Raw genomic sequence first — 144,179 nt, 5'->3', positions numbered from 1 at the left:
GCACACAGACAGACAACCATTCGTACTCAGAATCATACCGCCACCGAGCGGTAATCAATCCCACGCATGCCGACACCGAAGTCTGTCACTCAAGTGAACCGCACACCATTAGGTGCCCCCTTCCAATTGTTTTCATTAAACACTTTGAGTCCTATGGTCATCGTGAATGGTGATCAATCATGTAGCTTCTTTAAAGCTCCTTACAAATAAACTATTTTATACAGAGTTGCTGTCAACATTACACTAAAGTGATTATTTCAAACTCTCACCTAATCTTTATATAGCGTCAACAGAGAACAGTAAACAGTATATATATATGGTCGTTTTAATTTGATGGTAAAAATGTTTCATTCATGAATGTGTGTGCACTAGATGGCGCTCATGCTCTTTAGACGGGACAACTTAACACTTTATTTCTGTGTTTGTTCAGTCACAGTTTTATGATTTTGTTTTATTTTTATCACCATACCAATACGGTAATATATTAGATTATAGAGTTATAATAGCAGTTCATATAAAGGACATTGTCCAGCAATCTATCAACATACGAGTGCCCCGACATACAAGCAATTTGCGATACGAGTAAAATTTTGAGCAAATATTTATCTTGTGATACGAGACAAATTTTGATATACGAGCATACAGCGGACATGAGAGGCTGCTCATAAGAACATCATGGGCACTGTCTTTCCCGTCACAACTCCCTCGTGTAATGTCTCTACGAGCAATGGGCGGCGTGTTGCATTTTTTTCTGTGTGTTTTTTTTCTTCCCGTTAGTCATTGCAGAATGGCAGAGCTTCCTCAATAATACGAGAGGAGTATATACTACTTCTCGTTGACAAGTGGTCGTGCATTATCCTATTGTGAGGACATTTTTGTGCATCATTTTTTGAATATTTTGAAGGGAAGACAAAAGCAAACAACCCTCGATGGGTTCCTTTAAGCTGTAGCTGAAAGTCAGGGTGGAGGCGGGGAAAATAGAGCCAACCCGGGAAAAGAAAGGTATAAAAATGCAAAACAAAATTAGAATTAAGTTTAGTGTAAGGTTAGATTACAATTATTTTTGAGTGTGTCTGTATCGTAATCCAAGTGCATTTAAATTTGTTTATGTTATGTTACGAGCGCGTTGCCGTGCAAAAAGTCTCTCTCCCCCTCTCTCTGTCCCTCTCTCTCCCCTCCGCGAAATCCGTCTAATTTTAGTACTAAACATCATAACCCCTAGTTATTTGTTACTCAATTAATAGATTGCAAATTAGAACAAATAAAAAGGTTTTCCAATCTAATATCCTGTTTTTGGTGTTTTTTTCAGAGGGTTAGAATGAATTAATTTGTTTTAGTTCATTTATATGGGAAACGTTCATTTGAGATACGAGTAAATCGACATACGAGCTCAGTCCCGGAATGCATTAAGCTCGTATCTCGAGGTACCACTGTATGTTGGAAGCCCAGGCGTTCCTTCCTCCAGCCACTTTATGTAGCTCTTCTGGGAGGCTAGAGGGGAGATATAGTCTCTTCAGTTTGTCGTGTGTCAACGCAATCGCTTTCCCCCAGTGGGATTTGCCTGGAACACCTCACCATGAGGCATCCAGGAGGCATCCTAATCAGATGCCCAAGTCACCTCATCTGGTTCCGCTCAATGCAGACGAGCAGCAGCTCTACTCCAAGCCTGTAGATGAAATGAGATGAGACTTCAAGTATACTGTACTCACAGTGAAAATAGTTCCTCTCCGCCTTATTTAAAAAAAAGGTTATGGTGAGCTTTAGTCCAAGTCCTCTTCGTCAGATTCTGTATTGGATCATCGATGGAATCTTCAGTAGGCGCCATAGGGGCAGCGGGAGGAGCTTCTTTCTGCGAGAGATTTTCGGCGTACAAGGAACATGGCGACTGCCGTTTCTTTTCATGTACAAATATGCTTTTGTACAAGGACACTACACTGTCAGGACGATTGCCAATTGCCAATGGCTCCGACCATGTTGTCATCAATCTCCTGGAGAAGTTGTTGCAAACTGCATTCCATATTGATGATGTCCTTTAGATGTCTCATCATGCCAGCTTCATGGCCGTATCTACAGCATAAATCCCTCATAATGATGGTTCATTTTTTTCATTGTGGTTACCACTCACTTAGTGTCCTCGAAAATGTATATTGTGGCCGTCTTCCGAATGTTCGCTCCTTCTTTCTTGGTAAGACGCAGGGTCGATTCATTTATGCCACACTATTGTGCTGCGCCCTTCAGCATAGCAATGTCACTTTTGCACTGTCTCGTGTTTTCCTGCGCTCATTGGATGCCAGTATGCTTAGGAGGGATTTTCAACGGAGACTCAAAATCCAAACAAAGCTGGATTAGGCTTGGTGTAGTCTCTCTCCACAGGTGATGTGCACGGCGGGAAATTAGCTCGCAACAAAATAGGACAAGGCAAGAGGTCACTCTTCTCTGTCTTTTTTACATCATTCTTCTTCCACGGTGAAATATGGCTTCTTCTTCAGCACTGAGTGCCACCCAATTCCGCGCCGAAGAAGAAGCAGAGCCCTGACTTCCCCCAGTTTTTCATCCCGTCTTTTTGACATTTTATGAACTTTTTTGTTTTATACTTAATATAGTACTGATGCTGCAAATGTTGAAGCTGCAAAGTGGTGAAGTACAGTCAGTACATTATGACAGTACAGTACTATCTTAGCCTTAACAGATGTGAAATAGAATGACCAAACTCTAAGCTTTGTAAACATCATTATACAAGTTCAAAATAAAGCAAATAGTTGTCTTTCTATGATTGCTCAGCAGTCCAGTCCGCGATCATTGTCTATGCGGTGTGGGGGGTTTTGTTTTCCAGAAGTGCATTCTTCTGATAAGAGAGAGTCCTTGGCACCTCTAGCTTTGGGGTATCCTGTAAACAGGGGCCCATTGTGTTCCTTTATCTCCATCTTTTTTAGGCCTGCTGACAACAAACAGACTCAGCACTTTTTACTGTATATATTCCAATTTGGCGGCCTGTTGGCGCGAGTGGTTAGTGCGTCGGCCTCACGGCTCTGGGGGCCCAGGTCGGTCCACCTGTGTGGAGTTTGCATGTTCTCCCCGGGTCTACGTGGGTTTCCTCCCACATTCCAAAGACATGCATGGTAGGCTCATTGGACACTCTAAATTGCCCCTAGGTATGAGTGTGAGCATGAATGATTGTCTGTCTCCTCGTGCCCTGCGATCGGCTGGCCACCGACCGATTCAGGGTGTCCCCTGCTTCTGGTCCGTGTCAGCTGGGATAGGCTCCAACACTCCCCGCGAACCTAATGAGGATGAAGCGGTTCAGAAAATGATATGATCTCATCTCATACCCAGGGCTTCCTTCCTACCAGAGAGGTCTCATGCGACATCCCAAGAGCCTGCTTCTGCAGCCAGGCTCCTCCTTTCGCTGCCACCCAACTGTCTATGCACCCGACCTTCTAAGCCCCTTCCACAAGTCGAAATACCCAATGGGAAGGGCAACCCATATGCCTCTTTTAGCTGTGCCAGTCTGGGCTCCATGGGTGCAGGCCTGGCCACCATGGGCTTGCCATCCTGCTTTCCTCTTATAGTTACTACCTCCAGGCCTTGCTCAAGGAAGGGAAAACTAGATTTTATATGAATCATCATTAACCTTGGGTGGATTTTACCTGATAAAATAGCCTGAATAAACGTCATAATTTTCCTCGACTTACAGAACTGTAAGAGAAAATGCAAACTCCACACGAGAAGGTCCAAACCTGGGATTGAACCCTCAATCACAGAACTGTAAGGCCGACATGCTAACCACAACCGTGCCACCATTGCATCAGAACATTGTCATCATTTCAAAGAAAATAACATTAACAAGTGGCAACAAACCAATGTGATGTCACAAGGTATTAGGATGTATTTGATTGAAAGAAAAATTGCAATAAAAATGAGAGTTGAACGATGAAAAGGATGTTGAAACCAACCCAAAACATGAATAGTCAGCCACTGTATTAAATAAATGATTATTCTAAGATGCTTTGAAGGAAAGATTTACATTAAAGAGGTAAAATTGTAATTGCACACCCAATTTCCCCCTATATGGCTAACCTTCACACGTTTGATGACAGCACACAACACTCATTTACTTCAGCACCTTTCATTTATTCATTAATTAATTTTCAACACCGCTTATCCTGGTCAGGGTTGCAGAGTGCTGAAGCATATCCCAGCTGACTTCGGGCAAAAGGCAGGCGGACGACACCCGAAACTGGGTGCCATTCAGTTGTAGGGCTCACACAGAGACAGACAACAATTTGCGCACACCCTCACACCACGACTGAGTGGGAATTGATCCAACATGGCCTTCACCGAAGTCAAGCAAATGAACCAATGCACCATCAGCTGGCCCTATTTCAGCACCCTTTTATACAAAATGTAAAAATATGCTGAATTTTTATGTGCAGGATAAAACTGGATTTCACATTCCTGTCTGCCTGGTAACTATACTAAGCTGTGGGAAGACTTCTCCTGGAAAACTGAACTTGCTGGAAGAGGTCATACTGGTCCCTAACGCAGGACAACAAGTCAAACAGGTATACTTAACTTTCAAACCACTTCATCCATAGTTACTGTTTCATCTCTCCTTAACTTTCTAGTGTGAGAGGGCAATGATTAAGATTGATTAAAGTGGTTTGGATACAACTTTGCGCTTTTCCATCCTGAAAACAGAAAAAAATAAGTAATTTCTAAAATGTCTTAGATTAATATTTTTTAAAGGTGGTAGAAAAGGAATGATATACATACAAATAAGCTGCGGTACACACGATTGTTCTTGTTTTTGCTTCAGTCATGGGCTGTTAAAGAAATGTCTCATAACAGTGAATTATTTTAATTGTTTAGCATTTCTTTTTGGGGGGCCCGGTGGAGTGTTTAGCACGTCTGCCTCACATTTCTGAGATCATGGGATGAATCGCCGGTGGGTTCCGACCTTCCTCTGTGGAGTTTGCATGTTCTCATCGAGCTTGCGTGGGTTTTCTTCAGGCATTCCGGTTTCCTCCGACCTCCCCAAAAACATGCATGGTAGGCTGGTTAAACACACTAAATTGTCCCTAGCTATGAATGAGACTTGAATGGTTGTCCGTCTCCTTGTGGTCTGTGATTGGCTGGTGCCCAATTCAAGGTGTTCGCTGCCTCCTGCTTTTAGATGACTGGGATAGGATGAGTGGTATGGAAAATTAATGAATGAATAGCATTTATTTTTGTTCCGCTGCTTTCATGTGTGTAAAAATATAATGAAATTGTCAATAATAACATTGATACACTGAATAGGAAACAGTCAATAATTTAATAATTTAATAGTGATGTACTAACTATTAAGTTAGTTATTAACTTACGAGTATTACCAATACATCAACCATGACATAATCACTGGTGTTGGCTAATGTAACTTGTATTATTTCAGCAGTAAATTTCTTTTACGAATCGAATTTCATCTTACAGGCGCAGTGCAATGGCTTGAAAAAGAAGCAGCCCTTTTCTGCTCCACATACACATACACATATACATGTACAACACAGTTACATAATGTTTTAATATAAAATAAAAGACTATTAATAACTCAAAGATCGAGATAAGCTAGCCGCCTCGTGATGTAGAGGTTCACTCGCCTCACTTCGGTGCGGGCAGGCGTGGGCTCGATTCTCGCTGGCAAGCGCCAGAACCCTTATGAGGATGCACAGTACAGAAGATGAATGAATGAAAAAAAATTCAATATAAGAGCAAGAGAATGCTTACAAAAATATCTCATCTCATCTCATTTTCTGAACTGCATTATCATTAGGGTCGCGAGGAGTGCGGTAGCCTATCCCAGCTGACGGAGGCGGGATGGCCAGCCGATCGCAGGGCACAAGGAGACGAACATCCATGCACACTCACACCCATACCTAGGGGCAATTTAGAGTGTCCAATCAGCCTACCATGCAAGTTTTTGGAATGTTGTGGGGCCGACGTGCTAACCACTCACCCCACCGGGCCGCCCGCTTACAAAAATATTAGAGAGATAAATAAATAAATGCATGCGGCCTGGTGGCGCGAGTGGTTAGTGCTGGGTTCAAATCCAGGTCACATCCACTGTGTGGAGTTTGCATGTTCTCCCCGGGCCTGCGTGGGTTTCCTCTAGGTACTCTGGTTTCCTCCCACATTCCAAAAATATGCATGATAGGCTGATTGGAGATATGAGTGTGAGCGTGCACAGTTGTCCACCTCCTTCTGCCCTGTGATTGGCTGGCCACAGGGTGTCCCCCGCCTCTGGCCCGGAGTTAACTGGGATAGACTCCAGCACCCCCAGAAAATAAGATGAGAAATAAATAAATGTGGCTTGCTACTGTTTTTGCACTCATGTATAAAAATCTAGCCCATGAACTCACTGAATATACTAAATAGGCAAAGTCAAAATGAGAATGTACAGTATATTTGAAATTTGACATAATCAGTCATGCACATGACCAGCATTATGTGTGAAGTGTTTTTCAGAGTTTCGACAACCACTCAGGTATTCCTACACATGCCATGCTAAACTGTGACCTCCTTTAACAGATCATCACAATGACAACAAATTTACAGAAGGAAATGATGAGAATAATAACCATGTCATCAAAAGCTGGGGTGAGGGACATTTTCATTTATTGGTAGAAAGGACAAGAACAGAAGAATCTTGTAGCACATTTCAACTGTCAGAATAATTGTCTGGTGAGAGACTAGTTGCAAAAGGGTTTTCTAGTAAAAGTTTCCTCCAAAAAGAAAATATAATATGCATTGAGTTTTTGTGAACCCTAGAGTTTAGTTAAAAAATATTCAACCATTCACACTGACAAACAGAATTGTTTACACACATTGTGAGTCAACACATTCAATTATGCAAAATTACTTCGTAATCCCAATGGGTTTATGCCGCCATAGCCATGAGTAAGCACAACCTTTATTCATCACATTTGAATATACAGTTTGTAAAGGCTTTTGTGATGAATGCACAATAATAAGTTATGTTTATCTAACATAAGTACAGATGTAAATAATTTAGTTCTTCAAATGGACTTCGTGTTCCTCCAAGGTCACCCAAGCCATTCTAAGTGACAAAGGTGTGATACCTGTGAGCTTTGATCGCGCTGAACTAGCACTGGACCTGATCAATGACGCCTGTAATAACCTTGAACTTGAACTGGGAACGGAGATGCATCTGGCTTTGAACTGTGCTGGCCCTGACCTCATGGACTATGTAAGTATATAAGTGCTCTATATGGAGAAAGAGTGCTGAGAACTGCTGCTTTCCTACTTTTCTTTATTTCAGACCAAAGAAAAGTATGAGATTGCAACAGGATCTTTTAAGTCTCCAGACGAGCTTGTGACCTTGTATCAAACCCTTATTAACAAATATACCGGAGTAGTGGCCATAATTGATCCATTCAGAAGGGAGGTATGTACCTGTAGCTTTAAAATTACCTTATTTTCCGGAATATGAATTGCATTTTTATTTATTCATTATAGTTTGGCTGGGGGTGCGACTTATGTGTGAAATTATTCACACAATATGAATTCCTGTTCCGATCATGGCGATTTCTCTTTATTGCAAATGTACCACAACAGAGTGAAGGTACGAGGGAAGCAGCATAGGCAGATCGGTGAACGTGGCATGAGGGTTGAGAGCCGTGAAGTCCGTGAGAAAATCCAAGGCGAAGGTACAAGATCCGTGGAGCGAGAAACGTGGTCCTAGGGCAAAAGAATTCCGAGCTCAGACAACATGAACAAGGAAAAAAACGAGAAGGTACTAACAGTGAACTCATAAAGATGATCCAGCGACGTGGTCAAGCTCTAGGTGGCTTGAGTAGGTCGGTGATGAAGATGAGTCACACCTAGTGCTGCTCGTCCCGTCTGGTGCTGAACCTGGGTTTCGATGACAGGCGGATCACCCACCTGCCTAGCTATGGGCCTGAGAGTTAGGGTGCTAGTTGTTGACATATTCAATCCAGGGTAGCTGGTCATTCCAGGTGGTTGCTGGGCCTAGGTGGTGCAGCGGAGCGCTGATTCCAGCTGCTGATTTGTACGCTCACATTGTCTGTTTGTCTGCGGGTGATATCCGTAGGAGAGGCTCACCGTAATCTCCAGTGCTGAGCAGAATGCGGTCCAAACGTGGAAGGTGAATTGGGGACTGTGGTCCAAGCCAATGTCAGCAGAAATTCTATGTAGACATAGCACATGCTGCACCAGTAAGTGGGCAGTCTCCTGGGTTGAGGGGAGTTTACGGAAGGCGACAAAGTGGACAGCCTTGGAAAAATGGTCAACTCTTGTCAGTATGAACGTGTTGCCGCGAGATGTTGGGATACCGGTGACGAAGTCGACATCAATGTGGGACCAAGGATGGTTAAGGATCGGCAGTGGAAAGAGCAGACCAGAACTTGGCTTGGTGGAGGACTTACTGCAAGCACACATGTGGCAGGTGGATTCAAATGAGCAGGAATCCTCCCGCATTGTTGGCCACTAGAAGCGATGGCGCTGCCGGTGTGCAGGTGACTCCCGGGTGGCAGGTCAGGCGAGAGGTGTGGGCCCATTCCAGTACCCTGGAACGAACCGAGGTAGGGACATACTGTGCGCTCCAAATAATTTTGAAAATTGTATTTTTCTATAATATTTCTATATAGTTTCTATTCAGTGATTAACCGTTAGAGTATAAATTGAATGTTATTGAACAAACCTCCCAATGATTTTGGTGTTTTCAAAATTAAAAAAGTTAAAATGCACTGTTCTAAATTATTACGCACAATGGAGTTTGAAAACATTTTATATATTGACAGGAACTGAAAATGGTCATTTGTTGAATTTACAGCAGTAGGTCATATTTACTGAAATCTAAAGGTATTTTAATAAAAAAATATTGAGGTCAAGTTACATTTTAACATAAGCATAACAAAACCAGATCTTAACACTTTGTAGGAAGAATTTGTCAAAGGCCCAGTTTTTCTCTTACTTAAATTTTTACCATAGCACCAAACAAGGTTAGTATAACATTTATGGTTGGACAGGTTTGTTATGGATAGAACTTGAAAGCCCTGGCCTTAACCCCATCCAACACATTTAATGAACTAGAAAAGTGTTGTGGGCAAGCATGAGTAACCTCTGACCTCTCAAAATGTTCTTCTGGATGAATGGACAAAAACCCTTTGACACAGAACAGCTTTTAGAGACCCTTTTTATATAACTGAAGATGTTTTGCTTCTACCCTTCTACCCTGCTTCTACCATTCTCTTAGGATACTATTTATCGACCCTAATGAGGATAAAGTGGTTAAGAAAATGAGATGACTACTATGTGCAATGTTTAACTGTTCAAAAGATAGTTGTATCATTTTATAGGGCTTCCACTTTGTGGCATTTAGTTAGTAAAGACAAAACTCAAAGCCAATTTAAGCATGGTCTCCATACAAACTATTTAACAGTTCCATGAAACACTGTGATAAAAGAAGTTTTATAGATTGTCTCATCTCATCTCATTTTCTGAACCGCTTTATCCTCACCAGGGTCGCGGCTGGCTCTGAGCCAGAGGCGGGGGACACCTTGAATCGGTGGCCAGCCGATTGCAGGGCACAAGGAGACGGACAACCATGCATACTCACACCCATACCTAGGACGCATACCTAGGGGCAATTTAGAGTCTCCAATCAGCCTACCGTGCATGTTTTTGGAATGTGGGAAGAAACCGGAATACCCACGCAGTCCCGGGGGAGAACATGCAAACTCCACACAGGTGGACATGACCGGGATTTGAACCCAGAGCTGTGAGGCCGACGCACTAACCACTCACTCCAACGGGCCGCCAGGAATTGTTACAAACAATGAAATCAAATTGTTGTTTACAACATTTTATGAATTAATTATGATCATTGTTTAAAAACAATTGGTTGTGGTTGCTTCAGGTAGAAATCATATTTCAGGCATGTTGATTTTTACTATTCATTCATTCATCATCTTGCTGGAGCCATCCCACCAACCTGATGATAGGCAGATTAGTAAGAGGTAGAGTAACAAAACACAGTGACATGCCGTTGCGAGGCCCTTATTTGTGTGTTCTGGACTCAACTCTCTCACCAGCGAGTTCCACATTTTATTTTACAGGTTACCGGAGATACATATGCACCCATCAAAAGAGCCATATCTGGCTCGCGAGCCATAGCTTCACTGCCCTACACCATCGAGTTGCTTGATTTTTACTAAGTTGTTCTAACAGCCCCAAACTGTAATATCTTTTATTACATTCATGTAAAATAAGTGATTCAAATTTCTACGAATAATTATTTCTGAGCCGCCTTGTGGTGTAAAGGTTCACTTGCCTGACTTTTGTGCGGTCTTGCGCGTGCTCGATTCCCGCTGGTGGCGGTATGATTGTGAGCTCGGATGGTTGTTTGCCTCTCTGTGTTCCTTACGACTCAGCGGCGACCAGTCTAGGGTGTACTACTCGAGACTTTCGCCCAGAGTCAACTGGGATAGGCTCTGGTAAACTGCAAGCCTTCCAAGAATGTGCGGTATGGGAGATGAATGAATACTAATTATTTCTAGGGGTGCACAGTGTGAGGGTTAGCACATGCGCCTCACAGTTCTTAGATTGAGGGTTCAATCCCCGGTGGGTTCCGACCTACCAGTGTGAAATTTGCAAATTCTCCCCATGGATGCGTGGATTTTCCTTGGTTACTCTCCCAAAACATGCATTGTAGGCTGGTTGAACACTCTAAATTGCCCCTAAGTTTGAGTGAGCTTAAATTATTGTTCGCGGTATGGAAAATGTATGAATAATAAAATACCAGTACCTGTTATTCAAATTTCTACAGAGAGGGCTTACATTTTTTGTTCCCTGTGTTAAAACAATAATATTGTCCCTGACCCCGTTAAGTGCTCTGTCATAACACCAGACTTCAAATCAGGTAACCCTACAATAACCAGCAACTCCAGATCCATAGGCATCCTTCCAGGAGGCACAAAAGCCTTGGAAAAGATAGTAGCGGAGCAAATTGTGGATCACATTAACGGCAGTCCATGCAATTTGGCTTTAAAAAACATCACTCTACTGAGACGGACGGCAGTGAGCTTCATTAGATTAGATTAGAACTTTATTTCATCCCGTATTCAGGAAATTCCCTTGGTTGCAGTAGCAAGAGAGTATCAAGCACAGACACAGAAGACATTGTAGTCCTAGGTAAAAAAAACTGGAGCCACACACAGGAAGTCCACAAGGTGGGGACCTTCTGCAGACTCAAACTGAGGCTAAATATGCAGAATCATTCTTTCAAGCTGATCCGCACAGTCCCTCAGTAGTCTGGCGCTGATCATCTTCCTTGCATGGATCCTCCTAAGCTGTTCTATCACGCAATCAGCAGCAGCGGAGAGGCCGGTGGGGGGGGGTGAAGCGCACAAATCTCCCGTTGCAGCCCAGCAAGCACCGACAGCTCCTGCATCTGACCGGAGAGAGATCTCGCTCCAATAACAATGATGAAATGCTCGGTCTGGAGCGTCGCCTCTTCTCCCGGCTTTATTGTCCACTCCTCACAGCTGATCCCGCCGCGTGCATGAGATAGCAGAGGCACGGCTGAATGGCTCCAAAGTCGTCTAGGACTAGCACAACCAAGACATGCAAAAGGTGGAGTCAAGTCGCAAAAGTCGCAAAAACAACAAAGCAAAAAGCACACAGTACAAAGCAAAGTATATGGGAAAGCATTAAGAAATACTAAAATGCAATTAAAAAAGATAAAAAGCAGCAAAAACACAAAACAAGCAAGGTCGGACGGAGCTACCGCTACCGGCTGCCGCTTGAACGGCGCCATCTGAAAAGAAAAAAAAGGGGGGGTTAGGGGACATTTGGGAAAACATAAAATCAAAACCTGGTGGTGAGTTGGCTCCGATGGTGGGGGCGGATGCTCGTGCGGCCCGGAACACCCAAACGTTTCGTGAGGGTCTTCTGGGAACGTCTGGCGGAGTCCCTTGTCAGAAGGAGTTTCAATTCCCACCTCCAATAGAGCTTCTCACATGTCTGGGAAGAGGCAGGGGTCATTGAGTCCATGTTCCACACTTCTATTGTTTATTGCTTATTGCTGAGGTGGTCGGTGCCTGTTGTGGCGGCAATCCCAGAACTCGCTGGTGTAGACCGGCGGTAAGCAATGCCGTCAGGCTGTAAAATTACTCCAATCAGGCTTTTTTGGCCCACCGAAGGCAGCTGACAGGTACCGAGTGGCCAAGCGGCACACGGCTCTGGTCGTCTCCGAGACAAAAACCCGGGCATGGGAGGAGTTTGGTGAGGCCATGGAGAACGACTTCCAGGTGGCTTCGAGGAAATTTTGGTCCACCATCCAATGTCTCAAGAAGGGGAAGCAGTTCACCATCAACACAGTGTATAGTGGGGATGGGGGGCTGGTGAACGCGATTCTGGATGTGCTGAAAAGGTGGGCCGAATACTTTGAAGACATCCTCAACTTCACCGACACACATTCCCACAAGGAAGCAGAATCAGGGGTCTCTGGGGCGGACTCTCTTATCTCTAGCATTGAAGTCACCGAGGTGGTTAAAAATCTCCTCTGTGGCAAGGACCCGGGGGTGGATGAGATCTGCCCGGAGTTTCTAAAGGCTCTGGATGTTGTGGGGCTCTCTGGGTTGACACACCTCTGCAACATCACGTGGACATCGGGGACAGTGCCTCTGGATTGGAAGACCCAGGTGGGTGTTCCCTTTTTAAAAAGGGGGACCAAAGGGTGTGTTCCAATTATCGGGTAATCACACTCCTCAGCCTCGCCTATTCCGGGGCACTGGAGAGGAGGGTCGGCCAGGAGGTAAAATCTTGGATTCAGGAGGAGCAGTGTGGTTTTCGTCCTGGCCGTGCAACACTGGATCAGCTATACATTCTCAGCAGGGTCCTTGGGGGGTCATGGGAACGTGCGAACGCCCAACCAGTCTACATGTACTTTGTGAACTTGGAGAAGGTGTTCGACTGTGTCCCCCAGGGAGTCTTGTGGGGGGTACTCCGGAAGTATGGGGTTCTGGAACCCCGGATACGTGGGGTCCGGTCCCTATATGACCGGTGTCAGAGTCTGGTCCGCGTAGCCGGCAGTAAGTTGGATCCGTTTCCACTGGGGGTTGGACTCCGCCAGGGCCGTCCTATGTCACCGATTCTGTTTATAACTTTTATGGACAGAATATCTAGGTGCAGGTGATGTTGAGGGGCTCCGGTTTGGTGGCCTCGGTATTGCATCCCTTTTTTTGCAGATGATGTGGTTCTGTTGGCTTCATTAGGCCGTGATCTCCACTTCTCACTCTCAGCCGAGTGTGAAGTGGTCGGGATGAGAGTCAACACCTCCAAATCTGAGACCATGGTCTTCAGTCAGAAACAGTTGGCATGCCCTCTCTGCGTCAGGGATTAGGTCCTCCCACAGGTGGAGAAATTTACGTATTTTGGGGTCTTGTTCACGAGTGAGGGAAGAATGAAGCGGAAAATCCACAGGTGGGGCGTCTACAGTGATGCGGACTCTGCATCGGTCCATCGTTGTGAAGAAGGAGCTGAGCCAAAAGGCAAGGCTCTCTATTTACCGGTCGATCTATGTTCCCACCCACATTACATTAGATTAGATAACTTTATTCATCCCGTATTTGGGAAATGTCATTGTCACAGTAGCAAGAGGGTGAGAATACAGGGAAAGACATTTTAGACATAAATAAATAGGTGATAAATAAGTTAATAAATAAATAAGCGTGTTGCTGAAATATTAATTTATATTAATATATAATTTATATATGTATGCATATGTATGTAATATATATATATATGCATACATATATAAATATATCATCTATGGTTACGAGCTGTGGGTCGTGACTGAAAGAAGCGGCTGAAATGAGTTTCCTCCACTAGGAGGTCTTCCGGGCACAACCCATCGAGAGGAAGCCGTGGGGCAGACCTCGGACACGTTGGGCAGACTATGTCTCCTGGCTAGCCCAGGAACGTCGTGGGGTCCTCTTGGAAGAGCTGGATGAAGTGCCTGGGGAGAGGAAAGTAGGGGCTTCCCTGCTGAAGCTGCTGCCACCGTGACCCGACTTCGGATAAGCAGAAGAAGATGAGATCAGATGAGATAAAGCCAGATAAAGGCAGTGTCATTGGTGTGGTTCTCATTGATCTCAGAATTGCATTTGATATCATCAACCACCAGATACTGCTGACCATACTGTCTAGGTTTAATTTCTCACAAAGTACACTACATTACAAAACAAAACCAACACAACGGAATAACAGTGTTGGGGTACCACAGGGCTCAGTGCTAGGTCCATTGCTCTTTAGTCTTTTCACAAATGATTTGCCAAGCTGTTGTTCATCGATTGTCACCTGCCAAATGTACGCCGATGATGCTGTTCTATATGTAAATGTGAAATATAAAAGACACGCTGCACAAGAACTGATAGATGCTATGACAATAGTGTGTAACTGGCTTGAAAAATCCCAACTGTATTTAAACATATCCCGCACTGTCTGTCTGTACATTGCCGTGAAAAAGTACTAGCCCCCTTCTTCATTTCAATCAATAAATCAATCAAATCAATCAAAAGCCTTTATTGTCATTATACAACAGCTGCATATAACGAAATTAGTGGTGCTACTCCACAAAGTGCGTGTTTCCCAATAAAAACATAAATGAGTAATTTAAAACGTCACGTCCCGGGCAAGGTTATTCTAAAATATTGCACATTGTTATTGCACACCCCGAAGTTATTGCTATTGCACGGAAGGGATTGTGTGTCGTGCTAATGCAAGTTCAGAGCCCTGATGGCTCTGGGAAAAAAACTGTCCCTAAGTCTATTTGTCCGTGTTTTGTGAGACCTGTAGCGTCTGCTGGAGGGCAGCAACTGGAACAGGTTGTGACCAGGGTGGTAAGCGTCCATAACAATGTTTGCTGAGGTAGCGAGGGCTGGCAAGTTCATCCAGTGAGGGCAGACAGCAGCCGATGATCTTCTGGGCGGTGTTGATCACTCTCTGCATGGCTTTTCTGTCTGCTGCCGTGCTTCCGCCGTACCACACTGTAACACAGTATGCCAGGATGCTCTCCACAGTGCCTCTTTAGAAGGTTACCAGAAGCTTAGTGTCCAAGTTTTTCCTACTGAGTACTCTCAGGAAATGGGCTTTTGGGCCTTCTTCACCACTGCTGTGGTGTTGGAAGACCAGGAGAGCTTGTCCGTGATGTGGAGCCCCAGGAATTTGAAGGACTGGACCCTGTCTACGCATACTCCATTTATGAGTAGTAGGGCCAGATCTGTGCTGTGTTTGCGAAAGTCCAGGATTATTTCTTTAGTTTTCATGGTGTTTAGTGTGAGATTGTTCACCAAACACCACAAAGACAGTTTGTTGACCTCATCTCTGTAGGCAGACTCATCCCCCCTGAGATGAGTCCGACCACAGTGGTGTCATCGGCAAATTTGATGATGGAGTTAGAGTGGTGGGTCGGTGTACAGTGATATGTGTACAGGTAGTATAGAAGGGGACTGAGTACACAACCTTGGGGAGAGCCAGTGCTCAGTGTAATGGAGGAAGAGAGGTGGGGACCAAGTCTAACAGTTTGTGGACGGTTGATTAAGATTTTTAAGAATATTAAGAATTTCTGTCTTTTTTGCATAATTATCATGCACAGAGGTTTCAAATCATCAAACCAATTTTATAATGACAGAGAGACAACTCAATCAAATGGTAAATGCAGTTTCTAAATGATGATAATATTTACCAAAGCAGAGAAATTACAAACTTGTCTGAGCCTCTGTGAGAAAGTAGTTGCCCCCTGAACCTAATAACGGGTTGTGCCACCTTTGGCAGCAAGAACTGAAATCAAGCGTTTACGATTATGTGAGATGAGTCTTTCACAACACTTTTCAGGAATTTTGGCCCACTCTTCTGTGCAGAATTGTTTCAATTCTGAAATATTAGAGGGCTTTGCAGCATGAACAGCCCATTACAGATCACACCGCAGCATTTCAATAGGATTTAAATCCGGACTTTGACTTCACCAATCCAAAACCTTAACTTTGTGGTTTTGAGCCATCCAGAGGTGGACCTGAAGATGTGCTTGGGATGGTTGTCATGCTGCATGCTCCTAAGGTGCTGGAGTTTGAGCGCTCGAACTGAGGGCTGGACGTTCTCCTTCAAAATTTGCTGGTAGACACCAGAAGTGATTCTTCCATCAATTACAGTAAGTTGTCCTGGTACTGAGGCAGCAAAGCAGCCCCAGACCATCCCACTGCCACTATCATGCTTTACTCTTGATATGATGGAATGCTGTGCCATTTTTTCACCAAATGTAACAGGCTGCACACCATCCAATACATTTAACTTTTCACTCATCAGTCCACAGAATGTTCTTCCAAAAGTGTGGAGGATCATCACAATGATATTTGACAAACATAAGATGAGCCTTTATATTGTTTTTGGACAGCAATGGTTTTCTCCTTGCAATTCTGCCATGAATGCCAGCTTTTGCCAGTGTTTATCTTATGGTAAAGTCATGAACATTGACCTTAGTTGAGGCCAGCGAGGCCTGCAGTTCATTCCATGTTTTTCTAGGTTCTTTTGTGAACTCCTGGATGAGTCGTCGTCGCACTCTTGGAGTAATTTTATTCCCAGTTCTCTCCATTGCGGATAATGGCTCGGACAGTGGTTCCCTGGAGCCCCAAAGCCATAAAATTGCTTTGTAACTTTTTCCAGACTGACAGATGTCCATCACTTTTCCCCCCGCATTTCTTCTTGAATTTCTTTGGATCGTGGCTTGATGCTCTGATCTTGTAGCCTACTTCACTTTGTCTGACACATTCTATTTAAGTGTTTTCCTCATCTTACACATGTGGTGGTAATCAGGTGTGGGGGTGGCCTGTGAAATTGAACTCATTTGATTTAGCAAAGGAGGGGCAATTACTTTTTCACAGAGGGCCAGACAAGTTTATATTTTTTTCTGCCTTCGTAAGTAAAATCATCATTTAGAAACTGCATTTTCCATTTCCGTGAGTTGTCTTTGTGTCATACAAATTTTTTTGATGGTCTGAAACCTGTGTATGTGTGATAAATACGCAAAAACACAGAAATCAGGAAGGGGGCAATTACTTTTTCACGCCACTGTACTTTTGAAAATCGTTTTTGTAACGTAAAACAATCAATGTAGAACAAGAATTTAAATACCTAGGAACCTATCCCAGCTGACTTTGGGCTGACACACACTCATAAATCGCAATTTAGAATGTCCAATCAGCCTAGCATGCAGGTTTTTGGAATGTGGGAGGAAACCGTAGTACCCAAAGAAAACCCATGCAGGCCCATGGAGAACATGCAAACTCCACACAGGTGGAGCAACCTGGATCTGAATCCAGGACCCCAGAACTGTTTCCTGCCTCACACCTGGAACTTAATACCAAATACCATACGTGAACTCCCGTCTGTGAAACTCTTTACCAATCATCGTAAGGCCTGGCTGCTGGATGAACACCATTGTCCTCAAAACCCTGCCTAGACATATGTTATTTATATATGTCTCATGGTTTCTGTGCTGCTTCCTTGTCTTTTAAAAAATAAAATCAGACTTAGGCTTGTCATCATCATTGACTAGACAAAAGCCTAATTGTCATCATACCCAGCTGCGTATGACGAAATTGAAAGTGCTTCTCCACAAAGTGCGCTTTTCCCAGGCAAGAGCCCAACCAAGTGATAGTTTCAGACTTGCTGGCACTCTGACGTGATGGATACATCGCATCACCTCCCGAGCGCAACCAAATCCCGGCGACTGCGAAAGGTTTGCCTCACCGATGCCAACAAAGAATAAAATGGATCACTTACCTCCCACTGTCTGCTTACTTACCTTCCGTCAGCCAGCAGGAGGCAGATCACCGCCCAATGTCCTTCATGTTTCCTCACCCCGAAGTTGTTACACAGAGGGGATTGTGTGTCGTGCTACTGCAATTTAGAGTCCTGATGGCTGTGGGAAAGAAGCTGTCCTTAAGCCTCTTTGTCCGTGCTTTGTGAGACCGGTAAGGCCTGCCAGAGGGAAGCAGCTGGAACAGGTTGTGACCAGGGTGGTCCGGGTCCCCAACAATATTCCTGGCTCTGCTGAGGTAACGAGGGCTGGCAATATCTTCCAGTGAGGGCAGAGAGCAGCCGACGATCCTCTGGGCAGTGTTAATCACTCTCTGCATGGCCTTTTTGTCTGCTGCCGTGCTTCCAGGAAATTGAGTCGTTTCTGGGCCTTCTTCACTACTACCGTGGTGTTTGTGGACCAGGAGAGCTTGTCCGTGACGTGGACCCCCAGGAATTTAAAGGACTGGACCCTGTCTACACGATCTCCATTTATGAGGAGTGGGGCAAGATCTGTGCTCTGTTTGTGGAAGTCCAGGATTATTTCTTTAGTTTTTGTGTTGTTCAGTGTGAGGTTGTTCACCGAGCACCACGAAGACAGTTTGTTGACCTCGTCTCTATAAGCCGCCTCTTCCCCTTCTGAGATGAGTCCGACCACAGTGGTGTCATCAGCAAATTTGATGATGTAGTTAGACTGGTGGGTTGGTGTACAGTCATAAGTGTACAGGGAGTACAGAAGAGGACTCAGTACACAGCCTTGAGGGGAGCCAGTGCTCAGTGTAATGGAAGAAGAAAGGTGGGAACCAAGTCTAACAGTTTGTGGTCGGTTGGTTAGGAAATTCTTTATCCAACAGCAGATGGAGGAGGCTAGTCCAAGGTGGGAGAGTTTGTCAGTCAGAATGTCCGGTTTCATGGTGTTGAAGGCTGAGCTATAGTCAATGAAAAGCATCCTCACGTAATTCCCATGGTGTTCCAGGTGGCTCAATGCTGTATGTAGAGCAATGGTGATAGCATCCTCAGTGGACCTGTTAGCTCTATAAACAAACTGGTGAGGGTCAACTGAGGGAGGAATTTTATTCCTGATATGGCGGGCTACCAACCTTTCAAAGCACTTCATGATCACAGGCGTGAGTGCAACAGGCCTATAATCATTCATGCTGTCAATGGTTGGCTTTTTGGGGACAGGGATAATGGTGGCAGATTTCAGGCAGGATTGAATGATGGATTGTTGCAGGGAACAATTGAAGATTTTTGTGAAGACTCCAGCCAGCTGGTCAGCACAGGCTTTGAGCACCTTCCCAGGTACTCCATCAGAGCCAGCAGCCTTCCTGGTATTCACAGACCGCATTTCCAGTCTCACTTCCTGTTCCTGGAACTTCAGTGTATTGCTGCAGGGTAGTGGTGTGGGTTTTGAGACTGGGTCTGATTTGTCAGTCTCAAAGCGGGCAAAGAAACGGTTCAGTTCCTCCGCTAGTGAGGCATCTGCGTTAACAGACATATTATTGTTATTGTAGTTGGTAATATGTCGTATTCCCTGCCACATCTTCTTTGGGGTTTTTTCTGTGAAGTGCTCCTCAATTTTCTTAGTATATTCTGCCTTGGCCTTTTTAATGCCTCTTTTCAGCTCAGCTCTGGCAGCTCTATATTTCATCTTGTCCCCTGATCTGAAAGCGGTGTTACGGCATTTGATGAGTGCCTGTGTCTCCTTGGTCGTCCAGGGTTTTTGGTTAGGAAAAACCCGTATTTGTTTATTTGTAGTGACGTTGTCCATGCAGCTCTTGATATAGGAAAGCACAGCGTCCGTATAGTCTTGGAGGTTGTCGTGTTCGAAGAGTTCCCAGTTGGTGCGGGAAAAACAGTCCTGCAGCTGAGAAAGGGCGTCCTCGGGCCAAGTTTTTATTGTCTTTATTTGTGGCCTTGTTAGCCTCCGGAATGGAGTGTGTGCTGGGGTGAGGGCTAGACAGAGGTGATCTGATCCAGCTAGGTGAGGGAGGGAAGTGGCTTTGTAAGCATGTTTGATGTTAGAATAAACATCGTCAAGAGTTTTGTCTCCCCTCGTGTGACATTTTACGTATTGGATAAACTTAGGTAGAACAGTCTTTAAACATGCTCTGTTGAAGTCACCATCAACAATAAAGACTCCATCGGGGTGGTCAAGCTGTTGTTTGTTTACAGCCATTAGCAGGAGGTTTAATGCCGTGTTGACGTTAGCATCAGGAGGTATGTAGATCGCCGTTACTATGACGACCGTTAGCTCTCTCGGTAGATAGTATGGCCTACATCGTACTGCTAATAGCTCTAAGTCCGGGGAACAGTGAGTGTCAATGATCTTACTGTCACCACACCATTCATTATGTATAAACAAGCAAAGTCCTCCTCCTCTGCTTTTGCCTGTTAGTTCCTTTGAACGATCGTTCCGAAAAAGCGTTCGGCTAACTAGCGATACCGCAGCGTCAGGGATTTGCGGGTGTAGCCACGTTTCCCTGATGAGAATAATGTTACAGTTCTTAACAAAGCTGTTGGTAGCAATTCGAAGTTCCAACTCATCCATTTTGTGGGTGATGGATCTGGCGTTGGTCAAAAAGATACTCGGAAGCAGTGCTCAGTGTGGTTGTTGACTTAGCTTAGCAGCAAGGTCCGCCCGACATCCGAGCTTTTGCCTCCTTTCCCTCCGCCGCCTTCGCCTCCTTCGACGTGCTTTGAGTGGGCTGACTATCCACGGAGATCCCGGAGGTCTCGAGATGCCCTCGGGGATATCGTAGGTTCGTTGGTAGTTTGTTGTGGAATCGGATATATCGCATCTCCTTCCGATAGCAATTAAGTCATGGCGACTGTAGGAAAAGTTTGCCTCACAGATGTTGGTAAATAACGATAGGATTGAGAAAAGAAAACACCAAACTGGAGAGCACCCGTGTGCGCCGTCGTTTTTGGCCTAATGGTTAGTTCCTAATGGTTTTGCATAGATTTTGCTCTGGGCAGGGAGTGGGACAGTGGGAGAGTGAGGGAGAGGAAGGGAGAGAAAAAGTGTGGGAGATTGTGAGAGTGTGTGAGAGTGTAAGGGAGTGAGAGAGAGTGAGAAAGTGCGATAGCGCGGGAGAGAGTCCAAGAGAGTGAGTGAGAGTGAGAGAGTGAGACTGTAAGAGTGAGAGAGAGTGAGAGAGAGAGTGAGAGAGAGAGTGAGAGAGTGTAAGAGTGAGAGAGAGTGTGAGTGTAAGAGAGTGAGAGTGTGAAAGTGTAATAGTGAGAGGGACTTTACGGATGGCAACACACTCATAACATAATATAAACATAAATTAAACTTAAATGAAGGGTTCTGGTGTGTTGAGGGCTCCCCTTTTTCAGATGTTTGCTTTGCTTTTAAATCCATGTAAAATCGGCTGGCTTTTTCACATATTTTCGACTTGGCTTGGTAGCTGTTTATATTTTATCCCTATTAAAAGAAGGCGCTCTATCTCGTGATGAATGTCACTGCGCAGCTTCGAAATTTTGGTTAGTCCTTTGGAAGGGTTGATACCCTTTATAGCATCTTTCTGCTTAAGGATGGTACATTTTACTCCTCTTGTATTGGCAAGCAGGCTCAGTCACGCGGACACCACTCTCATCATGTTTTTTTATTATTTCGTGCTTAATATCGATTGTCATCATTGGCCTTTTCTTCTCACTACCCCGGCTTGGTTTGTATCTATTGTTCTTTCCTTAATTCTGCACTGATTAACGTAAAAAACATGTAAGTGCAACCTGAACGTACTCGGCCAACTGTTTTTTTTTTTTTATTAATAATTATAATTAGTTTTTCAGCCAATGGTGGAGTTGTTAATTTACCTGACTTAAGTCCGGGCAGCGTGGGATCAATTCCTATTCAGTGGCGGTGTGATTGTGAGTGCGAGTGATTGTCTGTCATTATGTGTGCCTTACGAGTGACCAGTCAAGGGTGTGCACCGCCTTTCTGTATACATTTGTCTATATATTCAAATATGTTCAGTGTACATTAAATAAAATATCCCTTTGTCAGCGTTTGTTTTTGTGGACTTTGAAAGGATCGAGAACAGTGGGAGAAACTTAGCACTCTGATTGGAGAATCGTGCGTGCTTCTGTCTGATGCGACAAACAAGCCACGGGCTTTGCCCCTTCCTGGAGTCACTGGTTACATCCTAAAGCATGTCAACGAGATAACCGTCAGCGACTTGATCTGCATTACGTCCGAGCAACAAGGTAGCACTTCTACCAACTGCTGACCACACCCTGGAGGTCCGGTTTTAAGAAATACGTGTCATTAATTTTAACAGTAAATTCCAGACATCTTTTATGTTTGAATTTTGTTTTGTAAAACGAAGTTGCTGAAATCAACCTTATAACTAAAAAGTGTCATTGATGGAATTATGTCAATGCCCTTTTTGTATTCATGCTATCTCATACAGGTTCCATTCTTATGGGGACAGCAAGTAATGAGCCCTGTGATGATGCCTCCTTGTCAGACATTGTGAGTGTTACCTTGTTTGTTTCCAGCTTGAAAAAAAGTTTGTTGCTATAATAGTCTCAAAGATGCTCATTTTGTCCCTGTTATTGATGAATCGACCTGTTTTACTTCAAGCTCAGTTAGTACGAAAAGTAAAATGTTGATTGCGAATCTTTGTTAAACAAAAATCATTATCTTACACTAAGAAACTTTCCAAACACATTTTAAACTCCTTGAAAGGTTGTTATGACAAAAAGTTTCACGGTGTGAAGTATTTTTCTACAATTATTTTTTGTTGTTGAGTTTCCTCATGGCGGTGACCGAGTGGTTAGCTTGTCAGCCTCACAGTTCTGGGGTTGAGGGTTCATTCCCAGGTGGGTCCTGACTGTGTGGAGTTTGCATGCTTTCACTGGGTACTACTCAGGTTTCCTCCCACATCCCAAAAACATGCTTAGTAGGCTGGTTGAACACTCTAAATTGGCCATTGGTATGAATGTGAGCATGAATGGTTGTCCGTCTCCTTGTGCCCTGCGATTGACTGGCCGCCAATCCAGGGTGTCCCCCGGCTCATGCCCGTAGTTAGCTTGGATGAGTTTCCCCACTTAGATGTTCAAGATATATATTTACTATTTTTCTCTTTTTAGAAAAATAAATCAACATTTTTTAAACCAAAAGAGGTAATTTCGTTTTATTCAGTTAGGCTTTTTTTAAGTCCAGTTTTTGTTAAATTTAATCAAATGAAGCAAAATAAAATAGACTATAATCTATAATCTGCTGTCTGTCATTTGCATCAACTATATAGAAAGATAGAAACATAATTTTCATAATAATTTGGAAAACTGATTAATTGTCTTTCTCTTTCTGACATTGTTTATTCTTTCAGGCTGTGGGTTTGGGCATGGACTATTTCAAACTGGGAGGTCTGAGCAGTGCAGAAAAGATGACTAAATACAACAGGCTGGTTTCTATAGAGGAAGAGCTGGCCCAACAAGGGATCCTGGGTATGTTTCTCTCTAGTTACTCTCTTTCTCAGGAAGAGGAGCTCAGACAAAGCCCAAAACAGGAAGTCTCTCACTCTCTAGCTCCCCATCCATCCCTTCTCTCGGGTGTGAAAGAAACCAGTGAGCGTTTAAAGATGAAAAGTCTTAACTTGGAGCTGTTAATGGGCAAACACATTCCTTATTTTTCAAAATAGAAATTAGAAGGTTCGTGAGATTATACCCCATAACAGATTTTTCCATTGATCCGAAAAGTCAAGGTCTCAGATCATTTTAGCTGTAGGGGAGAACCTTGGTTATAAATTTCGATAAATATAAACAGCAATTACACCACCCGAACACCACAATGAATGGGAGCGCTGATGCGATGTAAACGCTAGTTCCAGACCAACGTTCAGGTAAGGAACAAACAGCTATTTTTAGTATGGTGAGCTATTGAGCACTTAGCACAAGTATGAATGCAAAATAGCACAGCCAAAATGAGCTATTATGAAATGCAGGACAACACCAAGCCGACCTATTAAAAGATCCAAGTGAAGTCTTCTTCCTGTCGTTTTCCTTCTTTTTTTCTTCTTTTTTTAAATGCTTCTTAAATACCTGTGCAAATAGAGCAGCCTTATTGCAAATTTCTTTAACTCATTTTTACCCACTTTCCTCATTTGAGTACAATCGACTTCATGTTTCATTCATTCATTGGGAGGGAAGGGGTGGGGGTTACTGAAAGCCAGTGGCGGGCGGTGCATTTTCTGGTAGCGCCTTCAACGTATCAATCCAACCCTGAAAAATTATTTTATGGCTATAAAACCTCTACTGCAGCTACAGCTGCGACACATAAAAAAATACTCAATAAATTAATGCACAAAATGGGGTAAAATCCACTTCCTAGCAGCATTTCATGATTAAATACAAATACTGGAGCTTTTCAGACATTAAAACCAGGCCAGGGGATGATTTTCCCGGGAAAAGACAGCGATGAACGTCAATGGCGTACGGGCAAACATTGCCCAAAAATGGGGTAAAATCCAGCCAAAAACAGCATTTATTGATTAAATACAAATACTGGAGCTTTTTAGACATCAGAACCGGGCCCGGAGTATCATTTCCCCGGTAAAAAAGACAGCGATGAACGTCGATACGTCCATACGTGAAATGACAAAAAATGCACTAAAATTAGGTAAAATCCACTTCTTAGCATCATTTATTGATTGAATACAAATACTGGAGCTTTTGAGACATTACAACCAGGCCAGGGGGGTGATTTTTCCCGGGAAAAGACAGCGATGGACGTCAATGGTGAAACGCCAAAAATTAAACTGGGGTAAAATCCACTTCCTAGCAGCATTTTGTGATTAAATACAAACACTGGAGCTTAAATACAAACACTGGAGCTTAAATACAAACACTGGAGCTTTTCAGATATCAGAACTTGGCCCACAATTGAAATAATATTTAGGAATATAGCCATATTTGTAATTTTACTCACCAAAAATCCTTTTTACACAATATCCATCCTCCTTTCTTTCTTCCTTCTTTCCTATCGCCATCGAAGCTAATGATGAAAGTCGAGCCTGTCCTGTCATATTTCTGGCATAGTCCGTTATGAAAATGGCTTTAAATCAAAACAACAATATACTATTTGCTTGTGGAGCTAAGTTAGCGCGCTGAAAGTGCCCCACACACCATTTTCCCGGCTGTAACAGGCTTGCTAGCTTCGGAGTTATGTCCATTTTTTTCCTGAAAAAGTCTATAGCTTTGTGAGCAAACAGAATCTATTTGTTTTTGCTTCTGTCGGCCATAGTGGGTGGAGTTTGCGATCTCGGCTGCCTCGGTACTGCTTTGGCCCGCCTACTAGCCAATCATAGTTTGTGAAAGCACTGACATGTCCCAGCCAGCAAAATGCAAATGCCTATGAAAAATCATTGTGGGGTTGCCAACTCAAAATCTGATTGGTTAAAAGCAATAGTCTAGTTTAATGCAGCAGAGCCCGCAAGAACTGATTGTGCAGGCTTTGAGGCAGATCTGATCTGCCAACAAATAATGGCTGAAATGTGATTGGTTAAATGCTTCAATATGAAAACACACATCTGGAAGCAATGCAACCAGGGGGAAAAGCAATGAAAGGAAGCTAACAGACCATTTGGAATAATAAGTACGTATTGATGGACAAAATATAATATGATTCAGATATTTCTTAGGCCAGCAGAGAAGGCCTTGAAGGCCCTGACGGCCCGCCACTGCTGAAAGCCTATCCCTGGTGACTTCGGGCCAGAGGCGGGGGACACCCTGTATCTGTGGCCAGCCGATCGCAGGGCACTAGCAGACGGACAACCATCCACTCTCACATTCATACCTTGGGGTAATTTAGAGTATCCAATCAGCCTACCATGCATGTGTTTGGAATGTGGGAGAAAACCGGAGTGCCCGGGGAAAACCCATGCAGAGAACACTCAAACTCCACACAGGTGGACCGACCTGGATTTGAACCCAGCACCCCAGAGCTGTGAGGCAGACAAGCTAAGCACTTGTTCCACCGGGCCGCCGTTTTATAGATTGTGCCGGTTTTTTTTCAATCTATTATATATATATATATATATATATATATATATATATATATATATATATATATATATATATATATATATATATATATATATATATATATATATATATATATATATATATATATATATATATATATAATATTCGCTATTTTTTCTCTTTTTAGAAAAATAAATCAACATTTTTTAAACCAAAAGAGGTAGTCCAGTTTTTGTTAAATTTAATAAAATGAAGCAAAATAAAACAGACTATAATCTGTTTACCAATTGTATTTTTTAACAATAATAATAAATAATATATATTACTTAAAATTTATTTCCTTTTCTAAACAAAAACATAAAAAAGTGAAATATTTAATGTATTCCCCGTCTAAGAAAAAAAGTTGCAAATAAACATTTTATAAATCTAACAAAAGTGAATATTTTGCTTTCTATCCCCACTATTTCTATTTCAAAATATTTCTTAAAAGTCTAAAATACGAAAAAATTAAATATATGAACCTGAGAACTGGGGACCATTCTGATAATTTCAATATAGCGGTACCTTGAGATTCAAGCTTAATGCATTCAGGCACTGAGCTCGTATGGCGATTTACTCGTATGTCAAATCAATGTTTCCCATAGAAATGAACTAAATACAAATTAATTCGTTCCGACCCTCTGAAAATAAACACCCAAAAAAGGATATTACAATGGAAAACCATATTTGTATTGGTTGTGATTCACCATCTACTGACAGAGTAACAAATAACTAGTGCTTATGGTGTTTCATAATAAAATGAGACATTATTTAATACAACGGGGAGTTCGATGATGGGGGAGAGAGTGACAGAGAGAGAGACAGTCATTTGATGGATGCTCTCGTAACGCAACATAAACTTTAAATTTAACTTAAATGAACTTAGATTCCTATACACACACTTAAAAAAGTTTTAATCTCACGTTACATTAAATGTAAACCTTCTTGTGTAATAACCAAGGCAAAGAGATTAATGCATTCCACCGCGGCTTTCGGATCGAACTTCCTGCTTCTCCATACGTATTGACGAGCCAGCTCTGTCATGCGTATACTGGTCATTTTTGTATTATTGCGTGCTTAATATCGATTGTCATGATAAGCTTTTTCTTCGCATTACCCTTGATTGCACCGGCTTGCTTTGGATCCATTGTGCTTCCCTTAATTCTGCACTGTTTAATGCAAAAAAAATACCCGGAAAAAATGCAATGCTCCGCCCAGTGCTCGTAGAGGTCTTTGCATGAGGGAGATGCGGGGAGAGAGACAGAGCGGTGAAATCATAAAGCAGCCTCTCGCAGCCTGGTCAACAGGCTGTCTCAAATGCTCGTATCTCAAAATGTGTCTCGTATCTCAAGGCAAATATTTGCTCTGAATTTTACTCATATCTCAAATTCCTTGTATGTCGGGGCAATTGAATGTCGAGGTATTACTGTACAGTGGTACCTCTACATACGAGCTTAATTCGTTCCGGGACTGAGCTCGTATGTCAATCTTCTCGTAACTCAAACGAACGTTTCCCATTGAAATGAACTAAAAACAAATTAATTTGTTCCAACCCTCTGAAAAAACACAAAAAACAGGATATTGGATTGGAAAAAATGTTTTATTTCTTCTAATTCGCCATCTATTAACAAAGTAACACATAACTAGTGGTTTAATAGTAATAAAATGTGTTTAATAGATCTAAAATTAGACGGATTTCGCGTAGGGGGGTTCGGGTGGACTTTCCACGACAACGCACTCGTAACCGAACAAACATATTTAAATTAACTTGGATTAATATATACAGACACACTCAAACATACGTTTAATGTAACTTTACACAAAACTGAATTCTAATTTTGTTTTTTTTGTTTTTTACCTTCGTTCTCCGGGTTAGCTGTTTGCCACACCTCCACCCTCACGTTTGCTATCGATGGGCTGTTGGCTGTTGTATTCTCTTAAAAATATTCCGAAAATGATGTACACAAATGTCCTCACAATAGGATAACGCACAACCACTTGCCAACGAGAAGTAGTCTTGAATGAGCGATCGCGGGAGCTAACAGGCTAAGGAAGGAAAAACAGGAAATGCAACAGCTCAGCCTACCCACGTATTGATTGTGGGAAATGAAGTTTTATTCTGAGAAAGGGTGCCATTGGCTATCGATGTTGTATGCACGAGTATACTTCATTACCTAGAAAGGCCTCTTTTTGCCCGTGCATGCGCGTTGTGCGTTTTCTGGTCCATGTGTAGGAGAAACTCGTGTGAAGAAAACGGCCAGTGTTCTTAGATATCTGTTATACACGAAAGAGATCCGGGAAAAAAGAAAGTGTGCTACAATGATAAACAGCCTCTCATGTCATGGCCACCTGGCCTTCTCACATCTGGAAAATTTTCTCGTATCTAGAGCTAATTATTTGCTCGAAATTTTCCTCGTATCTCGAGCATCTCGTAGGTAGAGCTGCTCGTATGTAGAGCTGCTCGTATGTAGAGGTACCACTGTACTGATATTGCGCAACACCAACTTCTGTTGGTCAAGTTGCAGCAAGTGTGACAGGCAACCGATGGATAGAACGAACCCCTTTCACCCATACTGTGTGTGTTTAGAGAAAAAATAATCTGTTCAATTGATATTACAACGTTTTCTCCTCTGCAGTGTCTAAAGAAAAACACTCCCTGCCCCTTTTCCATGAAACAGAAGAGGAGGAAGAAAACGAGAACGAAGAGGAAACAACTTGATGAACTTGTGGTTTGATCATCCTAGTTAAAGTCTCAGATCATTTTAGTTATAGTGCAAGTGTGTAGTGAAAAACAAATCCATCCACTTAATTTCATGACATTGTTTCAAACACAGCTGCTAAAGAACAACACTCCCTGCCACTGTTCCCCAAAACAGAAGAAGGGGGAAGTTTAATGATTGTATGTAAGATTTCTATATTTCAACAGTAGCATAGTCTCAAAATATGTCACTCCCTTGTTTCCATCAATGTAATATAGAAGCCATTGGGCGTAATTTCTGTCAAATATTATTCTGTGATTAATTGCGTGGTGTCGGTATGATTGTGAGTGTGGATGGTTGTTTGTCTCTCTGTGTTCTCTATGGCTGACTGGTGACCAGGCTAGGGTGTAGTCTGCCATTCCCCCGAAGTCAGCTGGGTTAGACTCCAGCAACAACCCCCACAACCCTATCAAGGATGCACGGTACGGAAGATGAATGAATCAATGAATGAATAATAGCTCGAGTCATGTACCTTGTCATTGCTTTTTGTGGCACTAGAAAAAAAACAACTTGCCTGACTCAACATATTAATAATTTTTCAAACCACTGAATACTGTGAGCCCGACCTGCAAAGGTGGGTAGAAGCCAAAAGATTTTTCTTAAGTAAGAATAGCGTTACTTAAAAGAAAAAAAACATTAATTATTTGAGCAGGTTATACTCAAATGTTGTAGGGGCAGCAGGCTGGGTACACCCTGAATTAGTTGCCAGTCAATTGCTGGGCACAAGAAGGCAACCAACCAGTCATGTGCACACTCATACCTAGGGACAAATTGGAGTGGTCAATCAGTTCAGAATGCATGCTTTTCTGATGTAGGAGGAAACCAGAGTACCCATGCTGGCATATGGAGAACATGCAAACTCTAAACAGGAAGGCCAGAACCCAACAGAGATTGAACCCTTGATATCGGAACTGTGAGGTGGACGTGCTAACCACTCCTTCATCGTGCCAACCAAAAAGAAGGCTCAAGTAAAAGTTGAAGTAGTCAATGCAGCCTCATGTTAGTGTGAATAGAGTGGTTAATATTAGCTAACATAGCATTGCTAGTTTCTCTCGTGTGCCGGTCGCAAGGCCAAATAAATGCAGAGCGTTGCGTCAGGAAGAGCATCTGGTGTAAACTCTTGCCAAACATATGCCAAGATATCCATCCAGATATCCAAAAGTAGTTGTGCTGGGATTTATTACCGCATGGGGAACTTCCGTGCCCACTTAGGAAGCAGAAGGCTGTGGTTAATGAATCTCTTAATGACGGTTGAGGCCCGGGTTACCAAAGAATGCCATTAGCGTTGTTAGCTGCTGTTGAAAATAGGGTTAGTGTGGGGCGAAACAAAGGTGAAGGGAAAATGGATCGATCAGCAGCGAGAGAAGAGTAAATGGAAGCGTTTAGAATTGCACGACGGCCTCACAGTTCTGGGGTCGATGGTTTGACCCCAGGTAGGTCCTCCCTGTGTGGAGTCTGCATGTTTTCCATGGGCTTGTGTGGGCTTTCTGTTTTATTCCACATCCCAAAAACATGCATGGTAGGCAGGTTGGACACTCTAAATTGCCCCAAGGTATGAGTGTGAGTGTGAATGGTTGTTCATCTCCTTGTTCCCTGCTATTGACTGGCCACATTCAGGGTGTCCCTTACCTGTTGCCCATAGTTAGCTGGGATAGGCTCCAGCACAAATTAACAATATAAAGTCGTTTTCATCAAATTTAATCAACAGGAATCAAATAAATCTCCCAAATGATTCAAAAATCAAAATTTTCAAACCAATTTTATGTCACCAAAGTTGATGTCTGCGGACCCTGAACAACTTCTGGTAAAAGTGACGTTAAAAATAAGCAATGTACCGTTTTAAATCTAATAATTGTATGACTTTTAGTCTCAATATTACTGAAATCTCCTAAAATTACATGAAAAGCAATGTTGTGGTCACACGCACATGCACACGCACACACACACACACAGACACACGTCACCAAAAGTTGTTGCCCCCGAAACCAAAAAAACTTCTGGTTCACCTAACGTAAAAACAAGAACATGACTTAAATCTCGTAACATTACAAATTATTTACTCTCAATATTACTTAAATTTACTAACATTACACAAAGAACAGTTTTGTGCTCAAACAGACTTAATGTTGACAAAAGTTGAAGCCCATGAAGCCAAACAACTTCCAGTTCACGTTACAGAACAACAAAATGACTTTAATCTCATTGTATTACGAGCTGTATCTTGTAATAGTACAATCTATCATTTAATGTTCATAATGTTTGATTTTAATCCCGTAATAGTTGAATTTTATTCTCGTAATATTAAGATGTTTCTCTTAGAATATTACAATGTATGACTTCGAATTTCCCGCGGCACACCTGACCATCTTTAACAGCACACTAGTGTGCCGCGGCACAGTGGTTGGGAAACACTGCTCTAACTACTAATTATACCCCTTTTAATATAAATTAACTAGCATATGAAAGATAATACACACTAATGTTCTTTCACACAATTTCAAAATTTAGCATTAGAAATAGATTCTGTATTCCATGATAGGGATTGTAGTAAACATACATAGTAAACATGTTGTTTCAGAAGAGCCTTCAAAGGATTTGGGTTAAAAATCATTTTTAGGTGAGTATTGCAACGGAAGTGTTCCTTTCCTATTCAATAAGTTAACGAGCTTTCAGATGTGTTAGAAGATATTGTTACCAACAACTAGAAAATGCAATTTGGGCGAAATTGCATGAACATGCTGTGCTCTGCGTTAAGAATAAATTTGATAGACATTTTGCTTGTCCCACATCCTCATTCTAGTTCAATATACTATTTGGTTTGTAAAATCTCTACAGGTTAGTTCCTAATTCAATAAGCCCTGTTGTTAGGAGCAAATTTGTGTTAAATCAAATCTGAGTGAGACTTCCTCTTCAGCATTTTCTTCATTGAGCTGCATTAAACGGATTCTTTAAACTCTTTGAGAGTGAATCTGCTTATTAGAGGAAGGGACTTAAAAAAACAATGGCTTTTCCTCCACACTGTGTTATGGTGGAAATTGCACCTGACTGTCAAATGAAGCTGAAAACCCCAACAGCAAATAGTGCACAATGACTGAGGAACAGTGAAAAAGTTCACACATCTCATGTTTCAGGAGCTCAGGCAACTAGTTGTTGGAAATCTGGACAGGTGGTGAGGGGAAAACAATACAAGCATGAGGATAACAACATTCACAGCCACATTTAGGCTTGAATTCACCCAAACACAATGAAACAACTATAATTGGTTGGATTACTGTATTTTGAATTCAACTACTACTCAGTCACTCAGACTCTGGGGAAGGAAGGGGTGTAAACTGGTCAAGGTGTACATCATATTTTTCATCCAAACTCAGCTTTAATCATATCCAGTTAAGCTGTGAGCCTATTGAAAACAGTCACAAGATAGAATGGATGGATGGACAAATAGTAAAGATAATGGCAAAATGAAAGTCCCCATATTTGTGCCAGTGAGGAAGTTTGACATGGAGGTTTCAAATTTTGAAGAATTCACTGACCCGGATGGACATAAAAGTGTTGTTTGGCAATTTATTACGACATTCATTGCCAAGGATCTATGTCAAGTTGAGGGTAGTAGCTTCATTTGGTTAGGTCGAAGCCGTTCTTTACTTAAAAATAAAATAAAAAACAGTGTTTTGACACCATCTTGTGCCATCTAGGCAATTCTAAGCCATTTTCCTTCCTGCTATAACCGAATGGCATAGGACCACAAAAACAGTTGGTTACTCTGATCTGAACCGCTTATCCTCACAAGTGTCACAGGGGGTTCTGGAACCTATCCAAGCTAACTACAGGCACCAGGAGGGGGACACCCTGAATCGGAGTCCAGCCAGGGTACAAAGAGACAAAGGACAACCATTCACGCTCACATTCATTCTGAGGGGCACTTTAGAGTGTTCAACCAGCCTACTCTACATGTGTTTGGGATGTGGGAGGAAACCGGGGAACCCGGGGAAAACGCTCACAAGCCCGGGGAGAACATGCAAACTCCTCACAGGGAGGACCAACCTGGGATCAAACCCACAACCCCAGATTTATGAGGCCGACAAGCTAACCACAAATAGGCCACAATGATCTGGCACATATGATTTATTTACTGTGCATCTCTTAGTCTTTTTATGATTTGCTAATCCGCTGTTTGCCCAAAATTGGCTGGGATAGGCACCGATACTCTGCGGCCCTGAAGAGGACGAGCGATGTTGTTAATGAATTATAATTAATGAATTAAGGAAGATTGTTCACCCATTGTGTGGGATTTGTTGTATTTGGTTTATTGCAAAGATGGCGCCCCCCTTTGTGTTATTAATGTTATCAGATGTTTAATTGCTTGAACACAGACGCGATATTCATACACGATTTTTGACCACTTATGACCATTTACCCACTTGGAACATTTAAGACACTTGGACCAAATAAAGTATTGAATAGCAGTAAAAAAACATTCATAATCTAAATTCATCATCATCATTTGGAATTGTAAATCTGCTTGGGAATTGTTTGTATTTCAATAAAACAGCAATTGGAACATGGATTAATAATTCCTGTATTACTGGAAAATCTGTCTACTTTGGTCATTGTTAAAACATTGCAACTATGTGTCAGTAAAAAAAAGGAAAAAACTAAGAGGTTTTGGCTTCTTCCATCACGCTGTTTTAGCAGGATTTTTTTCAGTTCGTCATCTTGGGATGCTATTGAAGGTGCCATTTTATCTAGGGAAGCAGTTCTGCCATAATTGCCCTGAACAGTTCAGACAAAAATGCAGAGCTCAGTGGAGTAGCCAAAAATGTTACTTAAGACTAGTGTTTCTTCAAAATAATAACACTCAAGTAAAAGAAAATGCCACCACCTCAAAAACATTACTCACATACAAGAAAACATATTTGGTGAAAATACTAATCAAGTAATGAGTAACATTGGAGGAAAATTCGTACAATTTCTGCTGTGTGCTTAAACAATGGTATATTTTTTTCTCAGCACGTCATCTATTTGAACTAATATTATTATACGGCAGTGGCGGGCCGTCAGGGCCTTCAAGGCCTTCTCTGCTGGCCTAAGCAATATCTGAATCATATTATATTTTGTCCATCAATACTTATTATTCCAAATGGTCTGTTAGCTTCCTTTCATTGCTTTTCCCCCTGGTTGCACTGCTTCCAGATGTGTGTTTTCATATTGAAGCATTTAACCAATCACATTTCAGCCATTATTTGTTGCTAGATCAGATCTGCCTCAAAGCCTTCACAATCAGTTCTGCGGGCTCTGCTGCATTAAACTAGACTGTTGCTTTTAACCAATCAGATTTCGAGTTGGCAACCCCACAATGCTTTTTCATACGCATTAGCATTTTGCTGGCTGGGACATGTCATTGCTTTCAGCAACTATGATTGGCTAGTAGGCGGGCCGCAGCCAGAGATCGCAAACTCCACCCACAATGGCCGACAGTGGCAAAAACAAATGGATTCTGTTGCAGATTTCTCTCACAAAGCTATTTTTCAGACGGACTTTTCCGGAAAAAAATGGACATCATTAAGAAAGGGCGGTCAACTCCGAAGCTAGCAAGCCTGTTACAGCCGGGAAAATGGTGTGTGGGGCACTTTCAGCGCGCTAACTTAGCTCCACAAGCAAATAGTATATTGTTGTGTTGATTTAAAGCTATTTTCAAAACGGACTATGCCGGAAATATGACAGAACAGGCTCGACTTTCATCATTAGCTTCGATGGCGATAGGAAAGAAGGAAGAAAGAAAGGAGGATGGATATTGTGTAAAAAGGATTTTTGGTGAGTAAAATATGGCTATATTCCTAAATAATATTTCAATTGAGGGCCAAGTTCTGATATCTGAAAAGCTCCAGTGTTTGTATTTAATCACAAAATGCTGCTAGGAAGTGGATTTTACCCCAGTTTAATTTTTGGCGTTTCACCATTGAGGTCCATCGCTGTCTTTTCCCGGGAAAAATCACCCCCCTGGCCTGGTTGTAATGTCTCAAAAGCTCCAGTATTTGTATTCAATCAATAAATGATGCTAAGAAGTGGATTTTACCTAATTTTAGTGCATTTTTTGTCATTTCACGTATGGATGTATCGACGTTCATTGCTGTCTTTTTACCGAGGAAATGATACTCCGAGCCCGGTCCTGATGTCTAAAAAGCTCCAGTATTTGTATTTAATCAATAAATGCTGTTTTCGGCTGGATTTTACCCCATTTTCGGGCAATGTTTGCCCGTACGCCATTGACGTTCATCACTGTCTTTTCCCGGGAAAATCCCCCCCTGGCCTGTTTTTAATGTCTGAAAAGCTCCAGTATTTGTATTTAATCATGAAATGCTGCTAGGAAGTGGATTTTACCCAATTTTTGTGCATTAATTTATTGATGATTTTTTATGTGTCGCAGCTGTAGCTGCAGTAGAGGTTTTATAGCCATAAAATAGTTTTTGAGGGTTGGATTGATACGTTGAAGGCGCTACCAGAAAATGCACCGCCCGCCACTGTTATACGGTACTATTAAGTATTACATGTCCATATGAGGAGCCACTTAATGTTGTAGTGCAGGCGTCAGGCACCTTTTTGACCAAGAGAGTCATAAACAATTGCTATTATTTTTAAATGTAATACCTTGAGAGCCATACACAGAATTTAAAAGTAAAAATAAATGCATGCATTTTTTTGTGATTTCAACACTTTTTAGGTCCAATGCGTATCTAAATTATTCCTAATCAATGAGTTTATGCCGCACACGCAAAGGAGTCTATTGAAAAGAAAAATATGACTAAAACTGCGCAAGAGTTTCTGTCGGTATCATTTACATTGTAATGTGCCAACGCTAAGCTTCCATTGGTCAATGGAGCACATTCGAGGTAATGTCGTGAACACAGAGATGTGCTAAAGCCCATTGGTCAATGTAGCGGCACTAGTGTTACTTTTGGCACCACTTTGACCACGAGGCGGCCACGGTAATGGTAGTATCTGCCTGAAATCACTCTCTCTAAAAAAACAATATTGTCAGGTCAGAATATTTACTTGCTTACTTCTATAGGCTTTGGGATGCTTAGTAGTTTGTACTTCCTTTGTTGTTCCTTTGTTTTTTTATGACAGCACTTGGTCCTGCATACTCAGCACAATGTTTCTTGTTGTTGGACAGATTTTAGGTTTGTGGTTAACAACATTTTTTAGCATTCATTACTCTTTTTAAATATTTTTCCACCAAACTGTGATGCGTTGCTTTTGAGTTTTGATGTTTCCATCCTCAGGTAGTACGGCTGCCTTTTGTTTTTTGCTTGACACATTTACGTGCTCTCTAATTTAATATAATTTAGTATTTTGTTGTATTCATGAGTTTTAGTTTCGTGATCTACTTCACAGCTTGGCCTAATCGACAAAAATTGGGTTTTTGGTGATGATTTAACTATTACGCCGCGTGTTCATTTGCTGCATACAGCCCATAAAATGTGCTACTGCCTTAGTGCCGTAAGGAAGCTTGTTTTTATGCTGTAATGTCTTCTTACCTGTAAACCTCAGATCCTTGACCTCTGCCTGGGGCCCCTTGAGCCCTTGTCACTAAAATCCCTCTTCTCCTCCTCCACAAGTTCAAGTTTACACCTCAAGGCTGTCAGCTCCTTTAGTGTCTCAGAACGACTCAATTTGTCCTCCAGTCGCTTTATCTGATCGCTTGCGCATACACGCATGCACAAACACAAAGCACACTTTGTAGGTGCTACTCCCTATTATATTGGTTTTTAACAGCACAAAGAATTCAAGAGGAGGAATATAATGTTTAGCGTACTGGTTGCTTAGTAATTTAAAACAAAAGTGATTTATTCATTTTTGACAACACTTACCCTTGTCATAGTCTTGGGGTGCTGGAGCCTATCCCAACTGACTACGGAAGCCACTCTAAACTGGTTGCAAGTGAGGTGTAGGGAAAACATAGAGATAGGCCAACATTTTATCTCTCAATCACACTGCTATTGAGTGGGAGACAAACCCACGCAACCTGCATTGAAGTCAGGCGAAAGAAGCACTGAACCATCAGGTGGGAATAAGTCAATTAGTGTAATTTAATTGTAAGAGAAAGGCAGGCAAAAATGAAACGTTTCAATGATATTTCATTTGGCTGCAGCTCCTGCAGTTTTAATTGGTGGGAAGTAGTATTGGTTAGCTGCCAGCTGACATTCAGTTGACGCACTCCTAGACCTTTTCATGTAACACTTTCCAAGTTCCAATTGTGCACCAAATGAGGTGTTTGTTCACCTACTGTATGGCACCAGCAGAGATCAGTGATCCCACTCCGCCTTAATTGTTTTATGTTTGAGCCAAGGGAGGTGGGTGGTGGTTTGAGGCCAAGCTCTGGCAATTTATTATCGGGCATGCTTTTTCTCTGGTTGTTTTCACTCATGCATGCTTTTGTTTTAATGTTGTTATTCCATCTGACAATTGAAATACATAACTCATTTTCACTTAAGTACACCTTTTTATAGGGCTGCTAAAATAACAAATAAATATATAAATTAATAATAAAGTTGGTTGATGGTGTAGTGCAGGGGTGGGCAAACCGGTCGTCGAGGGCCGCTCTGGGTGCAGGTTTTCGTTCCAATCGATCCAGCACAGACACTTTGACCAATGAGATTTCTGCAGAAAACAAGATGCACCTGACTGCAATCCATGTATTGCACTTGTGTTTGCATTGTGTGCGCGCTTCGTGTCCCTTTGTGTTTTCTCTCAGTAAGCAAGTTTTATTGTGTTCCCATTTTTTGTATTAAAGGCTTAATTTTGTGAAGCACATTGTCATAAAATGTTATGTTATTGCACTCGCTGTACCTAACAGTTGATTACCTGTCTCTAACTCCTCTTCATTCACCCTGAGACACATAAGAATTAGTTACATTTACTGAATATTTTCCCTTCATATTGAGGGCTATATTATAATCAATTATTTCTGCAAAGAAGACACATGGAAATAATAAAGATGCTGGTGCTGATAAAAGGAAAGTTGTCCATAAAACTGTAGAAAAAAAACATTTTTTTACACTTAGAAAGCATAATTTCTTCTTTTATTAGTTGTAATGGGAACAATTGATTCAGATTTCGAACAAATCACTTCTCCAAAAACCTTCTGGAACAGATTGTGTTATAAAGAGACCACCAGACCTTTTCAGGCTTTAGAGCTGAACCAGTGTGAAGATTGTCTTCCCTACATTTTCTTTTCTAGATACCTAGTGCAGCGCTGCCAACCTCCATCGACCCCATTTCAGGAATACCTTTGTCCCATTTCCGGAGTTTTATGTTTTCATCAGGAGTGAATGCGATTCGCGCAAAATTTATAAAAAATGTAAAAATAATAATAATAACAGGACAATTTAATTCAAACTGTTATTATCATGTTTTTACATTAATTGAAATATTGTGTTTTTGCAAACTTGAAAAAGTAAAGCATTATGAAAATCAGTACAAAAAGTGAACGGAGTATAATTTGTTGATCATTTATTGGCAAATTCAAATTTCCACAACATTAAAATAAGTTTTCAGCTGGTCCCAAACTCGCACTTGCATTTTGTGTAATGTGCAAATGTCGGTCCTTTTGGCGACGGCTTCAACATGGGATATTTCGTCGAATACGAACCAATAAACTTCTGCGAGTGTCTGGGTTTATTTTTAGAAGTTTCATCCAAATTCCCATCCATTTTGCGCTTATCCCGAGCTGGCATATTGATAGGACTTACCAGTGCTGTGTACTCTTACTTCCTTTATAACAATCCTGGAAATTATAGTATTTGTTTCAAGATAAAAGACTGCTGGTTTAGTCAGCCTTAATAATACTTACTTCCCTTATGAAAAAAACAAAAATGTTAAAGTCATAGAGGCTACCTATGCAATTGATTCCAAATCGATTGCCACACTGAAGTCGCACAAGGCATATCATTCATCAGAACTTGAAACTCGGATGATTCACAATGCACTGGTGTTACCGAATTCATCCGGTTTACTTTTCAGTTGAATCAAGATGGAGGAAGCTGCAGCGATGGTTTGAATTTTGACTTTTTTTTGGATTTCCGGAGTTTAGGGAGGTTGTCAGAAGTCTCAGAGTTTGCGTTACTTGTCAGGAGTAAACTCCGGAATTTCCGGAGAAATTGGCAGCTCTGCAAGCGTATGTACAGCGTCAGTTCTAACTGGCTCTGGTGCTTCAGCCATAAGGTTTCCAAATCCTTGGTCAGTAATGTAACCTGGCTGAGCGCCTTCTCTAGTGTGTGGCTTGATGTGGAATTCTGCATCAGGATATGGCTCTGTCCCTTGAGCATCTGTGGCTCAACAACCAACTAAAACCAGAAGAAAATGACCAAGGTGCACATACATGGAGAAATGTTTGACAATGATAACATAAATTTTAAAATCCCTCTCACAGATCCCACTTCTTGCTAGACTTGGTATTCCTCAACAGCAAATTGAGACACTAGACAGAAATTCCCATGATGCTAAATTGTCTCTTCTACAATCCTTATAAAGCGTGATTTATGGGTGTGTGTGTGTGTGTGTTAAGATTCTCTTGCTACGTTTTTCCAAACCGTGCATCGTAGAGAGTTGACATTTTTATGTGCTCCCCGGAACACTTTTTTTTTCTGTTGTGACGGGAGTTATAAAACATCCACCCATTCATAAATCACGCTTTATCCATTCTCTAATCCTTACAAAGCGTGATGTACGGATGGATGTGTGTGTGTGTTTGTGTGTGCACGTGGAAAGGCGTCTTGGGTCAGCGGATCCAGCACCATTGTGTCTCGCCGAGTCTTTCCGTCATGACAGGACAAAAAAATGACATTTTAAAATGCGGTGGAAAGGCGTCTTGGGTCAGCGCGTCTCTAAGTGTGTTAACTAAAGCTTTGAGCATTTGCAAGTATTATCAATGAGTATGCCTGACCTGAAATATGTCAGCGTGCTGCTCTCTTAAGGTATTGAAGATATTAGGTGCTAATAGAACAGAAGGTAATTACCTATATTTTCTGTAAATTTCGTGTCAATCTGTCAAATGGCTTGGGAGCTAGTGAACAAAACAGGTGCTACTAACAATAATAAATTAATCTATAATCCTTATAAAATGTGATTTATGGGTGTGTGATTGTGTGTGTTTGTGTGTGTTTGTTTGTCTGTGTGTGTATGTTAAGATTCCTTCGCTACGTTTGTCCAAACCGTGCAACCGAATTGAATTTTTTTATGGTGGCCAGAAACGGGTGTCGGATCCTAATAGACGAGTGATTGAATTTCTTCACTTTCTCTAAGTGTGTAAACTCAATCTTTTATTTGTTAGACAACCATTTTTCAAAAGAGATTTTTTTAATAGCGCAACAATTGTCTTTTGGTTCTAAACAAGTAAAGCCGGGCCCCCTGCTTGCAATCATTAAATATATACTGTATATTAACAAAAATCAACAAATCACACTATTTTCTGGATCATACTCGCGATCACAATACCAGTTTTGTAAAGGTATTCGATGTAAAATGCATACCCTCCTATTCTAACCTCTGTTATATTTTTTTCAGGAGCTTCTTTTACCCTTCTGTCTCTGCCGTTATAACAATGTTTTCATGTTTTCCTTTCAGCAGCTGTGAATAAAAAAAAACTAGATAAGATTTGGGGTGGGCTGCATTCGTGAGTTGGGGGCAGTGGATTAAAACATTAAGTAGCTGTGAACTACTAATTGTTTCTAATCAAATGCAAGAAATGGAAAATTAAAGAATTTCAAGGTGAAAAATACCATTAATTTCAAGAAAACATAGACTGTTCGATTGCTGCCCTCCCCTCTGAGTCCAAATCGATTGGATGTCTATTGCTGTCAAGGGCAGTCAAAGAGTTCATTGAGAGAATTCAATTAAAGCTGTTAGAACCATCTTGTAGGAACGCTGTTGATCTATTTCCATCTTTTCAGTGTTTTAAGTGGTAATATGCTGAATTTACTGTGTGGCTAGTTAACACACAGTTTAAGTTTAAGAGTAATTCTGAATCATCTATCACGGACAATGGCAAATAATTTGTTAATATGACACAACGGGTAAAAAATACATATTTTATTTTGAGGCAACTTGGTGCCCTTTCTTTGACACTTGAGCAATAGTTTCTTATTCCATCAAGTCAAGGGCTATTAGGCCCCTCTGTATTTCACCAGATTTAAAGGGGATCAGAAGTTATAACTTGTGATTGGTGCCAGTTGAAAACAGCTGTTATCATGCCCACCTTCTTTAAAATGTGCAATATTTATTTGTACATTGGTGCCAGTTGAAAACAGGTGTGATCATGCCCACCTTCTTTAAAATGTGCAATATGTATTTGTACCCTAGACCATGTCTCTATCCTTGCCTGGACAAATGCTTTCAAATGTTACATTTTAGTTCATTTATACAGTACACATTTGTTGCACAACATGCAGGATTTGAAGGGGAGCATGTACTTTCAGAAGACATGCTTTTGTTAGACAATTTCATGTGCAGTTACAAATGAGCATGTGAAGTCATTGTTGAATGAGCTACATCTCACTGCAATGTACTGCCTAGTAACGGATTTTGATGTAGTACTATATATTTATAATGCACGGGGACAAGTGTAGTTTTATTCTGAAAAGTTCCCACTTTAATTTTCTGAGTGATATCTCATGATTTCAAGATGGAACGGGAAAAAAATTGATATCATGTTTACATCATGCTTTGATTTATGATGATCAGAACAACCGATAATGGCATTGGCACCTTGGAGGAACATGTTTTTAAACATAAAAACTAGACCTTGGCGATAAAACAATAACGGTAATTATCGTCAAATATTTTTTGTGAACAATAACGATAAAACATTATGATAAAATTCTATAAATTTAAACTGCAATTACACAACACAAACACCACAAAGAATGGGGGCGCTGATGTGCCGTGAATGCTAGTTCCAGACCAATGTCAGTTGGCGAAGAAGATGGTAAGGAAGGTTAAGGCAGCGCATGAAACCAAAAGGACTATAACACAGCCAAAATGAGCGATAATAAGATTCAGGACAACATCGATTGTTTTTAATACCTCTTAATACCTGTGCACAAACAGCAGCGTTATTGAAAATGTCCTTTACCCATTTTAACCCATTGTCCTAATTTGAGGACAGCCTAAAAAAATGTCTTACTTGAGAGCAAGGAGTTTGCACTTTTTATGCAATTTTTATGAAAATATTGCAAAAATCTAATTTTTTTTAACTTAAGTTGAAATGGGTTATGTTCATCCAACTTTTTAAAAAATAAATACATGGCTACTTGAGATAAATTTACATGGTTTCTTTTTGTGAGGCTGAAAATAGTCTGCATCCCAATGGGGATGTCTTCAGTTGATTATTTTATTTATTTTATATTGCACAGAAACTTTAGGTTTGAAGGAAAATGTATAAAAATAAAAACGCGTGTCAAACTTTTGCAGGTTTTATTATTCCTTTCTTTCCATAGTGTTAGGAGGGCGTTGCCTTAAATAGATTGTGCAACAGAATATTCTCTTTTCTTAGAAAGTAAGGTAAGGTAGTTACTTTCATAATTAGATAGAGAGGAAAATATTTACTTTATTCACCATCGTGATGGATAGACTGACAGATAAGGTGAGTCAACAAGTTTTTTGGAATATAATGTTTGCAGATGATATTGTGATCTGGGGTGAGACCAGGGACCAGGTAGAGGAAAACCTAGAGAAGTGCAGATCTACTCTAAAAAAAGAGAGGAATGGTTTGGAAAATGGACTGGGTAGCGGGGCTTGGGAAAAAATGATTTTTGTGACGACAATTTATTTATCTCGCCAAGTAAATCAATTTTAATTTTGGCTGCAAAAAATTAATGAATATTAATTGGAGCCGTAAAAGCAATTTGAAAATTATTGCAATATATTTCAACTGCCGCTATTAAATATTTTGCACGTTTACAAAAGAAAATCAGTGATTGACTTAAAAAAAGGCCTTTTGCAATGAACTGCGTGTTTAGTACTTCTGCGTTTACAACATCAGATTCTATAGTCTGCCCACTAACCATTGAATGATTCCCATACCGCCTCTAAGCGGTCAGGGTTGTCCCAAAGTTCCCATCCCAAATCAAGAAGAAAATTGATTTTTGGGGGATTTGCTATTGTGGATTTACAAGATGAAATACATTTGCTCATAAAAGAAAAAAACATCAGGGACCTTCCAAAGGAGCATTTGATGAAACGACATGGGGGACAAGCTCACGATCACAACTCACGATAATTAGCCGCTTTGTGATCACGTGGATTACGCGGGCAGGCGTGTGCATGCACTACACACACACAGCATTTGACCTTGAACGCATGGAGAAATGCTCGCAATGTTCATGCAAACGTGCAGGTGCGTGTCTTGCATGTTTTTCTGTGCGCATGCATTTGCAAATTTCTCGCATGCGATGGAGAATGGCTGAAGAAAATTGCAGCAAATAATTTCTGTTTGGCGACCAATAATTGATACTTTTTCAGCATAAAAATAAATATATTTAGATTGCAAAAGCTCAACTGAAAATATATTTATGGATATGCATTGCAATAATTTTCTACCAAATGTTTATTGCCGACCCTGTCTCAACTGTTGGTGGCCCAGGTTTAGAGACAGTAGTTGTGAGGAAAAGACAAGAGGCTGAGCTAGAAGTAATAGATGAAGATGCTAATGTCCTCCTTAGGTGTGTCCAGGTTGGATAGGATTTTGAATGAGACAATAAGAGGGACAGTGAAGGTTATATGATTTGGAGACAAGGTCAGTCTTCGATGGTTTGGGCATGTACAGCGTAGAGATGGAGACTATATTGAAAGGAAGGATGTTAATGGTGGTACTGCCAAGAAAGAGGGCTAGTGGTCGACCTTCATTCATTTTCAGTACTGCTTATCTTTACAGGGTTGCAGAGGTTTCTGGAGTCTATCCCAGCCATCTACGGGCACTAGGCGGTGGACACCCTAAATCTGTGGCCAGCCAATAGCACACAAAGAAAAACAGCCATTAACGCTCACACTCATCTAGGGACAATTCAGAGTGTTCAACCAGCCAACATGTATGTTTTGGGGATGTGGGAGGAAACCGGAGTACCTGGAGAAAACCCACGTAAGCCCGGGAAGGACATGCAAACTTCATACAGGAGGATGGACCTTGAGGACGGACCTGGGCTGACATTGGTTTGCACATGTGCAGTAGCAATCGGTCATGTGATTAGTCGGTTACATTCGGGTAGCCGAACAAACACCTCAGATATAGTGCCCAAATTTTAAAAAATGAAAGAAAGAGAAATAGCTACATAAATACATGAAAATGTCATTGACTTACTACTCTGTGCGGAGTTTGCATTGTGTTTAGGGTGTTTCTGAGTCTTTCCTTGTGGATTTTGGAGCTTTTCCTCAGCACTTTCATCTGATATCAGGTGATTTTTTTCTCAGTGGAAAATAATGGGGCTTTTGCAAATGAGAATTTTCGTGGAATTTTGGAAGAGCCGTAGGTTTTTGGCAAAAACTATACAACTGTTATATTCATAAAATTGTTTATGTATTAACTGTGTGAAGCTGATATAAAATGGAAAAGATTAGGTAAAAGCAGTACACGTGTGTAGCTTTGCTTTGCAAAGCATCCCCCTAGAGGGGTGTGATTGGAAGGAACGGACTCTCTGATTGGAACCTGAGTGGTGTTCTATTGTTGGATTTCTGCGCTTGCCGTGGATTGACAATAATGAACACCATGCTAAAGCTTAAGGGTGTCCATTTGTGCACTTTGTGGTTGTGCCGTTGTTGTAGATTCACCCAAAGCGCCTGATGGTAATCCTCAGAAGCACTAGACTTGCTATGGGGAGGCCGGCAAGTTTACCGAAGGAGAGACCCAGCCGCCGACAGCACTGGGCAGACTGAGAGAAGAAACCAAAAAAAGAGCCAAAACTGAAAAAATAAGTTTTACCAATTTTTGTCACAAATTATGGGTGCAGGTTATAAACGGGTGCACGTTATACTCAAATAAATACGGTAACAATCCTCAGCCTCCATGGTAAGGTCTATTCCAGTGTACTGGAGAGGAGGGTCTGCTGGGAGGAGGAGCAGTGTGGTTTTCGTCCTGGCCGTGGAACAGTGGATCAGCTCTACACCCTCAGCAGGGTCCTCAAAGGGAGGGGACATGAGAGTTCACCCAACCAGAATACATGTGCTTTGTGGACTTGGGCGTTCAACCATGTCCCTTGGGGAGTCTTGTGGGTGGGTACTCCGGGAATATGGGGTTCCGGAACCCCTGATACATGGGACCCGCTCCCTTTATGACCGGTGTCAGAGTCTGGTCCGCGTAGTAAATCGGATCCAATTCGAGTCGGGGTCGGACTCTGCCACGGCTGCCCTATGTCAATGACTCTGTTTATAACTTTTATGGACAGAATATCTAGGCGCATCCGTGGCATTGAGGGGGTTCGGTTTTGGTGGCCTCATGATTGCATGCCTGGTTTATGCAGATGATGTGGTTCAGTTGGCTTCATCAGGCCGTGATCCCCAACCCGGAATGATTCGCAACTGAGTGTGAAGCGGTCAGGATGAGAGTCAGCATTTTCAAATTTGAGCCCATGGTCCTCAGTCTGAAATAGGTGGCAGGGCACCAAATCCTTCCCCAGGGTGGAGGAGTTTAGGTATCTTGGGGTCTTGTTTACAAGTGATGGAAGAATGGAGCGGGAGATTGACAGGTGGATCGGTGCAGCATCCGCAGTGATGTGGAATCTGCATCGGTCCATCGTGGTGAAGAAGAAGCTGAGCCAAAAGGAGAGGCTCTCTGTTTACCGGTCAATCTACGTTCCCACCCTCATCTATGATCACGAGCTGTGGGTCATGACCGAAAGAATGAGATCTCGGACACAAGCGGCTGAAAGGAGTTTCCTCGCAGGATGTCTGGACTCTTACTTATAGAAAAGGTGAGAAGCCCGGTCATCCGAGACGGAGGGGAGTAGAGCCGCTGTTCCTCCGGATCGAGAGGAGGCAGATGAGTTGGCTCGGGCATAACTCATCAATCATTTGGTAAAAATATTAATGAGATATTATCAGGTGGTTATCAAAAGGTTTTTTTAATAAAGGGAAACTCTGCTTTCAAACTGCCAGCAAAAATGTGAGTGATTATTCAAATGTTCAAAAGACCTTGATGAAGTAGTAGTTTATTTTTAAGAGATAAGTGGTAATATTTTAGTGTAAAATAGACGATTATGTTAGGTATTGGTTCTGCCATGATTTATTGTTTTGAGTTTTCTCTTGTGGGACCAGTCCTTGTGATTACCCCCTGTCGTTTCCCCGACCTTGGTATCTAGCCAGAAGACTCTCTCATGGCACCCAGGTGTTTCTTATTGTCTCGTCAACCAACGTCTGTGTATTTAAACTCTGTGTATTTGTCACTGCTTGTTGGATTGTCTGCTGTTCAAGCCTATTTGCCTATGTGTTTAGTCAGTTCCTGTTCTACGTTCACATCTAGTGCTCCTCATTCCCCCCGTGTTTTCCATGTAAAGTTTGGTTCATTTGTCTTCATTCTTAGTTTGTCACTTTTCTCGTTTTTTTTTGTATTTACGGCTTTGTTGTTTTTGTGTACAAGTCTCAGTTATTAAAGTTATGTTAGTGTACCCTCAGTCCCTGCGTCCATCTGCTTCCCTGCATTTGGGTTCTATCTCACACTGCACACCCCCTTGTAAAAGATTATCGTTTTCAAGCACTGTGTCTCACAAGATAAGACAAAATGAATAATAAATTGTCTTAACTACTCGCAAATGATTAAAAAATGAATGGATAGTGAATACATGTGTGAAATTAAATTGAATTTTTTTTCTAGAATGCTTTGTCATACCTTCCAAAAAGATCCAATTCAATCCACTGAGTGGAATTACCCCCAAGAAAAAAAAACACATACAATTTGTAAAACACTAAAAAAAGGCATTTTTTAACAGGAGTTACATTTTCTTCTTTTGTGGAAGGAAGCACACAGAATGGTAAATGTGAGTGACTTTAAAGGCGGAAACATTTTAAAAGACGTAAATGGGAGTTTGGTCTAGTCCCATTTGAGATGCTTTTTTTGTATTGTTAATTCAGAGAATGCAGCTGGACAAAAAAGTTTTCTGGGACAAAGAAAATGAGAGGGTAAAGTTGTCCAAAACCATGATGGAATTCATATGCTACATAATGGAAGTAGTTCTGCTATATAGGCATGACTACTCTTATAAAAGGGGAAGGTATACCAAAGCGTAAGAAGTGGGAAGATAGGTCAGATAAGGCTGTGATATGTTAAGGAGCATCCGGAAGCAATATTAGTAATGTGTAGTGGGGAAACCAGTTTTCAGAAAAAAACACCCATGATAAATTAGTCAACATCCTAATCTTAGCCTACTTGTGTATGTGTCTAGTGGCACCTAGTCATGCAACGAGTTTTGATCATGCGTAGAATGAAACTGCTGCACAGGAGCAATCAGGCAGACATGGCGCTGTCATCGTCATCCCTGGGGGGCCAGGTAACCACCCCGGCGTTCCCCGCAATATTCACATTTTCAAATATGTAAAGTGGCAACTAGTTTGTATCACAATGAGGAATAAATGAACAACAAAATAAGGAAGCAACACATCTGACATGGCAAATGAGATGGTTATTTTCTTTTGCCCTGCAATCAGTCATAATAGCAGGACACAAGCAGAAGCAGTGATCAGGGGTTGAAAAACAAATCATTCGAGGACTACGCAGATGTTGAAAGAAGCAGCATCTTCCATTATTAAACATGTTTTCAGATTGATCCATTCAATTCGAGTCAGGCATATTATACTGCCATATTCAATCAAATGACAATCTGTAGATGACAAACAAAAGGGGCAATCCCTAAGAAAACAAATGTATACTAAGTGAACACAATTTCTGATAACACTGGTGTATTGTGAGCACTACTCAGGTGTGCCGTGGGAAATTAAAAGTCATACAATGTAATATTCTGAGAGAAAAATCTTAATATTACGAGATTAAAAAATATATATATATGAGATTAAAATCTAACTGTTATGCGATCAAAATCAAACTATCACAATATTAAAATGAAAATATGATGAACATAAAATCAAAGATTGTATAAGTGTGTATAAGCCGAATTTTACAATTTCTTGAGTATAAACCGCACCCTGATTCACAATTTTCACCTCCATATTCAGGGCTTTAATAGAGGGTAGAAATGTGTTACTTAGAAGGGAAAATCTTAAGAAAAAACATTGCACATGGTATTTCTGAGATACTGCATGAATCAAAAGCACATTATTAGTGTCGATATCATAAGGAAGTTAGTAATTTAATGGTTGTTTTCTTACTGCAAAAGAGAAAATAACCAACAAATAGTAAATGTTAATTTGCCGACATCTACAGGTAAAAAATAAATAAAAAGAGTATAGCAACGCTGTAAGTCTTGTGTGCATATAAGCCGTAACCTTGATTCAGTCCTCATTTTTTTTTAGTTAAAAATACGGCTTATTTGCGAGAAAATACAGTAGTCTTTTGTCCTCGATTGCCTTATTGATTATATCTTCAACCTACACAAGGGACTAAAGATGGAAATTATCCTTCGGCTGTAATCTTACATATTTACTTATACGGCATATTTCTTGCTCAAAAAATGATGACTGAATTGAGGGTACGGCTTATAAGTGCACACATTAGACTTGACTTGCACGAAACTGCAAGGTGACAAAGACAAAACGACATAATGCAAGACAATGCGGTCATTTATTTCAAAATAGATGAAAGATAAACAGATAAAACGTTAAACAAAATTTATTTTGACGTCTATGAATGCAATTCAAGAAAAAATAAACCAAATCTTGCAAATAACGTTAAAAAACTCATTTACTTTTGCGTGCCATTGCTCGCTCAGGGCGCTGCCATTGTACCATAGTTAAACGTGCTCTCAATGGCTAGACGTGAGTAGCCTTGATACATGTGTTTGTAGTGTTTACCATGTCAGCACATCCCAATAGTTGTTATGGCTGATCGAAGGTCTTGTGGTCGATCGTTAAAATATCAGCCTTAATACTTGGGTAATGTGTATCTCATGCTATTATTGTGAGTGGTTAGCGCGTCGGCCTCACAGCTCTGGGGTCCTGGGTTCAAATCCAGGTCATGTCCATCTGTGTGGAGTTTGCATGTTCTCCCCGGGCCTGCGTGGGTTTCCTCCAGGTGCTCCGATTTCCTCCCACATTCCAAAAACATGCATGGTAGGCTGATTGAACACTCGATTGCCCCTAGTTATGTGTGAGAGTGAATGGTTGTTCGTCTCCTTGTGCCCTGCGATTGGCTGGACACCAGTTCAGGGTGTCTCCTGTCTCTGGCCAGAAGTCAGATGGGATAGGCTCCAGCACCCCCCGCGACCCTGATGAGGATAAAGCAGTTCAGAAAATGAGATGAGATGAGATGCTATTAGTGCACCCAGAGACTTGGTGAAAAGTAGACCGCTACGGACATATTTCCTGGTTGTACTGCTCATGTGACTTTCTTATTTAATTTGTCTACGTGCAGGCAGCACCCTTCCAGAATGTGCAATCCGGGCAGACGATCCTTTCGATTCATACAGTATCTCAGAAATACCACGTGTTGATTTTCCCTTTATAGTAACACATTTGTACTCTCTATTAAAACCATGAACATGGAGGTTAAAATTGTGAATCAGCGGGCGTCTTATACGAGAGAAATTGTAAAATTCAACGATTTTAAGGCAATTTTAAGGGTACAGCTGATACGCAAAGGCGGCTAATATGCGAAAAAATACGGTAAATGTTCATTAACGGCGGCTTGGTGGATGAGTGCTTAGTGCGTCAGCCTCACAGTTCTGAGTCCTGGGTTCAAATCCAGATCGGTCCACCTGTTTGGAGTTTGCATGCTCTCCCTGGGCCTGCGTGGGTGTTCTCTGGGTACTCTGGTTTCCTCTCACATTCCAAAAACATGGTAGGCTGGTCAGACAATCTAAATTGCCCCTAGGTATGAGTGTGAGCGTGAATGGTTGTTTGTCTCCTCATGCCGTGCGACTGGCTGGCCACCAATTCAGGGTGTCCCCCGCCTTGTGCCCGAAGTCATTACTCTCAAACAGAATTGTCCTCTGAATCAAGAGAACAGAGTGCTAGGATTCAAAATGCTTTTTCTTTTGTCAAAATCAGTGAAATATTCGGATTGGATTATTATCCTGAATTTGGTGCAGTTATATTTACGAAACAAATGTTCATACTAAGAGATCCGCCCCTTGATCCCATTTTGCTATTGGTCGCATTTGCTGGTCATTCTCTAGACCTTTGAATATAATGGAAAAAAAGTTATTGTTTGGAATGAAATGGTCTTCATATATGTACCTTGGAGGACAGGGCTCTCTCATTACATTCGCTCACTTCCAGTATCTCCCGTATGGCATTGACCTTTTCAATGACTATTTCAGAATCTAAGGGCGAGAAATACAAGCTGGACACTGAATGAAATTCTTCCATGCTGTGTTATGTCTTCATGTGAATTGGTTAAAATAAGGACAGTCATACATTTGGGAAAAAAATGATTAGAGAAGGTCATTTCAAAATGTGACTTCTCAATATGAATGCTTTTTAAATCTAGTAGAAGAAAGGAAAATGAGGAGCACAGCAACTTTTTTCAAATGTTTTGACTCTCCCTCATTTTTTCCCCGAAAAGGAAATGGTCCTTCACAAAGGCCCAATGTTTTGCAGAAATCAATTTACAAGAGAGAATATTTGAACTAGAGGATGAGATGTTCTTAATATATAAATAAAATGGGGAAAATAGTTTATGTTTGTGATGACAGTTACAGACGTTGTGGTTTTCATCTGAATATATCCAACCCATGCCCATGCAATTCACCAGCCAAAACACATATTATGTTTGACTTTCACATTAATAGAGGCTGCCTCACTGTGCCAAGCAGCTGCATATTAGGAGCTATTACGTGATTTCATAGCTCTTAGAAAATTGCTCCTATTCACAACAAAATGGCTGGAGGTGGGGTGGCAGGCATGGTGAGGGGTAGTTAGAGGACAGTACAAAAAAACCCAAACACACAATCATGCCTTTTCAATTGATGATGGCAAGGTTGATGACAACATGACTATTGTGTTATAATGATAACACCACAAAGGCATCTGCCCCTCTCATCAAAGCCTCACCGTGGCTGCAGATACAATTTAATTCACTGCTCTGTTGGCGGCGCTGATACCATTATGCAGCACGTCGGCATAGGGGTAATCACTGTCTTTCCTGAGAAGAGGATGAATAAAGACAGACACAAAAAGAGAGAAGAAAACTGATGGAGTGATGATGTTGATAATGGAGATGCCGAAACACAATTAGACAGCCATATGTGATGTATCAGAGTCCCCGCTGATTTCCATCACTTCTACACTGCTGTTTGTTTACCATGGCTACCAGTAATCATAATTAACATGTCATTAAGTTAAAGGTGTCTTTTGGTAGATGCATGTGAGCAGCCGGAGCATTACAAAGACAGACAGCCACGAAAGTGAGACAGAATGAAAACTGGAAGCTAAGTACTTGGGTGCAGGAAGTTCATCAAGGCAGGGCGGCCTGGGATCCGAGTGGTTAGCACGTCGGCCTCATAGTTCTGGGGTCAAAGGTTTGATCCCAGGGCGGTCCTCACTGTGTGGCATTGGCATGTTCTCCCTGGGCTTGCATGGGTTTTCTCTGGGTACTCCGGTTTCATTCCACATCCCAAAATCATGCAGGCTAGGCTGGTTCAACACTCTAAATTGCCCATAGGTATACGTATTTATTTGAGTATAACGCGCAAAATGTTGTACCAAAAAATGAAGCAAAGTTCGGGTGCGCGTTATACAGGAATCCCAGTGAAACATTGCTCTCTGTTGGTGAAAAAGCCCCCTCCGCAGCCGTTATGTATAATGGAGACGTATAACCTGTCTTTGTCCGCGAGATGGCGACAATCTACCTTCTTTTACAAAAGCCAGCACTCTCCAAATAACCTTGGCACGTTTATAGGATAACATAGGGTTGTAAAAATTTAAAAAAAGTTGCTCTAGGGAAACAAGTCTGCCCAGGGAGCGCTATCCTTGCTCAAGAAGAATGGAATCAATTCTTTGGGGAATCTGATGATGATCAATCAAACTTTGAAAAATTTTAAATATTGTGAAGATTAATTCGACTTTAAGGATTTAAAATTGTAAATTCCATTTGAGAATTGTGTTCATATTGGTAGTAGTTTATTTTACCAGGTTTCCATACCATGTGTTGTGAACAAATGTTTTGTCATGGTGACATGTGTTCAGCATTTGCCAGTTACCAGTACTGGTGCAATCCTTGGTGTGAGTTGAGAGAAACTAAAAAAAATTAAAAAAATAATACTATTTTTTAGTCACAAATTATGAGTGCGCGTTATATTCAAATAAATACAGTAAGTGTGAGTGTAAATGGTTGCCTGTCTTGTGGTCACCTGTGATTGGCTGGGAGTTCCCCCTCTGGTGCCTGTTGTTAACTGGGCTAGGGATAGGCTCCAGCCACCAGGTGCTCACCATTGTGCCCCACCTCATGGCCAGGCTCCAGCGTGGGGCCCGGTGACCTGTGACCCAGCCAAGGGAAAATGGAACTCATAGTTAGGACTTCACATGAGGTGTTCTGAGTCAATCTTTCTCTGGTGCCTCACCTAGGACTTGTTTGGCAAGGGTGACGCAGACCCTGGACAACATCGCTCAACCCCCCTACTCCACCATCACAATATGTCATGTCTTGTTAGGGTTTTGGGTGGAGGTATGTGTGTGTGTGTGTGTTTGCTTTTCGCCTCTTGTGTCCCTTCGGGCTTCCCTTTCACTTGTGACCAGCTGGTTGTGATTGATAATCAGCCCTTGTCTGTCTAGTTAGACCCTGTGTTTGTTTGTCTTTGTCGGATCATCTGCTTTGTTTGTACCATGCCACGTTTCCATGTCAAGTACCTCGTTACCCCATGTCTTTCACGTCAGCTTTGATTTTGTTATTTGATTTCTAAGACCTTGTTATTTTCTTGAGACCACTGCCATATTTTATTAAAAGTTTTGTTAGAGCTCTCCACATCCTTGTCCGCTAGGTTGCTTCCCTGCATTTGGGTCAGACTACGTTCCATGATCGAGCTAGTCATAACAGAACGATCCGACCAACTATGGACTCAGCGGGAAGCTCCCGGCTCACCTTTAGGGAATTTGAAACGAGTATGCTGTGGTGTTGGTACATCTTGGACAATTTTCCCCCAGAACATTCCTGGGACACTATTTCCACAGACCCATACCTTAGTTTCCATCTGGCCATTTACAATGGACCACCGTGTGGTGGCCGGCGGAGGAGCTCACAACCAAGATATCACATTTTTTTGGGTGCAGGCGCAGCAGCAAGACTGTTCCCATGTCATGGAGGACGAGGGTTGGGCTACGCCGTCTCCCCGGAGGCGGCGAGCGCCGCGGCGAGGAGGGAGAAAGTAGGAATGGCTCAACGCTCGAGCCCCCGAGTCGGCCCCCCATTTGACAGCTCCATTCCCTGCCTCTCGGTCAACTGTTCAAGGTCCTGGTCCGCTGGGACCAACTCCTGCCCCCTGTAATCATGCACCCGTGCCGACACCACGTGCCTGAGCGCCCGTGCTGACAACGCGTGCCCGAGCGGCCATTCCACACAATGCCGACGTGCTCCAGGCCGGGGGCCCTGACGCCTGCAACCCACCATGTTTCCAGGGCGAGGCCTCCGGCGTCCTTTAATGCTCACAGGACAGGGCGGCCGGCGACCAGGAGGGAGTTGAATTCCTTATGTATTGCCGAGCATTGCATTAACTCCTGCTCCGTTGAGAGTTCATTTTGGTGCCACTCGACCAACTCATCAATGTCCTCCTTACTGACCACTAGCCCATCGCCTGCCCCAGCAGCACATTTTCATCTGCGGTTCAGGTTGAGGCTCGACTGCGAGTCAGTGGAAGGTACTCAGCCACAGCTTCCTCCAAGCATAAGTTTAAGCACACAATGACGAACGGCGGTCAAAAGTACATAAGAGAATATTGAAACATGGGGAGTTGTTGTCGACTGAGAGTCCGTCGAAGCCACTCCGTGACCGGACATTTCGTCGAAAGATGTTTGGTCGACGGACGTTTGGTCGACGGATTTGCCGCCGGACATTCGTCGCCGGGTTCGCTCGCTCTCAAAATTATAATCATGAGGGAAAGAGTGAGTTTGTAATTGCATTGACAATGGAAGAGCATTAATATCCGAATATCTTATATCAAAATTATCAATAAATTGCGTATTATTGGTGTGTGTGCATGTTTCTTGTTGCCAGATTCGCTCGCTCGCCCTGCCCCCGGATTCGTGTGTGTACATGTTTTTCAACCTCGGCCTGCGGGCCATATACGGCCCGTTAGGCTTTTTAATCCGGCCCGCCGGCGCTGTCCAAATTATAGTAAAAATTAATGACCTCATTCATTTCCCTTTGCCCCGTGTTGGGGTAATCATTATTATAAATGTGTTTGCAATGAATATAGAGCCTTATAATATACATGCTTACTATATTAATCAATATATTTGCTCATCCTAAATGTGTAACTATATTAAACAATATATATATGTGTTTGATCGCCTTTATGTTAGAGTTGAATTAATATGTGAAGCAAACGCTTGCGCCAAGGTCGCTCTCCAGGACAGCGAGAGATACAAGTTCGAAAGGACATAAAACAATCCACTGAGTTCTTGCTCCGAGGACTGATTACTGGAAGATACGCGTCGACCCCTTCCCCAGATGCGAGTTTCACAATGAAGATCGGTGAAGGACGCTTAAATTGTTGTTGGGTCAGCGGATGACTATCAAGCATATTGTTTTAATTTGTGACGCTAGGTTGACGCTTGGGTTGCTTGATTATGGAATTGTTTTGTTTCTTGCTTACGCAAATGGAATTGTTTTGTTTCTTGCTTACGCAAATGGAATCGATAACCTTGTAATTGTTTTGATTTGAAGCCTTAAATAGGCAGGACATAATGCCGCTCTTTAGAATAATCTTGGGTGGGGCGAGCTGCCGGATGTATTCTCTCTTGCAAGAATTAAATGTGATGTGACTACAGATGCCTTTTTTATTGAAAGCTGAATTGGAAAAACCTAAGGAACCTACAATTGGATGAACCTAACATTTGGTCCTTCGAGCCTGTGGTCAAGATACCGGAGCAGAATCCAGGTCGCTTCCGTTCGATATCTGGAAAGACCGTGCACGGCGCTTAAATACCCTTTTCCGGGCTGGATTACTCGACGAGGCGACTTGGGTTCTCGACGGTTGACGACTAACACTCTGAAAGAGACATCTGGTGTCATATCTGGTAAGTCCATTTTTTTTAAATGAGACTCGCGTCCAGGGGACTGCGACACGCGTCCAGGGGACTGCGACACGCGTCCAGGGGACTGCGTTACAAACCCTGGGTATACTAGTCGCTGCCAGGTAACGAGACAGAGCATGAGTCTATAAAACTTGGGGCAGTTCGGGGTGTCCTGTACTGTGGTCCGGAAAGGTACAAATATAACTCTGACAGTATATCAAGCTAGGGTATACATTTGTGTTGCGTGTGTTACGTGTTGCGTGTGTTACGTGTTGCGTGTGTTACGTATGTCCTTCCGCGGAAAAAGAAATTTACTAACTGATAACTGAGTGCACGCGAGCTCCATCCAAAGATGGGCAGCTCGAATAAAAAAGCGGCTAGAGACGACGATCCAAAACAGCGTCTGCCGCGTAGAGATTGAAATTTGTTGAAAAATCAAAGCGCTACAAGGGTTAAACACCTAAATTTATGGATAAACAAATATGGGTTTGCTGGCCAGCTTAAATATGCATGAAATATTAAAACCTGCGGGATAAAATACGCACTAAGCATAGAAGTAATCTATATATAATATGTGAAGGGAGACACAAGCGATACGGCTTGTTCCACAGATACTAATTATTGTTTTTGATGACGAGGCGGGGAAAGGCAAAACGTGCTGTTTTGTAAATGATAGCGGTCCTCGGCTGGTTGATAGGAGCAAGGCGATGGGCTGTTTTTATTCTAAAAACAAGACGGGCCGGCTCAAAATGATTTGAATGAGGATGTTGAGCTAAATTTTAAACCAGAGATCACATTCTTTGTGAATGAATTCAATTGGAATTTTTTTGTATGATGCTGAAAGTTGTAAAACGGCAATTAAAATGGTTATTTCCAAGTCCTAGGCATACTTTGTTAATAGTACCTAAATGTACTGTCAATTTAATGGAATGAAATGGCTTATTGCGGACTATCTTGGTTTTATCCTGTCAGCGGGAATATTTTGGTTAACAGAAATACAAAACAGCAAATTAAATGTTTAGCGGGGTTGCCAAAACTGCGTTTTTTGTCATACTCTAAACTTGCCAAATAATGTGTTGATTGGGGGGAAGCGCTCTGTTTTGGTGCGGCTGATTTGCGCGGACCGCACAAGCGACTAAAAATTTTGGGGGACCCCTTCCGTGGAGAATATTACAATTATTGGCCTTGAGGGCGCTGAAGCAAACTTGAGGGCAGAAATGGGTTTTGCTATGATATAGTTGTGCTTGCAGCATATTGTGCGTTGTAATTGTACACAGGAGGTGAAACATTGTGCGCAGAAAAAGAGGTCGCTTAGGAATGTCAACATTGATAAGCTGCTTCTGCAGCGAGCGTGAAGGTCACAGTCAGCGGCTAAGGGCGCGCTTCCGTTTAAACATTTCAGAATAAGAACAATCATGGTCTGCAAGGGATGCATGGTTCCGCAATTATCTTCGCATTTATTTTTGGGATTTAATAAGAAATAGTTTTCGAGGTGATAGAAAATCTGTTTGGCAAAGATTGATTTGGTAAAAGCTTTGGAATTGGGAATAAATACTATTATTATTATTTTATTTTTTTGTCTTGTGAAGTTCAAAGGGCTCTTGATTGAAGAGAGCTAGTTTTGGAGGATAAAACGATATTATTACAGTTTTTGAATGGTTGGTTTGTTCAAAATACTTCAATATAGGTGATTGGCTGGTTTAAAGAAAAATGAATGGAATTTTTTTTTTTTTTTTTTTTACAATATTATGGCATATTGGTTACAATTTGTGGGTCCTTTATTAAACATTGAAAAAAAAAATTGTAATTAGGAAATGCCTAGTAAAAGGTTGATTTCTCTAATTTAATTATTGTAGATTTTCCTTGTGGTAACGGAGAGCTATAATAAATGGCTCTTATCTTTAGTAAACATAGTATGGGGTGATTTACAAATTATTTTTTAGGTACTAAGAGTTATTTGGTTGTTAAAGAGAACAGACATGAATTTAACAATGCAGAAATGGCATGAGAAATTTCGTGGCATTCGTCCAAATTATTAGGTAAATTGAACCTGGCTGGGGTAGATAAGATAATTGGTTAAGGATAGGCATAGTTTCCCTAGAAGAAACATGGAGCGTCTTTAGGTGCACAAAAGACTTTCCTTGTTTGACCTGAAGGGGGCGTATGCTTTGGTATAGGGCATATTGATGACTATTGGGACGTTATTACTGTCTATTGCTTTAGAGGCATACACATTAAGAATTTAGCCAAAACTTACTGCATTGCAATTATGGGGTTAATACACCTGAATGTTACGGTGATAACGATTGGCAATAACAAGCTTAGATATAGGGGAATATCTACAAAAAAAAATAAAAAATAAAATAAAATAAAATCTAAATTCAGGTGGGGCCTTTCATGGTGTGAAACAAGTGATGAAATAATGTCTATGTTTTAAAAATAACATCTCCAAATTATAAAATATCAACCTTGGAGAAATGCTTTAAGTAGATGGGTTGACTAGAATGGGCAAAATTCGATAACATTGAAAGGGGGGTAACTTAATGCAGAACAATGAGATATGTGGCATGTGGATCTAATACATTAATTATCTAGTTTCTTCAGGCATCAATTTTGCGGTTCGAGGATCTACTAATGCGGAGTGGATCCAGACCTTCCGGAGTGTGGAGTATTCCTGGTGTCCTCAAGAATTCGTAGGTTTTCTCTGGGTACTCCAGTTGTACTCCAACAAACCAAAATTGTGGATGATTGGGGGAGCACTCAAAGCAAATTCCTTGATTATGAGTGCGAGCGTGGATGAGTGTCTGTCTTTTGTGTTTCAATTGGCTAGCCACCAAGATATATCAATATTCTAATATCAAGGTGGAATATTTCTGAAATCGCTGATAAGCCTTTCAAGGACGGCGGTGGCAGAGTAGGACAGAAACAAAAAGAAAAGAATTTCGCCAAATGAAATTTTTTGATTTCTGCAATGGGAAATTTTGGGAACCTGGGGGACTAAACAAAAACAAAAGACTTATCTGGGAGGGCTGCCATTTTTAGTCATGGTAAATTTCATGCCTCAAAAAAGGGGGAGGTTATATATATTCAATCTATATGCAGATATATGGCCAAAACACGGGCGATTCCCCCTTATGTCAAGCTACAAAAGCTACATATCCATTTCAAAGGATACACATGGATTTTATAGAATATGTGTGGTACATAACAGTCCTAAAACAGATTGGGGAAACCTTGTTGCAGAAACTGGTCTAGATTGGCAAGCTTGGATGACACACCCGTGCGAAAAAACCATCAGGCCTTCGATAAAATTAAACCATACGGTGGGGGACAAATTAACTTGTGGATCCTTGTCTGACGTTTTTCCTAAGTCCATGGGCAGGTGGAGAAAATCGTCAGAGATGGAAACACCCGGATTCGCCCTAGTAAAATTAAAATCTGAAATGACCAGAGAATTCATTTCTGCAACGGGGAGTTCCCAAAACGGGAGGCGGTAAGAAAAATTGGTTATTGTTGATGGAAAATGCAGCTATTACTATAAATCAAACCTGCATAACATGTATGGGGCCCCGCCCTCTCTTACGAGTAGTACCCGCGCAAATTACTCCTGATTGTGTAACGGAGATAATGACAAATGAAAATGTAAGCTTTTAAATCATTTTACCTGCTTAAAACCTTACAGGGCATGGTCTGAAGCTGGAGGCGATAAATGAGACGTGGTGTGCCCACGTCCTAAAACCGACTACACCCTGGTACCACGTTCTGACCTATGGTGGTGGTGGGGTCAAAACAAATTATACGACTCCTGCCAAAATGACAGCAGGACTTTGTGCCTTGGTCTCACTGCTATTACCAGTCTCTGTTTTTCCATCTACAGTGGAGATACAATTGGAAATCCGGTATGATGGCGGGCCCCTCGAGTATAAGTTGGCTAATCAGATCGCAGCAGGTTGGGAGTATATTTTTCTTTTAATTACTCCAAACAAAATGTTGATTGGATAAATTACCTGCATTACAAGGTCAAAAAACTTGGAAACTATACTGAACAGGGATTTGTGGCGATAAAGGAACAATTGGCAGCCACCAGTCTTATGGCGTTCCAGGATCGCATAGCAGTGGATATGCTGCTTGCGGAGCAAGGGGGCGTGTGTGCAATGTTTGGAGATCAATGTTGCACCTTCATACCGAACAACACGTCACCCGGTGGGTCCCTCACCCAGGCCATTAGTGGCCTGCAGACCCTCAACCGCAATATGAAGGAGCATTCTGGAGTCAGAGAATCCGCCCTTGAAAGCTGGTGGCATGTCCTTTGGATTTTGGCCCAAATTTGTTGCATTTTCCGTAGCCCTTTTTGCTACGATTTTGACATTATGTGGGTGTTGTATTATTCCCTGCTTAAGATCTTTGATGAGCCGACTTATAACCACTGCGATTGCCCCTACAAATTCTAAATTGCATGAATTATATCCTCTGTTGATGAGACATACTGAGGGAAGCAGTGAATTTCAAGAGCATGGTAATTTCGAGGATGAAAAATATGGCGAAAATGATTTTGTTTTCTGCTTTCAGACCTGCCGAACGAGTAGGGCCTAAGCGGGTAAAATTAAAACAGCCAACGGAGATATCCCTCTCTTCTTGGATTTGCCATAAAATAAAAAACGAACATATAATAAAAAAGGGGGGAATGTTGGGTTAATTCTGGGATGTTACTATATGTTCATTTAGAATTAATGGAATAAAGCTGAAAGGAAGTTTTATTAAGGGGATCATGTGCAAATTTATAATATAGGGGGGAATGTTGGGGTAATCATTATTATAAATGTGTTTGCAATGAATATAGAGCCTTATAATATACATGCTTACTATATTAATCAATATATTTGCTCATCCTAAATGTGTAACTATATTAAACAATATATATATGTGTTTGATCGCCTTTATGTTAGAGTTGAATTAATATGTGAAGCAAACGCTTGCGCCAAGGTCGCTCTCCAGGACAGCGAGAGATACAAGTTCGAAAGGACATAAAACAATCCACTGAGTTCTTGCTCCGAGGACTGATTACTGGAAGATACGCGTCGACCCCTTCCCCAGATGCGAGTTTCACAATGAAGATCGGTGAAGGACGCTTAAATTGTTGTTGGGTCAGCGGATGACTATCAAGCATATTGTTTTAATTTGTGACGCTAGGTTGACGCTTGGGTTGCTTGATTATGGAATTGTTTTGTTTCTTGCTTACGCAAATGGAATTGTTTTGTTTCTTGCTTACGCAAATGGAATCGATAACCTTGTAATTGTTTTGATTTGAAGCCTTAAATAGGCAGGACATAATGCCGCTCTTTAGAATAATCTTGGGTGGGGCGAGCTGCCGGATGTATTCTCTCTTGCAAGAATTAAATGTGATGTGACTACAGATGCCTTTTTTATTGAAAGCTGAATTGGAAAAACCTAAGGAACCTACAATTGGATGAACCTAACACCCCGCAATTATTATTCGTTGAATAATAATATTGTTAGGTTTATCCAATGTTAGGTTTATCCTTAGGTATTTCCAAATTCAGCTTTCAATAAAAAAGGCATCTGTAGTCACATCTCCATTTAATTCTTGCAAGAAGAGAATACATCCACCCGCTCGTCCGGTCAAGATTATTCTGTCGAGCGGCATTATGTCCTGCCCATTTAAGGCCTCAAATCAAAACAATTACAAGGTTATCGATTCGATCCAATTGCGTAAGCAAGAAACAAAACAATTCCATATCAAGCAAACCTAGCGTCAAACCTAGCGTCACAAATTAAAACAATATGCGAGTAATCCCGGAGGTTGATTGATAGCCATCCGCTGAATCAACAACAATTTAAGCGTCCTTCACAGATCTTCATTGCGAACTTGTATCTGGGGAAAGGGTTGAGGCGTATCTTCCAGTAATCAGTCCTCGGAGCAAGGACTCAGTGAATTGTTAAGTCTCTAGCTGGAGCCAGCTGTCCTGGAGAGCGACCTTGGAGTAAGCGTTTGTCTTCGTTGAAAGCACATATTAATTCTAACTCTAACATAAAAGCATTACTATTCCTAATAAGCAAATATATTGATTAATATAGTAAGCATGTATATTATAAGGCTTTATATTCCTAAATAAGCATTGCAAGCACATTTATAATAATGATTACTCCAACAAATATGTTCTTAATGTTGAAAATAAATTTGAAAATAATTTTTCACCTTCAATTGTGTCTTTTTTCTTATATTTCAATCCCCAGGTTTGATAAATTCCATTGCATGTCCAAATGCTTTCCTCGGGTTAGCCAACTACTGTCGAGGATGGATCCTTCACTTCGCAAAAATCACCCAGCCACTATCTGACCTCAACCTGTCAGATCCTGTAGAATGGACTCCAGCTGCTGAATAAGCTTTCAACACTGTTAAACAGGCCATACTAGACTCATCCGTCATGGGCTTGCCAGACTACACCAAGCCTTTTGTTCAAACAGTTGACTGAAAATCAGGATTCATGACGTCTGCCCTTCTCCAACAACATGGTGCTAAACTATGCCCCGTCACCTTCTATTCAAAACGACTGGACGCGGTAGCACAAGCCATATGGCGTACAAGCCATATGTGCTGGAGCCATGGCCGTCCAAAGTTCCGCTGAACTCATATTCTTCCATCCACTGACCCTATGGGTCAGTCATGCAGTTGGCATGTTACTAACCAAGACCAAAATGGCGTTTCTATCTCCAGCCTGACACCTGTCCCTCACCGGGACATTCCTCTCACAACCACACCTCAGTTCAAAGATGTAATACCCTGAACCCAGCCACACTGTTGCCCACCGAGGAAGATGGAGATCCACACACTTGTCAACTAAGAACTGAAAAGAATTACAAACCAAGGCCTGACCTAATGGACAGCCCACTGCCCACCGGACACATTGTCTATGTGGATGGTCATCATCAAAAGCCCCAGACAGAACAAAACACACCGGATATGCCGTGTTGACTCAAAAAGACACCCTTAAGATAGGACGACTCCCTGGCAACTGGTCTGCACAAGCCGCAGAAATAGTGGCCCTGACAGAGGCCTGTAACCTATTCCAAGGACAAGACGGTGTGGACAGACAGCCAATATGCATTCTCTACAGTCCATTTATTCGCTGGACAGTGGGCAAAACGAGAAATGAAAACGTCCAATGGATCCCCCCAGTCAAACACGCATAGCTTCTCACAGAACTCCTCAAAGCGGTACAGCTACCAATGAAGCTGGCTATCTGCAAATGTAAAGCACACACGACGGGACAAGACCCCATCTCATCGGGGAACAATTGAGCAGACGAAGCAGCCAAAGAAGCCGCACACTCTGCAAACATCGAGACGGCAATCTCCACGGTGGAAAGACACAGCCCAATCCCTACCGAAATCCTAAGAGACATGCAAAATCACGCCCCAGAAAAAGAGAAACTACAATGGGAAACAGAAGGAGCCACTCAACACAAGAACTGCCTCTATGCAGTAGAAAACAAGCCATGCATCCCACGATCATTGTTTGAAGTAATTGGTAAATTGAGCCATGGGAGGAACCATGTCTCAACAGGAGGGATGATCAGTATAGTACAACAATGCACGTTCCCAGAGGTCTCCAAATTTACTTTAAAACTTTTTTGCAGAAACTGTCTCACCTGCTGTAGACACAACTCTCAAGGCAATGAACGACCCAAGCGCGGAACAAGGCAAACAGGGACATATCCCTTTGAGGTTCTGAACATGGATTTCATCGAACTGAACCAAAGTGGCACATACAAGTACTGTCTTGTGATCATTGACACACTTACCAAGTGGGTTGAGATATGCCCATCCAAGGAAGCTGACACCATGGCAGTCGCAAAAGCCATATGCAAAAGGATCATTCCAAGCCATGGAATACCAGGAGTCATTTGGAGTGATAAAGGTGCTCACTTCGTGAACCACGGGATCCAAACTATGGGACATCTTGGAATTAACCTAAAATATCATTGCGCCTACCACCCCCAAAGTGCAGGACTCGTTGAAAGAACCAATGGAACAGTAAAACTCACACTGAACCCAGTGCTATGTATTTTATAATGCCAAACTATTCAAATTATTTTGTCTTTTACAGAGATTTGCATTGCCTGACTGTATTCATTTATTTGTCTCTCTCTGCATTAAGATCATACAACGTGGACAAATCTTTTTCTTGAAAGATTAAAAGGAATAAAATGTGAATTATGTCGCATAAAACATAACAATTTACCATTTTCGCGTTAACTGTTGGCCTCACGTTGGAATGTGGTTTGCACATCCCCTTCACAGTTGTGAGATTTAGGGTTAAATCCCGTTTGTGTGGTGTTTGCGTGTTCTCCCGAGCCTGCACGGGTATACTTCAGGTACTATTGTTTTTTTCCAACTTCCGCAAAAATGCATGGCAAGCTGGGTGAACACTAATTTGTTCCTAGGTATGAGTATGACCGTGAATGATTGTTCGTCTCATTGTGCCCTGCGATTGGCTGGCAAAAAAAAAAGTGTCTTGGCTTCTGCTCACAGTTGGCTGGGATAGGGTCAAGTACCCACGTGATCCTTGAGGATAATGAGGATAAACGGTATGGGAAACAAATGAATGAAGCTTTACCTCTTGTATAGCTTATTAGATGGCAGTGACGAATTGAGATAGTAAACTTGGATCACACTATTAACCAGTTTACCAGATTAAAAAAGGAAGGTTTAAAAAAAAGTTCTCATAATTTAATTTATTTATTTTCACAAACTCAAAACAATAATGATTGCACAACGAATAATTAGTTTTTGCTGATTAATAGGAATATTCAATATAGTCGTACTCATAACACTAATCAATCAACAATGCACATTTAATGTAAACAGCCATGAAATATTTTGTACGAGGGATTCAGAGAGTTAATTACAGCATGACTTCCACCTTTTAGCCTGGGGATCTTAGAGTCCATTTGATTGAAAAATCAGCACTGACAACAAGAATACCGAAACAATTTGCTCTGATGTTGGAGAGTACATATTTTTGGAAAATAATCGAGGATCCAGCAGTAGCACACACCACGAGGTTTTGAGTAAAAGTTTACAGATATGATCACATTTTGTTTCAATAAAAAGCAATACAACCACAGATACACCACATATTTTGGACAGCAATACAACAGTACACCTAATTGTAAGATGACTACTGTGCTCGCATTGTGCGAGAAGAGTATTTTAGGTAAATATATATCTAGAGAGGTGACTTTAAGGAAAGAAAGTAAGCTTTGCGTTAGGGATGCGAAACAACATTCATCTCCATGCCATAAAGTAGAGAGCTAACACTGCTGGCATGATCAATGGTAGAGGATGTTTTTAAGAGTGTTTTCAAAGTTTTTTAAGACTACATGACAAAGAAAACTGCAATTAATGTGGCTCAGTGGCGAGCAGCCGACTCCCTAGGATAAAACTCTGCCAAAGTGCTCTGCGGAATCCTCTTGAGCATCTCCTTGGGGAAGATTCGAAGCAGTTGCCAGCCAATGTCCAGAGTTTCGTACACCGTCCTGTTGTCATATGGGCCTGAGAGGGAGGGGAAAAAAGCTCAAATAGGTTATGATTTGAGCAGGGGAGCCCATTATATAGATCGCGATCCACCAGTAGTTCGCCAAGGAACTATCGGAAGATCGCCAAGGTGCTAAGTATTGGTAGATTGCACAAAAATAACATTTTGATCATTGCCCTCTGCCGGTTTCCGGTATATTTGGTCAATCTTACACAAGTCAAATTAATTTGTACCAACCAAATTTGTGATGTATGAACACAAAAATCCGTATCAGGTCAATATATTTAGGTTCCATGAAAATAGTGTCTCTGATAACTATATTCCAAATGCTGATACGATTTATGAAAATGTAAATGTGACTATTCATTAAACATTACGGCTGCCACCATTTGCTCGGACAACATCCCATTTTTATTACCGATAAAGGCTCCTTGATGTCATTACAGAACAACAGTTTAGGTAGGACTAGCCATAGCTTTCTGTACTCCCTGTACACATATGACTGTACACCAACCCACCAGTCTAACTCAATCATCAAATTTGCCGATGACACCACTGTGGTCGGACTCGGGAGGGGATGAGTCGGCCTACAGAGACGAGGTCAACAAACTGTCTTCGTGGTGCTCGGTGAACAATCTCACACCAAACACCACAAAAACTGAAGAAATAATCCTGGACTTTCGCAAACAGCATAGATCTGGCCCCACTCCTCATAAATGGAGTATGTGTAGACAGGGTCCAGTCCTTTAAATTCCTGGGGGTCCACGTCACAGATAAGCTCTCCTGGTCTACAAACACCACGGCAGTAGTGAAGAAGGCCCAGAAACGACTCCATTTCCTCAGGGTACTCAGGAGGACCAACTTGGACACTAAGCTTCTGGTAACCTTCTATAGAGCATCCTGGCATACTGCATTACAGTGTGGTACGCTGGAAGCACGGCAGCAGACAGAAAGGCCATGCAGAGAGTGATTAACACTGCCCAGAAGATCGTCAGCTGCTCTCTGCCCTCACTGGAAGACATTGCCAGCCCTCGTTACCTCAGCAGAGCCAGGAACATTGTCGGGGACCCATACCACCCTGGTCACAACCTGTTCCAGCTGCTGCCCTCTGGCAGACGCTACAGGTCTCACAAAGTACGGACAAATAGGCTTAAGGACAGTTTTTTTTTCCCACATCCATCATGACTCTAAACTTGCAGTAGCACGACACACAATCCCTTCTGTGTAATAACTTCGGGGTGAGGGAACATGAAAAGACGTTGGGCGGTGATCTGCCTCCCACTGGCTGACTGAAGGTAAGTGAAGGAGACAGTGAGACGTAAGTGATCCGCTCGGGGGATGATGCGATGTATCCATCACGGCAGAATGCCAACGAGTCTAAAATTATCACTTATTTGGGCCTTTTGCCGGGAAAGCGCACCTTATGGAGAGGCACTACCAATTTTGTCATACGCAGAGATGGGTATGATGACAATTAGGCTTTTGTCGAGTCAATGATGATGACAAAGCCTATGTCCGATTATTAGGTGGGTGGACTTATTCAAAGACTCAAACATCTACGGCATATATATTTTTCATATATTTTGTTGAACTTTGGCAGTGCAGTTTATAGTGTGGCAATTGTGCTCTATAGTGCGTAAAATACCATATATGACATGGTAGATTATTTTTTTAACTCCAAATCACTAACAGATTTTGTGGAGAACATTTGTGTAGGGAAACACTCACCCTGGGCAATGAAGTTCTTTTCAAATTTCTGCAAAAACTCAAGGTAGAGAAGATCATCAGATGTGAGGGCTTCTTCTCCCACAACAGCTTTCATGGCCTGCACGTCCTTCCCAATAGCATAGCAGGCATACTAGATAGTGCAGAGAATATTGCAAGGAAATGAACAATGGGTGGAGAAAAAGTACAAAAGGTTGTTTGTTGTAAAACACAATCAATCTATCACCATCCTGTCAGATCCTTTTTGTCTTTTCATTCAAAGCAAGAAAGAGTAGTATAATTATACAGTAGCAAGGAAAAGTAAATACCATAGCTACTAATAATAATAACGAAAATTAACAATATCAACTAATAACTAAAATTGAAACAACGTGTTACCAGCTGGTTTGAGACATCAGCGTGGTCCTTCCTAGTCATACCCTCTCCAATAGCGGACTTCATCAGACGGGATAGAGAGGGCAACACATTGATGGGTGGGTAAATCTGGAAGAATAAAAATGGAAATCTTGATTAAATAAAACTTTAACCACAGTTTTAAAATATATTTTTTAACTCAACTGGCCACATTACCTGACGGTTGTGAAGCTGTCTGTCAACATACACCTGTCCCTCAGTGATGTACCCTGTCAAATCCGGAATTGGATGGGTGATGTCTGAGAAGAGAAAAAAAGTGTAATGAAAGGAGGGAAATATGTTTTATTTACAGTGGGGCAAATAAGTATTTAGTCAACCACCAATTGTGCAAGCTTTCCGACTCTTGAAAATATTAGAGAGGCCTGTAATTGTCAATATGGGTAAACCTCAACCATGAGAGACAGAATGTGGGGGAAAAAAACAGAAAATCATTGTTTGATTTTTAAAGAATTTATTTGCAAATCATGGTGGAAAATAAGTATTTGGTCAATACCAAAAGTCCATCTCAATACTTTGTTATGTACCCATTGTAACTCGGGTCCTTGAAGTTAATAAACAACAGAACGAAGCGGGAACTAGACCTCACCGGTTCGATTTCTCCTTGCAAGAAAAAAATCCAAAAGATTGTATTTTCTCTTTATTTGTGCATGCATTCGGTAATGCCCATTGGTGAACCTATCAGTTGGCAATAACAGAGGCCAAACGTTTTCTGTAACTCTTCACAAGCTTTTCACACACTGTTGCTGGTATTTTGGCCCATTCCTCCATGCAGATCTCCTCTAGAGCAGTGATGTTTTTGGGCTGTCGTTGGGCAACACGGACTTTCAACTCCCTCCACAGATTGTTTATGGGGTTGAGATCTGGAAACTGGCTAGGTAACTCCAGTTCTTTGAAATGCTTCTTACGAAGCTCCTCCTTTGTTGCCTTGGCTGTGTTTAGGATCATTGTCATGCTGAAAGACCCAGCCACATCTCATCTTCAATGTCCTTGCTGATGGAAGGAGATTTTCACTCAAAATCTCTCGATACATGGCCCCATTCTTTCCTTTACACAGATCAGTCGTCCTGGTCCCTTTGCAGAAAAATATCCCCAAAGCATGATGTTTCCACGCCCATGCTTCACAGTGGGTATGGTGTTCTTTGGATGCAATTCAGTATTCTTTCTCAAACACGAGAACCTGTGTTTCTACCAAAAAGTTATATTTTGGTTTCATCTGACCATAACACATTCTCCCAGTCCTCTTCTGGATCATCCAAATGCTCTCTAGCGAACCGCAGACAGGCCTGGATGTGTACTGGCTTCAGCAGGGGGACACATCTGGCAGTGCAGGATTTGAGTCCCTGGCGGCACATTGTGTTACTGATAGTAGCCTTTGTTTTTGTGGTCCCAGCTCTCTGTAGGTCATTCACTAGGTCCCCCCGTGTGGTTCTGGGATTTTTGCTCACCGTTCTTGTTATCATATTTACGCCACGGCCTGAGATCTTGCATGGGGCCCAGATCGAGGGAGATTATCAGTGGTCTTGCATGTCTTCCATTTTCTAATAATTGCTCCCACAGTTGATTTCTTTACACCAATGGTTTTACCTATTGCAGTTTCAGTCTTCCCTGCCTGGTGCAGGTCTACAATTTTGTCTCTGGTGTCCTTCAACAGCTCTTTGGCCTTGGCCATAGTGGAGTTTGGAGTGTGAGAGACTGAGGTTGTGGACAGGTGTCTTTTATACCGATAATGAGTTAAAACAGATTCTATTAATAAAGGTAACGAGTGGAGACCTCGTTAGAATAAGTTAGGCCTCGTTCTCTCCAGAAATCTTGCTTGTTTGTAGGTGACCAAATACTTATTTACCACTCTAATTTTGAAATAAATTCTTTAAAAATCAAACAATGTGATTTTCAGTTTTTTTTTCACATTCGGTCTCTCATGGTTGAGGTTTACCCACTTTGAGAATTACAGGCCTCTCTAGTCTTTTCAAGTAGGAGAACGTGGACAATTAGTGGTTGACTAAATACTTATTTGTCCCACTGTAATGTTTGAATTATGTCATAAGTAAACAATGTTATATTGAAGACTTAAAAATCTGTTTTAAAGTTACTTAAAATCAAGCAGTTGAACAACACCAAATGTAGAAAATTTAGTTTTCTTGTGGCCATTTTACCACCCTCTAAAAATCAAGTGATTGAAGTACTAAAACAGCAGAAGTCCTCAATAAAGGTCAACATATGCACTGCATACTGTAGTTACTATGCTAACTTCCGACAACATACTGCAAGACCATCTCCTATGGTTACACTGTTTTACTGTAGTTACTATGGTAACTTCAGGCAACATATTGCAAGACCATCTCCTATGGTTACACTGTTTTACATGGACCAATAATTCAATTCCAAAATACACAATCCATATGACACAAAAAATTCCCTGCGATTGACTGGAAACCGATTTAAGGTGTAATCGACCTACTGCCCATAGTTAGCTGGGATAAGTTCCAGCATCTCCACGTCCTTTGTCAGCATAAACAACTTGGAAGAAAAATGAATGAATAATTGTAACCATCATGACATGGAAGAATTGGAATGGCATTGACTTCAATAACAATTTGCACCTCTGGTGGAGGTGTGTTGTTTAGCTTGTAATTATTTCAATGTATTTCCTAAACAATAAAGTCTGTTAAAAATTCAATGATTAACCTAGATATCTCCACACATTGTTAGTCAAGAAGATGTAATAGACAGGACTGTTTCTAGTGATTGTGTCACTAAAGAGCAATTTGAACCTATAGTGTTAAAAAGAATGCTGTTCTTACCATCATTAGGCATTGTAAGAATGGGGATCTGGGTGATAGAGCCATTCCTGCCCTCTACTCGGCCAGCACGTTCATAAATGGTGGCTAAGTCAGTGTACATGTAACCAGGAAAGCCACGACGTCCAGGTACCTCCTCTCTGGCAGCAGAAACCTTAAAAATGAACGTAAGCAAGGGTGCTGAGTGCGAGGGTCACAAAGATACATCAAGGTTCAGTTTGAATTTAAGCATAGCAACCCCAAACGCATCTAAAAACATTCAAAATAATTTGTCAATCTAGTAATTCCAAAAGATGGTAATTATAGAAACAGAAAAGCAATTACAAATCTGGGGATAATCTCATGATGATTTGAAGTATACATTGCTCCGGCACAAGTTAGTCAACATGCAAGATATAACTACATATGTATATACAGTAATCCCTCGAATACCGCTGGTAATGTAGACCAGACATGGCCTCGATAAACAAAAAAACGCAAAGTAGGATCACCCCCATTTTACCTACTACAATACATGTTTTCGCGCTCATACAGAAATACAAGTACACAAGTACAATTATCAAAAACGGTATATTTATTTAACATTACAGCTGTACGCGTGTCAAAAGACTAATGTTTTAATATCTAAATATAATATATTAAAATGTAACTATTTTAAATACTGTACTCAACGTGAAAATACTTCCTCTCCGCTTAATATAAATCCCCCCAAAAACAGGTAAATGGGAGTTTTAGTCCAAGTCCTTTGTTTTCTTGTGGCCATGGGTCCATTGTCCGCGATATTGGGGGGATTACTGTACGCGCCTGACTAAAAAAACATGTCAGGTAACAAAACGACTTAAAGAACACACCATTGTCTATTATAAAGGAATGTCAAAACATAGGCTTTGTTCTAGTTGTTTAAACTGAGGACGGTCAAACTTGTTGATTAAAGCTGGCTTTACCATGAGGCCAGACAGCAGCATTCCCACATATGATGATGATCTTTACATTCAGTTAATCTTTGAATAAAAATGTCCGGAAAGGCATCCACTTCCAAAAATACTATAATATTGCTGCCTGTTCCGGCTGGGCCCGGGTCGCGGGCAGACCTCACTCGCTGCTGGCATGCAATGCCGGACCGCAGGCCGACGCGGCCGGCATGCGCCACCGGACCGCCGCCCGAAAAATTTAACTTCCACTTCGGTCTTCTGCGCCGTCCAATCGGCAATTAGCCGTCCAAAAAGCTCTATTTTCGGATAAGTGAAACAACGTCAGCCCATTACATTTGCCGTAATGTCGCCTGGGGCTCTCATTTCTCCCCCAAAAATTCCCCCTTCGCTGGTGCTCTCTGCCGTCCAAAATGCCGAGTAAATTTTATTTTCAGATAAGTGCCAACGACGTCAGCCCACTGCTCGGACTTAAATGGAATCTCAACTTCCACGTAGCTCTGCCTCGACATCCCGCCATGCTCGACGGCCAAAGTGCTTTGTTTTCGGACAAGGCTTTACAAATGCATTTTCAAATGACTTAATGGTGAAATGTATTTATATATTCAATCGTCGACAGAATGTTTTGTTTGCCAATGTATTTATTTTTGTCATTGATTATGCCGACTAGTCGGGACAGCTCTATAAGTGATGCTGGTCCATACATTTCTACAGCTGGGAACAAACTGAACATTGCACACATGCATAGCTTAAGCATGTAAGGCAAATTTCAAATTGTCAATGACATTACAAAAGTCATCTGCAATCAATGACTAATTGTAGTAATAAGCAGAGCAACCGGATTCATTTAAATCTCAATGTCTACACTACTCTGAGCCTACTATTGCAGAGTCAAGTGATGACAGATTCCAACAGGTTGCAAATGTTTGCTTTTGATTTCAAGATCTTGAAAAAAAATTACCTAAATTAACTTTTTTTCCCTCCTTTATAAAGTCAAGTGCTTTCAGAGCAAAGGGGAAAGTAAATACAAAGGCATTTATCCTTGGAGTCATGGGTTGATGGTTAATAGGAGGGCTAAATCAGTTCAATTGAAAACTCACCCTCTATTTGCCTGAATAGAAATATGTTATTGTTCTCAGGGCTCTTTGTACATTCCCAGCTTCACATTGAGCAATTCAAATTTTAGCTGAGGACAGAGCACATGGGTCAAAGTGATCACACTATTAAAATCTAGAATTGTGCTGCCAGCGTATTGAGAAGCAAACTATACAACATAAAATGTTTAATACAGGGATAAAAGCAGGGTGAAGAGTATGGACCAGACTTCCAAGAACATGAAAAAGAAAGAAAAGGATAGGGTTAACAGGGAAAGAAGTAAAGGGGAAAGCAAAAATGTGGGGTTAAAGCTTTTTCTTGTAATGCTCAGCAGCTGAGGCTAGGTGTTTGCAACATATAAGGTAACACTTATTTCTCCCTGGTTAATAAATTCATAGCTGTACCATTATTTCGCACAATACTTACATTGTACTTGGCATTTAACGTCACCTGCATACGCACCTTAGCGCCGCTAAGATAATAGCAAGTTTATTTTTTAAAAATCATTCAGCCAGGTGACAAACCTTCAAAATGAAGGAAAATACTAAATACAAATGCTTTCCAGCAATTTAGCAAAAAACATATGATAGATGTGATAATCTAAGAGCTAATTACTTTGATTCCTACACAAAAGTGTGGTACCCAAGTCTTCTACAAGAGTAAGCTACCTTTTAACACCAAACCCAATGTGACAAGGAATCAATGAAAAGGGAAGATAAGTGCACGAAACTGAGTTGCATCTGTTCAGGAATGAACGGAAAGACTGTCGTGGATTATAACATTGGGGAATAAAATCCTGCACATCCTTTTGTGTGAATAGGGATTGTTACTGTTTTTTTAGGAAGCATCTACATTGATTAAACATTTTTTCTCTATTATTTTCATGATTTTCATAGATACATCACATTACATTGTAAATAAATCATTTTTAAAAATACATGAAAATGAAATATTCAATGCTTTCAATACTGAACTCATACACTGCTAGCTTTCCAAGTGAATTGGCGGTAAGTGTAAGTGTATGCGCACGTGTGTGGTTGTTTCTATGTGCCCTGCGTTTGGCTGGCAACCAATTCCGGTCTACTTCCCTTTGTTTGCTGGGATAGGCTCCAGCACCCCTCGACCCTTGTAAGAATAAGCGGCTGGGATAATTAAAGAATGAACGATACTTTGAAAGTCGCTAAATGGATAGCATTTAAAATTGTGTGGTCCACAATTACCAAGAAGTGTTTCTGACTCCTCTGCAGATCGAATCAAGCACCTTCTTAAGCAGTTGTCAGAATATCAGAATATGAGGTAGTTAAGCCCTCGTTTAGCCCACTAAATAATAGTTTCACTGAAAATTCTGGTTAGAAACTAGCTTGAGTGGCTGTGTTACCTCTCTGAGAGCTTCAGCATAGGAACTCATATCGGTGAGAATGACCAGGACGTGCTTCTCACATTGGTAGGCCAGATATTCTGCTGCAGTCAATGCCAAGCGAGGGGTAATGATACGTTCAATTCTAAATTTTAACAGAAAGGGGAGGAAAAGAGAGAAATAAATATAGAAGCTAAAAACACAAACAGACATTGCATTCAGTGCACATAATCTATAATCCTTATAAAGCGTGATTTATAGGTGTGTGAGTGTGTGTATGTTAAGATTCTCTCGCTATCTTTGTCCCAACCGTGCAACGTAGAGAGTTGAATTTTTTTATGGTGGGCAGAAACGGCTGTCAGATCCTAATGATTGAATTTCTTCACCTTCTCTAAGCGTGTAAACTCAACTTTTTTTGTTAATGCTGAAAGCAGAGTTTATGTATAAATTGTTGTTTTTACATGATATGCCCTAAACGCACCACGTGGCTGAATGGTCTACCAGCCTTTTTTCTTATGCCAGCTAGCATTCAACAGATGCGACTTAACAGACGAATGGAAATGATTTTATTGGCAAACTTATAATCAGCGGGAGAAGTCCTTATTTTTTTCTCTCCTCTTTCCCTTTTTTGTTGTTCATCGGAACCCTTTTTTCTGTCATGATGGGAGTTATAAAAAATCCACCCATTCATAAATTACGCTTTATCTATTCTCTAATCCTTATAAAGAGTGATGTACGGATGGGTGTGTGCGCACAAGGAAACTCGCTGGCGGAAATTATTCCCGAAATGACGTTTGTAAATGAGGTGGAAAGGCATCTTTGGTTAGCGCATCCAGCACCAACGTGTCTCGCCGAGTATTTCCGTCATGACAGGAAAAAATAAGTGTTTCGGGGAGCAGGAATAGATAAAGTGTGATTTATGGATGGGTGGATGTTTTATGTCATTATTCTCACACTACTTTTGACCAAACTCTGCATCGTAGGGAGTTGACATTATGGTGGCCAGAAACTGCTGTCGGAACCAAACCGTGCATCGTACAGAGTTGAAATTTTTATGGTGGCCAGAAACGGCTGTTGAATCCTAATAGACGAGTGATTGAATCTCTTTACCTTCTCCAAGTGTGTAAACTCAAGCTTTGAGCATTTGCAAGTATTATCGATGGGTATGCCTGACCTGAAATATGTTAGCTTGCGCTCTTGTGGTGGTTTAAGTTAGTTGCATGAGCTACGCAACAGCACCGCTATTGTGTATTTATTTTCGTCATATTTTCACTTTGGTTTACAATGTTTTACCAAAAATAAAACCCAAACATTGCTTAAATAGGTAAAATTTGTCAGCCTTTCTTTTTAAATTGACCGTCACTTTTCCATACTTATTCCTAAAAGGCATACCCCTGTTTCTGTATATATTATACGTTCCTTTTTTGCATACTCAAGGATCCTCAAGGCTCTGGAAAAATGATTGAATTTGAGTGATTTATTCAGGTAATTATTAGAATTTCTTACAGTACGTAACTCTGAACGCGGCATTACAAATAACCGTTACATTTTTGATTGCATGCAACTTGTGGAACCATAATACGGCGAGTGTTTAGTGTACTGTTTGTACGTAAACTGGGGCAAACAGTGTGAATGGGGTTTCAACCTTTTTTGATTCAAGAGACTTGGCTAACATGCACGGTCAACAGATCAGGGATTTGGTTAATTGTCAGAGAAGTCGAGCGCGTCCACGCAACTCAGAAGACCCATCAGTGAATCTGTGTCGTTATGAGAGATTGGTGTTTGTATGCGTGCCAGAGAAGTGGGAATTCCCCCAAGCTTCCATTAAAAACATGTTGCAGTACAGTCTCACTGAATTGAGCTGCTTTTTTGGACGAACATGAGATCTGCTGATGCAGTGATAAAAAAAATTGCGGCCCACTCACATGCCTCTCCACACTTCTAAAAGAGGATACTGATTGTGGCAAAAGCCACGTCCCCCCTGGTTTGATTCAGGCAATTGGTTCAGCTCAGCTGCATAATTTAAATCTGGCGTTCCTGTGTCACTGTGTCCTGTGGGGCCGGCCGGCAAAGCCGGGCCCCTCAGCTTGTAAAATGTAAAAACGTAGTACAATTTAAATCAAACTGTTGTTACCATTTTTACATGAATTGAAATAGTGGTTTTGCGAACTATTGAAAAAGTACTGCATAATGAAAATAAGCATATCTGAGTTTGGGTCCTTCTACGTGCGTCACTAATTTAACCATGTGACACGCTGAAATCGCACTTTTGGAAATGGCTTCAACATCAATAAACTTTGAATGTCTGGGTTTCTTCTTAGAATTTTCATCCAAATTGCCATCCATTTTGCGCTTATCCTGAGCAGGCATATCGATAAGACGTACCAGTGCTGTGTATGCTTGCTTCCTTTAGAACAACCCTGGAAATTATTGGATTTGTTTCAAAACAAACTGATCAGACTGGTGATTTAGTCAGCCTTAATAATACTTACTTCCCTTGTGAAAAAAACTAAAATGTTAAAGTGAAAGAGGCTACTTATGCAATCGATTCCCAATCGATTACTACACTGAAGTCACACAATACGAATCATTCGTCAGAACTTGGGCTAGCATAACATGCTAGCGCCTTTTCTGAAGAAGCACCCAATGTATTGACAAAAAACAGAAAATAAACCCGCAAATGAGACTGTGCCTTATCAAATGGTGCGTTTTATGGGTGCGAAAATAAGGTACGTTTTTTCATGAATATCATTCATAGACGTAAAAAAAAATGTTGTTTAGCGTTTTATCTGTATATCTTTTCTCTATTTTGAAATAAATGAAAGTATCGGCCGAATTCGCTTGCGTCGTGACGTCACGCGCCGACGCAGCGGCACCATTTTGTCGTGACGTCACCGTGTTACGGCGCCGTCAATCTGCAATTTTTTGCATGTCGTGTTTTATGCGCATACAAGCCGTACCCTCGATTCAGTCATAATTATTTTAATCTTTTTTTCATCTGTCTGACTTTTGTGGGGTAGCATGGGATCGATCGTTCAGCGGTGGTGTGGTTGGGCGTGCAAATGGTTATTCGCCTTTGTGTGTGTCATACGATAGACTGGTGACCAGTTTATGGTATACATAGTCAGCAGGGATGGCACCCCGTGACCCTGACCAGCATTAGTCGTGTTGAAAATGAATACATAAATGAAAATGCTGTCAGAAACTTGTTCCTTTTATCTCTCAAAGATTTGCTGGTTTCCTAAAGTCATCAAGGCCATATAAAATATAATACTCACTTTTGCCCCAACCAATTTTTCGAACTCTCAATTTTCTAGTCTTTATTCTGTCAACAACCTCAGTTTCATTATACCAGTCAATCAAGGATTGTATAAAACTCAGTTATGCTGAAATTGTAAAAACTGGTCTTAATTAAGATGATTAAAATTACATTTTCCAAAGTCAGTGTACTCAATTATGACATGCTCCATTGATGCTAGAAATACAAAGTCAGTAAATGCTGACAGTCTTACGTAGGATCATTGGCCAGGTTTAAGAAAAGGCACACATTATCCATTGAGCCATTTTCTTCAAAATCAGACTTGAAGAAACGAGCAGTTTCCATGTTGACCTAAGAGACAGATGGATAAACATGTCAACAAAGCACAACCAAGGCCACAGGTGTTCAGTAAAGCAAGTGAAATGTATTTTTCATGTTGGCAGAATATATTTCCCAATGAATAAAATTGTCTTTATTTGTTACCAGTAGTCTTCCCACCAATTCAGTTCTTAATAAATTGAACAAAAAAATTAAACTTAATAATACATTGTCACTAGCGATAGTACATAGTGATAGAAAAAATAGTGATATATATCAGTAATTTCAAGACTACGATTGATTCTTAGAACAATGTTGTGATATCAATTTTTCAGACTGCTACAATATGATTCAATGACCTTTGATGGATTTAAGATAATATGATTAAAGTCTAATCATTGCTGAAAAAATTCAAGTGTTAAAAATAGGAAAATTGCAACAAAGATTTGTTTTAGAAAAAGTAAGAGTCAACTTGCTCAGTTGATGTAATCTGTCACCTAATGACTGCTATTATCATGTTTTTACATTAGTTGAAATATTTCGTTTTTGCAAACTATTGAAAAAGTATAGCGGAAGTAAAATAAGTTAATCTTTGTGTTTGGGGCCTTCTACCTGCGTTTTACCATCAGTAATTCCACCATGTGTCACACTGAAGTCGCACTTTTGGAGACGGCTTCAACATGGGATATTTTGTCGACTATGAACCAAGAAACTTCTGCGAGTGTCTGTTTCTTATTGAAATTTCATCCAAATTGCCATCCATTTTGCGCTTATCCCGAGCAGGCATATTGATAAGGCTTACCAGTGCTGTGTAGTACTCCTACTTCCTTTAGAACAACCCCAGAAATGATAAGATTGGTTTCAAAACAAAAGACTGGTGGTTTAGTCAGCCTTAATAACACCTACTTCCCTTCTGGGAGAAAAAAAAACGAAAACAAAAATGTTAAAGCGATAGAGGCTACCTATGCAATTGATAGCCACACTGAAGTTGCACAAGACTAATCATTTGTCATAATTTGTTTACAGTGCGGTTGAATAAAATGCGGAAGTTAGATGTGGAAGCCGCAGCGATCGTGTGAATTTTGAGGCTTTTACATAGAAAATTTGGTACTTTTCCAAAATGGTTGCTTAAAAAAAATGTAAATGGCAATTTTTGGGGATTTCCGGAGTTTAGGGAGGTTGTCAGGAGCCCCGGAGAAGTTGGCAGCTCAGCATCTTTTATAAATGAAAGTAAATAATTCTCCATTCATGCACATAGCATTATTTTGGATTTCTTTCCCCAAAGCAACCAGTAAAATAGCTTTTGACATTATTTGCAAAGCGCTGGTGGAACCATCCCAGTTAGATGTAACTTAGGGGAGTGGGGGTTGAAAATATTCAGCAAGTGAAGCAAATTAGGAGTTTGGAAAAGGTCAACCTGTCACAAAAGGCAGGCAGGAAGGGCAGCTGAAAGAAAGAGAATTTGATAGTGCTTGGATGGCAGCTTTAAGGGTCTTTTGAATTAGTAACCTCTACATGGCAAGAGGATATGCTCAGAGGTGTAGAAGTAAAAAGACTGACTTGAAGGTTAAATCACCTAATGAATAAAATACTAAAACCAGGGTGGGAAAAAGACTGTCACACCGGGGTTAAAAGTGGATTATCAACACATATGATAGAAAACATTATTGGATGATACTTCAATTTTCATGCTCACCCCCATGGCAGCAAACACAATGGCAAAGTTCTCTGAGCTGTAGTCCATCACATCCTTGGACTTCTGCACAAGACCGGCTTGCCGACAGATCTGGGCTGCAATCTTAAAACAGACAGTAAATGCATTTATAGTCACACTCGTTAAAAAATGTTTCTGAATAATACATTTCCAAATAATTTACAAAACTGAGTCACGATAAACTAAAAGGTGTATACATTTGTTGTATCAGGGTGACTATTACAATTCAATTGCAATTCATTACACTATTTGTATAGGTGCAATGTTAACATGTTCATTGCAACAAATTTAAAGAATTGTAAAACAAACTGTTTGAAATGAATTTTTCAAAAAACAATTTTACATTTATACATATAATGACCCCTGTGTAACTTTCTTGTAAGTCAGATATTGCTCTTTGAGACCACTGGGCTTGAAAGTCAATAATAAGCCAACACTCCTTGTAAAAGGAGTGCTGTAGGAGTGGAGAGGAATTTCATGCTTTTCACTTAATGTGAGTTGATCCTTCCCGACACCTCTTTGCACCCTGCAAGCAAGCACCTGGTCGATAGAGCAACCTCTCCCCACATGAATGACCCAAGTGACATGCACTTAATTAAATAGCCAACGAAGTTTTCGAACCATCCAGATGGCACGACAAGTGGATCATCATTAGGAGGGCTTTTTGTTTGACCAACTCTACAGTAAGACCCACTTTTGATCAGGCAATTATGAGGTGTGAATGAGAATAGGGGTGATGGCTGCATCTGGGCTCATAATACAATAATAGTTAAAGAAACTGATGGTAGTGTGACATTGTTATAGCTGTTTCCATATTATATTACAGTATGTTTAATGAGTGTTCTTAACTACAACATATACACAACATATTGGAGCCTATCTATTAGAATTTTTCTGACATTTTCAAAAATGTCCATCAGGTGCTTGAAAGATTAGTTCATTTTTTATTTCAAGAGTAAAATTTTGTTGAAAAGTGTGTAACAAGAGCGCAAGGTTACATTTTTTAGGCCATAAAAGCTATGTTAGGAAAGGTTTGCTATTTATTATTTTTCTTCTCTCCGAAATTAATTCATTTTTAGGTTATATAAAAAAAATCCCAAGTACGTTTTGGTCTTGTTTGAAACTTGATAAAAACCTTAGAATTTGTTGTAGACTGTAAATGTTCTTGGTTCCCTTCTGTTAAAAATACGCAAAATAGTCATCATTTAAAATGAAATGTCAAAACTAGGAAAGTATTTTTCAGTCAAATGTGCTATCCATTATCAGACGCCAGTCGTTGGCCTTGTTACAATAAAAACACCATGAATGTACAAGGCCGGAATATTTTGATGCAGCCTCATTAAACCCTGACTTAAATCTTATTGAACTGACATGGAAGAAGATAAAATATGGCTTCTACTAAAGTTCCCTATAAACATCGGTCATTGAGCAGGCCGAAACACCTGTTGAGAAGTCCAGAAGGCATGTGTCAGAGTTAGAGAAATAAATGCAATGTAACATATTCTAATTTGAACTAAACAGAGTCCTCCCTCAGTATTCACAGGGGTAGGAACCGTTCAGGGACGCAAATATGTCGAAATCGTCATACGCCCAACCTCCTTAAATCTGCTCACATCAGCTAATTTGGAAGTTTATACCGGAATCGTGAATATGTTCAACCTCCTTTAAACTGCTAACAACAATTTATTTTGATGCCTTAAACACGTTCTATACCTGGCTATGAACCCTAAAATCTTAGAGAGATACTTTAGTAGATAGTTTTGAAAAATATTGTTCTGTTGCCTAATACGCAATGAATCTATTTATTGCACAGTAAATAAAAAGGGGGACTGCAATTTTCACGGATGAGATTCATCGCTGCGTGCATGGGCTCCCAGCAAACATGCCTGTTTAAACTCCGCTTATTGATGGCATATGACACTACAGTTCCTTTCATATCAAGTTTATTGATCATAAACACAAACTGAACTAAAAGGAACACAAGATTATTATTTTTTAAATGCACAATACACAGTGTATTTATTATTAAATATATTTTTTCTATATTGTCAAGAATTAATTTCTAATGCAGAGCTGCCAACCTCCGTCGACCCCATTTCATGAGTACCCTTGTCCGATTTCCCGAGTATTTCAGGAGTGAGTGCAAAAATTTATATAAAATGTAAAAAAATAAGCGTAGGAAAATTCAAATAAAACTTATTATCATGTTTTTACATTAATTGCAATATTGTGATTTTGGAAACTGTTGAAAAAGTACAGCATAATGAAAATAACTATCTTTGTGTTTGGCTCCTATGTGCGTTTTACAGTGAGTAATTCCAACATGTGTCACGCTAAAGTCGCACTTGCATGTTGTGCAATGTGCAAATGTCGGTCCTTTTGGAGAAGGCTTCAACATGGGATATTTCGTTGAATACGATCCAATAAACTTCTGCGCGTTTCTGGGTTTCTTATTAGAAGTTTGATCCAAATTGCTATCCATTTTACACTTGACCCGAGCAGGCATATTGATAAGGCTTACCAGTGCTGTGTACGCCTACTTCCTTTAGAACAGTGGTTCTTAACCTGGGTTCAATCGAACTTTGGGGGTTCGGTGAGTCGGTCTCAGGGGTTCGGTGGAGTCTGCCGCGGAGGTCAAGACACATCGACTCATCATGTCTATTCATGATAACATGTCCCAATTGACCATCACTGGCTGCAGATAATCACGTGACATTGCTTGGCCAATCAGTGTTGCGAGAAATGTATATACCGTATTTTCACACCAAAAGGGCGCAGTTAAGTCTAAAATTTTCTCTAAACTGGTCGATGCGCCCAAACGGTCGGAGTGTTTTGTCTGTGCACTAAACTCAATTTTTGTATGGCCCTGACCGCTTGAGTGACTAGTTTTATTTCTTGCCAGCACGCTACTTATTGCGATCAACCCAGCGGACGTTCACCCTAAAAATAGCCTCCCCGCGCATTGCAAGCATTTTTGCTAGTGCTGTCTTTAAAAAAAACACGCTAGTGCCAGGCCTAACATATGCTAGCAGCTAGCATAACATATGCTAGCGGATAGCATAACATATGCTAGCAGCTAGCATAACATACGCTAGCGGATAGCATAACATACGCTAGCCTAGTATCATGCTGGCGCCCTATCGGACGAGGCGTCCAATGTATTGGCAAAAAACTGAAAATAGCTACCTATGCAATCAATTCTGAATCGATTGGCACCCTGAAGTCCCACAAGACGAATCAGGGGGTAGTAATAAAAATCTTGAAACAAACTATGCAAATTCAGTGTAAAATATGATTGTACTTGTAAAAATCCAAGTTAGGAAACCACTTCTGGAAGAAATTAATTTTGGAAGTGGAGGTACCACAGTATTTTGTATTTTACGAGGGAAATATAGAACGTGTTTGTGTTTTTTGTGTGCAATATAAAAAAAAACTGTACAATACACTTAAAACACTGGTAACACTAGCGGGGGAGTGCCTTTTCTGCAAACTCCGCCACAGAGCAATCTTATCGTTATTTACTAACATCTGTGAGGCAAACTTTTTCTACAGTCGCCAGGATTGAATTACTCTCGGGAGGAGATGCGACATATCCATCACAACAGATTACCAACGAACCTACAATATCCCCGATGACATCTCGAGACCACGGGATCTCCGTGGATAGTCAGCCCACTCAGAGTACGACGGAGGCGGCGAAGGGAAAGAAAGCAAAAGCGCGGATGCCGGGTGGGCCGAGCTGCTAAGCTACGGAAACAACCACACAGAGCACCGCTTCCGAGTATCTTCTTGACCAACGCCAGATTCATCACCCACAAAATGGACAATTTGAAACTTCAGCTTGCTACCAACAGCTTTGTCAGGAACAGCAAAATTATTTTCATCACGGAAACGTGGCTACACCCGCAAATCCCAGACGCCAGGGTATCGCTAGCTAGCTGTACGCTATACCAACATAATCGTTCGAAAGAATCAGGGAAACGCAATGGGGGGGGGGGGGGGGGAGACTTTACATGTACATACACAACGACTGGTGCTGCAACAGTAGGATCATTAACACTCACTGCTCCCCTGATTTAGAGATTTTGGCAGTACGGTGCAGGCCCTTCTATCTACCTAGAGAGCTAACGATTGTCATTGTAATGGCTGTTTACGTCCCACCGGATGCTAACCTTAGCACGGCACTTAGCCTCCTGCTAAAGTAGGAGATGAAACTCAAGACCATGTTTATTCCAACATCAAACATGCTTATAAAGCCACACCCATCCCTCACCTTGCTGGATCCGACCATCTCTGCCTGTCCCTCACCCCCTCATACACCCCACTCCGGAGGCTAACAAGGCCACAAATAAAGATAATAAAACATGGCCCGAGGACGCCCTTTCTCAGCTGCAGGACTGTTTTTCCCACACCATTTTGGGAACTTTTTGAACACCACAACCTCCAGGACTACACGGACACTGTACTTTCCTACATCAAAAACTGCACGGACAACGTCACTGTTAATAAACGGATATGGGTTTTTCCTAACCAAAAACCCTGGATGACCAGTGAAACACAGGCACTCATCAAATGCCGTAACACCGCCTTCAGGTCAGAGGACAAGGTACAATACAGCGCTGCCAGATCAGAGACATTAAAAAGGCCAAGGCAGCATATACAAGGAAAATTGAGGAACACTTCACAGGAAATAACCCAAAGATGTGGCAGGGAATACGACACACTACCAATTACAATGACAATGTGTCTGTTAACGCAGATGGCTCACTAGCAGAGGAACTGACCTGTTTCTTGCCCGCTTTGAGACTGACAAATTAGACCCAGACAAATTCAAAAAGGAAGTCACGTGAGCAGTACAACCAGGAATTGTGTCCGTAGCGGTCTAGTTTGTCATCCCTAGGTAAGATGGCGGCACCCTGAGCGAGCAATGGCAGGCACAAGTAAGTGAGTGTTTTTAATTACCGTATCGCCCTTGTGTTATGGCGTTTCATCTTTGTCACCTTGCAGTTTCGTGCATGTCAAGTCTAATTTGTGCACAATTAAGCCGTACCCTTGATTCAGTCATATTTTCTGGAACACCCTGGGAACTACGTGAGGATGCTCTTCATTGACTATAGCTCAGCCTTCAATACCATAAAACCGGACATTCTGACTGACAAACTCTCCCACCTTGGACTATCCTCTTCAATCTGCTGCTGGATAAAGGACTTCTTGACCAACCGACCACAGACTGTTAGACTTGGTCCCCACCTCTCTTCCTCCATTACACTAAGCACTGGCTCCCCTCAAGGCTGTGTACTGAGTCCTCTTCTGTACTCCCTGTACACCTACGACTGTACACCCACCCACCAGTCTAACGCCATCATCAAATTCGCTGACGACACCACTGTGGTCGGACTCATCTCAGGAGGGGATGAGTCGGCTTACAGAGATGAGGTCAACAATTTGTCTTCGTGGTGCTCGGTGAACAATCTCACACTGAACACCACGAAAACTAAAGAAATAATCCTGGACTTTCGCAAACACGGCACAGATCTGGCCCCACTCCTCATAAATGGAGTATGTGTAGACAGGGTCCAGTCCTTTAAATTCCTGGGGGTCCACGTCACGGACAAGCTCTCATGGTCTACAAACATCACGGCAGTGGTGAAGAAGGCTCAGAAACGACTCAGTTTCCTCAGTGTACTTAGGAAGAACAACTTGGGCACCAATCTTCTGATAACCTTCTAAAGAACCACTGTAGAGAGCATCCTGGCGTACGGCATCACAGTGTGGTACGCTGGAAGCACGGCGGCAGACAAAAAGGCCATGCAGAAAGTGATTAACACTGCCCAGAGGATTGTCGGCTGCTCTCTGCCCTCACTTGAAGACATTGCCAGCCCTCGTTACCTCAGCAGAGCCAAGAACATCATAGGGGACCCTTACCACCCTGGTCACAATCTGTTCCAGCTGCTGCCCTCTGGCAGACGCTATAGGTCCCACAAAGCACGGACAAATAGGCTTAAGGACAGTTTTTTCCCCACATCCATCAGAAATCTAAACTCGCGCTAACATAACACACATTCCCTTCGGCGGTATATGAACAGATGTTTGGTTGGTGATCTGCCTCCTACTATCTGACTGAAGTAAGGTAAGTGGAAGACAGTGAGAGGTAAGCGAAGAGGTAAGCGACCTGTATCCACAACAGCGGAATGACAAATTACAAGTCCGTAACTTACACTTATTTAGGTCTTTTGCCGATTAAACGTAGCTTATGCAGAAGCACCATCAATTTCGTCACACGCAGTTCTGCGTGTGATGACAAGTAGGCTTTTGTGTTGTGATAATGACGACAGGGCCTATGTCCGATTATTATTATTATTATTATTAATAGCATCCCTGGTAGCAACTCTATCGTAGGCGCCGTTCAAAGCGGATGTGACCACAGATGCTACAAGCTAAAAGGGAGCCGCTAGCCAGCGCCCCCGAAGCTCCCATGAGCAGCGGAGCGATCGCTGATGAAAGACTTCTGCTCGTTGGCAAGTGGTCGTGCGTTATCCGATTGTGAGGACATTTGTGTGCATCATTTTCGGAATATTTTGAAGGGAATAGTACAACAGCAAACAGCCCATCGATAGCGAACGTGAGGGTGGAGTGTTTGTTCCGTTTACGAGTGCTTTGTGTGGAAAAAAAACGAAGCCCGCCCGCCCGCTCTGTGCGTCTCTCTCTACCTAAGGGTCTCTAAGGGAGACAACAGTTGGAACCTTCACGAGGTGTCTCCCGAGAGGCCGCCCCGCTGCGGCCTGCGAATCCAACACAACCACCCAGAGCTGCCACCCAGGAACATGGCGCCCTATGTTTTTCATCCAGCCGGAGATGTCCGCCCTGCCCCACACCTCCGGTTACTCCTCCTAAGGGCAGGCGACGTCGAGGAGAACCCGGGACCTACCTGCCCGGGATGCTCTAAGACGATCCGTCGTGACTTCACCCCACTGGTCTGCAACGCTTGCCGACGAAATTTCCACAGGACCTGTAGCGGCCTGACCCGAACCCAGATAAAGAGTCATCAAGGCTTTCTCTGCGGATCCTGTTCCGGAAATGCCGTCGTGCCGTCACTTCCGCGCACAGCCTACATGGGACCGAAAGAAAAATGCTGTGTCTGCAAAATCTCCTTCTCCCCTACCATCTCCCCCATCCCCTGCTCGAACTGCCCCAACAAATCCCACCGCTCTTGCTCTGGACTACCTCGCTCCCAAACTAATGCAAACTGGCTATGCCCGACCTGCTCACCACCCCCGACACAACAATCCTCCACACACCAAACAGCCATAACAACACACCAACCTATAAACGCAAACTGCCCCACCTGTAATAACAAATTAATCGTTTCACGCTCTCCCCTGACATGTAGATCCTGCAAACGTGGATTCCACCTCAAATGTGCCCCTGAAACCAGACACGCTTTAACCATACTTCGCAGGAACAATAACTGGTGCTGCCAGAGCTGTCTGAACCTGAAACCCTCCCACCCTCAACAACCCACAGATAGGATTGCCGATCTACCGGAGGCACGGAAAGCCGGTCTCACCATCCTTCAATGGAACTGTGACTACCTGGCGACCAAGACTACCGAACTGAAAGAGGTGACGGCACGTCTAAAAATTGACATCCTCCTCCTCCAGGAAACAAAACTGGGACTCGAAGACCCGACGCCTCAGCTCGACGGTTATAACGTGATTCGCCAAGACCATGAGGGCTCAGGCACAAAACAGCGACGAGGCGGGGGTCTCCTTGTCTACCTGAGATGCGGCATCCCCTACTCCATCCTTCCAGCGCCCCCATCAGGCCCCCTCGAACTCCAGCATATCCACATTCCCATCGCCCGCAGGCGGCACCTCTCACTGGTCAACGCCTACATCCCCCCGGCGACATCGGATTATTGTCCTGCCCCCCAAGATTTCTCCTGGTTAAACTCGCTCCCCACGGAGCATGGCCTGATCTGCGGGGATTTCAACGCGCACCACCCGACCTGGGATATACTTGCCAAGACAGATCCCAGGGGTAACGCAATCCATCAATGGGTCGATGACCATGACCTAACTCTCCTTAATGACGGCGTGTGGACACGGGCTGCCAGATACCAACAAGGAGCAGGCATGAGTGCCCCCGACCTAACGATCACTGACCCCACCACGGCCGAACATCTGCAATGGGAACCCATCGACGAGATGACCTCCGACCACAGACCGATTCCGATTAGGTGGAACCGTGCTCTCCGTGTCGAATGCCAACAAAGAAGAGTACGACCCAACTTCTCGAAAGCTGACTGGAAGAGGTACCGTACCATCCTCATGGATCGCCTACCCGTAATCTCCGCAGCAGCCACAGCCCCGGAAAAACTCTCCCTCTTAGTGCAACACATGAAAGAGGCAGCAGCACTTACAATACCGGTCAAAGTTATCCGCCAGAAGGAGCTCCCATGGCTGACACAGGACCTGAAGGACCTCATCCGTGAAAGGAATCGACTACGTCGAGACCTCCAACAAAATAGGAAAGAATGGATAGCACTCTGTCAACAGATCAAACAAAAAACCACTGAAGCGAAAAGGAACGCATGGCGCTTACACCTCACCAAGATCGCCGAGACAAGATCTACGGGACAAGCCTGGTCCTTAGTAAAATCCCTCTCAGGCACCAAAACACAACAATCTGGCGAGTCCCTGGTCTACAAGAACAAGGAGTACGTGAGTGACCGAGCCAAAGCAACAGCATTTATCAGGGAATATGCCTCGGTCAGCGGACGCAAGAGTGACAAGCGGAGCAGACGAGCAGTGCGTTCTATACGTACAGCTACCCGCAGACTGCTCGGCTCACCGCGACAAGTCCTCGAGCTCCCGTTCACCGAGGCTGAACTGCAGACAGCGCTGTCCCAACTTAAAGCGGGTAAGGCAGCTGGACCCGACGACATAGCCCCGGACCTTCTAAAAAATCTTCCGGCAAACATCCTTCCCGAACTACTCCATATCATCAACACCAGCTGGCTAGAGGGCTGGTGTCCACAAGCTTGGCGAGTGGCCACCATCATCCCTTTCCTCAAAAAAGGGAAGTCACCAAAGGACGTTGGGAACTACAGACCCATCGCCCTCACCTCTACGCTTAGCAAAACAATGGAAAGGCTCATCGTGAACCGTCTCGCCTGGTGGTTGGAAGACAAACAGCTTCTCAGCCACTGGCAAGCCGGTTTTCGAAAGGGAAGAAGCACGACGGACCAGGCCTTGCGGCTGTCGCAGTTCATCTCTGATGGCTTCCAGTCGACTCAACGGCAACGCACGCTTGCAACATTCTTTGACTTCAGCAAGGCATTCGACCAGGTATGGAGAACAGGTCTCTTACAAAAAATGGCAGACCTGGGGGTCCCCTACCGCTTCATCAGATGGATCGCCAGCTGGCTCACAAATCGCACAGCCAGGGTCAGGATCAACAATACCATCGGCAGGAGCAGAACCTTCAAAGAAGGGCTCCCCCAAGGCTCGGTCCTGTCACCCCTCTTATTCATCATCTACATTAATGACCTCCTCGACAAGTTCAACGACTCCACCCTGGTCAGCGCCTATGCAGACGATCTGGCTCTTGCTTGTCGGGGTAGGAACAAAGAGGAGGTGGAAAGCAGACTTCAAGCGGAGGTGGAAAAAGTCTGGAGGTGGAGTTCCGAGGCACACCTAAACCTTAACACCACCAAGTGTGAGGCGTCATTTTTTAGCCTGGACTCAGCTGAGGCCAAATGGCAACCAAAGATCTTAATAAATGGCGCCACCCTCAAGCATAACCCCACCCCCACTTTTCTTGGCGTATCTTTTGACCGACAACTCACGTTTGCAGAGCAAGCGAAAAAGGTCCGCCAAACCATGTCCAAACGAACGAACCTCCTCCGCAAACTCAGTGGCACATCCTGGGGTTGGCAACCAAACGACCTTAGAACGGTGTATATTGCCACCCAGAGAAGTCTTGCGGAGTACGCAGCACCGGCATGGGCCCCCTGGCTGGCCCAAACTCACCTCAAATCCCTTGAAACCGCCCAACTGGAAGCAGCCCGCGCCATAACCCACCACCTCAGGTCTACCCCCACCGAAGCAGTCCTACATGAGGCACATCTCACACCCCTCTCATCCCGCCTCAAGTTACAAGCACTTCTTAAGGCGGATGCCTGGAACCAGCTGCCTCCTTCTGATCCCCGACACCGCCTCCTCCATGAAAACGTTAAAATGCGTTTGCAAAAGAAGCCAGACTGGCGATCATCGACCCTTCCCCGTCTTACCGCTCTCGAACTCCATACCCCTTGCACATACTCTTCCCATCCCTGCCCACCCTGGCTATTACCCCCCCCCATCCAAACCGCCTTTACCGCAGTCTCTAAACACATGCCGACCATCACCCAAAGAGATAAGGCAGAAGAGCTCATCAGAAGCATGGGCAAACCGGACCTACAGATCTTCACAGATGGATCCACCAAAGAAGGCACTGCGGACGGTGGTGCAGGTTTTGTCGTCATTAAGGAGAGTGCAATCATCCACCAATGGCATGGTGCCACTGGCAGCCGCAGCAGCTCCTACCACTCTGAAAAAGTGGCACTGACCGAGGCACTCTCCTGGCTGAGGGAAACAGCAGACTGGCAGACATCAATTATCCTCAGTGACTGCAAATCGCTGGTCCAAGCCATGGGAAACCCCCATACGCAAGACCCCGCCATTCGGAGACTTCAGGGTGACATCGCCCTTTTCCCTCCGCCTAAGCGACTGCAGCTACTGTGGATCCCGGGCCACTGCAACATATGTGGAAACGACCTGGCTGATGCCCTAGCTAAACTTGGCTCGTTAGATGACCAAACCAATACCCCCCCGGACGCAGCCACAAGACGTGCCATCATCCAACGTGAAGATCGCTCCCCCCCCCTCTCCCACCCCCGCCTTCTGCAGACCTACACTACAAAAGTCACAGAGGAAGAACTTGCCCTATCGAAAGGAGACCGCACAGACCTGATCCGTTTCCGCAGTGGACACCACCCCCTGCTCCGCCGTTGGCTCCACCTTGTGGGGAAATCCGACTCGGATCGCTGCCGCCTGTGCGACGAGGAAACGGAGTCGTCTGAACACTTATGGCTCCGCTGTCCGGCCTTAATGACCGAACGCTACCATCGCGGCTTGGGCAACTCCCTGGATGAACTTATCCGTGTTCCAGTGGCAGCCCTAGCGCTGCTGAGGGTAATCCTCAGGCGCCTGAGGTGAAAAAGAAGAAGAAGAAGAAGACAACAGCAAACAGCCCATCGATAGCGAACGTGAGGGTGGAGTGTTTGTTCCGTTTACGAGTGCTTTGTGTGGAAAAAAAACGAAGCCCGCCCGCCCGCTCTGTGCGTCTCTCTCTACCGTCGGCGAAATCCGCCCAATTTTGGTTAAATTAAACACATTTTATTTCTATTAAACCACTAGTTATGTGTTACTTTGTTAATAGATGGGGAATTAGAAGAAAAAAACATTTTTTTCCAATCCAATATCCTGTTTTTGGTGTTTTTTCAGAGAGCTGGAACAAATTAATTTGTTTTCCATTCATTTCAATGGGAAACGTCCGCTCGAGTTACGAGAACCTCGTCATACGATGTCAGTCTCGGAACGGATTATGATCGTATGTCGAGGTACCACTGTATTTACTTTTTTAATACACACATTATATTTAGATTTTAATACATTAGACTTTTCATAAGCATATAACTGTAATATTTAATAAATACAATTCTTAATAATTGCACTTGTGTACTTATATTTTTGTATAGGTGTGAAAATGTAGTATGATATGTAGTAATAATAGGGGTGATCCTACTTCGCCGTTTTTCGATTGTCACGGCCATGACTGGTCTAAATTATCCGCAAAAAACGATGGATTAGTGTATTTATCTGCCTATTGTGCTTATCAGTTTCAAGGTATTTCAATAACATCTTGTGGTGCTTTCTTAAAGAAAACGTTAGTTAGCTTAGTTTGTGCATGTGGTCTTACTTCATTATGAGGCAACCCAGCAGCAGAGAAAATAGGGATCTTTTGTCCTCTCGCAATACTGTTCATGCCATCGATAGCAGAGATGCCAGTCTGGATCATTTCCTCGGGGTAGATACGGCACTGGGGATTGATGGGCTGACCTGGAGAGCAAACCAAGCTTTGCTTTAACTACAACAAAGAAGCAATATTAGCTACATAAAACATATGGTGTAATATTGGAATATCAGATTAGTTATCTTAGGATTGTTAAGATTACCCTTACCTAGAAAATCACCCATAGATATGTATTATTTTCACAACCTGAAGTGTGGATATGACATGACCAAAATGTAAACAAATCTATCTATTTGTTCCTTGAAGATTAGATTCCGTGGGTTAAAAACTATGACAAACATCAACAACAACAAATAAATGGGGCAATGCTAAAAACATACAGAACCTTCTCTATGCTATTTAGTTTGTTACTAATGCAAGTGTCAGCAAACCAAAATATCCAGCCCATATCTCACTTTTGTTGAGGGTATTGAAGTGTCATTTGAGTTGAGAATTTATCCTTGCAAAGAAATGTTAATGTTAAACAACATCAGTCGTTTTTCTCAGACAATTCCTAATTTTAATTGATGACCCACTGTAACAAAAATAAAATAAAAAATAAAAAAATAAGAAAACCAGCAGGTACCCATAATATCCAAATAGTCCTCAGCCAGAACACTGGGTCCCCGGTCGATAGGTTTGCCTGAGCCATTGAAGACCCGCCCTGAAACAGAAGAGTTTCTCATTTAAATGAATGAATAAATGGCTAACTAAATCAGATGTGAAACAACACAGTATTGAACATGTATTTTAAAAAACCCAGTGCTTTTTAAAAAATGATTAAGGGCCCATGTCTTCCTAAAGGTAAAGAATGTGTTTTTGGAAGATAATGCCTCTGCCTCTTATCAGGTCAATGATCAGAGACACTAACTTGATGCAAATGATTGATAGTTGGGGGGAAAAAGTATACATATTTTTGTTGTTGTTGCTGCCATTCATATGTTGATCAAATGCATTGAGATTCGAGAACAATTAGTCGAATAAAGGGCTTAAATGTTTGACAGTGTTATTTGGTATATTTCACACGCAGATGAAAATAAGCTAAATAACTAACATTTTCTTATTCTCAACAATTCATGTATTGACTTGCTCAAAGTATAACAGACTAACTGAATCAAAAATCTGTTTCTCAATCTGTTCTGCCTACCAAGCATATCCTCTGAAACTGGTGTGCGCAGGATATCGCCAGTAAACTCGCAGGCTGTCTTCTTGGCATCAATGCCTGATGTTCCCTCAAATACCTGAAAAGATTAAATAAAACATGATAAAATACCTTGATCAACATTGAATACAACACCACACATAGGTTAGTGAGAATGAGGCACGCTCAGTATTAGCAGCATGGGTGTTTAAAACAAAAATCTTTATTAAAAAAACAAAGAAAGGTGTGACATCTTGATTTAAGAGCCTACCCTGTAGCTGCTGAGAAGAAAAGGATTACATTTCATGACACAGGTTTGATGTGCAAATGAGAAAATCAGAGACCGAAAAAAAAAGAATGGATCATCAGTGTTTTCACTCTAAATCATGGAACTAAGGAAGGAAAATCATAAAATTCAGGTCAGGGTCAGGATGTATTTACATGACATGGCGTGATGCACTTGCAAAAAACTGCATATTTTGCCAATTTAAAAAATGTAACTTAAATTTAGATATTTCAGGTGGATGTGTTCTCACAGTTCAGGGGTCGTGGGTTCAATCCCAAGTCACTCCTCACTGTGTGAAGTTTGCATGTTCTCTCCGGGCTTGCGTTAGTTTTCTCTGGGTATAGTAATCCCTCGCCATTTTGCGGTTCAACTTTCGCGGCTTCACTACATCGCAGATGTTTTTCTGGTGAATTTTTAAAAAATACATTTGTTTTGTTTTAAATTCATAAAAATGTGAAAATCCATGCTGAAACTCACAAGCGGAAGCAACTCTACTGTCTTCCGCTTGCTACTAGGACTAAAACCTTTTTTTATTTTTTAAAGTTCATAAAAATGTGAAAATACACTGAACCTTGTAACCAGAAGCCACTCTTGCTACTAGGACTCAGCACTAAAGAACTGAAGTTAAAAAAAAGGGAAAAATTATTTTTAAATATGGGTGACCCTATTTCACGGATTTTAGATTATCCATGTCTGGTCCACATTAACTGCAATATTCAAGGGATAACTGTACTCCGGTTTACTCCTACTTTCCAAAAATGTGTGGTAGGCTGGTTGAACACTAAGTTGGCCCCAGGTATAAGTGTGAGCGTGGAATGGTTGTCAGGCTCCCTGTGCCATGTAATTGCCTGGCCATCGATTCAGGGTGTCCACCGCCTGGTGCCCGGAGTTAGCTGGGAAAGGGGCCTCGCGACCCTTGTGAGGATAAGCGGTTCAGAAAATGACTGTTTGAATTTGTTCATATTTTTTTGTTTCTTTTCTACCTTCTACACTAAAATAAGTGTACAGTAATCCCTCAAATATTGCGGATAATGTAGACCAGACATGGCCGCGATAATCAAAAAAACGCAAAGTAGGATCACCCCTATTATTACTACATACCATTACTACCTTTTCACGCCTATACAAAAATAATACTACACAAGTAAAATTATCAAGTGTATTTATTAAATATTACAGTTATAGGCATATGGAGACTAATGTATTACCGTATTTACTTGCATGTAAGCTGCACCCTTAAAATTGTTGAATTTTACAATTTCTCGCGTATAAGCGATTCACAATTTTCACCTCAATTTTTATGGTTTTAATAGGGAGTTCAAATGTGTTACTTTGAAGGGAAAAGCTTAAGAAAAATCATAGCATGTGGTGTTTCTGAGATACTGTATAAATCAAAAGTAAATTATTCGGGTCAATATCATAAGGAAGTTAATAGGCCTGTCTTTGTAAATGCAAAATATCAAATTATTCAATTTAAAAAAAGAAATAAGTCTATCTTGATGAGAACCTGATGATTTTTAATGACATAAATTACAGTTTTCCTACCAGAAGAATAAGAAGTTGTGGCGACCAAATTGCTTCTCAGGTCGAAATACCTCGATTTTTTTTCAATGGTTCATATTACTGCAATAGTTGTTACTTTCGAACAAGAAATAAAAAGAAAAAAAATTCAAAGCCGAATTTTGTTTTATTTCATAATCACAAATGTACAATAATTTCCTTTCTGTGTTCCGAAAGGGAGGGTGTTGTTTTCAAAAAGGAAGTAACATAAGCACAACCAGGAAACATTCCCATAGCGGTATACATAGTGTTCACCAAGTTTCTGGGTGCAATAATAGCAGTCACAAGTAAGTGTCTGGCCTGTCTGAGCACGTTTAACTACGGTAAGATGGCCGTGCATACATCTCCAGAGGGGAGTGGTGTTCACTTGTCGTGTATCTCCCTCTTAACCGCACGGCGGAATACATTAACATGGTTGCTACCAAATTAATTATGGACAAAAGAATACCACAGTTTAGATTCATTTATGCTGCAAAGGTGTGCTACTGTAGTTATAATGGGGATGATCCTACTCCGGTTTTTCGTTTATCACGGCCTTGTCTGGTCTACATTTACCGCAATATTCGAGGCATTACTGTAGTTGTATCTTACCTGAACAACTGCCTTGCTACCAATCACCTCCAAGACTTGACCACTCCTTTTTGTTCCATCAGGCAAAGTCAGATGAACAATTTCAGCATATCTGGGGAACTAGTAAAATTATAAACACATTTAGTATTATATACGGTATACCAGTAGTATACACACACACGCACGCACACGCACGCACGCACAAGCACGCACGCACACGCACACATAAAATAACTCATCAAAAGGAGTACCTTGACATTATCAAGAATCACCAGGGGTCCATTTACTCCTGACACTGTAGAATAAGCTGCAAGACACAAGAGTCAGTGAATTACTTTTCATGGTTTCAGAGGGCAGCCAAATTGGGGCGCAATATAATTAACACTGTATTCCAATTTTCTATAGTGGCTGAAAAGCACCAATCAACTTGGGAACAATAATTGCAGTGAATAATCACTAGTTGACCTTTCACTATAAGAAGAATCAAACAGCTTTTTGCATTTCAAGCGCCAGGTCCAAATAAATGTCAAACACAGGCAAATGTCGCAAAAATGTAGAAAATTCAATGGACAATTACTTTGACACAAAGTAAGGACCCACTATTCTCACAAAAGATGTCGAAATAAGGGGCCATTAACAAAGAAGGTTGCAGAAAATCATGGGTAAATTGTACAACCAAAAGATAATCTAACTATAACCTAAAACTCACAACAGAGTAAAATATAAAAATATTTTTAAAAAATGTACCGTTCCGAGGGATGTCACCCAATGCATGAGTGTGTCCATATAAAAAGCCTCTACATTAGAAAATACCATATTTATTCGAGTATAACTCGCAAGATTTTTTACCCAAAAAACTGAAGCAAAGTTCTGGTGCGCGTTATACATGGTCTTTGCTTTTTTGACCAAATCGCAAGGTTTTTGGAAGTTTCGATGTCCGCCATTTAGAATTGTCCTTTCTCGACCCAACTCTCATCACGCCCGAGATTTCAGGCGAGAAGAGAAGGCAAGATGGCGGACTACACACGCATAACAGCAGTGTTCTGTCAAAGTGTTCCAAAAATGTATTAAAACTGCGGCTATCCCCAGGAAAAGGCTCCAATGACCGGGCATGGCACGGAGGTCGGGCCCGAAAAATACGCGGCCCCGGGAAAAGGCTCCGATGATCGAGCAGGGCACGGAGGATAAATTACCACGGCAGGGAAGAGTGCACACATGGAAAAAATGCTGAAGCTTTTCAGATTTTATTGTAAAGTGACTAGCGTGCTTCTGAATGCCGCTCAGGGCACTCAGGGTGGACATGCTCGGCCCAATCTGTCCACTTTCTCCGTTGTCTTCGGTTGCTGTACCACCACAATCTCCCAATCTCCTGTGTCTGTACAAGTAGGGGTTTAATTGGTAACGAGGTGGGTGCTCAGAGCCTGTGCAGCAGAAGTTCGATGTCTTGTCCTAGCATTAGCAGTGCTAGCAGAACTTGAGTTGTGGAGTGTTGATTCGCTCTGTAGTGTATCAGTGTCTAATTGAGCGCAACTTAAAAATTACAACCTTGTGCCAGGTGTGCACGGATACAATTCTTCAGCGTTGCATTGAAGCGCTCCACCCTTCCATTGACCTGAGGGTGGAAAAAGGCGGTTTCCAAAGTGCTTAGTGCCTCTGCTGGTGATAAAATCTGCAAACTCCGCTGATGGAGTTCCATTGTCAATCGTCACTGCCTTCGGCAACTCCAAGCGTGCAAACAAATCAAGAGGAGCAGTGTATTGACGTCCTCTCATCATGCCAGCTTCACAGCTTCACGGGTGTATCTACGGCGTAAATTCCTTATAATGCTGGTTCATTTATTAAAATTTATTCCTCGTGGTTACCACTCACTTGCTGTCCTTGAAAAAGGATAGTTACCGAGTTCTGAATGTACAGTATCTCAGAAATACCACGTGCGATGATTTTTTTTTCAAGATTTACCCTTTTAAGTAACACATTTCTACTGCTATTAAAACCAAGAATACCAGAGAAATTGTAAAATTCAACGATTTTAAGGAAATTGTAAGGGAACAGCTTATACGCGGAGGCAGTCAATATGAAAGAAAATACGGTAAGTATCTAAATAAAAAAGGTTCATAAAGATATCAAATCTCACACTAAACTCCCAAGCGGAAGACAGGAGGTGAAAAATTACGGAAGTCAGGGTAGTTGGGTGGCACTCAGCGCCAGAGAAGAAACATTTCACCATAAAAGAAAATGATGCGCCTGATCATTTAAAAGCCTGAAAAGGACGTCTCGCCCTTTCCTGATTTGTTCGGATTGGATTTCACTTCGCGCATATCACCGTGTGGAGGAAGACGACGTCTAGCCTTTACCTCTTTTCATCGGATTGGACTTTGCATCGCGTAAATCACATCGTGGAGCACGAGTACGCCGAGCCTATTCCAGCTTTGTTTGGATTTCGGAAAACACAAAATGAAAAAAGTGGACCATGTCCACGCTTCTATTGCTGAGGAGGCAGACCGGAGCTGCGGCCGTATGGTGGTCGGCACCTGTCGTGCGCTGGTGGATGCCTGTGGTGAGGGATGACATCAGGCTGAAAAAGTAGTCCTATTGGAACCTTTTGGCCCATGGGACTCCGGAGGCAACTAAAGGGGACCGGGTTGCCAAGCGGCACGCGGCTCTGGGGCATAAACCCGGGCATGGGAGGAGTTCAGTGAGGCCTTGGAGAACGACTTCTGGGTGGCTTCATGGAAATCTTGGTCCACCATCCAACATCTCAGAAGGGGGGAGCAGTGAGCCATCAACACAGTATAGTGGGGATGGGGCGCTGCTGACCTCGACTCGCGATGTTGTGAATCGTTGGGCCGAATACTTTGAAGAACTCTTCAATTCCACCGACATGCCGTCCCATGAGAGGCGTGGGACTTTGGGGCGGACTCGCTTATCTCTGGGGTTGAAGTCACCGAGGAAGTTAAAAAGCTCCTCGGGGGCAAGGCTCCGGGGGACGGATGGGATCCGCCCGGAGTTTCTAAAGGCTCTGGATGTTGTGTGGGTGTCTTGGTTGACATGCCTCTGCAACATCGCGTGGACATCGGGGACAGTGCCTCTGGATTGGCAGACCAGGGTGGTGGTTCCCTTTTTTAAAAAGGGTGACCGAAGGGTATGTTCCAATTATGGGGGAATCACACTCCTCAGACTCCCTGGGAAGGTCTATTTTGGGGTACTGGAGAGGAGGGTCCGCCGGGAGGTCAAATCTTGGATTCAGGAGGAGCAGTGTGGTTTTCGTCCTGGCCGTGGAACAGTGGATGAACTCTACACCCTCAGCAGGGTCCTCGGGGGGCATGGGAGTTCACCCAACCAGTCTTCATGTGCTTCGTGGACTTGGAAAAGGCGTTCGACCGTGTCCCCCGGGCAGTCTTGTCGAGGGTACTCCAGGAGTTCCCCCGGGCAGTCTTGTCGGGAGTACTCCAGGAGTATGAGGTTCCAGAACCCCTCATACACGTGGTCCGGTCCCTTTATGTGCAGTGTCAGACTCTGGTCCGCGTAGCCGACAGTCAGTCGGATGCGTTTCCAGTGGGGGCTGGACTCCACCAGGGCTGCCTTATGTCACCCATTCTGTTCATCACTTTTATGGACAGAATATCTAGGCGCAGCCGTGGTGTTGGGGGGGTCCAGTTTGGAGGCCTCAAAAGCAGCCTTTTTGCAGATGTGGTTCTGTTGGCTTCATCAAGTCGTGATCTCCAACTCTCGCTGGAACGATTCGCAACAGAGTGTGAAGCGGTCGGGATGAGAATCAGCACCTCCAAATCTGAGACCATGGACCTCAGTCGGAAAAAGGTGGTATGGCCTCTCCGGGTCAGGGATCAGATCCTTCTCTAAGTGGAGCAGTTTAAGTATCTTGGGGTCTTGTTCACGAGTGAGGGAAGAATGGAGCAGGAGATCAACAGGCGGGTCGATGCCGCATCTGCAGTGATGTGGACTCTGCACCGGTCCATTGTGGTGAAGCAGCTGAGCCAAAAGGCGAGGCTCTCTATTTACCGGTCGATCTACGTTCATACCCTCATCTATGGTCACGAGCTGTGGGTCGTGACCGAAAGAACGAGATCCCGGATACAAGCGACAGAAATGAGTTTCCTCCGCAGGATATCCGGACTCTCCCTTAGAGATAAGGTGAGAAGTTTGGTCATCCGGGAGGGGCTCGGAGTAGAGCCGCTGCTTTTGAGTCAAAAGGGCTTGTATGTTTCAAAACCAAGTGACTTTGGCAAAAAATGTTGCATTCAAAATGATGAATACCTACCTGTAGGTAGACCGGTGGAATAAAACGATGACAAATATCGTCAAATAATTTTTGTCAACAATAATAAAATCTTTCAATAAATTTAAACACTTCTCATTTGAGGACAGCCTGCAATTCTTTTCTTAGTTGATATCAAGGATTTTTCCCTTTTTATGAAAATGTTGCAACAATTTAAAACAACAGTTGGGTTAAAATGGGTTAAGTTCATCCAACTTTTTATTTATTTTTGAAATGGCCACGTGAGGTAAATTTACATCGTTTGTTTTTGTGAAGTTGACAGTAGTCTGCATGCCAATGGTGATGATGTCTTCAGTTGATTATTTAATTTATTTCATTTTTCACTGCAACTTTTGTTTTGAAGGCAAATTTATAAAAATAAAGACACCTGTCAAAATGTCAGTAGGTTTTATTATTCATTACTTTTCATAGTGTAAGGATGGAGTTGTCTTCAGTTTATTATTTGATTTATTTCATTTTGCACTGAAACTTTTGTTTTGAAGGCAAATTTATAAAAATAAAGACACCTGTCAAAATGTCAGTAGGTTTTATTATTCATTACTTTTCATAGTGTAAGGACGGAGTTGTCTTATCTTTAGTTCACAACAAAAATACTTTTATATAAAGCATCATGCTACCTCGTGGTGTAGTGGTTCACTAGCCTGACTTTGGTGCCGGGAGGCGCGGGCTCAATATTTGCTGGTTGCGGTATGATTGGGGTTGCGGATGGTCTTTTGTCTCTATGTGTGCCCTATGACTGACTGGTGGACAGTCTAGGGCAGTGGTCCCCAAACTATTCCAAAAAGGGCTGCAGTGGGTGCAGGTTTTCGTTCCAACCGGTAAGAGGAAACCTTTCCACCAATCTGGTATCCTAGAAGTGCAATCAGTGGATTGCAGTCAGGTGCTTCTTTTTTCAGCAGAAACCTCATTGGTTAAACTGTTTGTGTTGGATCGGTTGGAACAAAAACCTGCACCCACAGCGGCCCTCCAGGACCGGTTTGGAGACCTCTGGTCTAGGGTGTAGTCTGCCTTTCGCCCAAAGATAGCTGGGTTAGGCTCCAGCAACCCCCGCAACCCTTTCGAGTATGGGCGGTATGGAAGATGAATGATGAAAATGAATAAAACATCATATTTTATATTCTTTATTCTTATGAAGATAACTAATTACTTTCATAATTGAATAACGAGTAAAGTAATTTATTTACTTATTCAACGAAGTTTGAAGCTTCAAATATGAAAGAAAAAAGATGTCATGTTATCGTGGTTATTATTGATATCGACTGATGCATTTCTTTAATCGTGATAATTTTTGTCATACCCATTACATCTCAAACCTCAACTTCATTGGTTCTTTTAAATGTCACTCACCTGTTACCCATTCTTCCGATATAGAGGGATTGATTTTGGAATTTTAATTGTACCGTATGTTTTGAGTTTGATTTATTTAATAAGGGACAGCACATTAATAAACATACAGTAATCCCTCGAATATTGCGGTTAAGACATGGCCGCAATAAACGAAAAACCATGAAGTAGGGTCACCCCTATTAAAAAAAAAAATCCTTCAGTGCTGAGTCCTAGTAGCAAGAGTGGCTTCTGGTTACAAGTTTCACCGTGGATGTTCACATTTTTATGAACGAGCAAGGGATTACTATATCTATATTCATGTTAATTAACATATATATGTAAATATGTAAGATTAGCTAATTTCCATCTTTAGTCCCTTGTGTAGGTTGAAGATAAACGATGATACACACACACACAAGTAGCACAGTTTTAGACAACATTGTGATCGCAATTTTGTTTGTCTAACAGCCAGGCTTTAAGTTGATTGGTGAAGAGGTTCAGAGACAGGAGTTTACATATGGAAATACGTATTGAGTTCCAGGTATGTGAGGCACGGACAGAGAAGGTGCTTTGGCTGAATGCACTCTTTTTGAAGGGAACTACACAGTCACATCTAGAGCCTATAGCCAATCTATCATTGATATAAATTAGGTGTTGCCTTATTGGACACTTTCAAATCACGTTAGATCTAGGGGTTTAAAGTACGTCATTACAGCAGTCGGTTTCATTCATGTCAGGCCACATCATTGATGAGTTATAATTGATGTACGCCAGATTCCGGTAACAAAGCAGACACTTCACCTATAAATTAGAATTGAGATTCATGTTTATGCTTTATCGTTTGTTACTACGTGAATAAGTTAAGTTTGTCATCAACAAAATTTTTGATAAACTCGGAATGTTCTTTGTATATTGTTTATATTTATTAGTTATACAATTGATGTTTAACCTTACAAGTGGGTAATGCTCAATTGGAGTAACTTATATAAACATTATAATGGATAAATCAAGGAATCGATTCTTCCTAAAACAAATACACATTATGTTCCAAAATACCCAAAATTATATTTTTCTTCTTTATCCACACTGGGCTTTTGCAGCAAAGGAAGGCCTCATTTTGTGGTAAGTCTTTTTAAAATTTCAAACATTATGCTATTTAATAGCTGACCCTTTCTTCTTACAAGTACTACGCACAGCATGTTGGCCATGATGAAAAAATAATAATAATGACTACACTTAGCCTACAAATTGCCAGGAAATTTCAGAAGAGATACATACAGCTACAGTATTTACCGACAGGTGATAATAATAATGCTGGGAAAATTGGCCCACATAATTATATAGAAACCTCCCAGCAGCCTGCACGTCAAGGGTATCTTAATGGTAAATCCAGTAACATGCTAAAGGAGTGAATTAAATGCTAAGACAATTTATTTAAAGAGACTGTAAACTAATTTTGATGATTTGTTTCTAAATACACAGAGTATGGTTGAAGATAAGTGCTGAAAACAACGGCACAAGCTAAGAACAACTGTGTTAAATCTGTAGGCAGAAAGTTTGTCTGGATTTTTGCCAGGATGTTTTTATGCAGGTTTAAAATTTCAAATGTGTTAACACGAGCTGGTTGTAATGTGGGGCCTTCTTTCTGACCCACTCCTACCAGTATTAACGCATTCCTGGTTTGTCAGGAGATTCCAGCAAGGACCAATACCACCATGCCTTCCCAAATCCTAAGATCCCACTATGCATGCACTAAAGAACATGGTATCATTATTAAACTACCAAAAAATGAGACAAAAAAATAGATTTCATTAAGAGCCACACAAACGAAGACCTATTTTACAGAAAGCAAACACGCGCACAGATTTATTAAAACAGTTTATATCACAGGTGTCAAAATCTGGCCCCCCGCCTCATTGTAAATTCTGTAATACATTCCACCGTCCTCAAAAAACTACCTACTATAGCCTTTGAAAATGATCAAAGTGTCTCACTTTTGCATGAAACGTGAGAAACACAAAAATGAAAGAAAACAATAAGAAAAGTATTTATTAATGTATTAATATGAATAACAAGCATGTAAAAATGTGTTCTATTTGTGTACAGTACAGTAAGGAAGAAGCTAACGTTAACACTCAAACATGCACGTAAACACAGGAGTAATGATATAACAGGGCCCACTTATTCATTTCATTCGCACCAATAATTTTGAAAAAAATGAACTCCGTGACGACAAACGGCAGTCAAAAGCGAATTGTTCTGGGAGGATCCAACCAGAAGTTAGGAAGGCCGCAATAATGTTTGAATTTGGGTTTAATTTATTTAATAAGGGACAGCACATATTAATGTGAATAGTTGTCTTGCAGGCCGATGACCAACTTGTCAGGCAGTAAGTCATGTGTGATATGATCAAAATATAGTATTGCTGACACAGGAGTTAGATTGTTTCTAATGAACCCAAAATTGGACAAATTGAATTTAATTCTATTTAGAGTGTTTTTTGTCTGTCGTTAAAAGACAAAATGAGAGTCGAGAGAGATTCCTTGGAATTTAAATTCTTGGACTACATTGATTGTTTTATCTTGGACAAAAACATTGAGGGTCACTGTTAGTTGTCGCTCTTCTTGAGAAGTACATATAGGCAGTCTTAGATATGTTTAAATGTAGCTGGGATTTTTCAGGCCAGTTATTCACGCTCATCATTGCATCTGTGAGTTCCTGTGCAGTGTTTTTGTCTTTCGCGTGGACATATAGAACGGCATCATCGGCATACCGTATTTTCATACCTATAGGGCGCACTTAAAAGTCTAAAATTTTCCCCAAAGTGGACGGGGCGCCCAATCAGTCGATGCGCCTTTTGTATGCACTAAATTCAAGATTCTGTAGATGTCGCTGTATGACGCTGACTGCTAGATTGTCTGGGTGCATTTCTTGCTGACGTGCAAAATTTATACAGTGGTACCTCGTCATAAGACCGCTCGTCATACAATATTCTCGTCTTACGACGAAAATTTCGATCGAATAATTCGCCCGAGATACAATCAAAATTTCGTGATGCGACCAAGCCAGGTGGCCATCAATGTTCCCTCTAAGCTGCGCGCGTGCGCAATTGCGCACTACTCTCGTCTTCTCTGCCCAGCAGCAATCATATGGCGCGCAGTAAAAAAAAATCTGAAGTTTTTTTTATTTTTTTTTATTTTTTTTAATTTATTTTATTTATTTTTTTTACCCCTTTCCCCGTGATGGCCCCGTTTAAGCGGCAGCCAGTGGCAGTAGCTCTGTCCACTCTTACGTTTTTCGTGTTTTACATGAAAAATTAGAGGGAACATTGACATGCACCTGCTTGTGGCAGGTGTGATACTGGTGTGCCAATAGCGAGCAATGATGATGTCGTGACCAGATGATTCGCCTAAAGACGTTTTGCCGACGGACGTTTGACAGACGGACAGGTCGCCGAATGAACGTTCGTTCAAACAGCGTTTAATGATTAAATACAAATACTAGTATTTGTATTTAATCATTAAACGCTGTTTTCGGCTGGATTTGACCGAATTTGAGAGCATTTTGAGCCGTTTGCCAAATGGACGTATATAGACGTTTTTTTTGCCTCCATCGCGATATCATCGCGACATTTTACCGAGGAATTCACTTCCCTGGGCTCGGTTCTAATGTCCAAAGAGCTCCAGTATTTGTATTTAATCATTAAATGCTGTTTTAGGATGGATTTGACCCAATTGCTGTCATTTTACGGCTCGGTTCTGCTACATCTGCCCGCCCAAGAGTGCTTATTCCCGGACTGCCATGCCCGCCCAAGAGTGCTTATTCCCGGGCTGGCATTGATGGTAGACTAACATTGATTTTTACTATAATTTGGACAACACCGGCGGTGGGCCGGATTAAAAATCCTAACGGGCCGTATATGGCCCGCGGGCCGAGGTTGAAAAACTTGTACACACACGATCCGGGGGTGGGGCGAGCGCGCAAATCCCGTTTCGGCGAAATCTCCGTTCGGCCGAATGAACGTTCGGCTGAATGAACGTTCGGCCGAATGAACGTTCGGCGGAACGTCCATTCGGCGACCTGCCCGTCTGTCAAACGTCCGTCGGCGAAACGTCTCTAGGCGAATCTTCCGAGTACCGATGATGTCGCTCACACTGGTACTCGGTGCGCTCAGGGAGGTTGTCTTTCTGCTCAGACCAACGAAAAATTAGAGGGAACATTGGTGGCCATGGCACTGTCTTTTTTGCATCTCTTTCGTGTATAACAATATCTACGAGCACCGCATGAGTTCTTCAGACGAGTTGCGACCAGGAAACGCACAACGCGCATGCGCGGGAAAAGGAGGGCTTTCTGGGTAATGAAGTATACTCGTGCACAACGCCGATAGGCAATGGCACTCTTTCTCAGAATAAAACTTCATTACCCACATTCAATACGTGGGTAAGCTCAGCTGTTGCATTTCCTGTTATTCTTATCTATACGAGGAGTATTATATTACTTCTCGTTCGCTGCTCATAACATCCAGCGGCACCGGCCCGCAATTCCCTCCTCGCAATATTTCCGGTCGCAACTCTCTCTCATTGGCGCCGTTCAAAGCGGTTGCGACCAGAGCCATTACAACGAGGGAGTTGCGAGTCGGTGCCCCCAATGTCCCCACGAGCAGCGGAGCGATCGCTAATATGTACTACAAGACTATTTCTCGTTGGCAAGTGGTCGTGGGTTATCCTATTGTGAGGACATTTGTGTGCATCATTTTTGGAATATTTTGAAGGCAATACAACAGCAAACAGTCCATCGATAGCGAACATGAGGGTGGAGGCGTGGCAAACCGCTAACCCGGAAAACGAAGGTAACAAAAGATTAAGACAAAACTAGAAATCAGTTTTGTGTAATGTTACATTAAACGTATGTTTTAGTGTGTCTGTATATATTAATCCGAGTTAATTTAAATTTGTTTGTTCCGTTTACGAGTGCGTTGTCGTGGAAAAAAAAACGAAGCCCCCCCGCGCCCCTTCTCTGCGTCTCTCTCTCCCCTCGGCAATATCCGCCCAATTTTAGTTAGATTAAACACATTTTATTACTATTAAACCACTAGTAATGTGTCATTTTGTTAATAGATGGGGAATTTGAAGAAATAAAAAAAAATTCCAATCCAATATCCTGTTTTTGGTGTTTTTTCAGAGGGTTGGAACAAATTAATTTGTTTTCCATTCATTTCAATGGGAAACGTCCGCTCGAGTTAGGAGAAGCTTGGCATACGATCTCAGTCTCGGAACGGATTACGATCGCATGTCGAGGTACCACTGTATAGTGAAAATGTGGACGTCCGGCAAGTCTGGCATATGAACTGCCAGCTTGCCGTCATTCCGGGAGGCTTGACGAAGGAACTACAACCATTGGACATTGCCATAAACAGAGCATTCAAAACCAAGGTGCGAACGGTTAGGGAGCAATGGATGTCCGATGGAGTACATAGACCGGCAGGTTAGGTTAGAACTTTATTTCATCCCATATTCGGGAAATTTCTTGGTTGCAGTAGCAAGACAGACACAAGACACACAAGACATTGTAGACCTAGGAAAAAAACAGGAGCCAGACACAGGAAATCCACAAGGTGGGGACCTTCTGCAGACTGAGACTGAGGTTACCCCACAGTCCCTCAGTAGTCTGGAGGTTTTAAAGATCATCTTCCTTGCCTAGATCCTCCTATGCTGTCCTATCACCTAATCAGCAGCAGCGGAGAGGCCGGTGGGGGGCTTCAAAGCACACAAGCAGCCCAGCAAGCACCGGCAGCTCCTCCATCTGACCGGGGAGAGATCTCACGCTCCCATAACAATGGTGGAATGCTCGGTCTGGAGCGTTGCCTCTTCTCCCGGCACTATCGTCCACTACTTACAGCTGATTCTGCGTGCATGACAGTGGAGGCAGGCAGTGTCGCTCGAGTTATGGGACAATATGTCAATGGATTGTGGATGACTGGGCTCATGTGTCGGCCAGCACTGTTGTTCAAGCTTTCGCCAAAGCTGGCATCATGTTCCCGGAATACCCTGGCAACAACTCTGACTGACAGTGAGATGGAGCATAGCATGAACTCGCCCACTTGGTCGAACTCTTTATATCAGATACAGAAGATGAGGAGTTTGATGGTTTTGTAGATGCTTAACTGCTTTAATTTCTATTAACGTGTGTACCTTTTATCTCAATAAAGCACTATCAAACTTAGTTTCGGTCAGGCTGTCTTTAAACATAGCAGACGCTAGCCTAGTGTCATGCAAGCACCCATTCGGCCGAAGCGCCTTATCTAAAAAAACACACGCAACTGAGATGGCGCCCTTTCAGGCGGTGAGTCCTATAGGTGTGATAATACGGTGCATATGGCAGGTGACAATTGAAGGACAACACCTTGGCAGATCATTTAGGTAAAGACTCAAGAGTTTTGGACCTAGCATGACTCCTGCGGTAGGTACCCCAAGACTGTTATTCGGTGAAGTAGATTTAGTATTTTGTATCCTGATGCACTGTAATCTTACAGTTAAGTATGATTCAATCCAATTTAGTGTGCTTGGTTGTAAGCCCAGGGCGCATAGGCTTAGCTAACAGACGTATAGATGATGCTTACTCAGTTAATGGTGTAGGCCCAGGTAACGATGTAGACTCGGCTAACTTTCTGAGTTTAGCTTGCTCCCCCTTCCTATACCGACGCTGTCTTCACCAGCCGGACCTGATAATAATCCACGATGGTCCTGCCGATCTTGCTATCTCTTTCGGTTTATTGTGTGTAAGATGGAAGTGGCTAGAAACCGTAGTGACGTGCCGGAGACCGATGTTCAATACATGCATGCGGCTGTAGTTGATGAACGAAAAACACGAAGAGTACAAAAGTAGGGAGAGCTTGAGGCAACATGCATTGGCACCGCCATCTTGAAATCAATTCAATCAAATCAATTACAAGAACAATTTCCAAATATAGCGGCCCGGTGGCGCAAATGGTTAGCGCGTCGGCCTCACAGCTCTGGGGTACTGGGTTCAAATGCAGGTGACGTCCACCTGTGTGGAGTTTGCATGTTGTCCCCGGGCCTGTATGGGTTTCCGCCGGGTACTCCGGTTTCCTCCCACATTCCAAAAACATGCATGGTAGGCTGATTGGACACTAGGTATGGGTGTGAGTGTGCATGGTTGTCCGTCTCCTTATGCCCTGCGATCGGCCGGCCACCGATTCAGGGTGTCCCCTGCCTCTGGCCCGGAGTCAGCTGGGATAGGCTCAGGCACCCCCCACAACCCTAGTGAGGATAAAGTGGTTCGGAAAATGAGATTAGATGAGAATTTCCAAATAAAATAACGCATGCAGGAAATGCATTTAAATTTAGGGGGATTTCGTAACTTGGATCTTGTTTTCGTATGTTGGGGTGGTCATTTTCATATCAAAGGGTTTCTCATCTCATTTTCTGAAACGCTTTTATCCTCATTAGGGTCGCGGGGGTGCTGGAGCCTATCCCAGCTGACTCCGGGCCAGAGGCGGGGAACACCCTGAATCAATGGCTAGCCGATTACAGGGCACAAGGAGACGGACAACCATGTACTCTCACACCCATACCTAGGGGCAATTTAGAGTGTCCAATCAGCCAACCATGGATGTTTTTTGGGAATGCGGGAGGAAACCGGAGTACCCGGAGAAAACCCACGCAGGCCCGGGGAGAACATGCAAACTCCACACCGATGGACGTGACCTGGATTTGAACCCAGGACCCCAGCCAGAGCTGGGAGGCCGACGCGCTAACCACTTGTGCCGCCGGGCCGCCCAGTCAAAGGGTTTCATAACCTGAAAATTTTGTACCTTGAGGCATTCGTTAGTAGAGGTACGACTGAACTTGCACTGAAACAATTTGGACTTCATTGTATATTGTCTTTTTTTCTGTTTTATATTTCTTAATCCAGTGTTTTACTTGATTGTGGATAATTTTAGTTTAATAAATGTTTAGAATTCTATTTGTGTGCTTTATTACAATTTTCTTACCAGAAGTTTGAGATGTTGTAGTGCCCATATTGCTTCTAATGTCAAAAGTTCTCGATTCTTTAGATGGTTCATATTACCGCAATAGTTGTCACTTTTGAACAAAAAAGAAAAAGAAAAAAAATCAAAGCGGATTTTTGCTTTATTTCATAATCAAAAATGTACAATCATTTCCTTTCTGTGTTCCGAAGGGGTCTTGCCTGGACATAGACAAATTCAAAAAAGAATTCACAGGAGCAGTACATCCAGTAAGTGCGTTCGTATCGGTCTACTTTTCACCAAGTCTGTGGGTTCAATAATAGCATGAGATACATTATGCAGGTATCAAAGCTGATATTTTAACTATCGACCGCAAGACATTCGATCGGCCTTAACAACTACAGGGATGTGCTGACATGGTAAACACTAAGAACACATCTATCAAGGCTACTCGGGTCTGGCCAGTGAGAGCCGTTTAACTACGGTAAAATGGCGACGCCCTTAGCGAGCAGAGGCAGGCGCAGGTTTTTTCACGTTTTATGCAAGATACTTTTTTTTCTTGAAATTCATTCATAGTCGTCAAAATACATTTTGATTAGCGTTTTATCTGTTTATCTTTTCTCTATTTTGAAGTAAATGACCGTACCGGCCGCATTGTCTGTCGTTATGGTGTTTCGTCTTTAACACCTTGCAGTTTCGTGCATGTCAAGTAATAATAATAATAATAATAATAATAATAAATCGGACATAGGCCCTGTCGTCATTATCAACAACACAAGTCTAATAGATGTGCATATAAACCGTGCCCTGAATTCTGTTATCATTTTTTGGGCAACAAATACGGCTTATATGTGAGAAAATATGGCAATGCATATTGATAATTTTTAAAAAGATAAAATACTTTACCATTCAACTGCATACTGAGAGAAATACGCTGAGAATCACGCTATCTTCAGAATTGTATTTTGGCTTGGTATTTCAAACATGAAAGAGGAAACATGGTAAACGAAATAGTATCAATGTTAGCAAGTGCCTGTAGTATGACTGACAGTCAACACAGATACACCTACAGCTTCTAGGTGTTGACTGGACTCTTTTTTTCTCTATTTTCTCTATTTTTAAACCCTTACTAGATGTGCTCATTATTTCAATTTACTAAAATTTATAAGATTTGTTGACAAGTCTTTAATTTCACCCAATCCAACAATTTATTCATTCTTACTTTGAATTTGCAGCCTCTTTATATATGCATTATTAATTTGAAATAGACCAATATTTTACTGACTAATCGGTCTGTGGGGGAGAATTGTCTAAACCAGTGGTCACCAAACTACGGCCCGTCAGCACATTTGGCCCGGCCCTCTGAACCATACCAGAGACGCTATTTGGCCTCCACTAAAAAAATCCTAGGCCCGGCGCTGTCAAAGAGAGAACGGAATAATGGCGAAAAAGTTAGGCAAGAGAAAAATTGATTCAGAATGCAGGGTATTTAACCTGCAGTGGACAAACGATTATTTTTTTGTTCAATGCAAAGAAAAGGCTGTTTGTCTCATCTGTCAAGAGACGGTGGCGGTGTTCAAAGAATACAATTTTCGCCGACACTATGAATCCCGTCACAAAGAAAAGTACGATAGCTTGCAAGGCCAAATACGAGCAGACAAACTCTCAAAGCTAAAAAGTGGACTACTATCTCAGCAGAATACATTTGTACGCCAAGCTCAGCTGAATCAGGCATCCGTTTGGGCCAGCTTTCGGGTTGCTAAACTGATAGCAAGCAGCGGTAAGCCTTTCACTGACGGAGAGTTTGTTAAGAAATGTATGGATGCTGTCGTGGAGGAGGTGTGTGCCGAGAAGAAAGATGCATTTAATGCCGTAAGTGTGTCGGCGAGTACAATCACCAGACGCGTTGAAGAAATCGGGAGTAATGTATATGCCCAGCTGCAGCAGAAGGCGAAAGAATTTGACTTTTTTTCATTAGCACTGGATGAAAGCACGGACGTGCAAGACAGCGCAACTGCTCATTTTTATTTGTGGCGTTAGCGCAAACTTTGAGAGAGTTATTTAGGTATTATTTATTTCATAAAGTGTTATTTATTTCCAGTTTTTTCTGTGAAGAACTCAGAGAGGGTTATTTAGTTATTATTTATTTCATTAATAGTGTTATTATTTGTTTCCTGACTTTTTTTCTGTAAAGAACCTGGAAAGGGTTTTTTGGTTATGTGTGGCTTTCTGGAAAACAATAATTTTTTTAAGCTCCCCTACGATCGTCACACTTTTTCTGTTACAAACTGACACTGGCCCCCCATCAGAGAAGGGAAAAGTTATGTGGCCCTCACAGGAAAAAGTTTGGGGACCCCTGGTCTAAACTATTATTATTAAAGGAAATGTATTCAACATTTATTCCACCAGGTAAAATCAGTTGACTAGTTTCTCATTTACAATAACCTGAGAAGTAAAGGATTAATTCAGCCTACTACTAGTTGTGTCCAGACCACCAAACAAAACATTTCTTTTCATGGTTATACACAGTCAGAACAGAATGCTACACTAAGGCTACGGGTTACAGTTAGAGTATGCCTGACTTGAAGTGATTTTGAGCATTGCTCCTTCCTTCCATCAGTCAGTCGACAACTAGCTCAACTAAAGATCAACTAGCTCTAATTGAGACCCCTAGCCCACCCTAATAATAATGTTGTACCAATCTTTTTGAAATAATTAAAACCATTTTTGGAATTTTAGTTAGGTCAAAACACTAAAAACAACTACTTTATCATAGTATGCCAGAAAGGCTTTTTATCTTTGTGATAACAAAATCTGAGATTGTCTAGGCGTTATAAAAATTTATGTTTTATTCTGCAAGTCTGTGTGCATAACTTTTGGTTAAATATTTGCACTTTTCTCATTATGATAAAAACAAAAACAAAGCACTTCAGTGTAGGCTGTTATTTGTCACTGTGGTAAAAAGTGAAGGTAGCTTGCACTCACTTCATAACAATCACTATTACTCGATTGACTATGTTCATGAGTTGTGAAGTAGCGATATTTCCCATTAGGTTTGGAAAACTTTCTCCACCCCTATTTTCTACTTCAGCTCAAGTGCAGCCGTCTCCTGGCTTGGCATGCAACCACAGAGTGGGTTACCCTGCAGCATATTCAACTGCGGAGCCCTTTGTGAACAAAGATGTTAATTGGTCCTAATCTGCCACTGGAGGCTGTTTTGGTAGCCTGACCTCACGCCCTGAAGGACACCTTGGTGTGAAATACTGAAGAGGCCATTCAAGTGCCAGAGAAAAGAGGCACATAGCATTCCAACACAATTCAATTTTCTATTTAAAAGTGAGAATGGTGGGAGGTAAGGAGGTCGGAGCTTGGATGGAGATGGGGCGCTATTGTTCAAGCAATAAATGAGAGCAACAAAGAAGCAGTAACTGCTGTGATGTGCAGTTTCAAATTCTCATCTTATCTTCAACTACAAGAAATTCCCACAACACCACTGAAAATGGGAATACTAATTGCCTCAAAATCCAGCAGTCGTGCGCGCCTTACCACCCAAAACACATTAACCATGTTGCTTACATTCAGAGAAACATCTTAATACAGTAATACCTCGAATATCGCGATTCATGTAGACCAGACATGGCCGCGATAAACAAAAAAATGGGAAATCGTATCACCCCCATTATAACTGCCACAATACGTTTTCGCGCCTATACAAAAATACAAGTACACAAGTTCAATTGTCAAAGTGTAAATTTATTAATTACAGCCAAAAGCATGCCATATGACTGGAATGTATTAATATATAAATATAATGTATATATTTAAAAATGTAACTACTTTAATTACTGTACGAACGGTGAAAATAGTTCCTCTCCGCTTGATACAAATCCAGAGCTGCCAAACACCGAAAATCGTATTTCAGACTGGGTAAAGAGAGTTTTCAGATTTTTTCCTAGTGGTGTTTAAGAGCACATATTCTAATTTTAAAGTCATTTTTTTGATAATTTTATCACTTATTAAAAAAAAGAGCTGCAAACAACACATGATTATTGAGAACTTTATTACACAAAATTTGTCTGAATGCAATCATGTCAAAATATTTGTGGCAATCAACATTTTCAATTTTAAAAAAAATAATAATGAAAGACCTACAAATTTTATACCACATGCAAATTTAATTTATTTTCTTAGTTCTATTAAATTTCTCAGTTGCACGCTTGGCCTCTTTTGACTCCCCCCTTGAATATTTCTGTTCATAGCAAGCTACATGGCCTCAAGTGTGCTTGGTCCCATTGACATCCTGAAGTTTGTCCTGACCTTCCTCACAGCACTGAAAACACGCTCACATGTGGCATTGCTGTGGGGAATCAAAAGTTTGCCCAGTGCAATCTTTGTTGTGTTAGAATTATTTGGGTTTCCAGAGCTGTCTTTTATTTCTCCTACTAGTCCCCATTGCACATCTACTCTCTCCTGTACTGTAATGTCTCCTAGCTCCTCAATCAAAGGCATCAACCTCACAGTCAGGCTTCATGTATGGGAATCTGTTGATGAAGTACCTTACACGTGTGAAGGAATTTTTTTTGATGATGCTGAGATCAGCTACCTCAGGATGTTTGAGCAATTTGTCCTTCATTGGAAATTTTTCTTTTACATATTTCACTGCAGTTTTATAAAACTTTCTCACACTTGTGCAGATGGCAGTCACTTTTTTTCAGGCATTTCTTGCTCTTTCATGTACTGACGAACGTTCTCACCAATACAAAGGCCTTCATCATTTTTCTCAAATGGAATAGTAGTAATCTTCTCATAATCCACTTTCACTTCGAACAAGTCTTTGTCACGCAAAGCAACAGTTTTCATGTTGCAATACTTAGGGTACGCAAAGAAGTCTCCTTCGGTTGATGGCGCCAAACACGGATATATAATACTGTATTCAGTCTTGAACTTTTGCAAGCTGCAATTCGTTGTATTTTTTTTGGATGGCAAAATGTCAGTATCACCGTTCTCTCGCCTTTGCTTGGAAGCCATGGCTACGATATGTGACCTAAACGGATATGACATCCGTTTAGGTCACGTGGATGTAGTTTCGATTTGTGCCATCCTCAATCAGTGAATTTTAACGGAAAAAGTTATTAAAAACAAATGTAACGTTTCGAAACGCAGATCACGTCAGACATTGCTTGATTTTTTTTCCTGTGGTTTTCATAGAAAATGCGTCTTTCGTAATTTGCTATAAACTGGCGTAGTAAACTACGGACGATTCTTAGTACAGTGGTACGAGTGCCCCGACATACGAGGAATTTGATATAGGAGTAAAATTTTGGGAAAATATTTATCTTGAGATACAAGACAAATTTTGATATATGACCATACAGCGGACGCAGGAGGCTGCTGATAAGAACATCATGGTCACTGTCTTTCTGGTCGCAACTCCCTCGTGTAATGTCTCTACGAGCACTGGGCGGAGCGTTGCATTTTTTCAGTGTTTTTCCCCGTTAGTCAGTGCGAATGGCGTATACACTACTTCTCGTTGGCAAGTGGTTGTGCGTTATCCTATTGTGAGGACATTTTCGGAATATTTTGAAGGGAATACAAAAGCAAACAACCCTCGATAGGTTGCATCTGAAAGTCAGGGTGGAGGCGGGGAAAATAGAGCCAACCCGGGAGAAAAAAGGTATCCAAATTTAAAACAAAATTAGAATTAAGTTTAGTGTAAGGTTAGATTAAACTTATTTTTGAGTGTCTGCATCGTAATCCAAGTTCATTTAAACTTGTTTATGTTGTTACGAGCGCGTTGCCGAGCAAAAAGTCCCCCCCTCTCCCCCCTCTCTCTCTGTCCGTCTCTCTCTCCCCTCCGCGAAATCCGTCTAATTTTAGTACTATTAAACATTTTAGTACTATTAAACCACTAGTTAGTTATTTGTTACTTTGTTAACAGATGGCGAATTAGAACAAATAAAAATGTTTTTCCAATCCAATATCCTGTTTTGGATGTTTTTTCAGAGGGTTGAAACAAATTAATGTGTTTTTAGTTCATTTCTATGGAAACGTTCATTTGAGTTACGAGTATATCGACATACGAGCTCAGTCCCGGAACGAATTAAGCTCGTATCTTGAGGTACCACTGTATTTGGTAGCTATGTAAATCCAGGTAAATGGGAGTTTTAGTCCATGTCCTTTGTCTTGTTGTGGCCATGATACCATAGTCCGAGTTGCCGAGACATTCGGGGGATTACTGTACTCCCCAGACTAAAGATGTCAGGTAACAAAATGACCATTGTATGTGATTAACGAATCTGTCAAAACATAACCTTTGTTCTTGTTTTTTAAAGCATGAGGACGGACGGCCGAACTTGTTGATTAAGGCTGGCTTTTCCATCCGCACACGATCCATGTGAAGCCTATTATTTTCAGTTCATTTTTCAATAAAAATGTCCGGCATCCTGTTCCAAACCTCGTTCGCCGCCGGACCACCCCAAATCATTTTCTTTATGAAAGGCAAATTTAACACATTATATAAATGTATACAGTCATACCTAGACATACAAGTGTCCCAACATACGAGAAATTTGAAATACGAAGAAAATTCAGAGCAAATTTTTGCCCCGAGATACGAGACAAATTAGAATTACGAGCATACGAGACGGTTCCCGATGCGGCTGGCAGGTGCCCGAGTATGCGAGACACTGCTTATTAGAACAGTATCGCTTTGTCTTTCTTCCCAGATCTCAGTCGCATAAAGATATCTACGAGCACCGGTCATACATTTCGCACTTTTTACGTGTTTTTTGCGTTAATCAGTGCAGAATTGTGATAAAACAATGGGTCCAAACCAAGCCAGTGCAATGAAGGGTAGTGAGAAGAAAAGATGACAATCGATATTAAGCATGAAATAATAGAAAAACATGAGTGGTATACGCGTGATTGAGCTGGCTCGCCAACATAAGATTAGAACTTACAGTGTGTGTGTGTTTGTGTAAAGTAAACTGAGTTCATTTAAGTAAAATTTAAAGTTTCTGTTATGTTACGTAGTGTCACAAAGGTGTAGCGAACCGAACGTGTTGCCGTCAAGTCTCACTCCTCCTCCGCCACACACACCGCCCTTAGCCACGACCATCTCTCTCGAAGGTAAAAAATCCATACAGTGTTGTACGTAATAATGTCATATTTTATTCCAGATCATAACCACTAGATAGGTATTTGTAATTTTGTGAACATAGGTGGTGAATTAGAACAATTTAAAAACATCTTTTTCCATTGTAATATCCTATTTTTTAGAGGGTGGGAACAAATTAAATTGTTTTTAGTTATTTTATATGGGAAAAATTTATTTGAGATACGAGTGAATTGACATATGAGGTCGGTCCCGGAACGCATTAACCACGTATATCAAAGTATTATTGTATAACCAAAACCACAAAATGTATTTTTTTTTCAAATATCTTTCAGCCCTAGTTTGAAGCCAACACAACACTGTATGAGTACCATCGTGTATGTGAGTAACCTGTGCTGAAAAAAATAAAGTTTGTATGAGAAAATTCTTTTGGCATGAGAATCTTTTCATCCGCACCGGACATCTGACACAGCGGAAGGCGACTGCAAAACAATATTTTTAAAACCATCGACAAATGGGTCATAAATGTATCTATAGTGTTAGTGTCCATAGCCTATGTTATAAGGACAGTTTTAGACCACAAAATACCGTATTTTCACGACTATAAGGCGCACATAAAAGTCTTGAATTTTCTCCAAAATAGACAGGGTGCCTTATAATCCAGTTCGCTTTATATAATGGACTAATACTAAAATTGTTATCACGATAAAATAAAATAAAACAGTCGATAGGACAACTACCGCAAGCAGCCCCCGACTCTACTATTTTCCCGTAGAAAAAGTACTGCGCAGTGACTGCTGGGATACATAGTTCTTTTGTCAATACACCCAGTATGATGGCAAGCACACTAATTTGGTGCTCGCCGTCATTTCGGCTGTATTTACACAAAAGAAATCCTGCCGCTAGACGTTGGCGTCAACAGAGCATTCAAAGCTAGACTGCGAACCGCAACATGAGATTATGGCTACGTGAGGCGTATGTCAAGCGACCGGATGTCTTTTTTCACGGCTCGCTGTCACTTTTGATTTGCGACCAAGTCACGAAAATGAAATGATGACGTGAGTACATTGTAAAATGGCTAAATAAAGTACAACCGAACTCCGTTTTACTTTCGTTGCCTTTTTAAAAAAGTGTTTTTAGCGTGTGGGTGTAGCGTGCATGTTTAAGATGGTGTATGTGTTGCCATGCCTGGCTGCGTCTATAAAAACGGTGCGTGCTTTGTGTGTTTAAAATACAGAAATAGCACTTGTTACTGACATTGCGGCTAAAAATACGATGCGCTGTATAGTCGTGAAAATACGGTAAGCTGTAGTGAGCAGTCTCTAGGAGGTTGAACACATTCGCAAATTCGGTATAGACATCAAAATAAGCCACTGTGAGCAGTTTTAAGGAGGTTTTATATATTCCCAATTTCGGAATATTTGCAGGTATGTTCTGTCCCTAACTCAGGGGCAGTAATACCAGTGGCGGTCCATGCATTTCCTAGTGACGCCTTCAGCAAAAACTATTTTATGGCTATAAAAGCTCTACTGCAGCTACTGCTGCGACACATAAAAAATAATCAATAAATCAATGCACAAAAATGGGGTAAAATCTACTTCCTAGTAGCATTTAATGATTAAATACAAATACTGGAGCTTTTCAGACATTACAACCGGGCCAGGGGGGTGATTTTCCCGGGAAAAGACACCGATGAACGTCAATGGCATACCGGCAAACATTGCCCGAAAATGGGGTAAAATACAGCCGAAAACAGCATTTATTGATTAAATATAAATACTGGAGCTTTTTAGACATCAGAACCGGGCCCAGAGTATCATTTCCCCGGGAAAAAGACAGCGATGAGCGTCGATACGTCCATATACGTCCATACGCGAAACGGCAAAAACTGCACTAAAATTGGGTATAATCCACTTCCTTGCAGCATTTAGTGATTAAATACAAATACTGGGCCTTTTCAGACATTACAACCGGGCCAGGGGGGTGATTTTCCCGGGAAAAGACAGCGATGGACGTCCATGGCGAACCCGCAAAAATTGCACTAAAATGGGGTAAAATCCACTTCCTAGCACCATTTATTGATTAAATACAAACATTGGAGCTTTTGAGATATCAGTACCGGGCCCGGAGGACGACTTTCCCCGGGAATTTCATACAATTGAAATATTATTTAGGAATATAGCCATATTTTACTCACCAAAAAAAAACTTTTTAACTGCACACAATATCCATCCTCCTTTCTTTCTTCCTTCTTTTCTATCACCATCGAAGCTAATGCTGAAAGTCCAGCCTGTCCTGTCGTATTTCTGGCATACGTTTTTATTCGATTTAGTGCTGAAAATGTTCGTTCCCGGTTGTGACAGGCTTGCTTGCTTTGGAGTTGTCCGACCTTTCTTAATGATGTCCAGCTTTTTTTTCTTGAAAAGTCCGTCTTGAAAATGGCTTTAAATCAACACAACAATATATTTGCTTGTGCAGCTTGCTCCAGATACAGTTTGGTAGCTCTGGCTAGTCCACTCTATCACTAGCCAATCATAGTTGGTGAAAGTGACGTATCCCTACGCCTGCGAGAAGGCATTGTGGTGTTGCCAACTCGAAATCTGATTGGTTAAAGCAACAGTCTTATCGACGCTTGTTTAATGCAGCAGAGCCTGCAGAACTGATTGTGAAGGCCTTGGGGCAGATTCCTGACCCTGGCAACAAATAATGGCTGAAATGTGATTGGTTAAATGCTTCAATATGAAAACACACATCTGAAAGCAGTGCAACCAGGGGGAGAAGCAATGAAAGGAAGCTAACAGACAATTTGGAATTATTTAATAAGTATTCATGGAAGAAATATAATTAGGATATTTCTTAGGCCAGCAGAGAAGGCCTTGAAGGTCCTGACGGCACACCACTGAGTAATACTGACTGTCGACTGTAATGGCCATATTTGGGTGACAAAAAAAATATAGAGAAGTTGAGTAATGAAACAGGGGATTTCTGTAGACAAGAAAATAATACAAGTAAGGCTGTTCATGTGGATTGCTTCCTGTTCTTGATATTTTTAAAAAATGGGTTATATGGCTACAAAAGAGAACTTTTCTCTATTGCTGAAAAACTAAATGTCATTTTGGCCAGTTAGAATGCAAATTAAGTAACTTTTATAGAAGTAAACAGACTTTGGTAGTGACAGTTGAGACTAATACAACAGCATTATTACTATTAATTAAATGTTCACAAAAGCTGCACTGTGCCTTTCTCTTTTCAGTACAATTCATTTAAGAATGCACCACTAAAACAAAGGCCAGCATTTCATGGACTAATAGCTTTTGTCCTATTTGACACAAGAGAGACAAAGGCCTCCAGGAAGAAAAAAAAAGACTTGGAATGATGTAAAATGTCCTGGATTTTTCATCTCAGAACTGTGACAAGTCAACAAAAAGGTCAAAAAAGCATCTTGAGCTTATGAATTAATTGCTTGAGAATTTTTTCCAAGGATGAAGATGTTATCTGCATTGAGCAATAACATAATATTCTTTTAATCGATAGACTAAGTGTACTTATTTGGCCGGCAAAAAAATATCTCATTTTCTGAACCGCATTATCCTCACTAGGGTCGTGGGGGGTGCTCAAGCCTATCCCAGCTGACTTCAGACCAGAGGAGGGGGACACCTTGAATTGGCGGCCAGCCAATCGCAGGGCACGACGAGACGGACAACCATTCACACTCACACTCATACCTAGGGTACTCCTGAAATGGGGTCGATGGAGGTTGGCAGCTCCGCAATAGTAAGGCTTATGCGCACAAGAATTGCTATTCTCATTTTCAACAATAGATGTTGGCAATGTAACATTTAATATTTGTTGGTTATGTTCTGTTTTGCAGTAAGAAAACAGCCATTACTGGATGAATTAATTCCTTATGATATTGACCCTGAAAATGTGCTTTTGATTCATACAGTATCTCAGAAATACACGTGCGATGATTTTTCTTAAGATTTTCCCTTCCAAGTAACACATTACTCCCTCCCTATTAAAACCATGAATATGAAAGTGAAAATTGTGAATCAGGAGGCGGCTTATACGCAAGAAATTGTGAAATTCAATAATTTTAAGGTAATTTTAAGGGTGCGGCTTATACGCGGGGGTGGCTTATATGCGAGGAAATTTCGTATTTTATTTTTTCATATTGGACAGCAACTTTTGTTTTGAAGGCAAATTGGTAAAATTAAGATCTCATCTCACATTTTCTGAGCTGCTTTATCCTCATTAGGTTCACGTGGGGTGCTGGAGCCTATGCCAGCCTACTCCGGGCCAGAAGCAGGGGACACCCTTAATCGGTGGCCAGCCGATCGCAGGGCACAAGGGAAAGACAACCATGCACACTCACACGTATACCTAGGGGCAATTTAGAGTTTCCAGTCAGCCTACCATGCATGTTTATGCCTGGCAAAATTTATTATTTTTATCATTATTTTTTATAGTGTAAGGAGGGAGTTGTCTTATCTGTATTGGACAACAGGACAACAAAAATACAACAATACAACAACAAAAGTCATCCTAATTTACATTCGCTTTACTTATCAAGCAAGGCAACATGGTTACTTTCATAATTGAATGACAAGGATAGTAATTTATTTGGTTATTCACGAAGTTTAAAGTTTCAAATGTGAAAGAAAAAAGACAGTTATCAATAGTGAAAATAGTTATCTTGATAATTATCGATGGACTGATTTTTTTTTTTTAAATCCAATTTCCAAGCATTCACACCCGCATTCTGTTGTCATTCACGTCAGGCATTTCCTCTGTATAGCTCTAAAGTGCTGTTTCTTTGAGTATTGAGAGTATTTTTGAGGGTCAAAAGCACTGCGAGCACACGGAAGTCAAATGCCTTGCCACTCGCCTGGGATGTTCACTCAAGCGGTCAGGGCCATACAAAAAAAAGGCGCACCGGCTGATTGGGCGCATCCAACATTTTAGAGAAAATTTTACTTTTAAGTGCGCTCTATCGGTGTGAAAATATGGTAGTATTTGATTTGTTTATTTATCGGGGAGAATTTAAGAAACTTCAAATTGTCAAACCCGCGCTTTTTAAATAGTGGGTCATCATGTTTTTTGTTTATAAATTTGGCTGTACTTGAGTGTGTCACCACATCCAGTACAATTGTTGGAAATTTTTTTGCACAAAGCTTTTTTTTTCCTTTTAAATTGGCTTTCAGTACCCAATCTGTTTTTAAAGGGGGGATAGTATAATGGCCTAAAATATCGGCTTTATATACCAACAATCTTTTTTTTAATATATATATATATATATATATATATATATATATATATATATATATATATATATATATATATATATATATATATATATATATATATATATATATATATATATATATATATATATATATATATATATATATATATATATATATATATATATATATATATATATATATCGGTCGAACTCTCGTGATGACGCTAGGTATGGGTTGCCAATCGCTCAGATTCAGAATGCATTTCCTAGATCATGGGTGAGATGTGAAAATGGCATAAATTATTGTGGACATATCTACTAATGTTCGAACCTCTGACTATTTTACAGTGATTTCTCTATGAGGCTTCATTTTATTAAATTGTCCAATTTCAATCACGATTCTCACACATACAACAAAGTAATACGCTCAAGGGCTCAGGTTTTCCTCCCGGTGGAGATTGGATATAGGGGGTTCGCAGCCTAATCCTTGTCCAGAGCACTTAGTATTTTTGGCAACAAGGGAGTTAGGAAGAGGAAAGCCATCCGCAGTACCACCAACGCAGCAGAGAGAACCTCGAGATAGAGAGCCATGGAGCCATGGTAGCTAGTCACCTGGAGGAGGGTGTCTGGTGTTGAAAAAGTAGACTTGAATAAATCTTTTTCGATGTTCTATTTAATATAATAATATTAATTTATTTGATAATATTAGTTTACATTTTAATGTCAAGTTTGTATCTGTGAAGGACTTTGGGGTCTTTTGAACATGAGGGCTAAGTAAATATGCTCCAATATTGGTTAATTGTATTTTTTAATTAAGACTGTCCATAGGCAATATTATGAGCATTGCTTCCTGTTCAAGCTGCCCTTTTGATTACTAGTTTGATGAGGCAGTCTCTCATTCTCTGAACTGCTTTATCCTCATGTGGAGGGTGCTGGAGCCCAGCTGACTTCGGGCCAGAGGCGGGGGACACGCTGAATTGGTGACCAGCAAATCGCAGGAGGAGACAAACAATGATTCATGCTCACACTCATACCTAGGGGCAATTTAGAGTTTCCAATCAGCCTACCATGCATGCCTTTGGAATGTGGGAGGAAACCAGAGTACCCAGAGAAAACCCACATGCAAACTCCACACAGGTGGACATGACCTGGATTTGAACCTAGGACCTGTGAGGCCGACGCGCTAACCACTCTCCACCGGTTTGATGAGGCAGTGACTACCTCAAATGTTCAGGCGATCGGTCACGTGATCGTGTGTATCAAGTACACTACACCGCTCGTGATCGCGTCACATGACGAAAAATTTCATTCTCCCCATTTTCACAAATATAACGACCTTCACCCATGCTTCCAAACATGTGATGCTGACCAGACGTGGATTGGTAATCCACAAATAGATTTTTTAAATAGTATATAACATTGGCTGATCGCAACACCAGAGGCTTAAAACAGCTATGCCGGGCCAAGGACTGTATTGCAGTTATCCCGACTCCCAACAATAAATCAAATTACATTATTTACAAAATAATAACATTTGAAAATAGAGAGATGAACAGAAAAATAGAGCATTGAATAGATGCTGCGTGTCGTTTCGACCTTGCTAAAGTAATCCTTTCCAGCCAGCCACCCTTAGCAATATCTTGCAATGTGGCTCAGTCGACTTGCAACGTCATATGAATAACACGAAGCTGGAAATTGTAAAACAATGAATAGAGACAAATACATAAAACAAAACTAGCCACCACTGTTGTGTGTGATGAAGCCTTTCTTTTTGTTACGGTTGTCATTTTTAATTCATTTCATCGTTAGCCTGTAGCTACATTAGCAGCAGGTAGCAAATTGATGTAATCACTTGAACGTACTTAGCCTTGGTTGGGAGATGTAATTTCTGGTCACGGCTTGAGTGTGCGTCCTCGCTGCTGCTGCCAAGCCGTTGTCCATCGCCCTGTTTGCCACTAACGTTGCCATTGCTGAGTAAAGTAGGCGACGGTCTTCCGGTCGTTTCTGCTAACTAGTGCTGCACAACACGGATGACAGCGACGGGCTGCTGCTCAAAGTCGGTCATATGACTGCCTGACGAGGCGGATGTCCCCAGAGCGAGTGAACGTCACTGAGTCTAGAAAAAAAGGAGGTTGGTGAGATTTTTTAATTATTAAGAACACAAATGAATCTGAAACTCTTGCAAAATAATTTCTAATGAGATTAAAATAATCAATATTTTTATATTTTTAAAAGAAAGTCACGCTATTTTGATTATTACGGCGCAAGATTCATTTATTCATTCATTTTCTGAACCGTTTTATCCTCACTAGGGTCGCGGGGGGTGCTGAAGCCTTTCCCAGCTGACTTTGGGTACGAGGCGGGAGACTCCCTGAATTGGTGGCCAGCCAATCGCAGGGCACGAGGAGACAAACAACCATTCACCAGAGCTGCCAACCTCTGTCGACCCCATTTCAGGAATGCCCTTGTCCCATTTCTGGAGTATTTCCGGAGTGAATGCTCATCTCATCTCATTTTCTGAACCACTTTATCCTCATTAGTGTTGTGGGAGGTGCTGGGGCCAATCCTAGCTGTCTCCAGAGGCGGGGGACACCCTTAATCGGTGGCAAGCTGATCGCAGGGCAGACAAGGAGACGGACAACCATCCACACTCACACTCACACCCACAACCACACCCACACCCAGGGGCAATTTGGAGCATCCAATCAGCCTACCATGCATGCTTTTGGAAGGTAGGAGGAAACTGGAGTACCCGTAGGAAACCCACGCAGGCAGAACACGCAAACTCCACACAGGTGGACCGACCTGGACTTGAAGCCATGACCCCCGAGCTGTGAGGCCGACGCGCTAACCACTCGCTCCACCGGGCCGCCCTCCGTAGTGAATGCGATTCACGCAAAATTGATATAAAATGTAAAAAAAATATAAGCGCTACATTAATTAAAATATTGTGGTTTTGCAAACTATTGAAAAAGTACAGCATACTGAAAATAAGTTTATCTTTCTGTTTGGGTCCTTCTATGTGCGTTTTACAGTCAGTAATTCCAACGTGTCACGCTGAAGTTGCACTTACATGTTGTGCAATGTGCAAATGTCGGTCCTTTTGGAGAAGGCGTCAACATGGGATATTTCGTCGAATAAGAAGCATTAAAGTTCTACGAGTGTCTGGATTTCTTAAAAGTTTCATCCACATTGCGATCAATTTTGCGCATATTCCGAGGAGGCATATTGGTAAGTGCTGTGTACTATGCAATCGATTCTGAATCGATTGCCACGCTGAAGTCGCACAAGACGAATCATTTGTCATAACTTGGATTATTCCCAATGCACTGTTACCGAATTCTTCCGGTTTCCAGTGCAGTTGAATCAAGATAGCAGATGCCGTGTCGATGGTGTTAATTTTGAGGCATTTAAATTGGAAATTTGGTACTTTTCCGAAATGGTTGCTTCAAAAAAATTTAAGTGACAATTTTTGGGGGGATTTGCAGAGTTTAGAGAGGTTGTCCGGAGTCCCGGAGTTTGTGTTGCATTTCCGGGTAAACTCCTGGAATTCTGGAGTACATAGTTGGCAGCTGTGATTCACGCTAACCTATACCTTGGGGCCCTTTAGATTGTGCACCCAGCTTTTGGAATGTGGGAGGAAACCGGAGTACACGGAGAAAACCCACTCAATAATGGCGGCCACCAGGTGGACGACGTCGCCCTTATCCGAAAATAGAGCGCTCTGGGCAGGTAGGACAGGCATGAGCCTCAGTGGTTGTGAACTTTTCCAGAAGTACAAGCGTCGGCCGACCTTACGCCAGACACTGTCGCTTTTATCCGAAAATAGAGTCCTCTGAGCGGACAGAATGGCTGAGAGGCTCGGTGTAGCGGACCTGAGGGTGGAATTTCCCAGAAATGTTTCAAAATGCGAGCACCGGGCAACCTTATGGCAGACGCCGTCACCCTTATCCGAAAATAGAGCGCTCTGGGCAGGTTGCATAGATGATGGCACAAAAAGCACTAGAAATCTGAAGAGGTAACCACTGCCAGGTTGAGGCTGATGGTATTCCCTCAAGAGCTCATTCAATCATTTCAGGTACATGCAAAATATAGAAAATTGATGCAACTGAAGGGCTTCAGCCTACACAAGTGAGGCTCTCATTTTAGAAATCCCTTTATTTATTATGAGTTCAAAGGGAGGTGATCCCCCAATGTGTGAACTGTAATTTACAATCACACTTCAGCACTTCATCAATAAGTTTTCAAAAAAGATTCCAATTTCTATTGGTTGCCAGCCAATCGCTGTGTAATTTTATTTCATCAACAATATTAAACCAATGATAAAAAATGATAATTAGAGTAGGGCGGCCAGGTGGGCGAATTCTGGGGTCATGAGTCATCAGATGGGTCTTCACTGTGTGGAGTTTGCAGATTCTCCCCAAACTTGCTTGGGTTTTCTCCAGGTACACTAGTTTCCTCCTAAATCCCCAGAACATGGGTGGTAGGTTAGTTGAACACTCTAAATTGCCTCTAGGTATGAATGTGAGCGTGATTGTTTGTCCGTCTTATTATGTCATGCAATTGGCTGGACACCAATTCAGGGTGTCCCCCGCCTGGTGCCCATAGTTGGCTGGGATAGGCTTTAGCACCCACCCACCCCCGTGCTGAAATCTTAGGCACAAGCAGAGAACAAGTGAGTGCTGAATCTCTGAGTTATAGGCAATTTTTGTTTTAGGAGTGGTTTAATGCCACCTGTTGTGGTCACAACTTGGAGCCCAGTTTTGTCACTTCCTTTTGTACTGATCATAGCACCATATAAGTCAAGCTTTTCCATTTGAGCAAGGAACAATACCACAATGGCTTTTAATATGCATATTACCTGGATCCCACAATGCATTTCACAACATAGTGACATTTTGTTTTAATACTGAACAATTAATAAATAAAATAGACCTCGCAACAACAGCTGTTTTTGAACCGAGTGCGCATTTTACAAAGGTTAGTTTTGTAAACTTCAAACAGAAGCAACAGGGGTCTGTGTTATTTTATCCTGGTTAATGGGACTCCCTTTCACCACCACACCACCTCGTATCAGCTGCATCTTCCTTCCCTCAACTTTTTAAAATAGCTAGGCACATCGATTCATTGTAATATGTGGATTTCATTCATTATTTTATATATTATACTAAAGATGGTAATTCACACTTTAAAACGAGCAACACAAGATCTGCAAACAATAATGCGTATTGATAATTTTAAAAGGGTAAATACAGTGTTAAAGTACTCTGTTGCAGCCTCAGAGAAACACTCAGAAACATTCTCTATTCTCCATCAAAGCTTGGATGTTTCAAACATGCACGGTTGTTTTGACAGAGGAACCATGCTAAATGCATTAGCATCAACGCTAGCAAACATCGGGATTGCGATTGACATGTGGCTGGGGCACACCTACTGAATCCTAGCACTGAGAGAAAGGCAGATTTTCAAAAGTGAATTCATGTAATTGTTTTTTTTAATTCATTCATTCATTAAGTTTGAGTTCATGACACTTTTAAGTTTGTTTTTTTGTATTTTATTTTAATTTGATCGCAATCATGTTTGCAAATGCAATTGTTCTGTAAATGGTAGGTTCGTAACTTGGTCATGGTGTGGCATCCCAATGTGCTTTTTATTATTATCAAAGTACCCACTCTCTTTGTTCTGAACACTGAGAAAGCCATCTGCATTTTCTGTACAATTCTCCCATGACCTGGGCCTCCACCACAATGCCGATGTTTGCCGGCAAGAGGCACTTTTCTCGGCCGGAAAATGTCAGCCTTCTCGTTTTGTAGTACACTTTTTCTTTTCCTAGCACTGGATGCCTTAAGATGCCGATGACCTCCAGCCTTGAAGTGCTGTGTGAGTGTCTTTGCGTCAAGTGAGTATTTTTTTTCTTTATTAATAAATATGTAAGGAATATCTAAGTATATTCCGCCTCGTGGTGTAGAGGTTCACTTGCCTGACTTTGGTGCAGGCAGGCGCGGGCTCGATTCCCTCTGTTTGTGATCGTGGATGGTCGTTTGTCTCTCTGTGCGCTCTACTACTAACTGGCTACCACTCTAGGGTGTACTAGTCTGCCTTTCGCGAGTTGGGATTGTCTCCCTCAAACCCCGGCAGCCTTACGAGGATGCGCGGTACGGAAGATGAATGAATGAATGAGTATTTGGGAACCAGTCATCCTTGTATAATGCCTCCTGAGTGAATTTAAGCCTCCGCACAGAAGCAATCACGGAACCCCGTAGAAGCAGCAGATTTCAAAATAGTAAAGCTTGGTGTAATTGAAGAATTATTGTAGTACACATACTGACTCAAACACGTATACGTACACATATACAAATATTTCCAAAGGGACCAACTAAAGAAAAATGACTTTCTGAGCACTTTCACCGCAAATTATTGTGCAAACCTGGTCAAATGCATTAAGGGTTATTCAAAAAATTGTAAAAACAACAAAAAAAAATATTTAAGTTATCAATTGCATTTTGTGAACTGCAGCTTGTGGTGCATTCACCAAGGACATAGAATCCAAATCACATGGTATATAGTGATTGATAAAGACCCTTTTGCCTTTTCAAAGTATTTTCTCTTTCATCTTTTCACTGTGTCAACAGATGAAGGACATCAATTATTAAATAAAATCACCAAAGCATTGCTCCTCACTGCATATTGCTTGAATACTTGCAATTATTATGATCTTATCAAGTGTTTATTTACTATTTTTAATAGGCATTATTTCAATCCCTCCTAAAATTTTAAAGGGCAACCAACCCCATGAATTTCAGATAACCAGTTTTCGATGTAATATTTTAAATTGGCTTTCCCTTTTACAATTCCAAAGGTGGAAGCATCTTGTGAGCGCTTACACTTTTTTCATTACTTAATGGGATTAAGTGTTTTGAAAGAAACAATGCAATACAATCAACAAGTTTTTCCCCTAAACATACAAAGACAAGAGGAGTTTTCTTCAACACATTTACGGAGTGCAATGGGCTCAGGATTTCTGTTACACGAGTGTGTTAGTTCATTAAACGGAAATCTATGGCGCAGGGGAAAAAAAGAAAAAGCGGTCACAGAAAAAAACAAGACAGGATGTGACCTCTCTTTTCCTCAGCCTTGTGCTTGAATACTGTGAGGACCATGTGATGAGAGAAAATGTGTTGGTGGTCTGCTCCTATGTAACGCTAGGAAAGCTTGCCCCCCCAACACACTCCACCATTGCCTACATACACACACACATGCACACAGCTTTACAAAACACATATCTTCATCCTAATTGGATTTAGGATGAAGCAAGAGAAAAGGTGGGGGAGTTTGGAGGGGTCAGTGGAGGGGTGTTAGGAAGCATAAATGCGACCTCCACACCCCAATCCTTTTCCGAGGGGAATTCCCAAGACAGATGTTGTTCAAACAAATGGTTTCTTTTTTTTCTCTTAAAACAATAATGTGAGCCTTAATAGTTTCTGCTCATACAAAATTTCCTCCACTGCTCACTGCTAACCAATGATTCTACATTATATAATTCTAGTGTTGTTAAATCCCAGGTTAAATAAAGCTGTGTCTACTGAAATTTGTTTATATCAGTATATTTTCCACAAAGAAAATTTGTGTAAATAAAAATGGGATTTAATTTCTTCAAAAGTTATAATTTGCAATTAAAAATTGCATTACGCTCTACTCTCACAAAATTTCTTCTTATGGGTAAACATTGTGAGGACTATCTATGTGATGTAAAATTATGCTTATTAATGGCTTGAATGCTTGGAACTTATTGACCATTTTGTATGATTTAGGAGGACTAACCAATTGCATGTTGGGCCACGTTTATGGTGGTTTACTCAACAACCATCCTGACATTTCAGGGAGAAATCAGACATTCCCCTCACACATAAAGGGGATTAAATATAGAGAAAGGTGTTTCCAAAACTGTACTCTCTTTCGAGACCTTATTCTCAAGAACCACAATGCCTTCATCATGATGTATACACACATTTCTTATATACACAAGGAAATATACATTCGATCTGTTGTCATTCATTTTTCATCTTCCGTACACCGCATCCTCCTAAGGGTGCTGGAGCCTATCCCAGCTGACTTCGGGTGAAAGGCAGACTACAGCCTACAATAGTCCCGTCAGCCGTAGGGCACACAGAGAGACAGACAGACAACCATTCACATTTACAATCATTCCTCCACTGAGCGGGAATCAATCCCACGCTTGCGCGCACCACACCATCAGGTGGTGCGAATATACATGTATTAATTTATTGGAACTTACTTGATGAGGATTAAAGATGGCCCAGATCGGAAATTGGGCCCGACCACATCATTTTTAGAGGAGCAGAATTGGGTAAAAAAAGATTGGTTTTTCGAAAACAACAATTAACAAAAATAAAATGCTATTGCTATTACAAAAAAAGCGACATATAATAGTATAATATTATATAAATATGTTTATGATACTGAAACAAACTTTGTAGAACAAAGCGAACATTTTGATTTATTGCATTGGACTATTTTTTTTAGATACATTTATTCATGAGTAGCAAATATTTCAATGTTGTCATTTCTTTGCAACCGTATTTTGTAATTATTCCACTCACTTGCAAAAACAATTTTAACCCTTTTATTTGGTTTTTAATGTTTGATGGCATTGTTGAAAAGGGGAGGGGCGGAGACATTTGGATGTGCTTTTTTCCCCTTCTTAATACATTTCCGAGGTATTGGATCGAGACTCAGTATCGGCAGAACCACAAAAGGAGGTGACTCAGACTTGACTCGCATGAAAAATATTACAATTGAATTGATTGTTAAAGAAATATCACTTTGCTTTTTATAGGCCTTATCATTGTCTTCATGCCATAAAAGTAAATACTTTATTACGTATACAATAAAAAAAACAGTTGAACTGTATTCTTAATGAAATGTCATTATTTAGATTAACTTCATCAATCGCCGATTTATTTTAATAGAAGCAGTTCTTTACGATGATCGTCATTGGTGCTAACTTTGTGTATATTGAAACACTGAAGAAAAATCAGTATCATAGTTCTGAAACCACTGTGTATTGTATAACAGTCATGGAATTCTTCATTTAACTTGATTCATAAGAAGATGAATTATAGAAAAATGGCAAAGCATGTAGCCGTACAGGTTATATATATATATATATATATATATATATATATATATATATATATATATATATATATATATATATATATATGTATATATGTATATATGTGTGTATATATATATGTGTATATATATGTATATATATATATATATATATATATATATATATATATTTATATATATATATATATATATATATATATATATATATATATATATAACCTGTACACACACATTTGGAACACACATTTTACAAATCTCACAATACAGCACCAAATAGTTTTTAACTGATTACTTAATCCATTCAGTACATTCTTTCAATCATGATTGACTTACTATACCAATAATGTAACAGTTAGAAAATTGAATAATTTACAATAAAATAACAATTTTAAAACTACATATCTCTTTTCCAGTACTTTTTTAGTACAATCATTTCACCCTTTCTCCAGGTGTGTCAGCCTAATAGCCACTGGTTTCACAAAGGAGCTAAATAGGAATCTTCAAGGTTACTAACCCATTCCCCATTTTGGTGAATATCACACAGCGAGCAGCACACTGATGGTGAAAAGCAAAGCTTTTCTTAAAGACTATACTACAAATTCACAATGGTACTGAAATCACAGACAAGAAAAATTATCAAAAGTAAAGGTTAAATACTGAGACTTGAGGACAAAAACAGCAAAGACACGGTAAAAAAAATATTCCAGTCTTCAATTACCCATTCTAAGGACAATAAGCGATTCTTCTGAATGACAATTACATCTCTTGAATATTTTTGTTCAAGACAATTTACTTACAAATGAAATTACAAGACAGCTTTAAAACCAGGTGAATGTTATTTGCTTCATCTTACATATTGCTATACAAAGCAGCGTCTCTCTCTACAGCTACTCAAGTATACTGTCTTGTTTGACTGACCCAATACAATTCAATCATATTACACTGCTAAGAATGTCTTTTATGCCAGTTGCAACCTTATGCCGGTTCCTTTGTTTTTTAATGAAGGTTTTGTTATACTCCCTTTACAAATTGTCTTTGCATGTGTTTTTTGCATCTATAATACCACAGAACATAGTGACAAGACATATGACACATTGACTAAAACAAAGACAAGTTAAGCTGAATAACAACCAAACATTTTCAGAAGAACAAGCAAGCATACTTCCACATTAAAGCATAGCTTCATTCCATAATCTTCTTGTCCATGGATTCTTTGCCATTGGTTCGCGAGTATGGCTCAAAAGCAGAAGAGCTCAGATAGCGGGCGGAGAGTTCTTGCAAATTGCCGGCTAATGAACTGGCCATGGTCAGCGGGTTCGATGACATCCGGCTGGCGACATCGCTAAGTAAGGAGGGCATGGGGAAGTTAAATAAGCTGTGAGCTGCTGCAGAGCTTTGTAGGCCTGGCACCGTCCCAGAGCTGGTAACGGCAGGCAAAGTCGGGCTGCTGCCAGCGGCTCCACTGCTACCTCCGACACCACCACTATTGTTGCTCATACCGACGGAGGGAGAGCGAAGGGCTGAGCCCAAAGTGCTACTACCGCAGTGTGGCAAGATGCCTGGTAAGCCTGAGGGTGTGAGCAGACGACCCTGCTCTAGCAGTCTGAGGACACTGCAGGTTGCTGTAGTCTCCGAAACCACTGAGCGGAGTTCTGTATCTTTCCCTTGATCTTTTTTTTGTTTTGTGCGCCGGTTCTGAAACCAAACCTTGACCTGTGAAACAAAGAAAGAGAAATATTTTATATTCATTTATTTTTTCAAATACGCAAATGAAAACATTATAGACCACCAACTCTTATCAAACTAAGCTCCACCTCAAAAATAATTTACTTCCCAAATGATACTACATACTGATTATTATTAAGATACAAGGGCATAGTGGACCCAAGTCAAAACCGAGGCAGATGTATTTTTTCTTAAAGTTGTGACATTACAAAAACATACATTAAGTGACTTGGAAACTACAAATGGTCATTTATGTTGATATTGATATTGAGAAAGGCAAATTTCTCATGTCTCACTAGTAAATCGCCAGAGTAAGTGTATTTGTCATTTCAGTAATACCCATTGTTCCATGCAAAACGTTATTGACTTAACACTGTTTAGTACGAGTCAACACCTTAATAGTTATTTTAATGTTTTAAACATGTATGGTGCTCGAAATCATAGATAAAAGGAGAATCCAAGGTCAGTATGCAATAGTATTTAGCTTTCGGTTAAACAATAGGATGTTGAGAAACAAGGACTTATTAAGGAAATGGGTGCATGATGTAGAGAGAATCGAGAGGGTAAACAGGTTTCAGCTATATATCTCAGATGAATAAAAGAGAAAGACTGCAACAGACTGAGCTGTCTTCAAGTCAGTCAACGCTTATGTGCATATGACTGACGTCACAGTTGCTAGCAAAAGCTAAGCGTTGTCTCTGCACGGATGTCATTCGCTCCTGGGCCCTTGTCACTGAGGAGATTTTTAACCACCTTGGTGACTTCAGCCCCAGAGATCGGAGAGCCACTCACAAAGTCTCTACGCTTTGCTTCCCCAAGTAAAGGCATATTGGTAGTATTGAGGAGGTCTTCAAAGTATTGCCCACTGACTCACACCATCCCGAGACAAGGTCAACAAAGGTCATATCCACTATACAAAGTGTGAAGGTTTTTCTGACATGCCCAGTGGTGGATCATAATTTCCTTGAAGCCATTCGGCAGTTGTTTTCTATGGCCTTGCCGAACTCTTACTATGCTAGGGTTTTTGCCTCAGAGAGCACCAGAGCTGTGTTTTGCTTTTCGAGCTCTCTTTAGTTTGATGAAATCCCATACTGACGGGGTCCACCAGTGATTTCCAGAAGGTCATCCACCTTGGCAAGGGAAGGCATGGAACATGTTCTACACGGACTGTCAGTAATCAAAAACGACAGCTAATCAATAGCAGAATGAAATTATGATCGTAATCGAGACTTGATTAAGTACTGTCACCGAATATGTAAAGTGCCACAAAACTGCCAGATGAATATCATACTAAACTAGAAAATAAATTGACATGAATATGAACTAAAGTAGTTTTCGTCTGCTCCAATATCTTAAATTTAGCGTTTTAGCTACAGTAAGTGTAAGAGTATGCCTACCAGTCACTCTTGTAACTCATTTCATCTCATTTTCTGAACCGCTTTATCCTCATTCGGGTCGCGGGGGTGCTGGAGCCTATCCCAGCTGTCTTCAGGCCAGAGGCAGGAGACACCCTGAATCGGTGGCCAGCCGATTGCAGGGCACAAGGACAAGGACAACCATGCACACTCACACCCATACCTGATGGCAATTTAGAGTGTCCAATCAGCCTACTATGCATGTTAATGGAATGTGGGAGGAAACCGGAGTTCCCGGATGAAACCCACGCAGGCCCAGAGAGAACATGCAAACCACACACAGTTGGACCGAACTGTATTTGAATCCAGGACCCCAGAGCTGTGAAGCTGACGCGCTAACCACTCGCCCCACTGGGCCGCCCACTCTCGTAACTGCTTTGTGAAGTTTTGGACTATACCATTAATAAGTTATAAAACACATGTATCACTTGCAAATGTTTCATTTATCCATTGATTTTCCGTGCCGCTTATCCTCAGAAGGGGGTGCTGGAGCCTATCCTAGTTAACTATGGGCAGCAGGCGGAGGACTCCCTGAATTGGTGGCCAGCCAATCGAAAGGGACAAGGAAACAGACAACAATTCATGCTCACACTATATAAGCAGTTTAGAGTGTTCAACCAGCCTACCAGAAACCCACACAAGCCCAGGAAGAACATGCAAACTCTCCACAGGAAGCTCTGGATCTGGGATCAAACCCTTGATCTCACAAATGTGGGGTTGATGCGATTTAATTAAACCAATGTTAACATCACAATAGGACAACCCAAGGAAATGCAATTTTTAAATAAATGTTAAATGGACTTGTATAACACCATTCTACCTATGTGGGAGTCAAAACGATTTGACACTAATCTATGGTTCACAGCTCTGGGGTCCTGGGTTCAAATCCAGGTCATGTTCATCTGTGTGGAGTTTGCATGTTCCTGCGTGGGTTTCCTCCGGGTACACCGGTTTCCTCCCACATTCCAAAGACATGCCTGGTAGGCTGATTGGACACTCTAAATTGCCCCTAGGTATGGGTGTGAGTGTGCATGGTTGTCCGTCTCCTTGTGCCCTGCGATCGGCTGGCCACCAATTCAGGGTGACAGCTGGGTTTGGCTCCAGCACCCCCCTAATGAGGATAAAGCGGTTCAGAAAATGAGATGAGACTATTTTATGGTAATTTATCTATTAACCACACTATCTGGAGCAATTTGGGGTTCAGTATCCTGCTCAAATATAATTAGACAATGTCACCAGGAAAGGGAATTGTACTCACAACTTCTGGGTTGGGAAACAACTACTCTATCACTGAGCCACTCCACCCAAATAATAGTTTTCCATAACAGGGGTGAGCAGCTGTCTGACCCTATATTAAAAACTACTTGCACCCTGAACCTAAAAGTGAGATGTCCCATCTTTGGCAGCAATAACTGAAATCAAATGTTTGCAATAATTGCTGACAGTCGAGTGATTTTGGACCACTCTCTTTTCAGTATTGTTTCAACACTGCCATACTTGAGATATTTCTACCATGAATTACCCCTTTAGGGTCCTGCCACAGCATTTCAAATTGTGGTAATTCTGGACTTTGACTAAGCCACTCTTAAAGCTTAAATCTGTTTTTAAGGCATTCTGAGATGGACTCAAATAGCTGTGCTAGTGGATCTGGCTTTGTAAGATTTTTCAGATCACTTTTTTTCTCATATCATCTGGAATTTCTTTGGGTTGTGAATTTTTTTTGTTCTTGGGATTTTGTAGCCTACTTCACTTTGGCTAACACAGGGGTTGTGAACAAATTAGTCACAAAGAGCCAACATTTTAAACTGAGAGTCAAAGAGCCACACCACACACTGACCTGCCAAAACAGACAGAAACACACACAAAACACACAATTAAAACCATATTATTCACCGTAACTTTCCTCCCCTCACAAAACAACAATCTAATCTACCTAATTATTTTTCAAATATAAATTATTATTTGTTTTAGATGGGCCCTGATTAATTTGAGTGTGTTTTAAGAAAGAATAAAAATAAGAGAAACATGAAACGAGGAAAAGAGCCACAGTATATTACTAAGTATGATAAGAAGCAAAGAGAATTCATTTTGGCTGGGTGACACATGCGGCTCGAGAGCCTTGTGTTTGCCACCCCTGGTCTAAAAGGCTCTACTTACGTGATTGCTTGATTCATAAACAGTTTTGGCAAAGAGGTTTGGGTGTTGCCATTGAAATTTAATCCAGATGATGAATATTCTTTTTTTGATTCATGCCTTGAATCCAATTCACTGTTCATTATCATTTAACCCACTTTAACCAGCTGAACCTAAGATTAATGGAAACACCTATATTGGATTATAAAGTAGACTTAAATAATTATTTTTTTTGTTGATAGAAATTGACATTGTGCTTTATGTATGAAATCTATTTGTGCTGAATGACCTCAAACCTATTTTGTGGGAATACAACTGTATTATGTTGCTTCAGTAATGTGGTAAAAACACACATTTACCATTCATCCAAATACACCCATACATAAAACTCATCTCATCTCATCTCTTCGTCTTCCGCTTATCCTGTTACATAAGAGTGGCGTCGTAGGAACGTATTCGGACACATGTAGGGAAGCAATCATGGTGACCATGACGTGGAGTGCTCCAACAAAACTGTAATACTTAAGGCAGGAATCCTTAGAAAATAACGAGGACTTAGACATCAAATCACAAAACCAAACCTGACCAAAAACATGGGGAAACGAGGAACATGGAACATGGTATGGTAACTTAGCATGGAGTAAACAAAGTAGCTGATCTGACAAGAAGTCACAAACACAGAGTTTAAATGGACACACAAGGGCAGATTACCAAATTACAAGCAGCTGGTTACAAGAGGAAGGGAAGCTCGCAGGGACAGAAGAGGTAAAAATCAGACACACACACATACACATAACACAAACATCCAAAACCCTAACAAGATGTGACATATTCGAAGTCGGGTCGTGGGGGCAGCAGCTTCAGCAGGGAATTCCAGACTTTCCTCTCCCCATCCACTTCATTCAGCTCTTGCGGGAGGACCGCAAGGCGTTCCGGGGCAAGCCTGTCCAAGGTCTTCCCTGTGGCCTCCTCCCGTTGAGACGTGCCTGGAAAACCTCCCCAGGCTCACCTGGCTCCTCTCGATCCAGAGGAGCAGCGGCTCTACTCCGAGCCCCTCCCAGATGACTGAGCTTCTCACCCTATCTCTAAGGGAGAGTCCAGACATCCTGCGAAGGAAACTCATTTCAGCCGCTTGTATCCGGGATCTCGTCCTTTCGGTCACGACCCCCAGCTTGTGACCATAGCTGAGGGTGGGAATGTAGACCAACCGGTGAATAGAGAGCCTTGCCTTATTGCTCAGCTCCTCCTTCACCACGATGGACCGATGCAGAGGCCGAATCACTACAGGCGCTGCACCGATCCTCCTGTCGATCTCCCGCTCCATTTTTCCCTCACTCGTGAACAAGACCCCAAGATACTTAAACTTCTTCACCTGTGGAAGGACCTTATCCCTGAGGGCATGCAACTTTTCTGACTGAGAACCATGGTCTCAGATTTGAAGGTGCTGATTCTCATCCCGACCCTTTCACACTTAGGTGCAAATCGTCCCAGCGATAATTGGAGCTCACAGACTGATGAAGCCAACAGAACCACATCATCTGCAAAAAGCAGGGATGTAATACTGAGGCCACTAAACCAGACCCCCTCAATGCCACGGCTGCGCCTATATATTCTGACCATAAAAGTTATGAACAGAATCGGTGACATAGGGCAGCCCTGGCGGAGTCCAACACCCACTGGAAACGGATTCGACTTCCAGGTACGCAGACCATACTTTGACACCAGTCATATAGGGACGGACACCGCGTATCAGGGGTTCCGGAACCCTATACTCCCAGAGTACCCCCACAAGACTCCCCAGGGGACACGGTCGAACGCCTTCTCCAAGTCCACAAAGCACATGTACACTGGTTGGGCAAACTTCCATGCCTCCCCGAAGGACCCTGCTGAGGGTGTAGAGCTGATGCACTGTTCCACCGCCAGGATAAAAAACACACTGCTACTCCTCCCTCCTCTCCAGTACTCTCCAAGAACACACCCTCCGGTTCCCCTTTTTAAAAAGTGGAACCACCACCCTGGTCTGCCAATCCAGAGGCACTGTCCCAAATGTCCAAGCGATGCCGCTTGCCCACCCGGTACCCATTAGCTGTCCCCGGAGTCCTGTGGGCCAAAAAGGCCCGATTGTACTCATTTTTCAGCCTGATGGCATCTCTTACTGCTGGTGTCCACCAGTGGATTCTGGGATTCCCGCCATCATAGGCACCAACCACCTTGCAGCTCTAGTCTTACACCTCAGGAATAGAAGCGCGGAACATGGGCAACTCAAACTCAATGTCCCCCGCCTCTTTCCGGACATGTGAGAAGCTCTGTCAGAGGTGGGAATTGAAACTCCTTCTGACAGGGGACTCCACCAGGCATTTCCAGCAGACCCTCACTAAACGTTTGGGTCTCCCGGGCCACACGGACATCCGCCCCACCATCAGAGCCAACTCAGCACCAGGTGATGATCGGTTGACAGCTCCGCCACTCTCTTTACCCGAGTGTCCAAGAAATGCGGCCGCAGGTCCGATGACACGACCACAAAGTCGATCATCGAACTGCGGCCTAGGGTGTCCTGATACCAACTGCACATATGGACCCCCTTATGCTTGAACATGGTGTTCATTATTGTCAGTCCACGATGAGCGCATAAATCTAACAATAGAACACCACTTGGGTTCCGATCAGGGGGGCGTTATTCCCAATCACTCCACTCCAGGTCTCACTGTCATATACCACGTGAGCATTGAAGTCCCCCAGCAGAGCAAGGGAGTCGCCCAAAGGAAAACTCACCAGCACCCCTTCCAAGGACTCCATAAAGGGTGGGTACTCTAAACTGCTGTTTGTTGCATAGGCACAAACAACAGTAAGGTCCCGTCCCCCGACTCAAAGATGGAGGGATGCTACCATCTCGTCTACCAGGGTAAACCCCAACATACAGGTATCGAGCCGGGGGGAAAATAAATATGCCCACACATGTTCGGCGCCTCTCACCGTGAGCGACTCCAGAGTGGAAGAGTGTCCAACCCCCCTTCGATTGCAGTGGTACCAAGCTGTGCATAGAGGAGAGCCCGACTACATCACGCCAAAATTTCTCGACCTAACGCACTAGCTCGGGCTATTATCCAACCAGACAAGAGACATTCCACATCCCAAGAGCCAGTTTCTGCAGCCAGGGATCGGACCGCCAAGGATCCCTCCTTCGGCTTCCGCCCAGCTTTCGACGCACCCGACCTCTTTGGCACCTCTCATAGGTGGTGAGCCCATCTGAGGAGGAACCCATGTCTCTTCTGGCTGTGCACGGCCGGGCCCCATGGGTGTAGGCCCGGCCATCAGATGCTCGTCACCGTGCACCTCCTCCAGGCGTGGCTCCAGAGTGAGGCCCCGGTGACCGGTGTCCGGGCGAGGGAATCCGTTGTTCATTGGTCTTTCTCATCATAAGGGATCTTTTGAGCCATTCTTTGTCTGGTCCCTCACTTGAGACCAGTTTGCCATGGGTGACCCTACTAGAGGCACAAGGCAACCAAGCACCAAGGATCACTGGGACACAAACCCCACCAACACGTTAAGGTGATGACTCATCGGGGGAATAAAACATCAGACAAATATTAAAAATGATAATAATAAGTAAAAATACAAATAAAAGAATATATTTTCAGCCGATCGCAGGGCACAAAGAGACGGACAACCATGCACACACACCCATACCTAATGGAAATTTAGAGTGTCCAATCAGCCTATCAGGCATGTTTTTGGAATGTGGGAGGAAACCGGAGTACCCGGATGAAACCCACGCAGGCCTAGAGAGAACATGCAAACTCCACACAAATGGACATGACCTGGATTTGAACCCAGGACCCCAGAGCTGTGAGGCCGACGCGCTAACCACTCGCTCCAGCGGGCCGCCCATCTTTTATTATCTTTAAGATAATTACTTTGTTAAAAGAAACAGAACAAATGACAACTGTAGTACAATGATCCACGAAATGTACTACTTGATTAAGTGTGCCTCATGTATGTATGAAAATAACCTTGCTCAGTGGTGGTACACATTATAATGGTGAGTCTTTAATTCTGAAAAATACATTTATATTTTCAATTATTATTTATTTATTTATATTTTCAATTATTTATTTATTCATGTATTTATTATTGATTACTTGAAGGAGCTATCAATGACACTGAGTTTGGAGGTTTAAATGTCTTTGGAATATGCTGGATTTAAGTGGTTTATTTTATTTGGGTTAGAGCTAATGATTAAAAAACAAACTTTTAAATAAACTATAAAAATTAATGCTGTTGTTTCTTGATTACCTTGCTGATGTGCGATCCAATCTAAATGAACCCAAGACGTTAGGAGGAAATAAAAATGTCAAATTGCTCATATTTTACTTTTTATCCTTACAAAATAATGTTCAAATTAAATTGGACCATTTGGTGTAAACAAAGTTGGCTTATAAATAGAGAAACCATTGGTCACGTAAAAAAAAATTATGTTTTAGTGTTTTTTGTGGATTACACGTAAAAAAAAGATGAGAATAAAAAGAATTGATTTTTGTCAAAGCATGTAAGTTCAATTTAACCAAATGCGAATTTAATAACACCATTCGTTCCCTGAGAGCTGACACACAAAAAAAATAGTTTAAGTCTTACTCGTTGTTTTTTTGCTTGTAGTGAATGTGAGAAAACACATTAAAGTATATTATTGGAGCATTATGAATCATACAAAGCAAACACATTCAAATATGATAACATCACACTCTAAAGGTACATAAGTACATGTGTCAGATATTTTTAGAATTAATGTTGTAAATACAAGAAATCCCCTCAAAAATTCTTATTTATGACAATGGATTGAAATTGTGTGAAACGGTTGACCTGCAGACCTCTGCAAAAAGACAACCTCAGCCTTGCTCAAAGCTACCATATATTAGCAACAGAGACCGTTATCCAATTCTGAGTCATTGGACAAAAATCAACATAAGCTTTAAATTTGCTAAAGTCAAGGAGCGTCTGGAGTGATTTCTTCCAATCCCAATCTGAATGTGCTACTATTTTGAAATATGGTGTCAAACCCAAGAGTGCAAATGTAGTTCATCTATGGTGCTGACCTCTCCCACATGTAAGTGGAGAATGTCCTCAATATGGTTCATGGTGACTTTTATCACTGCTGCTTCCAGTTGTAATCAAGTTTGCTATATTCATTGTGTAATCTGAAGAGCAGGATATTATTATATGGGCAAATGTTCACTCTAAACTTTATGCACGGCAGGTTTCTATGTCCGAATCTTTGCAGATTTGTACTAATTTAGAATTAAAAATAGAAATACATAGGTATATCGATATTTTGCACAATACTGTGCATCTGCAAAATCCCAGAAAAACAAGATGACATTAATTTTGCTCTATTCAGATTGATCATGAGATGAAATAGAATGCTGAATATGGCAGCCTTCTTAAAAACTGCACAGCGTGCTTGCCAAGGGAGGCTCAACCGTGAGGTTTATCACACTTCGGCATTATCATTGATTTAGAAAAGAAGAGCACTTAGATTTCAGTCAAAAATTCAAAGTTGATTCGCTAAATTCTATTTCCCTAGAATGATGAATTGAAACCAGATAAAACAGTAACTGAAAATATAGAATGAAGACCTGTTAAAATGATAATGGCTTGTAGTTATTTACTGTGCACCGTATTAATGCCCCCACTCTCACCATAAAAGCAAGTTATAAAAGACATAACCACGACAAATGAACAAAATGCAATATATAGCAAAAAATAAATTATTTTAAATATTTATTATTTGCAGGAATATTATCAGAAATATTAAAAATTCTTGCTTTGTAATTTTGTGGTTTTCTGTGGTGCCATTTCTTTCAATTTCCAGACATCAGATGAGACTTAACACACTGAATAAATACAGCGCCAATTGGAGAACTATTGAAAATCCATTGTATTTAGTATTATTGAAATGTGTTGCACCTTGTATTTAAATCACTAAACTGCACACAATGATGAAATGAAACAAAATTCTATCAAGAAATGTCATCACAATTAGTCTAACATTTTATATCCATCTAAACCAAAAAATATAGCTTCACATTTCACTGAATTAATTCGACTTCCCAAAATCATTGACTTAATTTATACTCCAGAAACTGTAACTGGAGCTAACTAAACAATGTTATTTTAAACTGATTAATTGTTTGTTTGTTTGTTTTTTATGTCTGGGGAAAGGCAGAGTAAAAATGAACACCTACCTGAGTTTCAGATAGATTAAGCTGGCGGGCGAGTTCAGTTCGCTCCCTTCCCACAACATACTGACACCTCTGAAACTCCATTTCTAACCTGTAGAGCTGCTCTGCGGTGAATGAGGTGCGGGTTCTTTTGGGCCGGTCCAAATCCAAGCCCTTTGGTAGGATAATCTCTCTGATTGAGCCTTTTGCATCTGAAACAATGATCACAAAGCGGACTAACACATTGATTTGCAGTGTGACACAAAGACAAGCATCATTTCAAGAAATAATATTAGTTTTATAACATAAGTTTATATATATATACACAAGTTTATATTATATATATATATATATATATATATATATATATATATATATATATATATATATATATATATATATATATATATATATATATATATATATATATATATTACAAATGTGCAAATCCTCCTTTATTGAGTGACTAACTGACATCAATCAGATATTGCATAATCTTCAGTAGAAATTGAATTGAGAGTACCATATTAAGTAACATATTTTAGAGACAAAGTCCAAACAAGACAGCTCATTGTTAAACAAATTAGTCGTTTGAACGAGTGACCGATAATTTATTTATAACAACTGAACATCTTTCAAAGATAGTATTGCATTTAATTCCCAACAATTTTTAGATTTGAGGTGCTGTTTATTAAATACAAAAAATGTAAAAAATAAGAACAAACAACAAAGCATGTTAAAAATACAATAGCTGTGTCCCTCGCTGAATTTAGAATATTTTGGTTTTATTTCACTGGCCATTTAAGGAAAGGTGCAGAGAGAATGTATTTGTTTAATCTTCTTCTTTAAACAAATAAAAAAAACATTTTGCGATACAATTATGTAAATAATAAAATATTAAGATTAAGTTCATCCATATTCTAATGCTATTGTACAATATTCATTTTTATTACATTATTTATTATAGGCATTTAATCTTTTAATAACAATAATATCTTCACCAACATTAAGAATAATCCCTAAGTATAAATGTAAATTAATTTATTTATTTATTTAGTTGTAAACAAAATCATTCTTCCATACTGTCTGTCCTAATTTTGGTAAAAATATAGGTATTTAAAACCTGAATAATACTTTAATTTTTTGCACCCCATCCACAAACACACACACACACACACACACACACACACATGCGCACACATGCTCACTCAAAGTTTAAAGCAGCAGTTGTTAGCTAAATAGTTAAAGAACTTACATTAATTTGTACTTTAAAAAAAATGCAAGGAATAACAAAAGCAAATATTTGTTTTAGTTCTGTTTCTGACAGTTCAAATTTAAAAAACAAAACAAATCACAACTATTGCCAAAATAAAATGCCAATGTATCCATTATAGATTTCAGTAACTTTGAAATTTATCATAAAAAAGGAGCATTATTGTCACGTGTCCGGATTACGTTGGATCATCGCTAATTAAGAGCGCCAGATTTACCTCGCACAAGTATTCTCCGACAGTAGTCAGGATCTCCGGCGCTTCCCCTGTTTTTCTCGCAGTTTTCCACTGTCCCAGAGGAGGAAAAAGAGCTCTGTTGCTCCTTCAGAAAGCTTTTAGACAAGGTGCCCTGTGAGTCTTTTCCGTCTTTGCCCTCCTTAAGTCCATTCTTCAGCACCATTCCTTCCGTGTCTTGGTTGTACCTCACGTCCATACTCAATTCTTGGACCTGCAGCGTGTTCACCCCCTTTGTCCCGTGTGAAAAAAGAAAGGGATTTCAAGTGAACACAGCGAAACAGATCATCTAACCAGTTTGGGTTTAGTTACAATACACCACCTTTCAGCAAGGTAACGTCAGCTATCTAATGTTGGAATACTTCTGCCACCAAACTGACGAAACCCAATTATCACTGACCAACTCCCTTGTCCAATGATCTTGGTCGTCTCAGTGAAACTCGATGATAATTCAAAGCCCCCCTTTCCTTGTTACAAAGACATCAGGCTGATAGATAAGATACTCATAATCAGAGCCATGGATTAACTCTCGGTGTTTCATCTGATTGCGGTAATTGTGTTGCCTCCAAATTTGCGTAACCTTGTGAAGACGCTAAATTGTTTAGGAAAATTGACCGGATCTTGATGAATCCTCTCCGTTTGCCTGCTGTCAGTCCGGGCAATCACGAGAAATGATTGGTCTAGCACGCTTCCCTGAGCCTTCATGTGAACATACACAGTCGCAGAGATGTGACTCCTCCAAACCGAGTAAAAGTTCCTGCTTGCTTCATTCTTTCACCTTCAAAATGAAGCAGACTTCTTCTCCTCAGCTTTACTAGGCACAATCTGATTGGTGTCAAGCGTCAGTAAAGTTTGACTCAATTTTTCTTTGGCTGACGTCCTGTAATACTCAGATCTACCGCTATTTTGAGCGGGACTTGCAGAGAATTATCCAGAGGGAAGGAAGTGAGAGAGAAAAGACGATGAGAGAGGAAACATATTTCGGATGAAATCCAAGTTCATTCAAATCATAAAGACAAGTGACGCCGAGATTTCTGTTAGACGCTTTTAGTTGGTATTTTCCCTGTTGCCCATGAAGAACTACCCAGCCTGATTGTAGACATTGCATCTTCCTGAAAGCTGATGACTGAACCCCACAAACTAACTTAAATTCTCTTGATCTTGTCCTACGTATTTCCAAGATGCCAAAAAAGGAACAACACTTGTCATTACCGCTTAGGCTGCCTACACTCTCTCACACATGCATACCACTGGAATGGCCCCTTCCCCTCTTCACTACTCGCCTTCCAGCCCACTAACCACCCACCCAAGCACCAATTCATAGCTATTTTAATTGTCAGTGCAACAATATCTCTGAACACAGCAGTGGCCAGTAATCCAATAAGACCATTGATTAGGCTACAAAGATTCAATTCAATCCAGTGGCCTACTGCAAGGAACATTCTCTGCTCCTTCTTGTCACCTTAGCTGGCCAGAAGCCCCCTTCAAGCTGCTCCCCTCCCTGAGTGCCATTCATTTCTTTATGAGAAACAGAGAGGGAAAGGAGTGAAAGATGGCAATTATCTAATTGGACTATTAACAGACAATTCTGTGAGTGTGCCTGCCCGGCAGCAGTCTCCGGGTGGTTTTAAGGGCTGCATGTTGAAATAACTTTATTCGCTGAATGTTGGGGGGGTTGGGGGGAATTTCTGCCTAGATTGGGGCATGAGCCATTGTTAAGGGAAGGTAAAAAGGAGGCTAAAAAGGCTCCTACTAGGGAAACGAGGCTTCTCAAGCTGCAGAGCACAGCCTCAGCCTGGGAAATAGATTGAGGCTGCAGCATCTTGGCCTCTCAGCGACAACAATGACCAGACTGGTGTGCAACTTTACTTGCCCATCACTTGCCCAGTAGACATTAGGGAGACTATTTACTGGCCTGTGAATATATATCCCAATGATGCTATTCGATCATCAAGCCCTTAGACTGGGAAAGATAGCATACTTCTTCAGTGAAAGCCTTAGTGAAAGGATACAAAGTATATAAGGTACAGAAAAAGCTAAGCATGCTACTTGGAACATATTAAATGTGCTTGCATTAAAGGTCGGTGTAATATAATTTAGTTCAAATAATTAAACAAAGGCTTATAACCAGCTACTGGTGACATGTAAAACTATTGGGGTAGATTCTAAA

The 144,179-nt window shown here is 41.5% G+C and overlaps 3 protein-coding genes across 4 annotated transcripts in view; 1 reads left to right on the top strand and 2 right to left on the bottom strand.

The window, feature by feature from the left end:
- Positions 1-29,416, top strand: part of eno4 (enolase 4) — a 35,688-nt gene extending 6,272 nt beyond the window's left edge. For both annotated transcript variants that reach the window (XM_077614229.1, XM_077614230.1), the window contains 8 exons: positions 4,434-4,562; positions 6,565-6,633; positions 7,079-7,243; positions 7,316-7,441; positions 21,909-22,083; positions 22,290-22,351; positions 23,211-23,328; positions 28,539-29,416. In XM_077614229.1, the coding sequence (XP_077470355.1) occupies positions 4,434-4,562; positions 6,565-6,633; positions 7,079-7,243; positions 7,316-7,441; positions 21,909-22,083; positions 22,290-22,351; positions 23,211-23,328; positions 28,539-28,621 (927 nt within the window). In that variant the 3' untranslated portion in view covers positions 28,622-29,416. The remainder of the gene's footprint in view (positions 1-4,433; positions 4,563-6,564; positions 6,634-7,078; positions 7,244-7,315; positions 7,442-21,908; positions 22,084-22,289; positions 22,352-23,210; positions 23,329-28,538) is intronic.
- A 34,371-nt stretch (positions 29,417-63,787) lies between these two features.
- On the bottom strand, positions 63,788-121,957 carry atp6v1ba (ATPase, H+ transporting, lysosomal, V1 subunit B, member a). The gene is made up of 14 exons (XM_077613293.1): positions 121,723-121,957; positions 94,140-94,195; positions 93,910-94,008; positions 91,479-91,572; positions 90,918-90,995; positions 90,239-90,378; positions 78,197-78,298; positions 76,436-76,533; positions 72,945-73,068; positions 69,546-69,696; positions 66,901-66,983; positions 66,709-66,813; positions 66,334-66,463; positions 63,788-64,622 (listed from the first exon to the last, which is right to left on the bottom strand). Exons 1-14 carry the CDS (start codon positions 121,826-121,828, stop codon positions 64,480-64,482), a joined length of 1,509 nt encoding a protein of 502 aa, XP_077469419.1. The 5' UTR covers positions 121,829-121,957; the 3' UTR covers positions 63,788-64,479.
- A 7,288-nt stretch (positions 121,958-129,245) lies between these two features.
- Positions 129,246-144,179, bottom strand: part of vax1 (ventral anterior homeobox 1) — an 18,816-nt gene continuing 3,882 nt past the window's right edge. The window contains exons 2-4 of the mRNA XM_077613463.1: positions 141,995-142,241; positions 140,529-140,716; positions 129,246-130,729 (exon numbers count right to left, since the gene is read on the bottom strand). Coding sequence (XP_077469589.1) covers positions 130,199-130,729; positions 140,529-140,716; positions 141,995-142,208 — 933 coding nt within the window. The 5' untranslated portion in view covers positions 142,209-142,241 and the 3' untranslated portion in view covers positions 129,246-130,198. The remainder of the gene's footprint in view (positions 130,730-140,528; positions 140,717-141,994; positions 142,242-144,179) is intronic.

The sequence above is a fragment of the Stigmatopora argus genome, chromosome 11 (genome assembly GCF_051989625.1).
Source record: "Stigmatopora argus isolate UIUO_Sarg chromosome 11, RoL_Sarg_1.0, whole genome shotgun sequence".
In the NCBI taxonomy this organism is placed as follows: domain Eukaryota; kingdom Metazoa; phylum Chordata; class Actinopteri; order Syngnathiformes; family Syngnathidae; genus Stigmatopora; species Stigmatopora argus.
This window is presented reverse-complemented; position numbering and strand designations above follow the sequence as displayed.

Excerpts from the sequence above, each read along its gene's own strand:
- atp6v1ba (XM_077613293.1), bottom strand. The coding sequence starts at position 121,828 with ATGGCAACGTTAGTGGCAAACAGGGCGATGGACAACGGCTTGGCAGCA. Across the intron at positions 94,009-94,139 it reads TGATTCTTGATAATGTCAAG|TTCCCCAGATATGCTGAAAT; the intron begins GTACTCCTTTTG and ends TAATTTTACTAG. Across the intron at positions 90,996-91,478 it reads AGTTTCAGAGGATATGCTTG|GGCGGGTCTTCAATGGCTCA; the intron begins GTAGGCAGAACA and ends CTTCTGTTTCAG.